The sequence below is a fragment of the Triturus cristatus genome, chromosome 6, assembly GCF_964204655.1.
Source record: "Triturus cristatus chromosome 6, aTriCri1.1, whole genome shotgun sequence".
NCBI lineage: Eukaryota > Metazoa > Chordata > Amphibia > Caudata > Salamandridae > Triturus > Triturus cristatus.
The window spans coordinates 1,102,583,588-1,102,726,617 of record NC_140589.1 but is presented as its reverse complement, the minus strand read 5'-3'; positions in this window follow the sequence as shown (position 1 = coordinate 1,102,726,617).

The following is a 143,030-nucleotide window of genomic DNA, read 5'->3' as shown; positions in this document are numbered from 1 at the left end:
AGTTAAGACCTTAGCTATTAGGCCAGAGTAAGAGTTGAGACCTTAACCATTAGGCCAGAGTACGAGTCTAAGACCTAAGCTATTAGGCCAGAGTAAGAGTTAAGACCTTAGCTATTAGGCCAGAGTAAGAGTTAAGACCTTAACCAGTAGGCGAGAGTGAGAGTTAAGACCTTAACCTGTAGACCATAGTATGAGTCTAAGACCTTAGCTATTAGGCCAGAGTAAGAGTTAAAACCTTGGCTATTAGGCCAGAGTAAGAGTTAAGACCTTAACCAGTAAGCCAGAGTAAGAGTTAATACCTTAACCATTAGGCCAGAGTAAGAGTTAAGACCTTAACCATAAGACCAGAGTATGAGTCTAAGACCTTAGCTATTAGGCCAGAGTAAGAGTTAAGACCTTAACCTGTAGGCCAGAGTACGAGTCTAAGACCTTAGCTGTTAGGCCAGAGTAAGAGTTAAGACCTTAACCAGTAGTCCAGAGTAAGAGTTAAGACCTTAACCTGTAGGCCATAGTACGAGTCTAAGACCTTAGCTATTAGGCCAGAGTAAGAGTTAAGACCTTAGCTATTAGGCCAGAGTAAGAGTTAAGACCTTAGCTATTAGGCCAGAGTAAGAGTTAAGACCTTAACCATTAGGCCAGAGTACGAGTCTAAGACCTTAGCTATTAGGCCAGAGTAAGAGTTAAGACCTTAGCTATTAGGCCAGAGTAAGAGTTAAGACCTTAGCTATTAGGCCAGAGCATGAGTCTAAGACCTTAGCTATTAGGCCAGAGTAAGAGTTAAGACCTTAACCAGTAGGCCAGTGTAAGAGTTAAGACCTTAACCATTAGGCCAGAGTACGAGTCTAAGACCTTAGCTATTAGGCCAGAGTACGAGGCTAAGACCTTAGCTATTAGGCCAGAGTAAGAGTTAAGACCTTAACTATTAGGCCAGAGTAAGAGTTAAGACCTTAGCTATTAGGCCAGAGTACGAGTCTAAGACCTTAGCTATTAGGTCAGAGTACGAGTCTAAGACCTTAGCTATTAGGCCAGAATAAGAGTTAAGACCTTAGCTATCAGGCCAGAGTAAGAGTTAAGACCTTAGCTATTAGGCCAGAGTACGAGTCTAAGACCTTAGCTAGCAGGCCATAGTACGAGTCTTACACCTTAGCTATTAGGCCAGAGTAAGAGTTAAGACCTTAACCAGTACGCCAGTGTAAGAGTTAAGACCTTAACCTGTAGGCCAGAGTAAGAGTTAAGACCTTAACCTGTAGGCCATAGAAGGAGTCTTAGACCTTAGCTATTAGGCCAGAGTAAGAGTTAAGACCTTAACCAGTAGGCCAGAGTAAGAGTTAAGACCTTAACCATTAGGCCAGAGTACGAGTCTAAGACCTTAGCTATTAGGCCAGAGTACGAGTCTAAGACCATAGCTATTAGGCCAGAGTAAGAGTTAAGACCGTAACCATTAAGCCAGAGTAAGAGTTAACACCGTAACCATTAAGCCAGAGTACGAGTCTAAGACCTTAGCTATTTAGCCAGAGTAAGAGTTAAGACCTTAGCTATTAGGCCAGAGTAAGAGTTAAGACCTTAACCATTACGCCAGAGTACGAGTCTAAGACCTTAGCTATTAGGCCAGAGTAAGTGTTAAGACCTGAGCTATTATGCCAGACTGAGAGTTAAGACCTTAATCAGTAGGCCAGAGTAAGAGTTAAGACCTTAACCAGTAGGCCAGAGTAAGAGTTAAGACCTTAACCATTAGGCCAGAGTACGAGTCTAAGACCTTAGCTATTTGGCCAGAGTAAGAGTTAAGACCTTAACCAGTAGGCCAGAGTAAGAGTTAAGACCTTAACCTGTAGGCCATAGTACGAGTCTAAGACCTTAGCTATTAGGCCAGAGTAAGAGTTAAGACCTTAACCAGTCGGCCAGAGTAGGAGTTAAGACCTTAACCAGTAGGCCAGAGTACGAGTCTAACACCTTAGCTATTAGGCCAGAGTAAGAGTTAAGACCTTAACCAGTAGGCCAGAGAAAGAGTTAAGACCTTAACCATTAGACCAGAGTACGAGTCTAGGACCTTAGCTATTAGGCCAGAGTAAGAGTTAAGACCTTAACCAGTAGGCCAGAGTAAGAGTTAAGACCTTAACCAGTAGGCCAGAGTACGAGTCTAAGACCTTAGCTATTAGGCCAGAGTAAGAGTTAAGACCTTAACCATTAGGCCAGAGTATGAGTCTAAGACCTTAGCTATTAGGCCAAAGTAAGAGTTAAGACCTTAATCAGTAGGCCAGAGTAAGAGTTAAGACCTTAACCATTAGTCCAGAGTACAAGTCTAAGAACTTAGCTATTAGGCCAGAGAAAGAGTTAAGACCTTAGCTTTTGGGCCAGAGTAAGAGTGAAGACCTTAACCATTAGGCCAGAGTGCGAGTCTAAGACCTTAGCTATTAGGCCAGAGTAAGAGTGAAGACCTTAACCATTAGGCCAGAGTACGAGTCTAAGACCTTAGCTATTAGGCCAGAGTAAGAATTAAGACCTTAGCTATTAGGCCTGAGTAAGAGTTAAGACCTTAGCTATTAGGCCAGAGTACGAGTTAAGACCTTAACCAGTAGGCCAGAGTAAGAGTTAAGACCTTAATCTGTAGGCCAGAGTAGGAGTTAAGACCTAAACCTGTAGGCCATACTATGAGTCTAAGACCTTAGCTACTAGGCCAGAGTAAGAGTTAAGACCTTAACCAGTAGGCCAGAGTAAGAGTTAAGACCTTAACCTGTAGGCCATAATACGAGTCTAAGACCTTAGCTATTAGGCCAGAGTAAGAGTTAAGACCTTAACCAGTAGGCCAGAGTAAGAGTTAAAACCTTAACCTGTAGGCCAGAGTACGAGTCTAAGACCTTAGCTATTAGGCCAGAGTAAGAGTTAAGACCTTAGCTATTAGGCCAGAGTAAGAGTTGAGACCTTAACCATTAGGCCAGAGTACGAGTCTAAGACCTAAGCTATTAGGCCAGAGTAAGAGTTAAGACCTTAGCTATTAGGCCAGAGTAAGAGTTAAGACCTTAACCAGTAGGCGAGAGTGAGAGTTAAGACCTTAACCTGTAGACCATAGTATGAGTCTAAGACCTTAGCTATTAGGCCAGAGTAAGAGTTAAAACCTTGGCTATTAGGCCAGAGTAAGAGTTAAGACCTTAACCAGTAAGCCAGAGTAAGAGTTAATACCTTAACCATTAGGCCAGAGTAAGAGTTAAGACCTTAACCATAAGACCAGAGTATGAGTCTAAGACCTTAGCTATTAGGCCAGAGTAAGAGTTAAGACCTTAACCTGTAGGCCAGAGTACGAGTCTAAGACCTTAGCTGTTAGGCCAGAGTAAGAGTTAAGACCTTAACCAGTAGTCCAGAGTAAGAGTTAAGACCTTAACCTGTAGGCCATAGTACGAGTCTAAGACCTTAGCTATTAGGCCAGAGTAAGAGTTAAGACCTTAGCTATTAGGCCAGAGTAAGAGTTAAGACCTTAACCATTAGGCCAAAGTACGAGTCTAAGACCTTAGCTATTAGGCCAGAGTAAGAGTTAAGACCTTAATCAGTAGGCCAGAGTAAGAGTTAAGACCTTAACCTGTAGGCCAGAGTAAGAGTTAAGACCTTAACCTGTAGGCCAGAGTACGAGTCTAAGACCTTAGCTATTAGGCCAGGGTAAGAGTTAAGACCTTATCCAGTAGGCCAGAGTAAGAGTTAAGACCTTAGCTATTAGGCCAGAGTAAGAGTTAAGACCTTAGCTATTAGGCCAGAGTAAGAGTTAAGACCTTAAGCAGTAGGCCAGAGTAAGAGTTAAGACCTTAACCTGTAGGCCATAGTACGAGTCTAAGACCTTAGCTATTAGGCCAGAGTAAAAGTTAAGACCTTAACCAGTAGGCCAGAGTAAGAGTTATGAACTTAACCTGTAGGCCAGAGTAAGAGTTAAGACCTTAACCTGTAGGCCATAGTGAGGAAATATGAATTTTATGATCAGTTATGTCCCCTATCTTAGACCCCAACGGCTCCATGTATATGCTACAAGTACATGTATGTTCCCTCCAGTTCCAGTTATGAAGACGCAAATACATGTGCGTCCACCGTTAACATGTCCTCTTTCAGATCCGCCATGAATGGGTCGGATATTCCGTTCCTAAGTATGAAAGGCCACCGACTTTATGTGGTTCACTTTCCCCATTTTACAGTTCAGGCGAGTAGGCCCTGAATTCTGCCATCAAGCCTTTTCCTGCCTTCTACCTCTGACAGCTCCAGTCTGAGCTCGCATCTGTATCCATGAACTTTGTCCTACTCCCTGCACGGCTAACGGTGCCTGACTCGCCCTGTTGCCTGCCAAAAACTGTATTCAGCCTTCAAGTTATCTGCTCCGCTCCTCGAGAAATACATTCCTGCCTGGAGAAGGAGGAATTTAAACATGACCCATCTGCAAAGGAGAAAGCCTAGCCTTTCTGTCTCTTTTTGTGTGATTACAAAGCTCACGTCAGTGAAAAGCCCATAGCCCCCATGTAAGGCCTCTGCAGTAAATGAAGTAAATGAAGAAATAGATGCCACATCGGCTCTTGGTGATGAGCAACCTATGTCACAAATCAGTCCCTGCTCCAGACATCAGATATCAGAGAAAACAAGATGTGCTGGTCGTCCTGACACTGAAGGCCTCACTCACTGAAGGCCTCACTTCCAGACTTCCAGGTTGCATAGCAACCCACGTCAGTTACACGTCATGCTCGAGTTGAGCACAAGTAAGGCAAAGTTCCAGTACAATTCCAGCAGATCACGCAACCCCCTCCAGGTATCCACCCACACATGACAAATTACCCATTATCATCAAGTGGACGCCCACATGGACGCCCACCTTCACGCCTACTTACACGCCCACATGCTCTTATCTCATTCTCTCTTGCTCTTTTGCTTACGTACAATTGAGAAATGTATATATACTGTACTCGGTGGATAATGTTTTGAGAATATTGAGAATACTTTTCAGTCCATTCCAGATCCTTTGTGGTGATGGAAATATTCTCCCTTTGACTCGAGTTATTGGAATAAAGCCCTTTTAGAACCTGATACCACAGACTCAGCCTCTTGCTTTATGCATGATCTTATTTATATTTTAAAATTCTGAGAGCGTAATATTTTATTTACCACATAATGGCGCCCGAACAGTTTAATCTCTTTCCCCACACGCCGGAGATGAAGGTCCAGTTTTGCCCCCTTCCACAGCCGTGACGGACTTCAAGCGCGCACGTCGCGGGTCTTCCCGCCAACTCCCTCAGGCCAACGAAGGGGACAGACTGCGACCAGGCATCCATACGAGGCGGTGAGGAACGCAGATTGTCCTACCCAGAGCCCACCTGCGAGAGAGCTGTGTCCGAGGTATACAGAGGCCCACCAGATTCCGAAGTTCCGAAGTTCCGAAGTTCCGCGTCGAGTCCAGTCCGGTCCAGTCCAGTCCAGTTCAGTTCCGAGGCCTTCCGTTCCGAGCTACCCGGTGAGTACCATTGCCGGGGAGGCGTTCTGACGTGCACATAGGTTGTGCCGGTCAAGACGGGTTTGGGTACACAAATCCGGTCTGCACTGTTTCAGCAGTGTATTTGTACTGTTTAGCAGTATATCTAGTATGTCTAGTATATAATTCAGAATCACCTAGTTAGTGTTGAGTATTATGCTAAGTGATTAGTTCCCTAATGGCCATTGTTGTTCGTTAAATGTTAAATGTTAAAAGGTTAAATGTTTTAAATACGTTCTGCATATTGTGGTGTGAATGACTGTTCATTATTGTGTTTATTGTATTAAGTGTGTTCAAGATTAGGTATCAGACCAGTTCTCAAGATGCCGTTCTTTTCAATATTAAGACAGATCAAAACTAGAAAAGGGGTACTCGAGGAAGCTGTTCCCATTCCACCTAGGGACACCCCAGGGTACTTTATGTACCATAAGCATGGCCTAGATGCCGTATTATTTCTTGATTTATGGGTGGACTACACCAAGGATTTACCAGAAAGTCAGAGGTGGCCCGCAGCTGGGACCTGGGATGCAGATTGCATCATGAGAGTAGAAGAAGAGTTATGGAAAAAGACAGCCAGACAGTCACAGAACTATGCCATTGAATTATGGCGTAAAGAATTGCATAGACGCACAGAGAAAGCGCTCAGAAAAGAAGAGAAAAGTAGGGAGGATTCAGACAAAGCCCGAGAAAACGTATTAGTTGAGGAAGGTATCCGAGTAAAAGCAGAACAAGTAGACAGACAACGAAACACTCTTATGAAAGAGAAAATGTAGACCAGCTCAGAAGGATGCCATTGAGTTTTGGCGCAAGGAGTCACATAGGAGGACAGAGTATGTGTTTCACGAAGCAGAGAGAAGTAGACAGGAGTCTGGAAAAGCCAAGGAAAAGATGTTACAGGAGGAAGTGGAGCAGGTAAAATGAGCGCAGGCTGACAGAGAAAGAAATACTGACGTTGCTGGTATTTATCCCGTCCTTTCAGAGGACCTAGCAAGAGTGGCCCCAGTAGAAAGACCAGTTAGAGTGCCGCCGCAAGTACCCCGATACATATGATAATGATATAGTGGCTCAAGTGTTCTTGAGCCTCCCGCCAAAAGATCAGCGCATGGCTGGTGTTTTCATGGTCCAACATTTGTTCACGTTGTTAAAAGGGAATTGGGAGGGGTGTAGCGAGAGAAAGAGCACCACCTGTGATTTTATGACACCCCTAATGTACAAAGTGTTAACGAAAAATAATTAGTGAAAAGTTTAGCTTGAAAAAAGAATTGTAGGTATTTCGAATTTGCAAATTGTTCAAGAATACAGGTTTGTGTTCTTGGTGGTCCAGTGAGCCAATGTGCTGGGTCAAGTCGGTAAGATTATGACCCCCTGAGTGCAAATTGTATGTAAAAATAATTTTTCAATTGAGCGAATTATTGCAGTTTTTATGGAATTGAGTAGTCTTTTTGTCTTTGACAGCTTCAGAGTGAGGAGAAGGTGGGGGCTGTGTAGAGCAGAATGTGATACAGAAATCGGAGACAGATTCTGACCTTGTAGCCAGTGTAGGTGGGGGCCGGTGAGAGGAGCAGAACAGAGGCACTGCTTAGAAAGCTTCTCTGACATCGCATCTGTGTAATGCCTGCAGCCGGAGAGCCTTGGGGGCCGGGAGTAGGAAAACAAAAAAAAGATGGCTGGCAGCCCAGGCTCAAGCTGCGCTGAGGGGCTATTTTTAGCTTCTCTGATAAGATAGGGCAGCTGAGAAATGTAAGTCGAGAAAGATTCCCTTGTTCTATTCTGTGCAAAACCAGTGCCCCGAGAAATGTCTATGGAGAAGATTTGTTTTATTTTTTAGCAAATGTTATATTGCTTCTGGCCAGAAAGTAAAATGTTGCTCTTGCTTGGAATTTTAAGGGCTATATGCCTATATAAAAACGATTTTCAAATTCAGACATTTTTGAATTGTGGCCACAAGCTGCCACCAGTTGCATTGGATATATGATCCAGTGGTTACGGGTCTGTGAGGAAAGATGGGAGATGCATCTTCGACTATGACATGAGGGTACATTGTGTACGAAGATTCATAGCTCATTTAAAAAAAAAAAAAAAAAAAAAAGACAGGTTCGTGTGTTCTTCATTTTTGATTATTGTTGCTGATCCTGTGTGTCAGACTTGACACGGTCATCATTGGGATGACCCACTGCCAGATGGGGTTGTATAGGGCAGGTAAATCAGTTATTGATTATAAGCCTGACAAATTAAGCAGGCCAGAATGTTCGCCTCTGAGCTGTAGGTACTGTAATTGCGCATCACTGCTCATTTATATATGTTAGTGTAATTGTCTATGCTTTCTGTGCTTGGTATACTGATGGCTTGGCATATGTATTTTATATATGTTTTGTTTTTGTGTTGTATTGACCAGTCTGTTTAGCGTTTAATACAAAGTTCTCCTGTGCAAGTACAGAGATAGTCGTGACGACGGCGATCTTTGCACAGCGCTTGGCTGGAACTTGTTCACAATTACTAAATTTCACAGACGTGATATTACCTTTATCATGCTGTCAAAATAGCAGACAACACGTTATCAGTGTATGTCTAATTGGTGTTGGAGATGAATGAAATAAAAGAAAAAGTTATGCAAGACTAAAATATTTTTCACATGACTGCCTTTCTCTTATAGACAGGCAGCCTCGGTCATATGTTTCCAGATTGGACATTAAGGAACCATTATGATCTGTGCACTCGCATCTTAACTCTTGAAAGGCCTGTTTTAAATAAGGGCTGCCACCCCAGAGTGAAAAATGAGGCTCGGTATTTAGGGTAATGAGAAAATATCTGACAGGATTTCCTTTTTAAAGTTTGCTTTAGTAAGCTCATTCTTGTAAGTGGTGGCCCCAAAAGTTGACTTGTTTTTAAATTAGGCTGTTTATTGTATAGGTGGAAATTATTGCAAAATGACTGATTTCTTTAGCAGATAAATTATTAATTATCATCATTAACAACTGTTCTTAAACTTGGTTTTCCGAATATTTAGGTAATTTAGGATTCCTATTAGGGCCTCCTAGCATTAATATTGACTTCAGGTTGGTGTAGGTTCATGTAATAGGGACATTTGCATATGAGATGTCATTTGGCCAGCTTATGAGCTAACACAATGAGGTTTGTACATTAATTTGAAGGATTTCTCACCGTTTCAAATACGCTGTGTATCTCCTATAATTTTGCTTATGCCCAGTAGCTACACACAGGGATTAATAGTGTTGACAAGACACAGGGTGTGATAGTGTTTGACAGCAGTGAAATCTGTTTCAGATTTCCTCCTGTCAAAAGGGGGGAAGGAGGAGAATATTGGCTTTCTGCCGGCCCCTGAGGAGGTTCGCTTCCCGCTAGCCCCTTAAGAAATTAAGCCCCTTAGAAATTAGCCCCCTTAGAAATTAAGCCGAGGAAATAGGTATGGTGCTTTCCCCTTTTTCTCATGTTTTATTACAGTACTAATACAGTTGACGACACAGGAAGCAGTTTCTACTAAAGTCCTCCCTTGGACACAAGAACACACTGTGGCATTTGAAGAATTAAAGAGAGCTTTATGTCAAGCACCAGTTTTAGCAAACCCTGATTACAACAAATCGTTTATGCTTTTTGTGACAGAGCGGGATGGAACAGCACTATCTGTCCTAACACAAGATCATGCAGGAAAACACGAGCCCTGTGCTTATTTTTCTAGTACATTAGACCCAGTAGCACAGGCTTTGCCTGCGTGCCTAAAATCAGTTGCAGCAACGGCCTTAGCCATAAGACAAAGTGACTCGATAGTGCTGGGCCACCCTCTGACAGTACAAGTACCACACGCAGTAGAGGTTCTCTTGAACTGGACACAAACACAACACCTGACTGTAGCTAGACTGACAGCCTATGAGCTGACGTTATTTCAACCACACATAGAGATCAGACGATGCAACATACTGAATCCTGCTACCCTTTTGCCCTCCAGTACAGAAAGCGTTTCACCACACGACTGTGTTGAAGTAATACATACCGTGACTAAACCCAGACAAGACTTGACAGACGTTGCACTCCCAGACCCCGACCTAACACTATAAGTTGACAGCTCATGCATGAGGACAGGGGCGGGAGAATTAGTGGCAGCATATGCAGTGACTACTGATACTGTAATAATAGAGACTAAAAGAATAGACATATTGTCAGCACAAGCAGCAGAGCTCATCGCCCTGACACAAGCGTGCATAAGAGCTAAGCACCTGAGAGTAAACATTTACACCGATTCTGTGGCGAGAAAGAGGTTTCTTGACCTCTCATGGGGCCAAGATACAGCATGGCCCCCTTATTCAAGCCCTACTGGAAGCAATACATTTACCAACAGCCATAGCTATCCTAAAATGTAAAGCACATACTAGAGCCACAGATACCATTTCCCAAGGCAATGATCTGGCAGACCGAACAGCTAAACAGACAGCTCAGACCCCACTAGACATGACAAAATCACAGATACTATCACTGTCCAAAGCCATGACAGTTAGGGATCCTTCCAGGGATGTATAAGACATTCAGACACATGCTACTCTAGACGAATTTAAGAAATGGTCGGAACAAGGAGGGGTACTGACTGATCAGGGTTGGATGAATAAGGGCAAATCCACATGGTTTCTTCCTGATTCGATGGTACAAGTGATTATAAATACCGCACATAGTCCTGCACACTTAGGAGAGAAAGCAATGATAGATAGCTTACAGAATATATGGTTCAACAAGCACCTGCGTGCAGCAGCGAAACAAAAGGTCAGAACATGTATGATCTGTTGCCAATTCAATCCAGGTAAAGGCATTCCGATGGAACAAGGTGGATTCCATCCACCTGACCACCCTTTTGAAGTGCTCCAAATGGATTATATCCAAATAAACAGATGTAGAGGTTACAAATATGTCCTGGTACTAATGAAGCAGGTGTCCCAGGTGTTAGGGTATACCTGGAAATTCCATTGTGTGCGACATCCTGAAGCAGCAGGCCTTGTAGAAAGACATAATCGGACATTAAAAATTTGCGCAGACAAAGGTGTAGATTGGATGGTAGCCCTGCCGGTTGCCCTCTTTTACATGCGAATGGTAGCTCATTCTAGAACAGGCTTATCTCCCTATGAAGTGGTCTTTGGTAGACCACCAAATATGTGGGGCACTCCAATGCCTAAAAGATTACTGATGTTAATAGTAACATGCTGACAGATTACCTGGCTTCCTTGATGTCTGCACTACTCTCTTGTTGTTCGCAGGTTGCTGCCGCCTTCCCTGACAACACCCAGGTCAAAGAATACTCCATCGCTCCTGGATGGAAGGCGCCAAAGTCAGTGCTCTGGACCACGGGGACGGCCGTTAAAGTCAAAGGGCGGAAAGGATGGTTGCACCTTCACCACTCTTTTACAAAGGAAAGACTTTGAACACCATTTTCTAGAGGAGACTCCCCAGAAGTTTCCACAAAGCTAAACTTTGATCTAAAAAGTCAGAACCCGTTTGATCAATTAAGTCCACTAGGTGGTGAAGCGGTTGAACATGTATTCTGGCTTGCATAAGATCTTGGACAATAACATTGATAAAAATAGCAAGATAAAAAACAAATACTGTAAAATATTACGTGGTAGATGTATAGTGACTGTAAATTTGTCTATCTCTTCTGTGCATCACGATAATATGTATCAGCTTAATACTACATGCTATTTTTCCTCCTGTTGCCTCACTCTTATACTCCTCCACTAATGATACCATAAAGCACACATTTAGTGATCTGCCATCCCATGAGCTATCATATCGACTTGCCTTACGCAACAATACCTTTATTCAGATGCTGCACCATTCACATCAGACTAGCAATGCTACAGACTGCTGGGTCTGTGGCCGATTTCCCCCGTATCAGAAGGTAAAGGGAGTGTTGCCTCTTTTTCCTTTTCCATTCTCCCATAATGGTTCTTGCGGAGCATGGTTTGCCTTAATGACATCCATCAACGGTGATGCCAAAGAATGTCAAGACAAGGAGTGTAGGGGCGAGTGGGTATGGGGTAACTTGAATAAAGTCATGAACAAAGCATGTTTCCCAGATGAAGAGGGACTTCCCCAAATGAAAGGTACAGATCTAGAAAATGAAGAGTATCTGCAAGGAAATGCGACCCTCGATTTTATAGTGTTGAACGTAAAGCCCCAACACATGTCAGGTCTGCCTTCAATTACTGTTCTGCCAGTAAAAGGGAACTTGTGTGTCAGAAAAGAAGGCTCAGTACATTTGGGGCACAGTGAGTGTGATACTTTAATAGTATTCAAAGACAAAGGAAAGTCCTATTTCAGAGCATCACGACACACCTACTTTATTTGTGGCCAGACAGCCTATGTGCAACTTCCCTTAGACTGGGGTGGGACGTGCTACATATCATTTCTTTCATTCCTAATAACGCACCGTCTGTATACAAAGCAATAACAAGGCTCCACAAGATTACCCAAAGCATACATCAAGACCCAGGCACGTGGACATGGTCCGGTTGGCTCTGGGGATTAATATCGGCTTGGGGATGGAAAGTGTTGACCGTCTGTGGGTTGATACTATTAATAATATTCAGTTGCTGCCTGTGTCTACAATGTGGGCCAGCGATTTGTGGTCTGTGTGCCACATCGTGTATTCCACATTCAAGTTTTCATTCAAAATCCCGGAAGAAGAAAGAAGAGCAAATGATGTTACATGAACAGATTGATGGATTGATGAAGATCGATATCTCCTGAGGGTCCGTAGGGGACAAGGAGGGAATGAGGAAATATGAATTTTATGATCAGTTATGTCCCCTATCTTAGACCCCAACGGCTCCATGTATATGCTACAAGTACATGTATGTTCCCTCCAGTTCCAGTTATGAAGACGCAAATACATGTGCGTCCACCGTTAACATGTCCTCTTTCAGATCCGCCATGAATGGGTCGGATATTCCGTTCCTAAGTATGAAAGGCCACCGACTTTATGTGGTTCACTTTCCCCATTTTACAGTTCAGGCGAGTAGGCCCTGAATTCTGCCATCAAGCCTTTTCCTGCCTTCTACCTCTGACAGCTCCAGTCTGAGCTCGCATCTGTATCCATGAACTTTGTCCTACTCCCTGCACGGCTAACGGTGCCTGACTCGCCCTGTTGCCTGCCAAAAACTGTATTCAGCCTTCAAGTTATCTGCTCCGCTCCTCGAGAAATACATTCCTGCCTGGAGAAGGAGGAATTTAAACATGACCCATCTGCAAAGGAGAAAGCCTAGCCTTTCTGTCTCTTTTTGTGTGATTACAAAGCTCACGTCAGTGAAAAGCCCATAGCCCCCATGTAAGGCCTCTGCAGTAAATGAAGTAAATGAAGAAATAGATGCCACATCGGCTCTTGGTGATGAGCAACCTATGTCACAAATCAGTCCCTGCTCCAGACATCAGATATCAGAGAAAACAAGATGTGCTGGTCGTCCTGACACTGAAGGCCTCACTCACTGAAGGCCTCACTTCCAGACTTCCAGGTTGCATAGCAACCCACGTCAGTTACACGTCATGCTCGAGTTGAGCACAAGTAAGGCAAAGTTCCAGTACAATTCCAGCAGATCACACAACCCCCTCCAGGTATCCACCCACACATGACAAATTACCCATTATCATCAAGTGGACGCCCACATGGACGCCCACCTTCACGCCTACTTACACGCCCACATGCTCTTATCTCATTCTCTCTTGCTCTTTTGCTTACGTACAATTGAGAAATGTATATATACTGTACTCGGTGGATAATGTTTTGAGAATATTGAGAATACTTTTCAGTCCATTCCAGATCCTTTGTGGTGATGGAAATATTCTCCCTTTGACTCGAGTTATTGGAATAAAGCCCTTTTAGAACCTGATACCACAGACTCAGCCTCTTGCTTTATGCATGATCTTATTTATATTTTAAAATTCTGAGAGCGTAATATTTTATTTACCACAATAGTACGAGTCTAAGACCTTAGGTATTAGGCCAGAGTAAGAGTTAAGACCTTAGCTATTAGGCCAGAGTACGAGTTAAGACCTTAACCATTAAGCCAGAGTACGAGTCTAAGACCTTAGCTATTTAGCCAGAGTAAGAGTTAAGACCTTAGCTATTAGGCCAGAGTAAGAGTTAAGACCTTAACCATTAGGCCAGAGTACAAGTCTAAGACGTTAGCTATTAGGCCAGAGTAAGAGTTAAGACCTTAACCAGTTGGCCAGAGTAAGAGTTAAGACCTTAACCATTAGTCCAGAGTACGAGTCTAAGACCTTAGCTATTAGGCCAGAGTAAGAGTTAAGACCTTAACCATTAGGTCAGAGTACGAGTCTAAGACCTTAGCTATTAGGCCAGAGTAAGAGTTAAGACCTTAACCTGTAGGCCATAGTACGAGTATAAGACCTTAGCTATTAGGCCAGAGTAAGAGTTAAGAACTTAGCTATCAGGCCAGAGTAAGAGTTAAGACCTTAACCAGTAGGCCAGAGTAAGAGTTAAGACCTTAACCTGTATGCCAGAGTAGGAGTTGAGACCTAAACCTGTAGGCCATACTATGAGTCTAAGACCTTAGCTAATAGGCCAGAGTAAGAGTTAAGACCTTGGCTATTAGGCCAGAGTAAGAGTTAAGACCTTAACCAGTAGGCCAGAGTAAGAGTTAAGACCTTAACCTGTAGGCCATAGTACGAGTCTAAGACCTTAGCTATTAGGCCAGAGTAAGAGTTAAGACCCTAACCATTAGGCCAGAGTACGAGTCTAACACCTTAGCTATTAGGCCAGAGTAAGAGTTAAGACCTTAGCTATTAGGCCAGAGTACGAGTCTAAGACCTTAGCTATTAGGCCAGAGTAAGAGTTAAGACCTTAACCAGTAGGCCAGAGTACGAGTCTAAGACCTTAGCTATTAGGCCAGAGTACGAATCTAAGACCTTAGCTATTAGGCCAGAGTAAGAGTTAAGACCTTAGCTATTAGGCCAGAGTAAGAATTAAGACCTTCACCAGTAGGCCAGAGTAAGAGTTAAGACCTTAACCTGTAGGCTAGAGTAAGAGTTAAGACCTTAACCTGTAGGCCATAGTACGAGTCTTAGACCTTAGCTATTAGGCCAGAGTAAGAGTTAAGACCTTAACCAGTAGGCCAGAGTAAGAGTTAAGACCTTAACCTGTAGGCCATAGTACGAGTCTAAGACCTTAGTTATAAGACCAGAGTAAGAGTTAAGACCTTAACCAGTAGGCCAGAGTATGAGTTAAGACCTTAACCATTAGGCCAGAGTACGAGTCTAAGACCTTAGCTATTAGGCCAGAGTACGAATCTAAGACCTTAGCTATTAGGCCAGAGTAAGAGTTAAGACCTTAGCTATTAGGCCAGAGTAAGAGTTAAGACCTTAACCAGTAGGCGAGAGTAAGAGTTAAGACCTTAACCAGTAGGCCAGAGTAAGAGTTAAGACCTTAACCTGTAGGCCATAGTACGAGTCTAAGACCTTAGTTATAAGACCAGAGTAAGAGTTAAGACCTTAACCAGTAGGCCAGAGTATGAGTTAAGACCTTAACCATTAGGCCAGAGTACGAGTCTAAGACCTTAGCTATTAGGCCAGAGTACGAATCTAAGACCTTAGCTATTAGGCCAGAGTAAGAGTTAAGACCTTAACCATTAGGCCAGAGTAAGAATCTGGCCAGAGTAAGAGTTAAGACCTTTACCATTAGGCCAGAGTAAGAATCTGGCCAGAGTAAGAGTTAAGACCTTTACCATTAGGCCAGAGTAAGAGTTAAGACCTTAACCATTAGGCCAGAGTAAGAGTTAAGACCATAACCTGTAGACTATAGTACGAGTCTAAGACCTTAGCTATTAGGCCAGAGTAAGAGTTAAGACCTTAGCTATTAGGCCTGAGTAAGAGTTAAGACCTTAACCATTAGGCCAGAGTACGAGTCTAAGACCTTAGCTATTAGGCCAGAGTAAGAGTTAAGACCTTAACCATTAGGCCAGAGTACGAGTCTAACACCTTAGCTATTAGGCCAGAGTAAGAGTTAAGACCTTAACCATTAGGCCAGAGTAAGAGTTAAGACCATAACCTGTAGACTATAGTACAAGTCTAAGACCTTAGCTATTAGGCCAGAGTAAGAGTTAAGACCTTAGCTATTAGGCCTGAGTAAGAGTTAAGACCTTAACCATTAGGCCAGAGTACGAGTCTAAGACCTTAGCTATTAGGCCAGAGTAAGAGTTAAGACCTTAACCAGTAGGCCAGAGTAAGAGTTAAGACCATAACCTGTAGGCCATAGTACGAGTCTAAGACCTTAGCTATTAGGCCAGAGTAAGAGTTAAGACCTTAGCTATTAGGCCTGAGTAAGAGTTAAGACGTTAACCATTAGGCCAGAGTACGAGTCTAAGACATTAGCTATTAGGCCAGAGTAAGAGTTAAGACCTTAACCATTAGGCCAGAGTAAGAGTTAAGACCTTAACCATTAGGCCAGAGTACGAGTCTAAGACCTTAGCTATTAGGCCAGAGTAAGAGTTAAGACCTTAACCAGTAGGCCAGAGTAAGAGTTAAGACCTAACCTGTATGCCATAGTACGAGTCTAAGACCTTAGCTATTAGGCCGGAGTAAGAGTTAAGACCTTAGCTATTAGGCCAGAGTAAGAATTAAGACCTTCACCAGTAGGCCAGAGTAAGAGTTAAGACCTTAACCTGTAGGCTAGAGTAAGAGTTAAGACCTTAACCTGTAGGCCATAGTACGAGTCTAAGACCTTAGTTATTAGGCCAGAGTAAGAGTTAAGACCTTAACCAGTAGGCCAGAGTATGAGTTAAGACCTTAACCATTAGGCCAGAGTACGAGTCTAAGACCTTAGCTATTAGGCCAGAGTACGAATCTAAGACCTTAGCTATTAGGCCAGAGTAAGAGTTAAGACCTTAGCTATTAGGCCAGAGTAAGAGTTAAGACCTTAGCTATTAGGCCAGAGTACAAGTCTAAGACCTTAGCTATTAGGCCAGAGTAAGAGTTAAGACCTTAACCATTAGGCCAGAGTACGAGTCTAAGACCTTAGCTATTAGGCCAGAGTAAGAGTTAAGACCTTAACCAGTAGGCCAGAGTAAGAGTTAAGACCTTAACCAGTAGGCCAGAGTACGAGTCTAAGACCTTAGCTATTAGGCCAGAGTAAGAGTTAAGATCCTAACCATTAGACCAGAGTACGAGTCTAAGACCTTAGCTATTAGGCCAGACTAAGAGTTAAGACCATAGCTATTAGGCCAGAGTATGAGTCTAAGAGCTTAGCTATTAGGCCAGAGTAAGAGCTAAGACCTTAACCATTAGGCCAGAGTACGAGTCTAAGACCTTAGCTATTAGACCAGAGTAAGAGTTAAGACCTTAGCTATTAGGCCAGAGTAAGAGTTAAGACTTTAACCATTAAGCCAGAGTAAGAATAAAGACCTTAAACATTAGGCCAGAGAAAGAGTCTAAGACCTTAACCATTAGGCCGGAGTAAGAGCTAAGACCTTAACCATTAGGCCAGAGTAAGAGTCTAAGACCTTAACCATTAGGCCAGAGTAAGAGTTAAGACCTTAACCATTAGGCCAGAGTAAGAGTCTGGCCAGAGTAAGAGTTAAGACCTTTACCATTAGGCCAGATTAAGAGTCTAAGACCTTAACCATTAGGCCAGAGTAAGAGTCTAAGACCTTAACCATTATGTCAGAGTAAGAGTCTAAACCTTAGCTATTAGGCCAGACTAAGAGTTAAGACCTTAACCATCAGGCCAGAGTACGAGTCTAAGACCTTAGCTATTAGGCCAGAGTAAGAGTTAAGACCTTAACCATTAGGCCAGAGTACGAGTCTAACACCTTAGCTATTAGGCCAGAGTAAGAGTTAAGACCTTAACCATTAGGCCAGAGTAAGAGTTAAGACCATAACCTGTAGACTATAGTACGAGTCTAAGACCTTAGCTATTAGGCCAGAGTAAGAGTTAAGACCTTAGCTATTAGGCCTGAGTAAGAGTTAAGACCTTAACCATTAGGCCAGAGTACGAGTCTAAGACCTTAGCTATTAGGCCAGAGTAAGAGTTAAGACCTTAACCATTAGGCCAGAGTACGAGTCTAACACCTTAGCTATTAGGCCAGAGTAAGAGTTAAGACCTTAACCATTAGGCCAGAGTAAGAGTTAAGACCATAACCTGTAGACTATAGTACGAGTCTAAGACCTTAGCTATTAGGCCAGAGTAAGAGTTAAGACCTTAGCTATTAGGCCTGAGTAAGAGTTAAGACCTTAACCATTAGGCCAGAGTACGAGTCTAAGACCTTAGCTATTAGGCCAGAGTAAGAGTTAAGACCTTAACCAGTAGGCCAGAGTAAGAGTTAAGACCATAACCTGTAGGCCATAGTACGAGTCTAAGACCTTAGCTATTAGGCCAGAGTAAGAGTTAAGACCTTAGCTATTAGGCCTGAGTAAGAGTTAAGACGTTAACCATTAGGCCAGAGTACGAGTCTAAGACATTAGCTATTAGGCCAGAGTAAGAGTTAAGACCTTAACCATTAGGCCAGAGTAAGAGTTAAGACCTTAACCATTAGGCCAGAGTACGAGTCTAAGACCTTAGCTATTAGGCCAGAGTAAGAGTTAAGACCTTAGCTATTAGGCCAGAGTAAGAGTTAAGACCTTAACCAGTAGGCCATAGTACGAGTCTAAGACCTTAGCTATTAGGCCAGAGAAAGAGTTAAGACCTTAACCAGTAGGCCAGAGTAAGAGTTAAGAACTTAACCTGTAGGCCATAGTACGAGTCTAAGACCTTAGCTATTAGGCCACAGAAAGAGTTAAGACCTTAGCTATTAGGCCAGAGTAAGAGTTAAGACCTTAAACATTAGGCCAAAGTACGAGTCTAAGACCTTAGCTATTAGGCCAGAGTAAGAGTTAAGACCTTAGCTATTAGGCCAGAGTAAAAGTTAAGACCTTAACCAGTAGGCCAGAGTAAGAGTTAAGACCTTAACCATTAGGCCAGAGTACGAGTCTAAGACCTTAGCTATTAGGCCAGAGTAAGAGTTAAGACCTTAACCAGTAGGCCAGTGTAAGAGTTAAGACCTTAACCATTAGGCCAGAGTATGAGTCTAAGACCTTAGCTATTAGGCCAGAGTACGAGTCTAAGACCTTAGCTATTAGGCCAGAGTAAGAGGTAAGACCTTAGCTATTAGGCCAGAGTAAGAGTTAAGACCTTAACTATTAGGCCAGAGTACGCGTCTAAGACCTTAGCTATTAGGCCAGAGTACGAGTCTAAGACCTTAGCTATTAGGCCAGAGTAAGAGTTAAGACCTTAGCTATTAGGCCAGAGTAAGAGTTAAGACCTTAGCTATTAGGCCAGAGTACGAGTCTAAGACCTTAGCTATCAGGCCATAGTACGAGTCTTACACCATAGCTATTAGGCCAGAGTAAGAGTTAACACCTTAACCATTAGGCCAGAGTAAGAGTTAAGACCTTAACCATTAGGCAAGAGTACGAGTCTAAGACCTTAGCTATGAGGCCAGAGTAAGAGTTAAGACCTTAGCTATTAGGCCAGAGTAAGAGTTAAGACCTTAACCAGTAGGCCAGAGTAAGAGTTAAGACCTTCACCATTAGGCCAGAGTACGAGTCTAAGACCTTAGCTATTAGGCCAGAGTAAGAGTTAAGACCTTAACCAGTAGGCAAAGAGTAAGAGTTAAGACCTTAACCATTTGGCCAGAGTACCAGTCTAAGACCTTAGCTATTAGGCCAGAGTAAGAGTTAAGACCTTAGCTATTAGGCCAGAGTAAGAGTTAAGACCTTAACCATTAGGCCAGAGTACGAGTCTAAGACCTTAGCTATTAGGCCAGAGTAAGAGTTAAGACCTTAACCAGTAGGCCAGAGTAAGAGTTAAGAACTTAACATGTAGGCCATAGTACGAGTCTAAGACCTTAGCTATTAGGCCAGAGTAAGAGTTAAGACCTTAACTATTAGGCCAGAGTAAGAGTTAAGACCTTAACCATTAGGCCAAAGTACGAGTCTAAGACCTTAGCTATTAGGCCAGAGTAAGAGTTAAGACCTTAGCTATTAGGCCATAGTAAAAGTTAAGACCTTAACCAGTAGGCCAGAGTAAGAGTTAAGACCTTAACCATTAGGCCAGAGTACGAGTCTAAGACCTTAGCTATTAGGCCAGAGTAAGAGTTAAGACCTTAACCAGTAGGCCAGTGTAAGAGTTAAGACCTTAACCATTAGGCCAGAGTATGAGTCTAAGACCTTAGCTATTAGGCCAGAGTAAGAGTTAAGACCTTAACCAGTAGGCCAGTGTAAGAGTTAAGACCTTAACCATTAGGCCAGAGTACGAGTCTAAGACCTTAGCTATTAGGCCAGAGTACGAGTCTAAGACCTTAGCTATTAGGCCAGAGTAAGAGTTAAGACCTTAGCTATTAGGCCAGAGTAAGAGTTAAGACCTTAGCTATTAGCCCAGAGTACGAGTCTAAGACCTTAGCTATTAGGCCAGAGTACGAGTCTAAGACCTTAGCTATTAGGCTAGAGTAAGAGTTAAGACCTTAGCTATTAGGCCAGAGTAAGAGTTAAGACCTTAGCTATTAGGCCAGAGTAAGAGTTAAGACCTTAGCTATTAGGCCAGAGTAAGAGTTAAGACCTTAAGCAGTAGGCCAGAGTAAGAGTTAAGACCTTAACCTGTAGGCCATAGTATGAGTCTAAGACCTTAGCTATTAGGCCAGAGTAAAAGTTAAGACCTTAACCAGTAGGCCAGAGTAAGAGTTAAGAACTTAACCTGTAGGCCAGAGTAAGAGTTAAGACCTTAACCTGTAGGCCATAGTACGAGTCTAAGACCTTAGCTATTAGGCCAGAGTAAGAGTTAAGACCTTAGCTATTAGGCCAGAGTACGAGTTAAGACCTTAACCATTAAGCCAGAGTACGAGTCTAAGACCTTAGCTATTTAGCCAGAGTAAGAGTTAAGACCTTAGCTATTAGGCCAGAGTAAGAGTTAAGACCTTAACCATTAGGCCAGAGTACGAGTCTAAGACGTTAGCTATTAGGCCAGAGTAAGAGTTAAGACCTTAACCAGTAGGCCAGAGTAAGAGTTAAGACCTTAACCATTAGTCCAGAGTACGAGTCTAAGACCTTAGCTATTAGGCCAGAGTAAGAGTTAAGACCTTAGCTATTGGGCCAGAGTAAGAGTTAAGACCTTAACCATTAGGCCAGAGTACGAGTCTAAGACCTTAGCTATTAGGCCAGAGTAAGAGTTAAGACCTTAACCTGTAGGCCATGGTACGAGTATAAGACCTTAGCTATTAGGCCAGAGTAAGAGTTAAGAACTTAGCTATCAGGCCAGAGTAAGAGTTAAGACCTTAACCAGTAGGCCAGAGTAAGAGTTAAGACCTTAACCTGTAGGCCAGAGTAGGAGTTGAGACCTAAACCTGTAGGCCATACTATGAGTCTAAGACCTTAGCTAATAAGCCAGAGTAAGAGTTAAGACCTTAGCTATTAGGCCAGAGTAAGAGTTAAGACCTTAACCAGTAGGCCAGAGTAAGAGTTAAGACCTTACCCTCTAGGCCATAGTACGAGTCTAAGACCTTAGCTATTAGGCCAGAGTAAGAGTTAAGACCTTAACCATTAGGCCAGAGTACGAGTCTAACACCTTAGCTATTAGGCCAGAGTAAGAGTTAAGACCTTAAACATTAGGCCAGAGTACGAGTCTAAGACCTTAGCTATTAGGCCAGACTAAGAGTTAAGACCTTAGCTATTAGGCCAGAGTACGAGTCTAAGACCTTAGCTATTAGGCCAGAGTAAGAGTTAAGACCTTAACCAGTAGGCCAGAGTAAGAGTTAAGACCTAACCTGTATGCCATAGTACGAGTCTAAGACCTTAGCTATTAGGCCAGAGTAAGAGTTAAGACCTTAGCTATTAGGCCAGAGTAAGAATTAAGACCTTAACCAGTAGGCCAGAGTAAGAGTTAAGACCTTAACCTGTAGGCTAGAGTAAGAGTTAAGACCTTAACCTGTAGGCCATAGTACGAGTCTTAGACCTTAGCTATTAGGCCAGAGTAAGAGTTAAGACCTTAACCAGTAGGCCAGAGTATGAGTTAAGACCTTAACCATTAGGCCAGAGTACGAGTCTAAGACCTTAGCTATTAGGCCAGAGTACGAGTCTAAGACCTTAGCTATTAGGCCAGAGTAAGAGTTAAGACCTTAGCTATTAGGCCAGAGTAAGAGTTAAGACCTTAGCTATTAGGCCAGAGTACGAGTCTAAGACCTTAGCTATTAGGCCAGAGTAAGAGTTAAGACCTTAACCATTAGGCCAGAGTACGAGTCTGAGACCTTAGCTATTAGGCCAGAGTAAGAGTTAAGACCTTAACCAGTAGGCCAGAGTAAGAGTTAAGACCTTAACCAGTAGGCCAGAGTACGAGTCTAAGACCTTAGCTATTAGGCCATAGTAAGAGTTAAGATCCTAACCATTAGACCAGAGTACGAGTCTAAGACCTTAGCTATTAGGCCATACTAAGAGTTAAGACCATAGCTATTAGGCCAGAGTATGAGTCTAAGAGCTTAACTATTAGGCCAGAGTAAGAGCTAAGACCTTAACCATTAGGCCAGAGTACGAGTCTAAGACCTTAGCTATTAGGCGAGAGTAAGAGTTAAGACCTTAACCAGTAGGCCAGAGTAAGAGTTAAGACCTTAACCTGTAGGCCAGAGTAGGAGTTGAGACCTAAACCTGTAGGCCATACTATGAGTCTAAGACCTTAGCTAATAAGCCAGAGTAAGAGTTAAGACCTTAGCTATTAGGCCAGAGTAAGAGTTAAGACCTTAACCAGTAGGCCAGAGTAAGAGGTAAGACCTTACCCTCTAGGCCATAGTACGAGTCTAAGACCTTAGCTATTAGGCCAGAGTAAGAGTTAAGACCTTAACCATTAGGCCAGAGTACGAGTCTAACACCTTAGCTATTAGGCCAGAGCAAGAGTTAAGACCTTAAACATTATGCCAGAGTACGAGTCTAAGACCTTAGCTATTAGGCCAGACTAAGAGTTAAGACCTTAGCTATTAGGCCAGAGTACGAGTCTAAGACCTTAGCTATTAGGCCAGAGTAAGAGTTAAGACCTTAACCAGTAGGCCAGAGTAAGAGTTAAGACCTAACCTGTATGCCATAGTACGAGTCTAAGACCTTAGCTATTAGGCCAGAGTAAGAGTTAAGACCTTAGCTATTAGGCCAGAGTAAGAATTAAGACCTTAACCAGAAGGCCAGAGTAAGAGTTAAGACCTTAACCTGTAGGCTAGAGTAAGAGTTAAGACCTTAACCTGTAGGCCATAGTACGAGTCTTAGACCTTAGCTATTAGGCCAGAGTAAGAGTTAAGACCTTAACCAGTAGGCCAGAGTAAGAGTTAAGACCTTAACCTGTAGGCCATAGTACGAGTCTAAGACCTTAGTTATTAGGCCAGAGTAAGAGTTAAGACCTTAACCAGTAGGCCAGAGTATGAGTTAAGACCTTAACCATTAGGCCAGAGTACGAGTCTAAGACCTTAGCTATTAGGCCAGAGTACGAATCTAAGACCTTAGCTATTAGGCCAGAGTAAGAGTTAAGACCTTAGCTATTACGCCAGAGTAAGAGTTAAGACCTTAGCTATTAGGCCAGAGTACAAGTCTAAGACCTTAGCTATTAGGCCAGAGTAAGAGTTAAGACCTTAACCATTAGGCCAGAGTACGAGTCTAAGACCTTAGCTATTAGGCCAGAGTAAGAGTTAAGACCTTAACCAGTAGGCCAGAGTAAGAGTTAAGACCTTAACCAGTAGGCCAGAGTACGAGTCTAAGACCTTAGCTATTAGGCCAGAGTAAGAGTTAAGATCCTAACCATTAGACCAGAGTACGAGTCTAAGACCTTAGCTATTAGGCCAGACTAAGCGTTAAGACCATAGCTATTAGGCCAGAGTATGAGTCTAAGAGCTTAGCTATTAGGCCAGAGTAAGAGCTAAGACCTTAACCATTAGGCCAGAGTACGAGTCTAAGACCTTAGCTATTAGACCAGAGTAAGAGTTAAGACCTTAGCTATTAGGCCAGAGTAAGAGTTAAGACTTTAACCATTAAGCCAGAGTAAGAATAAAGACCTTAAACATTAGGCCAGAGAAAGAGTCTAAGACCTTAACCATTAGGCCGGAGTAAGAGCTAAGACCTTAACCATTAGGCCAGAGTAAGAGTCTAAGACCTTAACCATTAGGCCAGAGTAAGAGTTAAGACCTTAACCATTAGGCCAGAGTAAGAGTCTGGCCAGAGTAAGAGTTAAGACCTTTACCATTAGGCCAGATTAAGAGTCTAAGACCTTAACCATTAGGCCAGAGTAAGAGTCTAAGACCTTAACCATTATGTCAGAGTAAGAGTCTAAACCTTAGCTATTAGGCCAGACTAAGAGTTAAGACCTTAACCATCAGGCCAGAGTACGAGTCTAAGACCTTAGCTATTAGGCCAGAGTAAGAGTTAAGACCTTAACCATTAGGCCAGAGTACGAGTCTAACACCTTAGCTATTAGGCCAGAGTAAGAGTTAAGACCTTAACCATTAGGCCAGAGTAAGAGTTAAGACCATAACCTGTAGACTATAGTACGAGTCTAAGACCTTAGCTATTAGGCCAGAGTAAGAGTTAAGACCTTAGCTATTAGGCCTGAGTAAGAGTTAAGACCTTAACCATTAGGCCAGAGTACGAGTCTAAGACCTTAGCTATTAGGCCAGAGTAAGAGTTAAGACCTTAACCATTAGGCCAGAGTAGGAGTCTAACACCTTAGCTATTAGGCCAGAGTAAGAGTTAAGACCTTAACCATTAGGCCAGAGTAAGAGTTAAGACCATAACCTGTAGACTATAGTACGAGTCTAAGACCTTAGCTATTAGGCCAGAGTAAGAGTTAAGACCTTAGCTATTAGGCCTGAGTAAGAGTTAAGACCTTAACCATTAGGCCAGAGTACGAGTCTAAGACCTTAGCTATTAGGCCAGAGTAAGAGTTAAGACCTTAACCAGTAGGCCAGAGTAAGAGTTAAGACCATAACCTGTAGGCCATAGTACGAGTCTAAGACCTTAGCTATTAGGCCAGAGTAAGAGTTAAGACCTTAGCTATTAGGCCTGAGTAAGAGTTAAGACGTTAACCATTAGGCCAGAGTACGAGTCTAAGACATTAGCTATTAGGCCAGAGTAAGAGTTAAGACCTTAACCATTAGGCCAGAGTAAGAGTTAAGACCTTAACCATTAGGCCAGAGTACAAGTCTAAGACCTTAGCTATTAGGCCAGAGTAAGAGTTAAGACCTTAGCTATTAGGCCAGAGTAAGAGTTAAGACCTTAACCAGTAGGCCATAGTACGAGTCTAAGACCTTAGCTATTAGGCCAGAGAAAGAGTTAAGACCTTAACCAGTAGGCCAGAGTAAGAGTTAAGAACTTAACCTGTAGGCCATAGTACGAGTCTAAGACCTTAGCTATTAGGCCACAGTAAGAGTTAAGACCTTAGCTATTAGGCCAGAGTAAGAGTTAAGACCTTAAACATTAGGCCAAAGTACGAGTCTAAGACCTTAGCTATTAGGCCAGAGTAAGAGTTAAGACCTTAGCTATTAGGCCAGAGTAAAAGTTAAGACCTTAACCAGTAGGCCAGAGTAAGAGTTAAGACCTTAACCATTAGGCCAGAGTACGAGTCTAAGACCTTAGCTATTAGGCCAGAGTAAGAGTTAAGACCTTAACCAGTAGGCCAGTGTAAGAGTTAAGACCTTAACCATTAGGCCAGAGTATGAGTCTAAGACCTTAGCTATTAGGCCAGAGTACGAGTCTAAGACCTTAGCTATTAGGCCAGAGTAAGAGTTAAGACCTTAGCTATTAGGCCAGAGTAAGAGTTAAGACCATAACTATTAGGCCAGAGTACGCGTCTAAGACCTTAGCTATTAGGCCAGAGTACGAGTCTAAGACCTTAGCTATTAGGCCAGAGTAAGAGTTAAGACCTTAGCTATTAGGCCAGAGTAAGAGTTAAGACCTTAGCTATTAGGCCAGAGTACGAGTCTAAGACCTTAGCTATCAGGCCATAGTACGAGTCTTACACCATAGCTATTAGGCCAGAGTAAGAGTTAAGACCTTAACCATTAGGCCAGAGTAAGAGTTAAGACCTTAACCATTAGGCAAGAGTACGAGTCTAAGACCTTAGCTATGAGGCCAGAGTAAGAGTTAAGACCTTAGCTATTAGGCCAGAGTAAGAGTTAAGACCTTAACCAGTAGGCCAGAGTAAGAGTTAAGACCTTCACCATTAGGCCAGAGTACGAGTCTAAGACCTTAGCTATTAGGCCAGAGTAAGAGTTAAGACATTAACCAGTAGGCCAGAGTAAGAGTTAAGACCTTAACCATTTGGCCAGAGTACCAGTCTAAGACCTTAGCTATTAGGCCAGAGTAAGAGTTAAGACCTTAGCTATTAGGCCAGAGTAAGAGTTAAGACCTTAACCATTAGGCCAGAGTACGAGTCTAAGACCTTAGCTATTAGGCCAGAGTAAGAGTTAAGACCTTAACCAGTAGGCCAGAGTAAGAGTTAAGAACTTAACATGTAGGCCATAGTACGAGTCTAAGACCTTAGCTATTAGGCCAGAGTAAGAGTTAAGACCTTAACTATTAGGCCAGAGTAAGAGTTAAGACCTTAACCATTAGGCCAAAGTACGAGTCTAAGACCTTAGCTATTAGGCCAGAGTAAGAGTTAAGACCTTAGCTATTAGGCCATAGTAAAAGTTAAGACCTTAACCAGTAGGCCAGAGTAAGAGTTAAGACCTTAACCATTAGGCCAGAGTACGAGTCTAAGACCTTAGCTATTAGGCCAGAGTAAGAGTTAAGACCTTAACCAGTAGGCCAGTGTAAGAGTTAAGACCTTAACCATTAGGCCAGAGTACGAGTCTAAGACCTTAGCTATTAGGCCAGAGTACGAGTCTAAGACCTTAGCTATTAGGCCAGAGTAAGAGTTAAGACCTTAGCTATTAGGCCAGAGTAAGAGTTAAGACCTTAGCTATTAGGCCAGAGTACGAGTCTAAGACCTTAGCTATTAGGCCAGAGTACGAGTCTAAGACCTTAGCTATTAGGCTAGAGTAAGAGTTAAGACCTTAGCTATTAGGCCAGAGTAAGAGTTAAGACCTTAGCTATTAGGCCAGAGTAAGAGTTAAGACCTTAGCTATTAGGCCAGAGTAAGAGTTAAGACCTTAAGCAGTAGGCCAGAGTAAGAGTTAAGACCTTAACCTGTAGGCCATAGTACGAGTCTAAGACCTTAGCTATTAGGCCAGAGTAAAAGTTAAGACCTTAACCAGTAGGCCAGAGTAAGAGTTAAGAACTTAACCTGTAGGCCAGAGTAAGAGTTAAGACCTTAACCTGTAGGCCATAGTACGAGTCTAAGACCTTAGCTATTAGGCCAGAGTAAGAGTTAAGACCTTAGCTATTAGGCCAGAGTACGAGTTAAGACCTTAACCATTAAGCCAGAGTACGAGTCTAAGACCTTAGCTATTTAGCCAGAGTAAGAGTTAAGACCTTAGCTATTAGGCCAGAGTAAGAGTTAAGACCTTAACCATTAGGCCAGAGTACGAGTCTAAGACGTTAGCTATTAGGCCAGAGTAAGAGTTAAGACCTTAACCAGTAGGCCAGAGTAAGAGTTAAGACCTTAACCATTAGTCCAGAGTACGAGTCTAAGACCTTAGCTATTAGGCCAGAGTAAGAGTTAAGACCTTAGCTATTGGGCCAGAGTAAGAGTTAAGACCTTAACCATTAGGCCAGAGTATGAGTCTAAGACCTTAGCTATTAGGCCAGAGTAAGAGTTAAGACCTTAACCTGTAGGCCATAGTACGAGTATAAGACCTTAGCTATTAGGCCAGAGTAAGAGTTAAGAACTTAGCTATCAGGCCAGAGTAAGAGTTAAGACCTTAACCAGTAGGCCAGAGTAAGAGTTAAGACCTTAACCTGTAGGCCAGAGTAGGAGTTGAGACCTAAACCTGTAGGCCATACTATGAGTCTAAGACCTTAGCTAATAAGCCAGAGTAAGAGTTAAGACCTTAGCTATTAGGCCAGAGTAAGAGTTAAGACCTTAACCAGTAGGCCAGAGTAAGAGTTAAGACCTTACCCTCTAGGCCATAGTACGAGTCTAAGACCTTAGCTATTAGGCCAGAGTAAGAGTTAAGACCTTAACCATTAGGCCAGAGTACGAGTCTAACACCTTAGCTATTAGGCCAGAGTAAGAGTTAAGACCTTAAACATTAGGCCAGAGTACGAGTCTAAGACCTTAGCTATTAGGCCAGACTAAGAGTTAAGACCTTAGCTATTAGGCCAGAGTACGAGTCTAAGACCTTAGCTATTAGGCCAGAGTAAGAGTTAAGACCTTAACCAGTAGGCCAGAGTAAGAGTTAAGACCTAACCTGTATGCCATAGTACGAGTCTAAGACCTTAGCTATTAGGCCAGAGTAAGAGTTAAGACCTTAGCTATTAGGCCAGAGTAAGAATTAAGACCTTAACCAGTAGGCCAGAGTAAGAGTTAAGACCTTAACCTGTAGGCTAGAGTAAGAGTTAAGACCTTAACCTGTAGGCCATAGTACGAGTCTTAGACCTTAGCTATTAGGCCAGAGTAAGAGTTAAGAATTTAACCAGTAGGCCAGAGTAAGAGTTAAGACCTTAACCTGTAGGCCATAGTACGAGTCTAAGACCTTAGTTATTAGGCCAGAGTAAGAGTTAAGACCTTAACCAGTAGGCCAGAGTATGAGTTAAGACCTTAACCATTAGGCCAGAGTACGAGTCTAAGACCTTAGCTATTAGGCCAGAGTACGAGTCTAAGACCTTAGCTATTAGGCCAGAGTAAGAGTTAAGACCTTAGCTATTAGGCCAGAGTAAGAGTTAAGACCTTAGCTATTAGGCCAGAGTACGAGTCTAAGACCTTAGCTATTAGGCCAGAGTAAGAGTTAAGACCTTAACCATTAGGCCAGAGTACGAGTCTAAGACCTTAGCTATTAGGCCAGAGTAAGAGTTAAGACCTTAACCAGTAGGCCAGAGTAAGAGTTAAGACCTTAACCAGTAGGCCAGAGTACGAGTCTAAGACCTTAGCTATTAGGCCAGAGTAAGAGTTAAGATCCTAACCATTAGACCAGAGTACGAGTCTTAGACCTTAGCTATTAGGCCAGACTAAGAGTTAAGACCATAGCTATTAGGCCAAAGTATGAGTCTAAGAGCTTAACTATTAGGCCAGAGTAAGAGCTAAGACCTTAACCATTAGGCCAGAGTACGAGTCTAAGACCTTAGCTATTAGGCCAGAGTAAGAGTTAAGACCTTAGCTATTAGGCCAGAGTAAGAGTTAAGACTTTAACCATTAAGCCAGAGTAAGAATAAAGACCTTAAACATTAGGCCAGAGAAAGAGTCTAAGACCTTAACCATTAGGCCAGAGTAAGAGCTAAGACCTTAAGAATTAGGCCAGAGTAAGAGTCTAAGACCTTAACCATTAGGCCAGAGTAAGAGTTAAGACCTTAACCATTAGGCCAGAGTAAGAGTCTGGCCAGAGTAAGAGTTAAGACCTTTACCATTAGGCCAGATTAAGAGTCTAAGACCTTAACCATTAGGCCAGAGTAAGAGTTAAGACCTTAACCATTAGGCCAGTGTAAGAGTCTAAGACCTTAACCATTATGTCAGAGTAAGAGTCTAAACCTTAGCTATTAGGCCAGACTAAGAGTTAAGACCTTAACCATCCGGCCAGAGTACGAGTCTAAGACCTTAGCTATTAGGCCAGAGTAAGAGTTAAGACCTTAACCATTAGGCCAGAGTACGAGTCTAACACCTTAGCTATTAGGCCAGAGTAAGAGTTAAGACCTTAACCATTAGGCCAGAGTATGAGTCTAAGACCTTAGCTATTAGGCCAGAGTAAGAGTTAAGACCTTAACCAGTAGGCCAGAGTAAGAGTTAAGACCATAACCTGTAGGCTATAGTACGAGTCTAAGACCTTAGCTATTAGGCCAGAGTAAGAGTTAAGACCTTAGATATTAGGCCTGAGTAAGAGTTAAGACCTTAACCATTAGGCCAGAGTACGAGTCTAAGACATTAGCTATTAGGCCAGAGTAAGACTTAAGACCTTAACCATTAGGCCAGAGTAAGAGTTAAGACCTTAACCATTAGGCCAGAGTACCAGTCTAAGACCTTAGCTATTAGGCCAGAGTACGAGTCTAAGACCCTAGCTATTAGGCCAGAGTAAGAGTTAAGACCTTAACCTGTAGGCCATAGTACGAGTAAAAGACCTTAGCTATTAGGCCAGAGTAAGAGTTAAGAACTTAGCTATCAGGCCAGAGTAAGAGTTAAGACCTTAACCAGTAGGCCAGAGTAAGAGTTAAGACCTTAACCTGTAGGCCAGAGTAGGAGTTGAGACCTAAACCTGTAGGCCATACTATGAGTCTAAGACCTTAGCTAATAGGCCAGAGTAAGAGTTAAGACCTTAGCTATTAGGCCAGGGTAAGAGTTAAGACCTTAACCAGTAGGCCAGAGTAAGAGTTAAGACCTTAACCTGTAGGCCATAGTACGAGTCTAAGACCTTAGCTATTAGGCCAGAGTAAGAGTTAAGACCTTAACCATTAGGCCAGAGTACGAGTCTAACACCTTAGCTATTAGGCCAGAGTAAGAGTTAAGACCTTAAACATTAGGCCAGAGTACGAGTCTAAGACCTTAGCTATTAGGCCAGACTAAGAGTTAAGACCTTAGCTATTGGGCTAGAGTAAGAGTTAAGACCTTAACCATTAGGCCAAAGTACGAGTCTAAGACCTTAGCTATTAGGCCAGAGTAAGAGTTAAGACCTTAACCAGTAGGCCAGAGTAAGAGTTAAGACCATAACCTGTAGGCTATAGTACGAGTCTAAGACCTTAGCTATTAGGCCAGAGTAAGAGTTAAGACCTTAACCATTAGGCCAGAGTATGAGTCTAAGACCTTAGCTATTAGGCCAGAGTAAGAGTTAAGACCTTAACCAGTAGGCCAGAGTAAGAGTTAAGACCATAACCTGTAGGCTATAGTACGAGTCTAAGACCTTAGCTATTAGGCCAGAGTAAGAGTTAAGACCTTAGATATTAGGCCTGAGTAAGAGTTAAGACCTTAACCATTAGGCCAGAGTACGAGTCTAAGACATTAGCTATTAGGCCAGAGTAAGACTTAAGACCTTAACCATTAGGCCAGAGTAAGAGTTAAGACCTTAACCATTAGGCCAGAGTACCAGTCTAAGACCTTAGCTATTAGGCCAGAGTACGAGTCTAACACCTTAGCTATTAGGCCAGAGTAAGAGTTAAGACCTTAAACATTAGGCCAGAGTACGAGTCTAAGACCTTAGCTATTAGGCCAGACTAAGAGTTAAGACCTTAGCTATTGGGCTAGAGTAAGAGTTAAGACCTTAACCATTAGGCCAAAGTACGAGTCTAAGACCTTAGCTATTAGGCCAGAGTAAGAGTTAAGACCTTAACCAGTAGGCCAGAGTAAGAGTTAAGACCATAACCTGTAGGCTATAGTACGAGTCTAAGACCTTAGCTATTAGGCCAGAGTAAGAGTTAAGACCTTAACCATTAGGCCAGAGTATGAGTCTAAGACCTTAGCTATTAGGCCAGAGTAAGAGTTAAGACCTTAACCAGTAGGCCAGAGTAAGAGTTAAGACCATAACCTGTAGGCTATAGTACGAGTCTAAGACCTTAGCTATTAGGCCAGAGTAAGAGTTAAGACCTTAGATATTAGGCCTGAGTAAGAGTTAAGACCTTAACCATTAGGCCAGAGTACGAGTCTAAGACATTAGCTATTAGGCCAGAGTAAGACTTAAGACCTTAACCATTAGGCCAGAGTAAGAGTTAAGACCTTAACCATTAGGCCAGAGTACCAGTCTAAGACCTTAGCTATTAGGCCAGAGTACGAGTCTAAGACCTTAGCTATTAGGCCAGAGTAAGAGTTAAGACCTTAACCTGTAGGCCATAGTACGAGTAAAAGACCTTAGCTATTAGGCCAGAGTAAGAGTTAAGAACTTAGCTATCAGGCCAGAGTAAGAGTTAAGACCTTAACCAGTAGGCCAGAGTAAGAGTTAAGACCTTAACCTGTAGGCCAGAGTAGGAGTTGAGACCTAAACCTGTAGGCCATACTATGAGTCTAAGACCTTAGCTAATAGGCCAGAGTAAGAGTTAAGACCTTAGCTATTAGGCCAGGGTAAGAGTTAAGACCTTAACCAGTAGGCCAGAGTAAGAGTTAAGACCTTAACCTGTAGGCCATAGTACGAGTCTAAGACATTAGCTATTAGGCCAGAGTAAGAGTTAAGACCTTAACCATTAGGCCAGAGTACGAGTCTAACACCTTAGCTATTAGGCCAGAGTAAGAGTTAAGACCTTAAACATTAGGCCAGAGTACGAGTCTAAGACCTTAGCTATTAGGCCAGACTAAGAGTTAAGACCTTAGCTATTGGGCTAGAGTAAGAGTTAAGACCTTAACCATTAGGCCAAAGTACGAGTCTAAGACCTTAGCTATTAGGCCAGAGTAAGAGTTAAGACCTTAACCAGTAGGCCAGAGTAAGAGTTAAGACCTTAACCATTAGGCCAGAGTATGAGTCTAAGACCTTAGCTATTAGGCCAGAGTAAGAGTTAAGACCTTAGCTATTAGGCCAGAGTAAGAGTTAAGACCTTAACCAGTAGGCCATAGTACGAGTCTAAGACCTTAGCTATTAGGCCAGAGAAAGAGTTAAGACCTTAACCAGTAGGCCAGAGTAAGAGTTAAGAACTTAACCTGTAGGCCATAGTACGAGTCTAAGACCTTAGCTATTAGGCCAGAGTAAGAGTTAAGACCTTAGCTATTAGGCCAGAGTAAGAGTTAAGACCTTAATCATTAGGCCAAAGTACGAGTCTAAGACCTTAGCTATTAGGCCAGAGTAAGAGTTAAGACCTTAGCTATTAGGCCAGAGTAAAAGTTAAGACCTTAACCAGTAGGCCAGAGTAAGAGTTAAGACCTTAACCGTTAGGCCAGAGTACGAGTCTAAGACCTTAGCTATTAGGCCAGAGTAAGAGTTAAGACCTTAACCAGTAGGCCAGTGTAAGAGTTAAGACCTTAACCATTAGGCCAGAGTCTGAGTCTAAGACCTTAGCTATTAGGCCAGAGTACGAGTCTAAGACCTTAGCTATTAGGCCAGAGTAAGAGTTAAGACCTTAGCTATTAGGCCAGAGTAAGAGTTAAGACCTTAGCTATTAGGCCAGAGTACGAGTCTAAGACCTTAGCTATTAGGCCAGAGTACGAGTCTAAGACCTTAGCTATTAGGCCAGAGTAAGAGTTAAGACCTTAGCTATTAGGCCAGAGTAAGAGTTAAGACCTTAGCTATTAGGCCAGAGTACGAGTCTAAGACCTTAGCTATCAGGCCATAGTACGAGTCTTACACCATAGCTATTGGGCCAGAGTAAGAGTTAAGACCTTAACCATTAGGCCAGAATATGAGTCTAAGACCTTAGCTATTAGGCCAGAGTAAGAGTTAAGACCTTAACCATTAGGCCAGAGTAAGAGTTAGGACCTTAACCATTAGGCAAGAGTACGAGTCTAAGACCTTAGCTATTAGGCCAGAGTAAGAGTTAAGACCTTAACCATTAGGCCAGAGTACGAGTCTAAGACGTTAGCTATTAGGCCAGAGTAACAGTTAAGACCTTAACCAGTAGGCCAGAGTAAGAGTTAAGACCTTAACCATTAGTCCAGAGTACGAGTCTAAGACCTTAGCTATTAGGCCAGAGTAAGAGTTAAGACCTTAGCTATTGGGCCAGAGTAAGAGTTAAGACCTTAACCATTAGGCCAGAGTACGAGTCTAAGACCTTAGCTATTAGGCCAGAGTAAGAGTTAAGACCTTAACCTGTAGGCCATAGTACGAGTATAAGACCTTAGCTATTAGGCCAGAGTAAGAGTTAAGAACTTAGCTATCAGGCCAGAGTAAGAGTTAAGACCTTAACCAGTAGGCCAGAGTAAGAGTTAAGACCTTAACCTGTAGGCCAGAGTAGGAGTTGAGACCTAAACCTGTAGGCCATACTATGAGTCTAAGACCTTAGCTAATAAGCCAGAGTAAGAGTTAAGACCTTAGCTATTAGGCCAGAGTAAGAGTTAAGACCTTAACCAGTAGGCCAGAGTAGGAGTTAAGACCTTAACCTGTAGGCCATAGTACGAGTCTAAGACCTTAGCTGTTAGGCCAGAGTACGAGTCTAAGACCTTAGCTATTAGGCCAGAGTAAGAGTTAAGACCTTAACCTGTAGGCCATAGTACGAGTATAAGACCTTAGCTATTAGGCCAGAGTAAGAGTTAAGAACTTAGCTATCAGGCCAGAGTAAGAGTTAAGACCTTAACCAGTAGGCCAGAGTAAGAGTTAAGACCTTAACCTGTAGGCCAGAGTAGGAGTTGAGACCTAAACCTGTAGGCCATACTATGAGTCTAAGACCTTAGCTAATAGGCCAGAGTAAGAGTTAAGACCTTAGCTATTAGGCCAGGGTAAGAGTTAAGACCTTAACCAGTAGGCCAGAGTAAGAGTTAAGACCTTAACCTGTAGGCCATAGTGTTGTAAATTAAAGCAGAATGTGATTAAGCATTTACTGAAAACATTAATGCTTCCCTTCGAGTTAAATATATAGTTAAGCCCAGTGTATCTAATATGTCTAATCAATATCAAGTCGCAGTTTGTTATTCATGTGCTGCAACCCACTGAGCTATCTTTTGTAATGTGCAAGCTTCAGGTGTATAGAATTGTTTCTGTAATATGGAAGCTTCTATCTTATTCTTGCCTTCTCAGTAAGAGACTTGTTATGCTACATTGCTTTCCTCCAGCTAAGTCTATAATATGGATGTTTCTGTATGTTTCTGTTATAAGAAATAGAAGCCTGTTAATGGCAGAAAAGACCTCTGATGCAGACATTTGTTCTGTAGCTCCGTGCATGGCACAATCCCCCTCCCTCTTGGAGTGTGATTTACTAAGAGCAGCTGAAAGTAAACGGTCTGAGGCCCCACGGCCGAGTTGTGAGATAAGCACATTCCTGTGCCTGAGCTGAGCTAATTATGTGCGCCAAATATGGGTCTTCCTCTCCTCCGAGCCAACTTGTAGATTTCCATGTGCTGACTTCATGTGTTCACTGAAAGTATATCTGTCTGGTTTTGACTGTAAGTCGTCAGTCTTCTCCGCGCACCTCGAGGGGTGAGGATGTGAGAGGCTCCTCTGGCCAGAGTTCCTTTGTATAATAAATGATTGACCCTTCTTCACTGCCAACTGACTGATCATTGATAATTGGTAATTGGGAATGGACTATTGGTAAGTGTGGTCCTATGGTAAAATAATTATAATACAACAGTTGGGGGCTCGTCCGGGATTCCGCGTTTAGGGTCACCCCCTCCTGTAAACAGGAGAAGAGGGATAGGGGGGAGTTCTGGTCAAAAGGGTGGATATGAAAATAAGGATCCTAATTGCAGAGCCAGTTTTTGGTGAGATTCCACTCTTGCGCCCAGAAGTCTCCCCAGCTGCAAGATGACCCATCGCCGGAATCCTATAAGGAGTAACCCAGGAGCTGACCGTGTTGGTCTTCAGAGCACTTTGTCAGGAGCTGGCAGTGGAGAATATGCAATCAGACCTGGGTGCAACCGGTGAGTAATTTGTTTGTTTGAAGCATGCGCTGTAGAGCAGTGCATTTGTTTGAAGCACGCGCTGGAGAGCGGTGCATTGACTTTGAGGCACGCGCCGGAGAGCGGTGTGCGTTTTGTTTGATTTGAAGCACTTGTTGTGAACAGTGCGTTTTGAAGCACTAGGTGCATTTTGTTTGAAACACGCGCTGTTGAGCGGTGCATTTGGAACAGTTAACTGCATTTGATTTGAGGGGTCATGAGGACCCTAGGAGAATTACGGAGGTCCTGCAGGATGGTCCATTAGGGACTGAGTGTAGGGACTCCGCGGATCTTTTGTGATTTGGAGACACTGATCAGACGTCTAGTTGTTACCTGTGTGTAACACATGGCCGGATTGCACTCGGAAAAGCCTGTGGCTGTATCTGGGTAGCCATGAGACATATCTGAGGTGCGGCTTGGACCACATCAGAACAGTCTCAGTGGTGAACCAGGGAGGCAATGGGATGGTCCGTAGTCCAGTTAGTGGTTACCCCTGTCTGACAGCCTCTTGCCAGTCTGTTGGAAGACTGCTTGTTGTGATTTTGTCGGTCCTTTTGAATAATTCTCCATGAACGGGAGTCGACGGGCTCTGTTCGTTTGTTTGGATGCATCAAGTTTGGATAGGTTGAACTGCAGAAAACGTTGTGTACACCTATTTTGCATTTTTGGTTAAAGCGCCGGCTATTTTTTTTTTTTTTTTTTTGGAAAATGTGTGTGAGTGGCGAATATATGCCTGCAAAAAAAAAAAAAACATGGCCATGTAAATGCGAGATTGTATGTTGGTAAGATTGCTCAGTTGAATGTAAGTACGCTATTAGTGAATAAGAATGTTGTGGTATGCTCAATTGTGTTTTGGAGGTTGCTAGCGCTGGAAAAAGCGTGTGATTGAATGACTGTGAATATGTGAAAAGAATTCTGAGAAGTGAGATTGTTGAGGAGTAAGTTTAATTTTGGTCTCATCACCGTCAATGCGTCGCAAAAGGAAATTGAGAGGGGTGTAGCTAGAGAAAGAGCAACCCCTGTGATTTGATGACACCCCTAATGTACAAAGTATTAATGTAAAATAATTAGTGAAAAGTTTAGCTTGAGAAAAATTGTGGGTATTTCGAATTTGCAAATTGTTCATGAATACAGGTTTGTGTTCTTGGTGGTTCAGTGAGTCAATGTGCTGGGTCCAGACGGTTGTAGGTCCTGATTCACGCTGAACATGCAGAGACTATCTGCTCTGTACTAGTAAGTTATGTGCTGTACATTATTCATAGTGAGCGTTTTTTCTAAACTGAGATTGGAAAAATAAGATTATGACCCCCCTGAAAACAAATTGTATATAAAAAGGATTTTTCAATAGGGCGAATTATTGCAGTTTATATGGAATTGGGAAGACTTTTTGTCTTTGACAGCCTCAGAGTGAGGAGAAGGTGGGGGCTAAAGAGCGCAGAATGCCGGGAGGTGAAATCACTGTTCAGAAAGCTTCTCTGACATAGAATCTGTGTAATGCCCGCAGCCGGGGAGCCTTGGAAGGAGGGGGGTCGGGAGTAGATAGAGAACAGATGGCTAGCAGCCCAGGCTCAAACCAGCACTGAGGGGCTATTTTTAGCTTCTCTGATAAGACAGGGCAGCTGAGAAACGAAACTCCAGCAGCCTCCCTTTGTTCTATTCTGTGCAAGACCAGTGCCCAAGGAAATGTCTATGGAAGACTGCTGTCTTTATTTCTTGCATTGATTCTAGACAAAAAAGTAAAATGATGCTCTTGCTTGAAATTTTGAGGGCTATATGCCTATATAAAAACGATTTTTCTAATTCAGACAATTCACAGTGGAAATTGTGGCCCAAAGCTGTCACCTCCAGCTGACTGGCGAGATGATAACAGTTAAGTAATGGAATTTCCTTTTTGTGCATTCCGTTTTGTCTTTTGATTGAAAGTTATAAGTGTTATTTTGTCTATTGTGGGACATGTTTCTCTTTTGTGTGTGCTGTATTTCTCTCTTCCGTCCACAGATTATTCATGGATTGTTCTGGGTGGTTTTAAGGCTGACAAGACAGGTGAGTTGGATTGGCAAAGTGATCAAAAAATTATAACTATGAGAAGAAACATGAGATATGCGCCTTCAAATAGGAAATCAGGGTACATTGTGTTGAAATAGATGCATAATACCTTTCCAAAAGAAATGTTCGTGTGTTTTTCAGTTTTGATTATTCTTGCTGGTCCTGTGTGTCAGAAACAACACAGTCTGTTCAGCTGGTCATCATTAAGATAACCCGCTGTCAGGTGGGGTGAGTAAGGCAGGAAAATCGTGAGAGAGGCAGGAGAATCAGTTATTGATTATAAGCCTGACAAATTAAGCAGGCTAGAATGTTCGCCTCTGAACTGTAGGTACAGTAATTGCGCATCACTGCTCATTTATATATGTTCTTGTAATTTGTTTATGCTTTCTGTGCTTGGTATACTGATGGCTTGGCATATGCATTCTATATATGTTTTGTTTTTGTGTTGTATTAACCAGTCTGTTTAGCATTAATACAAGTTCACCTGTGCGGTACAGAGATGTCAATCTCTGCGCAGCGCTTGGCTGGAACTTGTTCATAATTACTAAATTTCACAGACATGATATTATCATTATCATGCTGTCAAAATAGTAGACAACACGTTATCAGTGTATGTCTAATTGGCATTGGAAATGAATAAAACAAAAAACAAAAGTCATGCAAGACTAAAATATGTGTCACATGACTGCCTTTCTCTTTTAGACAGGCAGCCTCGGTCATATGTTTCCAGATTGGACATTATGGAACCATTTTGATCTGTACACTTGCATCCTAACACTTGAAATGCCTGTTTTAAATAGGACTGCCACCAGAAGCGCCTTTATTGCTGATGGGCAAAACAGCTGTTGCTGTTGCCACAAATGGAACAGGAAGGTTTATTTAGCTAAGACTCCCTCAGAGTGACAACTCTGCATTTTAGAAGGCTGTAAACGGGTTTCCACAAATGAGGCTCATGAGAAAATATCTGACAGGATTTCCTTTTCAAAGTTTACTTTGATAAGCTCATTCTTGTAAATGGTGGGGAAAAAAAAAGTTGTCATGTTTTTCAATTAGGCTATTGGGCTTGGGCTTCTGAAGGGAGATGTTTGAATATGAAAGGCGAGGGATGCAGCTTGTTTATAGGTGGAAATTATAGCACAACATATTATGGCCTCCTAGCATTAAGATTGACTTCAGGTTCGTGTAGTATCACCTAATAGGGACATTTGTATATGAGATGTCATTTGGCCAGCCTATAAGCTAAGACAATGAGATCTGTACATTTGCTAGAAGGATTTATCGCCATTTCAAAAGTGCTATGTACCTCCTATAATTTTGCTTATGCCCAGTTGCTACACACGGGGATTGATAGTGTTGATAGACACAGGGTTTGATAGTGTTTGACAGCATTGAAATCTGTTTCAGATTTCCTCCTGTCAAACAGGGGGAAGACAGGAGGGGGTTGGCTTCCTGCTGGCCCCTTAGGAGGTTAGCTCCCTGCTAGCCCCCTTAGAAATTAAGCCGAGGTAATATGTATGTTGCTCTCTTTAAGGGGAATTAGTTGTGGGTAGTTTTTGTTCTACTAAGCTTAGGCGAAATGACTAGTTCTTCATTATCTAGTCTGTGTGAATACACTCACAATCCTTACTAGGAGCTGATGTTTAGTAATTTGGATTAGGAAAAAAAGCAGTTTTGTCTTCGTGCAGCCCTTGGTACGTTGTTCAAACACGCATTCCTAGGCCATGTACCATGGACCCCCATATCATGTCAGCATGAGAAGTTAGCATGATGTATCTTGATTTGTATCCATACTTTATATACACGGAAATATGCTTTGTAGGATGGCCCATTCCTCTCTATGTCCCTTACATGATAGAAAGGGCTGAAGAACTGTACTGAAGCCATCTTGGATCATGACCAGTCGCGCCACAGGCCACGTGGTCCCTTTTGCCCACCATCAGCATGATTTAGCTCGTACCAGCCAAGAGACAGGTTGGATTGTATTTACGGCTAAGGCCCAAGGTCACATCTGCTAAGGGGAGTATCGAGTGAATTCCTCTAGGCCTGGGACGAGAAGGGAGTCACCTTGTTGACCTTCTCTGTAAAGATAGCAACTCCTTTGAGTACAGCTGCAACTAAATTTGGTATGAGCTCAAGAGTAGTCTCATGGCGTATGGCCACTCCCTCAAAGATTGCAGGCTGCCTGCTTTCAGTCACCTTGTTAAATACTAGGAACTGTTTTTCTGTACTTGGAAGAAAATTAACAACTATGTTACATTTCCTACATCACTAGGTTCTGCGGGATCTTCCAGAGTAAAAGGGAGAATGATACCCTGCAGAACGGTGATAAAGATGAGTCTTAATTTCCCATCAGTGCCAGCTACAGATGAGGGCTACATGTCCTGGCCCTACAGTCTCAGCACCCAGAAAGTAGTGAAATTGAACCGTGATTGCCAATGCTTCATCAACTACAGCATCGTGCTTGCTTCATTGGATGACGTCGGACATCAGAGAAGGAGGAGGCCCGTTGGCCACAGAACTTCAGTGCAAAAGTGCGAGGGAGAGGGATCCCTATTGTTGATGGCAGGACCATTGTTCAGTTTCTTCAGCTTTCTACCTGTCATGTGCTAGTAACCTCTGACAGCGCGTGGTCCCCTGATCCCCTCGGCCTGAGTTTGGCCACCTCCCTTTTCCTTTGTATCAACGGAAAGGCAGTGCCCCATAGAATCTACGAGTGGCAGAAGGCACTATATTGTGGTACCCATGAAGCAGCAGCCCAAATGTCCTCTGACACTGAATGATGAGTGTTGGAGCCTGAGGGTGTAGCTGAACTTGCTGCACAAAATGATCTGTATCCATGATAGTGCCTGCCACAGAGGAAAGATGTTGGTGCACTGCCTAGAGATAGAGACATTGAGACTTTTTTCCGAGTGAGCTGTTTGCCAGGAGGGCACTCCAACGGATACTGTGAAGAACTATTTTCTTGGAAGGCCTGATCAAGAGGCCCAATATGATGATGGGAGCAGACTTGATGAACAATAGAAGCCTGCCAGAGAGGCTTCGAACGGACTCTGGGCATAGTTGTATTTGCAGGAACAATTGGGTGTTATGAGACTGATTCTTACTGTTTTGGCTGGCACTGTTTTAGAATAGTGCTCTGATTAGTGGAAGTAGCGTTAAACTCATCTTAGGATGAAACGTACCCCTCTTTCACCTGAAAGTAGTATTGAGGAATGTCACTGTCTCACTGGAGTATGTCTATGACTTGTTTGATCCCACACAAAGACTGCCACAGAGGGAGTAATGATAGTATCTATTAGTTGTAGGGCCCACGGATTGCTTCACACTCTGTCTAGTAAAGAATGATCTGGTTTTGTCCCTAATTCTGTTATAGGTGTATAGGTAGATGGGCCTAATCATGGTAATACAAATATTTATCGCACTCCAAAGTGAAGTAAATTGGGTTGTGAAGATGTCCTGAGGTACAGTGTATTGCATCAGAGAATAGATCTTGAGAAAACAGTAACAAGGTGCTATGCATCTAAATGCCTGTTCAAACGTAATGAGGGAAGCATGAATTTTCCTTAACAGATATGACAATGAAGTGTAGGATTCCAATGGCTCAACCTCACTGAGTATGCTGGTTCTTTCCCTTGAGCAGAATGTTTCCCATTCAGTTGACTCAGTTAGATGTATATAATGTGAAAATGTCTTTATTAGAAAATGTATCTGAGTACCTGTATATAGTAATGCAGAACATATCATTCCATATATGTCGTCCAAGAATATAGGTTGACCTAGGCTTTAGGCCTCAATTTGAATTTATAATTGACATATACGATGATTATTCTTGGAAACCGGATGTCTTCAGTAAATGCTGAAAGGGTCGTCTGTTGTAAATTAAAGCAGAATGTGATTAAGCATTTACTGAAAACATTAATGCTTCCCTTCGAGTTAAATATATAGTTAAGCCCAGTGTATCTAATATGTCTAATCAATATGAAGTCGCAGTTTGTTATTCATGTGCTGCAACCCACTGAGCTATCTTTTGTAATGTGCAAGCTTCAGGTGTATAGAATTGTTTCTGTAATATGGAAGCTTCTATCTTATTCTTGCCTTCTCAGTAAGAGACTTGTTATGCTACATTGCTTTCCTCCAGCTAAGTCTATAATATGGATGTTTCTGTATGTTTCTGTTATAAGAAATAGAAGCCTGTTAATGGCAGAAAAGACCTCTGATGCAGACATTTGTTCTGTAGCTCCGTGCATGGCACAATCCCCCTCCCTCTTGGAGTGTGATTTACTAAGAGCAGCTGAAAGTAAACGGTCTGAGGCCCCACGGCCGAGTTGTGAGATAAGCACATTCCTGTGCCTGAGCTGAGCTAATTATGTGCGCCAAATATGGGTCTTCCTCTCCTCCGAGCCAACTTGTAGATTTCCATGTGCTGACTTCATGTGTTCACTGAAAGTATATCTGTCTGGTTTTGACTGTAAGTCGTCAGTCTTCTCCGCGCACCTCGAGGGGTGAGGATGTGAGAGGCTCCTCTGGCCAGAGTTCCTTTGTATAATAAATGATTGACCCTTCTTCACTGCCAACTGACTGATCATTGATAATTGGTAATTGGGAATGGACTATTGGTAAGTGTGGTCCTATGGTAAAATAATTATAATACAACAATAGTACGAGTCTAAGACCTTAGCTATTAGGCCAGAGTAAGAGTTAAGACCTTAACCATTAGGCCAGAGTACGAGTCTAACACCTTAGCTATTAGGCCAGAGTAAGAGTTAAGACCTTAAACATTAGGCCAGAGTACGAGTCTAAGACCTTAGCTATTAGGCCAGACTAAGAGTTAAGACCTTAGCTATTGGGCCAGAGTAAGAGTGAAGACCTTAACCATTAGGCCAGAGTACGAGTCTAAGACCTTAGCTATTAGGCCAGAGTAAGAGTTAAGACCTTAACCATTAGGCCAGAGTACGAGTTTAAGACCTTAGCTATTAGGCCAGAGTAAGAATGAAGACCTTAGCTATTAGGCCTGAGTAAGAGTTAAGACCTTAGCTATTAGGCCAGAGTACGAGTTAAGACCTTAACCAGTGGGCCAGAGTAAGAGTTAAGACCTTAACCTGTAGGCCAGAGTAGGAGTTAAGACCTAAACCTGTAGGCCATACTATGAGTCTAAGACCTTAGCTACTAGGCCAGAGTAAGAGTTAAGACCTTAGCTATTAGGCCAGAGTAAGAGCTAAGACCTTAACCAGTAGGCCAGAGTAAGAGTTAAGACCTTAACCTGTAGGCCATAGTACGAGTCTAAGACCTTAGCTATTAGGCCAGAGTAAGAGTTAAGACCTTAGCTATTAGGCCAGAGTACGAGTTAAGACCTTAACCATTAAGCCAGAGTACGAGTCTAAGACCTTAGCTATTTAGCCAGAGTAAGAGTTAAGACCTTAGCTATTAGGCCAGAGTAAGAGTTAAGACCTTAACCATTAGGCCAGAGTACGAGTCTAAGACGTTAGCTATTAGGCCAGAGTAAGAGTTAAGACCTTAACCAGTAGGCCAGAGTAAGAGTTAAGACCTTAACCATTAGTCCAGAGTACGAGTCTAAGACCTTAGCTATTAGGCCAGAGTAAGAGTTAAGACCTTAGCTATTGGGCCAGAGTAAGAGTTAAGACCTTAACCATTAGGCCAGAGTACGAGTCTAAGACCTTAGCTATTAGGCCAGAGTAAGAGTTAAGACCTTAACCTGTAGGCCATAGTACGAGTATAAGACCTTAGCTATTAGGCCAGAGTAAGAGTTAAGAACTTAGCTATCAGGCCAGAGTAAGAGTTAAGACCTTAACCAGTAGGCCAGAGTAAGAGTTAAGACCTTAACCTGTAGGCCAGAGTAGGAGTTGAGACCTAAACCTGTAGGCCATACTATGAGTCTAAGACCTTAGCTAATAAGCCAGAGTAAGAGTTAAGACCTTAGCTATTAGGCCAGAGTAAGAGTTAAGACCTTAACCAGTAGGCCAGAGTAAGAGTTAAGACCTTACCCTCTAGGCCATAGTACGAGTCTAAGACCTTAGCTATTAGGCCAGAGTAAGAGTTAAGACCTTAACCATTAGGCCAGAGTACGAGTCTAACACCTTAGCTATTAGGCCAGAGTAAGAGTTAAGACCTTAAACATTAGGCCAGAGTACGAGTCTAAGACCTTAGCTATTAGGCCAGACTAAGAGTTAAGACCTTAGCTATTAGGCCAGAGTACGAGTCTAAGACCTTAGCTATTAGGCCAGAGTAAGAGTTAAGACCTTAACCAGTAGGCCAGAGTAAGAGTTAAGACCTAACCTGTATGCCATAGTACGAGTCTAAGACCTAAGCTATTAGGCCAGAGTAAGAGTTAAGACCTTAGCTATTAGGCCAGAGTAAGAATTAAGACCTTAACCAGTAGGCCAGAGTAAGAGTTAAGACCTTAACCTGTAGGCTAGAGTAAGAGTTAAGACCTTAACCTGTAGGCCATAGTACGAGTCTTAGACCTTAGCTATTAGGCCAGAGTAAGAGTTAAGAATTTAACCAGTAGGCCAGAGTAAGAGTTAAGACCTTAACCTGTAGGCCATAGTACGAGTCTAAGACCTTAGTTATTAGGCCAGAGTAAGAGTTAAGACCTTAACCAGTAGGCCAGAGTATGAGTTAAGACCTTAACCATTAGGCCAGAGTACGAGTCTAAGACCTTAGCTATTAGGCCAGAGTACGAGTCTAAGACCTTAGCTATTAGGCCAGAGTAAGAGTTAAGACCTTAGCTATTAGGCCAGAGTAAGAGTTAAGACCTTAGCTATTAGGCCAGAGTACGAGTCTAAGACCTTAGCTATTAGGCCAGAGTAAGAGTTAAGACCTTAACCATTAGGCCAGAGTACGAGTCTAAGACCTTAGCTATTAGGCCAGAGTAAGAGTTAAGACCTTAACCAGTAGGCCAGAGTAAGAGTTAAGACCTTAACCAGTAGGCCAGAGTACGAGTCTAAGACCTTAGCTATTAGGCCATAGTAAGAGTTAAGATCCTAACCATTAGACCAGAGTACGAGTCTAAGACCTTAGCTATTAGGCCATACTAAGAGTTAAGACCATAGCTATTAGGCCAGAGTATGAGTCTAAGAGCTTAACTATTAGGCCAGAGTAAGAGCTAAGACCTTAACCATTAGGCCAGAGTACGAGTCTAAGACCTTAGCTATTAGGCGAGAGTAAGAGTTAAGACCTTAACCAGTAGGCCAGAGTAAGAGTTAAGACCTTAACCTGTAGGCCAGAGTAGGAGTTGAGACCTAAACCTGTAGGCCATACTATGAGTCTAAGACCTTAGCTAATAAGCCAGAGTAAGAGTTAAGACCTTAGCTATTAGGCCAGAGTAAGAGTTAAGACCTTAACCAGTAGGCCAGAGTAAGAGTTAAGACCTTACCCTCTAGGCCATAGTACGAGTCTAAGACCTTAGCTATTAGGCCAGAGTAAGAGTTAAGACCTTAACCATTAGGCCAGAGTACGAGTCTAACACCTTAGCTATTAGGCCAGAGCAAGAGTTAAGACCTTAAACATTAGGCCAGAGTACGAGTCTAAGACCTTAGCTATTAGGCCAGACTAAGAGTTAAGACCTTAGCTATTAGGCCAGAGTACGAGTCTAAGACCTTAGCTATTAGGCCAGAGTAAGAGTTAAGACCTTAACCAGTAGGCCAGAGTAAGAGTTAAGACCTAACCTGTATGCCATAGTACGAGTCTAAGACCTTAGCTATTAGGCCAGAGTAAGAGTTAAGACCTTAGCTATTAGGCCAGAGTAAGAATTAAGACCTTAACCAGTAGGCCAGAGTAAGAGTTAAGACCTTAACCTGTAGGCTAGAGTAAGAGTTAAGACCTTAACCTGTAGGCCATAGTACGAGTCTTAGACCTTAGCTATTAGGCCAGAGTAAGAGTTAAGACTTTAACCAGTAGGCCAGAGTAAGAGTTAAGACCTTAACCTGTAGGCCATAGTACGAGTCTAAGACCTTAGTTATTAGGCCAGAGTAAGAGTTAAGACCTTAACCAGTAGGCCAGAGTTTGAGTTAAGACCTTAACCATTAGGCCAGAGTACGAGTCTAAGACCTTAGCTATTAGGCCAGAGTACGAGTCTAAGACCTTAGCTATTAGGCCAGAGTAAGAGTTAAGACCTTAGCTATTAGGCCAGAGTAAGAGTTAAGACCTTAGCTATTAGGCCAGAGTACGAGTCTAAGACCTTAGCTATTAGGCCAGAGTAAGAGTTAAGACCTTAACCATTAGGCCAGAGTACGAGTCTAAGACCTTAGCTATTAGGCCAGAGTAAGAGTTAAGACCTTAACCAGTAGGCCAGAGTAAGAGTTAAGACCTTAACCAGTAGGCCAGAGTACGAGTCTAAGACCTTAGCTATTAGGCCAGAGTAAGAGTTAAGATCCTAACCATTAGACCAGAGTACGAGTCTTAGACCTTAGCTATTAGGCCAGACTAAGAGTTAAGACCATAGCTATTAGGCCAAAGTATGAGTCTAAGAGCTTAACTATTAGGCCAGAGTAAGAGCTAAGACCTTAACCATTAGGCCAGAGTACGAGTCTAAGACCTTAGCTATTAGGCCAGAGTAAGAGTTAAGACCTTAGCTATTAGGCCAGAGTAAGAGTTAAGACTTTAACCATTAAGCCAGAGTAAGAATAAAGACCTTAAACATTAGGCCAGAGAAAGAGTCTAAGACCTTAACCATTAGGCCAGAGTAAGAGCTAAGACCTTAACAATTAGGCCAGAGTAAGAGTCTAAGACCTTAACCATTAGGCCAGAGTAAGAGTTAAGACCTTAACCATTAGGCCAGAGTAAGAGTCTGGCCAGAGTAAGAGTTAAGACCTTTACCATTAGGCCAGATTAAGAGTCTAAGACCTTAACCATTAGGCCAGAGTAAGAGTTAAGACCTTAACCATTAGGCCAGTGTAAGAGTCTAAGACCTTAACCATTATGTCAGAGTAAGAGTCTAAACCTTAGCTATTAGGCCAGACTAAGAGTTAAGACCTTAACCATCAGGCCAGAGTATGAGTCTAAGACCTTAGCTATTAGGCCAGAGTAAGAGTTAAGACCTTAACCATTAGGCCAGAGTACGAGTCTAACACCTTAGCTATTAGGCCAGAGTAAGAGTTAAGACCTTAACCATTAGGCCAGAGTATGAGTCTAAGACCTTAGCTATTAGGCCAGAGTAAGAGTTAAGACCTTAACCAGTAGGCCAGAGTAAGAGTTAAGACCATAACCTGTAGGCTATAGTACGAGTCTAAGACCTTAGCTATTAGGCCAGAGTAAGAGTTAAGACCTTAGATATTAGGCCTGAGTAAGAGTTAAGACCTTAACCATTAGGCCAGAGTACGAGTCTAAGACATTAGCTATTAGGCCAGAGTAAGACTTAAGACCTTAACCATTAGGCCAGAGTAAGAGTTAAGACCTTAACCATTAGGCCAGAGTACCAGTCTAAGACCTTAGCTATTAGGCCAGAGTACGAGTCTAAGACCTTAGCTATTAGGCCAGAGTAAGAGTTAAGACCTTAACCTGTAGGCCATAGTACGAGTAAAAGACCTTAGCTATTAGGCCAGAGTAAGAGTTAAGAACTTAGCTATCAGGCCAGAGTAAGAGTTAAGACCTTAACCAGTAGGCCAGAGTAAGAGTTAAGACCTTAACCTGTAGGCCAGAGTAGGAGTTGAGACCTAAACCTGTAGGCCATACTATGAGTCTAAGACCTTAGCTAATAGGCCAGAGTAAGAGTTAAGACCTTAGCTATTAGGCCAGGGTAAGAGTTAAGACCTTAACCAGTAGGCCAGAGTAAGAGTTAAGACCTTAACCTGTAGGCCATAGTACGAGTCTAAGACCTTAGCTATTAGGCCAGAGTAAGAGTTAAGACCTTAACCATTAGGCCAGAGTACGAGTCTAACACCTTAGCTATTAGGCCAGAGTAAGAGTTAAGACCTTAAACATTAGGCCAGAGTACGAGTCTAAGACCTTAGCTATTAGGCCAGACTAAGAGTTAAGACCTTAGCTATTGGGCTAGAGTAAGAGTTAAGACCTTAACCATTAGGCCAAAGTACGAGTCTAAGACCTTAGCTATTAGGCCAGAGTAAGAGTTAAGACCTTAACCAGTAGGCCAGAGTAAGAGTTAAGACCATAACCTGTAGGCTATAGTACGAGTCTAAGACCTTAGCTATTAGGCCAGAGTAAGAGTTAAGACCTTAACCATTAGGCCAGAGTATGAGTCTAAGACCTTAGCTATTAGGCCAGAGTAAGAGTTAAGACCTTAACCAGTAGGCCAGAGTAAGAGTTAAGACCATAACCTGTAGGCTATAGTACGAGTCTAAGACCTTAGCTATTAGGCCAGAGTAAGAGTTAAGACCTTAGATATTAGGCCTGAGTAAGAGTTAAGACCTTAACCATTAGGCCAGAGTACGAGTCTAAGACATTAGCTATTAGGCCAGAGTAAGACTTAAGACCTTAACCATTAGGCCAGAGTAAGAGTTAAGACCTTAACCATTGGGCCAGAGTACCAGTCTAAGACCTTAGCTATTAGGCCAGAGTACGAGTCTAACACCTTAGCTATTAGGCCAGAGTAAGAGTTAAGACCTTAAACATTAGGCCAGAGTACGAGTCTAAGACCTTAGCTATTAGGCCAGACTAAGAGTTAAGACCTTAGGTATTGGGCTAGAGTAAGAGTTAAGACCTTAACCATTAGGCCAAAGTACGAGTCTAAGACCTTAGCTATTAGGCCAGAGTAAGAGTTAAGACCTTAACCAGTAGGCCAGAGTAAGAGTTAAGACCATAACCTGTAGGCTATAGTACGAGTCTAAGACCTTAGCTATTAGGCCAGAGTAAGAGTTAAGACCTTAACCATTAGGCCAGAGTATGAGTCTAAGACCTTAGCTATTAGGCCAGAGTAAGAGTTAAGACCTTAACCAGTAGGCCAGAGTAAGAGTTAAGACCATAACCTGTAGGCTATAGTACGAGTCTAAGACCTTAGCTATTAGGCCAGAGTAAGAGTTAAGACCTTAGATATTAGGCCTGAGTAAGAGTTAAGACCTTAACCATTAGGCCAGAGAACGAGTCTAAGACATTAGCTATTAGGCCAGAGTAAGACTTAAGACCTTAACCATTAGGCCAGAGTAAGAGTTAAGACCTTAACCATTAGGCCAGAGTACCAGTCTAAGACCTTAGCTATTAGGCCAGAGTACAAGTCTAAGACCTTAGCTATTAGGCCAGAGTAAGAGTTAAGACCTTAACCTGTAGGCCATAGTACGAGTAAAAGACCTTAGCTATTAGGCCAGAGTAAGAGTTAAGAACTTAGCTATCAGGCCAGAGTAAGAGTTAAGACCTTAACCAGTAGGCCAGAGTAAGAGTTAAGACCTTAACCTGTAGGCCAGAGTAGGAGTTGAGACCTAAACCTGTAGGCCATACTATGAGTCTAAGACCTTAGCTAATAGGCCAGAGTAAGAGTTAAGACCTTAGCTATTAGGCCAGGGTAAGAGTTAAGACCTTAACCAGTAGGCCAGAGTAAGAGTTAAGACCTTAACCTGTAGGCCATAGTACGAGTCTAAGACCTTAGCTATTAGGCCAGAGTAAGAGTTAAGACCTTAACCATTAGGCCAGAGTACGAGTCTAACACCTTAGCTATTAGGCCAGAGTAAGAGTTAAGACCTTAAACATTAGGCCAGAGTACGAGTCTAAGACCTTAGCTATTAGGCCAGACTAAGAGTTAAGACCTTAGCTATTGGGCTAGAGTAAGAGTTAAGACCTTAACCATTAGGCCAAAGTACGAGTCTAAGACCTTAGCTATTAGGCCAGAGTAAGAGTTAAGACCTTAACCAGTAGGCCAGAGTAAGAGTTAAGACCTTAACCATTAGGCCAGAGTATGAGTCTAAGACCTTAGCTATTAGGCCAGAGTAAGAGTTAAGACCTTAGCTATTAGGCCAGAGTAAGAGTTAAGACCTTAACCAGTAGGCCATAGTACGAGTCTAAGACCTTAGCTATTAGGCCAGAGAAAGAGTTAAGACCTTAACCAGTAGGCCAGAGTAAGAGTTAAGAACTTAACCTGTAGGCCATAATACGAGTCTAAGACCTTAGCTATTATGCCAGAGTAAGAGTTAAGACCTTAGCTATTAGGCCAGAGTAAGAGTTAAGACCTTAATCATTAGGCCAAAGTACGAGTCTAAGACCTTAGCTATTAGGCCAGAGTAAGAGTTAAGACCTTAGCTATTAGGCCAGAGTAAAAGTGAAGACCTTAACCAGTAGGCCAGAGTAAGAGTTAAGACCTTAACCGTTAGGCCAGAGTACGAGTCTAAGACCTTAGCTATTAGGCCAGAGTAAGAGTTAAGACCTTAACCAGTAGGCCAGTGTAAGAGTTAAGACCTTAACCATTAGGCCAGAGTCTGAGTCTAAGACCTTAGCTATTAGGCCAGAGTACGAGTCTAAGACCTTAGCTATTAGGCCAGAGTAAGAGTTAAGACCTTAGCTATTAGGCCAGAGTAAGAGTTAAGACCTTAGCTATTAGGCCAGAGTACGAGTCTAAGACCTTAGCTATTAGGCCAGAGTAAGAGTTAAGACCTTAGCTATTAGGCCAGAGTAAGAGTTAAGACCTTAGCTATTAGGCCAGAGTACGAGTCTAAGACCTTAGCTATCAGGCCATAGTACGAGTCTTACACCATAGCTATTGGGCCAGAGTAAGAGTTAAGACCTTAACCATTAGGCCAGAATACGAGTCTAAGACCTTAGCTATTAGGCCAGAGTAAGAGTTAAGACCTTAACCATTAGGCCAGAGTAAGAGTTAGGACCTTAACCATTAGGCAAGAGTACGAGTCTAAGACCTTAGCTATTAGGCCAGAGTAAGAGTTAAGACCTTAACCATTAGGCCAGAGTACGAGTCTAAGACGTTAGCTATTAGGCCAGAGTAACAGTTAAGACCTTAACCAGTAGGCCAGAGTAAGAGTTAAGACCTTAACCATTAGTCCAGAGTACGAGTCTAAGACCTTAGCTATTAGGCCAGAGTAAGAGTTAAGACCTTAGCTATTGGGCCAGAGTAAGAGTTAAGACCTTAACCATTAGGCCAGAGTACGAGTCTAAGACCTTAGCTATTAGGCCAGAGTAAGAGTTAAGACCTTAACCTGTAGGCCATAGTACGAGTATAAGACCTTAGCTATTAGGCCAGAGTAAGAGTTAAGAACTTAGCTATCAGGCCAGAGTAAGAGTTAAGACCTTAACCAGTAGGCCAGAGTAAGAGTTAAGACCTTAACCTGTAGGCCAGAGTAGGAGTTGAGACCTAAACCTGTAGGCCATACTATGAGTCTAAGACCTTAGCTAATAAGCCAGAGTAAGAGTTAAGACCTTAGCTATTAGGCCAGAGTAAGAGTTAAGACCTTAACCAGTAGGCCAGAGTAAGAGTTAAGACCTTAACCTGTAGGCCATAGTACGAGTCTAAGACCTTAGCTGTTAGGCCAGAGTACGAGTCTAAGACCTTAGCTATTAGGCCAGAGTAAGAGTTAAGACCTTAACCTGTAGGCCATAGTACGAGTATAAGACCTTAGCTATTAGGCCAGAGTAAGAGTTAAGAACTTAGCTATCAGGCCAGAGTAAGAGTTAAGACCTTAACCAGTAGGCCAGAGTAAGAGTTAAGACCTTAACCTGTAGGCCAGAGTAGGAGTTGAGACCTAAACCTGTAGGCCATACTATGAGTCTAAGACCTTAGCTAATAGGCCAGAGTAAGAGTTAAGACCTTAGCTATTAGGCCAGGGTAAGAGTTAAGACCTTAACCAGTAGGCCAGAGTAAGAGTTAAGACCTTAACCTGTAGGCCATAGTACGAGTCTAAGACCTTAGCTATTAGGCCAGAGTAAGAGTTAAGACCTTAACCATTAGGCCAGAGTACGAGTCTAACACCTTAGCTATTAGGCCAGAGTAAGAGTTAAGACCTTAAACATTAGGCCAGAGTACGAGTCTAGGACCTTAGCTATTAGGCCAGACTAAGAGTTAAGACCTTAGCTATTGGGCTAGAGTAAGAGTTAAGACCATAACCATTAGGCCAGAGTAAGAGTTAAGACCTTAACCATTAGTCCAGAGTACGAGTCTAAGACCTTAGCTATTAGGCCAGAGTAAGAGTTAAGACCTTAGCTATTAGGCCAGAGTAAGAGTTAAAACCTTAACCAGTAGGCCATAGTACGAGTCTAAGACCTTAGCTATTAGGCCAGAGAAAGAGTTAAGACCTTAACCAGTAGGCCAGAGTAAGAGTTAAGAACTTAACCTGTAGGCCATAGCACGAGTCTAAGACCTTAGCTATTAGGCCAGAGTAAGAGTTAAGACCTTAGCTATTAGGCCAGAGTAAGAGTTAAGACCTTAATCATTAGGCCAAAGTACGAGTCTAAGACCTTAGCTATTAGGCCAGAGTAAGAGTTAAGACCTTAGCTATTAGGCCAGAGTAAAAGTTAAGACCTTAACCAGTAGGCCAGAGTAAGAGTTAAGACCTTAACCGTTAGGCCAGAGTACGAGTCTAAGACCTTAGCTATTAGGCCAGAGTAAGAGTTAAGACCTTAACCATTAGGCAAGAGTACGAGTCTAAGACCTTAGCTATTAGGCCAGAGTAAGAGTTAAGACCTTAACCAGTAGGCCAGTGTAAGAGTTAAGACCTTAACCATTAGGCCAGAGTCTGAGTCTAAGACCTTAGCTATTAGGCCAGAGTACGAGTCTAAGACCTTAGCTATTAGGCCAGAGTAAGAGTTAAGACCTTAGCTATTAGGCCAGAGTAAGAGTTAAGACCTTAGCTATTAGGCCAGAGTACGAGTCTAAGACCTTAGCTATTAGGCCAGAGTAAGAGTTAAGACCTTAGCTATTAGGCCAGAGTAAGAGTTAAGACCTTAGCTATTAGGCCAGAGTACGAGTCTAAGACCTTAGCTATCAGGCCATAGTACGAGTCTTACACCATAGCTATTGGGCCAGAGTAAGAGTTAAGACCTTAACCATTAGGCCAGAATACGAGTCTAAGACCTTAGCTATTAGGCCAGAGTAAGAGTTAAGACCTTAACCATTAGGCCAGAGTAAGAGTTAGGACCTTAACCATTAGGCAAGAGTACGAGTCTAAGACCTTAGCTATTAGGCCAGAGTAAGAGTTAAGACCTTAACCATTAGGCCAGAGTACGAGTCTAAGACGTTAGCTATTAGGCCAGAGTAACAGTTAAGACCTTAACCAGTAGGCCAGAGTAAGAGTTAAGACCTTAACCATTAGTCCAGAGTACGAGTCTAAGACCTTAGCTATTAGGCCAGAGTAAGAGTTAAGACCTTAGCTATTGGGCCAGAGTAAGAGTTAAGACCTTAACCATTAGGCCAGAGTACGAGTCTAAGACCTTAGCTATTAGGCCAGAGTAAGAGTTAAGACCTTAACCTGTAGGCCATAGTACGAGTATAAGACCTTAGCTATTAGGCCAGAGTAAGAGTTAAGAACTTAGCTATCAGGCCAGAGTAAGAGTTAAGACCTTAACCAGTAGGCCAGAGTAAGAGTTAAGACCTTAACCTGTAGGCCAGAGTAGGAGTTGAGACCTAAACCTGTAGGCCATACTATGAGTCTAAGACCTTAGCTAATAAGCCAGAGTAAGAGTTAAGACCTTAGCTATTAGGCCAGAGTAAGAGTTAAGACCTTAACCAGTAGGCCAGAGTAAGAGTTAAGACCTTAACCTGTAGGCCATAGTACGAGTCTAAGACCTTAGCTGTTAGGCCAGAGTACGAGTCTAAGACCTTAGCTATTAGGCCAGAGTAAGAGTTAAGACCTTAACCTGTAGGCCATAGTACGAGTATAAGACCTTAGCTATTAGGCCAGAGTAAGAGTTAAGAACTTAGCTATCAGGCCAGAGTAAGAGTTAAGACCTTAACCAGTAGGCCAGAGTAAGAGTTAAGACCTTAACCTGTAGGCCAGAGTAGGAGTTGAGACCTAAACCTGTAGGCCATACTATGAGTCTAAGACCTTAGCTAATAGGCCAGAGTAAGAGTTAAGACCTTAGCTATTAGGCCAGGGTAAGAGTTAAGACCTTAACCAGTAGGCCAGAGTAAGAGTTAAGACCTTAACCTGTAGGCCATAGTACGAGTCTAAGACCTTAGCTATTAGGCCAGAGTAAGAGTTAAGACCTTAACCATTAGGCCAGAGTACGAGTCTAACACCTTAGCTATTAGGCCAGAGTAAGAGTTAAGACCTTAAACATTAGGCCAGAGTACGAGTCTAGGACCTTAGCTATTAGGCCAGACTAAGAGTTAAGACCTTAGCTATTGGGCTAGAGTAAGAGTTAAGACCATAACCATTAGGCCAGAGTAAGAGTTAAGACCTTAACCATTAGTCCAGAGTACGAGTCTAAGACCTTAGCTATTAGGCCAGAGTAAGAGTTAAGACCTTAGCTATTAGGCCAGAGTAAGAGTTAAAACCTTAACCAGTAGGCCATAGTACGAGTCTAAGACCTTAGCTATTAGGCCAGAGAAAGAGTTAAGACCTTAACCAGTAGGCCAGAGTAAGAGTTAAGAACTTAACCTGTAGGCCATAGCACGAGTCTAAGACCTTAGCTATTAGGCCAGAGTAAGAGTTAAGACCTTAGCTATTAGGCCAGAGTAAGAGTTAAGACCTTAATCATTAGGCCAAAGTACGAGTCTAAGACCTTAGCTATTAGGCCAGAGTAAGAGTTAAGACCTTAGCTATTAGGCCAGAGTAAAAGTTAAGACCTTAACCAGTAGGCCAGAGTAAGAGTTAAGACCTTAACCGTTAGGCCAGAGTACGAGTCTAAGACCTTAGCTATTAGGCCAGAGTAAGAGTTAAGACCTTAACCAGTAGGCCAGTGTAAGAGTTAAGACCTTAACCATTAGGCCAGAGTCTGGGTCTAAGACCTTAGCTATTAGGCCAGAGTACGAGTCTAAGACCTTAGCTATTAGGCCAGAGTAAGAGTTAAGACCTTAGCTATTAGGCCAGAGTAAGAGTTAAGACCTTAGCTATTAGGCCAGAGTACGAGTCTAAGACCTTAGCTATTAGGCCAGAGTACGAGTCTAAGACCTTAGCTATTAGGCCAGAGTAAGAGTTAAGACCTTAGCTATTAGGCCAGAGTAAGAGTTAAGACCTTAGCTATTAGGCCAGAGTACGAGTCTAAGACCTTAGCTATCAGGCCATAGTACGAGTCTTATACCATAGCTATTAGGCCAGAGTAAGAGTTAAGACCTTAACCATTAGGCCAGAATACGAGTCTAAGACCTTAGCTATTAGGCCAGAGTAAGAGTTAAGACCTTAACCATTAGGCCAGAGTAAGAGTTAGGACCTTAACCATTAGGCAAGAGTACGAGTCTAAGACCTTAGCTATTAGGCCAGAGTAAGAGTTAAGACCTTAACCATTAGGCCAGAGTACGAGTCTAAGACGTTAGCTATTAGGCCAGAGTAAGAGTTAAGACCTTAACCAGTAGGCCAGAGTAAGAGTTAAGACCTTAACCATTAGTCCAGAGTACGAGTCTAAGACCTTAGCTATTAGGCCAGAGTAAGAGTTAAGACCTTAGCTATTGGGCCAGAGTAAGAGTTAAGACCTTAACCATTAGGCCAGAGTACGAGTCTAAGACCTTAGCTATTAGGCCAGAGTAAGAGTTAAGACCTTAACCTGTAGGCCATAGTACGAGTATAAGACCTTAGCTATTAGGCCAGAGTAAGAGTTAAGAACTTAGCTATCAGGCCAGAGTAAGAGTTAAGACCTTAACCAGTAGGCCAGAGTAAGAGTTAAGACCTTAACCTGTAGGCCAGAGTAGGAGTTGAGACCTAAACCTGTAGGCCATACTATGAGTCTAAGACCTTAGCTAATAAGCCAGAGTAAGAGTTAAGACCTTAGCTATTAGGCCAGAGTAAGAGTTAAGACCTTAACCAGTAGGCCAGAGTAAGAGTTAAGACCTTAACCTGTAGGCCATAGTACGAGTCTAAGACCTTAGCTATTAGGCCAGAGTAAGAGTTAAGACCTTAACCATTAGGCCAGAGTACGAGTCTAACACCTTAGCTATTAGGCCAGAGTAAGAGTTAAGACCTTAAACATTAGGCCAGAGTACGAGTCTAAGACCTTAGCTATTAGGCCAGACTAAGAGTTAAGACCTTAGCTATTAGGCAGGAGTACGAGTCTAAGACCTTAGCTATTAGGCCAGAGTAAGAGTTAAGACCTTAACCAGTAGGCCAGAGTAAGAGTTAAGACCTAACCTGTATGCCATAGTACGAGTCTAAGACCTTAGCTATTAGGCCAGAGTAAGAGTTAAGACCTTAGCTATTAGGCCAGAGTAAGAATTAAGACCTTAACCAGTAGGCCAGAGTAAGAGTTAAGACCTTAACCTGTAGGCTAGAGTAAGAGTTAAGACCTTAACCTGTAGGCCATAGTACGAGTCTTAGACCTTAGCTATTAGGCCAGAGTAAGAGTTAAGACCTTAACCAGTAGGCCAGAGTAAGAGTTAAGACCTTAACCTGTAGGCCATAGTACGAGTCTAAGACCTTAGTTATTAGGCCAGAGTAAGAGTTAAGACCTTAACCAGTAGGCCAGAGTATGAGTTAAGACCTTAACCATTAGGCCAGATTACGAGTCTAAGACCTTAGCTATTAGGCCAGAGTACGAGTCTAAGACCTTAGCTATTAGGCCAGAGTAAGAGTTAAGACCTTAGCTATTAGGCCAGAGTAAGAGTTAAGACCTTAGCTATTAGGCCAGAGTACGAGTCTAAGACCTTAGCTATTAGGCCAGAGTAAGAGTTAAGACCTTAACCATTAGGCCAGAGTACGAGTCTAAGACCTTAGCTATTAGGCCAGAGTAAGAGTTAAGACCTTAACCAGTAGGCCAGAGTAAGAGTTAAGACCTTAACCAGTAGGCCAGAGTACGAGTCTAAGACCTTAGCTATTAGGCCAGAGTAAGAGTTAAGATCCTAACCATTAGACCAGAGTACGAGTCTAAGACCTTAGCTATTAGGCCAGACTAAGAGTTAAGACCATAGCTATTAGGCCAGAGTATGAGTCTAAGAGCTTAACTATTAGGCCAGAGTAAGAGCTAAGACCTTAACCATTAGGCCAGAGTACGAGTCTAAGACCTTAGCTATTAGGCCAGAGTAAGAGTTAAGACCTTAGCTATTAGGCCAGAGTAAGAGTTAAGACTTTAACCATTAAGCCAGAGTAAGAATAAAGACCTTAAACATTAGGCCAGAGAAAGAGTCTAAGACCTTAACCATTAGGCCGGAGTAAGAGCTAAGACCTTAACCATTAGGCCAGAGTAAGAGTCTAAGACCTTAACCATTAGGCCAGAGTAAGAGTTAAGACCTTAACCATTAGGCCAGAGTAAGAGTCTGGCCAGAGTAAGAGTTAAGACCTTTACCATTAGGCCAGATTAAGAGTCTAAGACCTTAACCATTAGGCCAGAGTAAGAGTTAAGACCTTAACCATTAGGCCAGAGTAAGAGTCTAAGACCTTAACCATTATGTCAGAGTAAGAGTCTAAACCTTAGCTATTAGGCCAGACTAAGAGTTAAGACCTTAACCATCAGGCCAGAGTACGAGTCTAAGACCTTAGCTATTAGGCCAGAGTAAGAGTTAAGACCTTAACCATTAGGCCAGAGGACGAGTCTAACACCTTAGCTATTAGGCCAGAGTTAGAGTTAAGACCTTAACCATTAGGCCAGAGTATGAGTCTAAGACCTTAGCTATTAGGCCAGAGTAAGAGTTAAGACCTTAACCAGTAGGCCAGAGTAAGAGTTAAGACCAAAACCTGTAGGCTATAGTACGAGTCTAAGACCTTAGCTATTAGGCCAGAGTAAGAGTTAAGACCTTAGCTATTAGGCCTGAGTAAGAGTTAAGACCTTAACCATTAGGCCAGAGTACGAGTCTAAGACATTAGCTATTAGGCCAGAGTAAGAGTTAAGACCTTAACCATTAGGCCAGAGTAAGAGTTAAGACCTTAACCATTAGGCCAGAGTACGAGTCTAAGACCTTAGCTATTAGGCCAGAGTACGAGTCTAAGACCTTAGCTATTAGGCCAGAGTAAGAGTTAAGACCTTAACCTGTAGGCCATAGTACGAGTATAAGACCTTAGCTATTAGGCCAGAGTAAGAGTTAAGAACTTAGCTATCAGGCCAGAGTAAGAGTTAAGACCTTAACCAGTAGGCCCGAGTAAGAGTTAAGACCTTAACCTGTAGGCCAGAGTAGGAGTTGAGACCTAAACCTGTAGGCCATACTATGAGTCTAAGACCTTAGCTAATAGGCCAGAGTAAGAGTTAAGACGTTAGCTATTAGGCCAGGGTAAGAGTTAAGACCTTAACCAGTAGGCCAGAGTAAGAGTTAAGACCTTAACCTGTAGGCCATAGTACGAGTCTAAGACCTTAGCTATTAGGCCAGAGTAAGAGTTAAGACCTTAACCATTAGGCCAGAGTACGAGTCTAACACCTTAGCTATTAGGCCAGAGTAAGAGTTAAGACCTTAAACATTAGGCCAGAGTACGAGTCTAAGACCTTAGCTATTAGGCCAGACTAAGAGTTAAGACCTTAGCTATTGGGCCAGAGTAAGAGTTAAGACCTTAACCATTAGGCCAGAGTACGAGTCTAAGACCTTAGCTATTAGGCCAGAGTAAGAGTTAAGACCTTAACCAGTAGGCCAGAGTAAGAGTTAAGACCTTAACCATTAGTCCAGAGTACGAGTCTAAGACCTTAGCTATTAGGCCAGAGTAAGAGTTAAGACCTTAGCTATTAGGCCAGAGTAAGAGTTAAGACCTTAACCAGTAGGCCATAGTACGAGTCTAAGACCTTAGCTATTAGGCCAGAGAAAGAGTTAAGACCTTAACCAGTAGGCCAGAGTAAGAGTTAAGAACATAACCTGTAGGCCATAGTACGAGTCTAAGACCTTAGCTATTTGGCCAGAGTAAGAGTTAAGACCTTAGCTATTAGGCCAGAGTAAGAGTTAAGACCTTAATCATTAGGCCAAAGTACGAGTCTAAGACCTTAGCTATTAGGCCAGAGTAAGAGTTAAGACCTTAGCTATTAGGCCAGAGTAAAAGTTAAGACCTTAACCAGTAGGCCAGAGTAAGAGTTAAGACCTTAACCGTTAGGCCAGAGTACGAGTCTAAGACCTTAGCTATTAGGCCAGAGTAAGAGTTAAGACCTTAACCAGTAGGCCAGTGTAAGAGTTAAGACCTTAACCATTAGGCCAGAGTCTGAGTCTAAGACCTTAGCTATTAGGCCAGAGTACGAGTCTAAGACCTTAGCTATTAGGCCAGAGTAAGAGTTAAGACCTTAGCTATTAGGCCAGAGTAAGAGTTAAGACCTTAGCTATTAGGCCAGAGTACGAGTCTAAGACCTTAGCTATTAGGCCAGAGTACGAGTCTAAGACCTTAGCTATTAGGCCAGAGTAAGAGTTAAGACCTTACGTATTAGGCCAGAGTAAGAGTTAAGACCATAGCTATTAGGCCAGAGTACGAGTCTAAGACCTTAGCTATCAGGCCATAGTACGAGTCTTACACCATAGCTATTAGGCCAGAGTAAGAGTTAAGACCTTAACCATTAGGCCAGAATACGAGTCTAAGACCTTAGCTATTAGGCCAGAGTAAGAGTTAAGACCTTAACCATTAGGCCAGAGTAAGAGTTAGGACCTTAACCATTAGGCAAGAGTACCAGTCTAAGACCTTAGCTATTAGGCCAGAGTAAGAGTTAAGACCTTAGCTATTAGGCCAGAGTAAGAGTTAAGACCTTAACCAGTAGGCCAGAGTAAGAGTTAAGACCTTCACCATTAGGCCAGAGTACGAGTCTAAGACCTTAGCTATTAGGCCAGAGTAAGAGTTAAGACCTTAACCAGTAGGCCAGAGTAAGAGTTAAGACCTTAACCATTTGGCCAGAGTACCAGTCTAAGACCTTAGCTATTAGGCCAGAGTAAGAGTTAAGACCTTAGCTATTAGGCCAGAGTAAGAGTTAAGACCTTAACCATTAGGCGAGAGTACGAGTCTAAGACCTTAGCTATTAGGCCAGAGTAAGAGTTAAGAACTTAACCAGTAGGCCAGAGTAAGAGTTAAGAACTTAACCTGTAGGCCATAGTACGAGTCTAAGACCTTAGCTATTAGGCCAGAGTAAGAGTTAAGACCTTAGCTATTAGGCCAGAGTAAGAGTTAAGACCTTAACCATTAGGCCAAAGTACGAGTCTAAGACCTTAGCTATTAGGCCAGAGTAAGAGTTAAGACCTTAGCTATTAGGCCATAGTAAAAGTTAAGACCTTAACCAGTAGGCCAGTGTAAGAGTTAAGACCTTAACCATTAGGCCAGAGTACGAGTCTAAGACCTTAGCTATTAGGCCAGAGTAAGAGTTACGACCTTAACCAGTAGGCCAGTGTAAGAGTTAAGACCTTAACCATTAGGCCAGAGTACGAGTCTAAGACCTTAGCTATTAGGCCAGAGTACGAGTCTAAGACCTTAGCTATTAGGCCAGAGTAAGAGTTAAGACCTTAGCTATTAGGCCAGAGTAAGAGTTAAGACCTTAGCTATTAGGCCAGAGTACGAGTCTAAGACCTTAGCTATTAGGCCAGAGTAAGAGTTAAGACCTTAACCAGTAGGCCAGTGTAAGAGTTAAGACCTTAACCATTAGGCCAGAGTACGAGTCTAAGACCTTAGCTATTAGGCCAGAGTACGAGTCTAAGACCTTAGCTATTAGGCCAGAGTAAGGGTTAAGACCTTAGCTATTAGGCCAGAGTAAGAGTTAAGACCTTAGCTATTAGCCCAGAGTACGAGTCTAAGACCTTAGCTATTAGGCCAGAGTACGAGTCTAAGACCTTAGCTATTAGGCTAGAGTAAGAGTTAAGACCTTAGCTATTAGGCCAGAGTAAGAGTTAAGACCTTAGCTATTAGGCCAGAGTAAGAGTTAAGACCTTAGCTATTAGGCCAGAGTAAGATTTAAGACCTTAAGTAGTAGGCCAGAGTAAGAGTTAAGACCTTAACCTGTAGGCCATATTACAAGTCTAAGACCTTAGCTATTAGGCCAGAGTAAAAGTTAAGACCTTAACCAGTAGGCCAGAGTAAGAGTTAAGAACTTAACCTGTAGGCCAGAGTAAGAGTTAAGACCTTAACCTGTAGGCCATAGTACGAGTCTAAGACCTTAGTTATTAGGCCAGAGTAAGAGTTAAGACCTTAACCAGTAGGCCAGAGTATGAGTTAAGACCTTAACCATTAGGCCAGATTACGAGTCTAAGACCTTAGCTATTAGGCCAGAGTACGAGTCTAAGACCTTAGCTATTAGGCCAGAGTAAGAGTTAAGACCTTAGCTATTAGGCCAGAGTAAGAGTTAAGACCTTAGCTATTAGGCCAGAGTACGAGTCTAAGACCTTAGCTATTAGGCCAGAGTAAGAGTTAAGACCTTAACCATTAGGCCAGAGTACGAGTCTAAGACCTTAGCTATTAGGCCAGAGTAAGAGTTAAGACCTTAACCAGTAGGCCAGAGTAAGAGTTAAGACCTTAACCAGTAGGCCAGAGTACGAGTCTAAGACCTTAGCTATTAGGCCAGAGTAAGAGTTAAGATCCTAACCATTAGACCAGAGTACGAGTCTAAGACCTTAGCTATTAGGCCAGACTAAGAGTTAAGACCATAGCTATTAGGCCAGAGTATGAGTCTAAGAGCTTAACTATTAGGCCAGAGTAAGAGCTAAGACCTTAACCATTAGGCCAGAGTACGAGTCTAAGACCTTAGCTATTAGGCCAGAGTAAGAGTTAAGACCTTAGCTATTAGGCCAGAGTAAGAGTTAAGACTTTAACCATTAAGCCAGAGTAAGAATAAAGACCTTAAACATTAGGCCAGAGAAAGAGTCTAAGACCTTAACCATTAGGCCGGAGTAAGAGCTAAGACCTTAACCATTAGGCCAGAGTAAGAGTCTAAGACCTTAACCATTAGGCCAGAGTAAGAGTTAAGACCTTAACCATTAGGCCAGAGTAAGAGTCTGGCCAGAGTAAGAGTTAAGACCTTTACCATTAGGCCAGATTAAGAGTCTAAGACCTTAACCATTAGGCCAGAGTAAGAGTTAAGACCTTAACCATTAGGCCAGAGTAAGAGTCTAAGACCTTAACCATTATGTCAGAGTAAGAGTCTAAACCTTAGCTATTAGGCCAGACTAAGAGTTAAGACCTTAACCATCAGGCCAGAGTACGAGTCTAAGACCTTAGCTATTAGGCCAGAGTAAGAGTTAAGACCTTAACCATTAGGCCAGAGGACGAGTCTAACACCTTAGCTATTAGGCCAGAGTTAGAGTTAAGACCTTAACCATTAGGCCAGAGTATGAGTCTAAGACCTTAGCTATTAGGCCAGAGTAAGAGTTAAGACCTTAACCAGTAGGCCAGAGTAAGAGTTAAGACCAAAACCTGTAGGCTATAGTACGAGTCTAAGACCTTAGCTATTAGGCCAGAGTAAGAGTTAAGACCTTAGCTATTAGGCCTGAGTAAGAGTTAAGACCTTAACCATTAGGCCAGAGTACGAGTCTAAGACATTAGCTATTAGGCCAGAGTAAGAGTTAAGACCTTAACCATTAGGCCAGAGTAAGAGTTAAGACCTTAACCATTAGGCCAGAGTACGAGTCTAAGACCTTAGCTATTAGGCCAGAGTACGAGTCTAAGACCTTAGCTATTAGGCCAGAGTAAGAGTTAAGACCTTAACCTGTAGGCCATAGTACGAGTATAAGACCTTAGCTATTAGGCCAGAGTAAGAGTTAAGAACTTAGCTATCAGGCCAGAGTAAGAGTTAAGACCTTAACCAGTAGGCCCGAGTAAGAGTTAAGACCTTAACCTGTAGGCCAGAGTAGGAGTTGAGACCTAAACCTGTAGGCCATACTATGAGTCTAAGACCTTAGCTAATAGGCCAGAGTAAGAGTTAAGACGTTAGCTATTAGGCCAGGGTAAGAGTTAAGACCTTAACCAGTAGGCCAGAGTAAGAGTTAAGACCTTAACCTGTAGGCCATAGTACGAGTCTAAGACCTTAGCTATTAGGCCAGAGTAAGAGTTAAGACCTTAAACATTAGGCCAGAGTACGAGTCTAAGACCTTAGCTATTAGGCCAGACTAAGAGTTAAGACCTTAGCTATTGGGCCAGAGTAAGAGTTAAGACCTTAACCATTAGGCCAGAGTACGAGTCTAAGACCTTAGCTATTAGGCCAGAGTAAGAGTTAAGACCTTAACCAGTAGGCCAGAGTAAGAGTTAAGACCTTAACCATTAGTCCAGAGTACGAGTCTAAGACCTTAGCTATTAGGCCAGAGTAAGAGTTAAGACCTTAGCTATTAGGCCAGAGTAAGAGTTAAGACCTTAACCAGTAGGCCATAGTACGAGTCTAAGACCTTAGCTATTAGGCCAGAGAAAGAGTTAAGACCTTAACCAGTAGGCCAGAGTAAGAGTTAAGAACATAACCTGTAGGCCATAGTACAAGTCTAAGACCTTAGCTATTTGGCCAGAGTAAGAGTTAAGACCTTAGCTATTAGGCCAGAGTAAGAGTTAAGACCTTAATCATTAGGCCAAAGTACGAGTCTAAGACCTTAGCTATTAGGCCAGAGTAAGAGTTAAGACCTTAGCTATTAGGCCAGAGTAAAAGTTAAGACCTTAACCAGTAGGCCAGAGTAAGAGTTAAGACCTTAACCGTTAGGCCAGAGTACGAGTCTAAGACCTTAGCTATTAGGCCAGAGTAAGAGTTAAGACCTTAACCAGTAGGCCAGTGTAAGAGTTAAGACCTTAACCATTAGGCCAGAGTCTGAGTCTAAGACCTTAGCTATTAGGCCAGAGTACGAGTCTAAGACCTTAGCTATTAGGCCAGAGTAAGAGTTAAGACCTTAGCTATTAGGCCAGAGTAAGAGTTAAGACCTTAGCTATTAGGCCAGAGTACGAGTCTAAGACCTTAGCTATTAGGCCAGAGTACGAGTCTAAGACCTTAGCTATTAGGCCAGAGTAAGAGTTAAGACCTTACCTATTAGGCCAGAGTAAGAGTTAAGACCATAGCTATTAGGCCAGAGTACGAGTCTAAGACCTTAGCTATCAGGCCATAGTACGAGTCTTACACCATAGCTATTAGGCCAGAGTAAGAGTTAAGACCTTAACCATTAGGCCAGAATACGAGTCTAAGACCTTAGCTATTAGGCCAGAGTAAGAGTTAAGACCTTAACCATTAGGCCAGAGTAAGAGTTAGGACCTTAACCATTAGGCAAGAGTACCAGTCTAAGACCTTAGCTATTAGGCCAGAGTAAGAGTTAAGACCTTAGCTATTAGGCCAGAGTAAGAGTTAAGACCTTAACCAGTAGGCCAGAGTAAGAGTTAAGACCTTCACCATTAGGCCAGAGTACGAGTCTAAGACCTTAGCTATTAGGCCAGAGTAAGAGTTAAGACCTTAACCAGTAGGCCAGAGTAAGAGTTAAGACCTTAACCATTTGGCCAGAGTACCAGTCTAAGACCTTAGCTATTAGGCCAGAGTAAGAGTTAAGACCTTAGCTATTAGGCCAGAGTAAGAGTTAAGAACTTAACCAGTAGGCCAGAGTAAGAGTTAAGAACTTAACCTGTAGGCCATAGTACGAGTCTAAGACCTTAGCTATTAGGCCAGAGTAAGAGTTAAGACCTTAGCTATTAGGCCAGAGTAAGAGTTAAGACCTTAACCATTAGGCCAAAGTACGAGTCTAAGACCTTAGCTATTAGGCCAGAGTAAGAGTTAAGACCTTAGCTATTAGGCCATAGTAAAAGTTAAGACCTTAACCAGTAGGCCAGTGTAAGAGTTAAGACCTTAACCATTAGGCCAGAGTACGAGTCTAAGACCTTAGCTATTAGGCCAGAGTAAGAGTTACGACCTTAACCAGTAGGCCAGTGTAAGAGTTAAGACCTTAACCATTAGGCCAGAGTACGAGTCTAAGACCTTAGCTATTAGGCCAGAGTACGAGTCTAAGACCTTAGCTATTAGGCCAGAGTAAGAGTTAAGACCTTAGCTATTAGGCCAGAGTAAGAGTTAAGACCTTAGCTATTAGGCCAGAGTACGAGTCTAAGACCTTAGCTATTAGGCCAGAGTAAGAGTTAAGACCTTAACCAGTAGGCCAGTGTAAGAGTTAAGACCTTAACCATTAGGCCAGAGTACGAGTCTAAGACCTTAGCTATTAGGCCAGAGTACGAGTCTAAGACCTTAGCTATTAGGCCAGAGTAAGGGTTAAGACCTTAGCTATTAGGCCAGAGTAAGAGTTAAGACCTTAGCTATTAGCCCAGAGTACGAGTCTAAGACCTTAGCTATTAGGCCAGAGTACGAGTCTAAGACCTTAGCTATTAGGCTAGAGTAAGAGTTAAGACCTTAGCTATTAGGCCAGAGTAAGAGTTAAGACCTTAGCTATTAGGCCAGAGTAAGAGTTAAGACCTTAGCTATTAGGCCAGAGTAAGATTTAAGACCTTAAGTAGTAGGCCAGAGTAAGAGTTAAGACCTTAACCTGTAGGCCATATTACAAGTCTAAGACCTTAGCTATTAGGCCAGAGTAAAAGTTAAGACCTTAACCAGTAGGCCAGAGTAAGAGTTAAGAACTTAACCTGTAGGCCAGAGTAAGAGTTAAGACCTTAACCTGTAGGCCATAGTACGAGTCTAAGACCTTAGCTATTAGGCCAGAGTAAGAGTTAAGACCTTAGCTATTAGGCCAGAGTACGAGTTAAGACCTTAAACATTAAGCCAGAGTACGAGTCTAAGACCTTAGCTATTTAGCCAGAGTAAGAGTTAAGACCTTAGCTATTAGGCCAGAGTAAGAGTTAAGACCTTAGCTATTGGGCCAGAGTAAGAGTTAAGACCTTAACCATTAGGCCAGAGTACGAGTCTAAGACCTTAGCTATTAGGCCAGAGTAAGAGTTAAGACCTTAACCTGTAGGCCATAGTACGAGTATAAGACCTTAGCTATTAGGCCAGAGTAAGAGTTAAGAACTTAGCTATCAGGCCAGAGTAAGAGTTAAGACCTTAACCAGTAGGCCAGAGTAAGAGTTAAGACCTTAACCTGTAGGCCAGAGTAGGAGTTGAGACCTAAACCTGTAGGCCATACTATGAGTCTAAGACCTTAGCTAATAGGCCAGAGTAAGAGTTAAGACCTTAGCTATTAGGCCAGAGTAAGAGTTAAGACCTTAACCAGTAGGCCAGAGTAAGAGTTAAGACCTTAACCTGTAGGCCATAGTACGAGTCTAAGACCTTAGCTATTAGGCCAGAGTAAGAGTTAAGACCTTAACCATTAGGCCAGAGTACGAGTCTAACACCTTAACTATTAGGCCAGAGTAAGAGTTAAGACCTTAAACATTAGGCCAGAGTACGAGTCTAAGACCTTAGCTATTAGGCCAGACTAAGAGTTAAGACCTTAGCTATTAGGCCAGAGTACGAGTCTAAGACCTTAGCTATTAGGCCAGAGTAAGAGTTAAGACCTTAACCAGTAGGCCAGAGTAAGAGTTAAGACCTAACCTGTATTCCATAGTACGAGTCTAAGACCTTAGCTATTAGGCCAGAGTAAGAGTTAAGACCTTAGCTATTAGGCCAGAGTAAGGGTTAAGACCTTAGCTATTAGGCCAGAGTAAGAGTTAAGACCTTAGCTATTAGCCCAGAGTACGAGTCTAAGACCTTAGCTATTAGGCCAGAGTACGAGTCTAAGACCTTAGCTATTAGGCTAGAGTAAGAGTTAAGACCTTAGCTATTAGGCCAGAGTAAGAGTTAAGACCTTAGCTATTAGGCCAGAGTAAGAGTTAAGACCTTAGCTATTAGGCCAGAGTAAGAGTTAAGACCTTAAGCAGTAGGCCAGAGTAAGAGTTAAGACCTTAACCTGTAGGCCATAGTACGAGTCTAAGACCTTAGCTATTAGGCCAGAGTAAAAGTTAAGACCTTAACCAGTAGGCCAGAGTAAGAGTTAAGAACTTAACCTGTAGGCCAGAGTAAGAGTTAAGACCTTAACCTGTAGGCCATAGTACGAGTCTAAGACCTTAGCTATTAGGCCAGAGTAAGAGTTAAGACCTTAGCTATTAGGCCAGAGTACGAGTTAAGACCTTAACCATTAAGCCAGAGTACGAGTCTAAGACCTTAGCTATTTAGCCAGAGTAAGAGTTAAGACCTTAGCTATTAGGCCAGAGTAAGAGTTAAGACCGTAGCTATTGGGCCAGAGTAAGAGTTAAGACCTTAACCATTAGGCCAGAGTACGAGTCTAAGACCTTAGCTATTAGGCCAGAGTAAGAGTTAAGACCTTAACCTGTAGGCCATAGTACGAGTATAAGACCTTAGCTATTAGGCCAGAGTAAGAGTTAAGAACTTAGCTATCAGGCCAGAGTAAGAGTTAAGACCTTAACCAGTAGGCCCGAGTAAGAGTTAAGACCTTAACCTGTAGGCCAGAGTAGGAGTTGAGACCTAAACCTGTAGGCCATACTATGAGTCTAAGACCTTAGCTAATAGGCCAGAGTAAGAGTTAAGACGTTAGCTATTAGGCCAGGGTAAGAGTTAAGACCTTAACCAGTAGGCCAGAGTAAGAGTTAAGACCTTAACCTGTAGGCCATAGTACGAGTCTAAGACCTTAGCTATTAGGCCAGAGTAAGAGTTAAGACCTTAACCATTAGGCCAGAGTACGAGTCTAACACCTTAGCTATTAGGCCAGAGTAAGAGTTAAGACCTTAAACATTAGGCCAGAGTACGAGTCTAAGACCTTAGCTATTAGGCCAGACTAAGAGTTAAGACCTTAGCTATTGGGCCAGAGTAAGAGTTAAGACCTTAACCATTAGGCCAGAGTACGAGTCTAAGACCTTAGCTATTAGGCCAGAGTAAGAGTTAAGACCTTAACCAGTAGGCCAGAGTAAGAGTTAAGACCTTAACCATTAGTCCAGAGTACGAGTCTAAGACCTTAGCTATTAGGCCAGAGTAAGAGTTAAGACCTTAGCTATTAGGCCAGAGTAAGAGTTAAGACCTTAACCAGTAGGCCATAGTACGAGTCTAAGACCTTAGCTATTAGGCCAGAGAAAGAGTTAAGACCTTAACCAGTAGGCCAGAGTAAGAGTTAAGAACATAACCTGTAGGCCATAGTACGAGTCTAAGACCTTAGCTATTTGGCCAGAGTAAGAGTTAAGACCTTAGCTATTAGGCCAGAGTAAGAGTTAAGACCTTAATCATTAGGCCAAAGTACGAGTCTAAGACCTTAGCTATTAGGCCAGAGTAAGAGTTAAGACCTTAGCTATTAGGCCAGAGTAAAAGTTAAGACCTTAACCAGTAGGCCAGAGTAAGAGTTAAGACCTTAACCGTTAGGCCAGAGTACGAGTCTAAGACCTTAGCTATTAGGCCAGAGTAAGAGTTAAGACCTTAACCAGTAGGCCAGTGTAAGAGTTAAGACCTTAACCATTAGGCCAGAGTCTGAGTCTAAGACCTTAGCTATTAGGCCAGAGTACGAGTCTAAGACCTTAGCTATTAGGCCAGAGTAAGAGTTAAGACCTTAGCTATTAGGCCAGAGTAAGAGTTAAGACCTTAGCTATTAGGCCAGAGTACGAGTCTAAGACCTTAGCTATTAGGCCAGAGTAAGAGTTAAGACCTTACCTATTAGGCCAGAGTAAGAGTTAAGACCATAGCTATTAGGCCAGAGTACGAGTCTAAGACCTTAGCTATCAGGCCATAGTACGAGTCTTACACCATAGCTATTAGGCCAGAGTAAGAGTTAAGACCTTAACCATTAGGCCAGAATACGAGTCTAAGACCTTAGCTATTAGGCCAGAGTAAGAGTTAAGACCTTAACCATTAGGCCAGAGTAAGAGTTAGGACCTTAACCATTAGGCAAGAGTACCAGTCTAAGACCTTAGCTATTAGGCCAGAGTAAGAGTTAAGACCTTAGCTATTAGGCCAGAGTAAGAGTTAAGACCTTAACCAGTAGGCCAGAGTAAGAGTTAAGACCTTCACCATTAGGCCAGAGTACGAGTCTAAGACCTTAGCTATTAGGCCAGAGTAAGAGTTAAGACCTTAACCAGTAGGCCAGAGTAAGAGTTAAGACCTTAACCATTTGGCCAGAGTACCAGTCTAAGACCTTAGCTATTAGGCCAGAGTAAGAGTTAAGACCTTAGCTATTAGGCCAGAGTAAGAGTTAAGACCTTAACCATTAGGCGAGAGTACGAGTCTAAGACCTTAGCTATTAGGCCAGAGTAAGAGTTAAGAACTTAACCAGTAGGCCAGAGTAAGAGTTAAGAACTTAACCTGTAGGCCATAGTACGAGTCTAAGACCTTAGCTATTAGGCCAGAGTAAGAGTTAAGACCTTAGCTATTAGGCCAGAGTAAGAGTTAAGACCTTAACCATTAGGCCAAAGTACGAGTCTAAGACCTTAGCTATTAGGCCAGAGTAAGAGTTAAGACCTTAGCTATTAGGCCATAGTAAAAGTTAAGACCTTAACCAGTAGGCCAGTGTAAGAGTTAAGACCTTAACCATTAGGCCAGAGTACGAGTCTAAGACCTTAGCTATTAGGCCAGAGTAAGAGTTACGACCTTAACCAGTAGGCCAGTGTAAGAGTTAAGACCTTAACCATTAGGCCAGAGTACGAGTCTAAGACCTTAGCTATTAGGCCAGAGTACGAGTCTAAGACCTTAGCTATTAGGCCAGAGTAAGAGTTAAGACCTTAGCTATTAGGCCAGAGTAAGAGTTAAGACCTTAGCTATTAGGCCAGAGTACGAGTCTAAGACCTTAGCTATTAGGCCAGAGTAAGAGTTAAGACCTTAACCAGTAGGCCAGTGTAAGAGTTAAGACCTTAACCATTAGGCCAGAGTACGAGTCTAAGACCTTAGCTATTAGGCCAGAGTACGAGTCTAAGACCTTAGCTATTAGGCCAGAGTAAGGGTTAAGACCTTAGCTATTAGGCCAGAGTAAGAGTTAAGACCTTAGCTATTAGCCCAGAGTACGAGTCTAAGACCTTAGCTATTAGGCCAGAGTACGAACCTAAGACCTTAGCTATTAGGCTAGAGTAAGAGTTAAGACCTTAGCTATTAGGCCAGAGTAAGAGTTAAGACCTTAGCTATTAGGCCAGAGTAAGAGTTAAGACCTTAGCTATTAGGCCAGAGTAAGATTTAAGACCTTAAGTAGTAGGCCAGAGTAAGAGTTAAGACCTTAACCTGTAGGCCATATTACAAGTCTAAGACCTTAGCTATTAGGCCAGAGTAAAAGTTAAGACCTTAACCAGTAGGCCAGAGTAAGAGTTAAGAACTTAACCTGTAGGCCAGAGTAAGAGTTAAGACCTTAACCTACTAGGCCATAGTACGAGTCTAAGACCTTAGTTATTAGGCCAGAGTAAGAGTTAAGACCTTAACCAGTAGGCCAGAGTATGAGTTAAGACCTTAACCATTAGGCCAGATTACGAGTCTAAGACCTTAGCTATTAGGCCAGAGTACGAGTCTAAGACCTTAGCTATTAGGCCAGAGTAAGAGTTAAGACCTTAGCTATTAGGCCAGAGTAAGAGTTAAGACCTTAGCTATTAGGCCAGAGTACGAGTCTAAGACCTTAGCTATTAGGCCAGAGTAAGAGTTAAGACCTTAACCATTAGGCCAGAGTACGAGTCTAAGACCTTAGCTATTAGGCCAGAGTAAGAGTTAAGACCTTAACCAGTAGGCCAGAGTAAGAGTTAAGACCTTAACCAGTAGGCCAGAGTACGAGTCTAAGACCTTAGCTATTAGGCCAGAGTAAGAGTTAAGATCCTAACCATTAGACCAGAGTACGAGTCTAAGACCTTAGCTATTAGGCCAGACTAAGAGTTAAGACCATAGCTATTAGGCCAGAGTATGAGTCTAAGAGCTTAACTATTAGGCCAGAGTAAGAGCTAAGACCTTAACCATTAGGCCAGAGTACGAGTCTAAGACCTTAGCTATTAGGCCAGAGTAAGAGTTAAGACCTTAGCTATTAGGCCAGAGTAAGAGTTAAGACTTTAACCATTAAGCCAGAGTAAGAATAAAGACCTTAAAAATTAGGCCAGAGAAAGAGTCTAAGACCTTAACCATTAGGCCGGAGTAAGAGCTAAGACCTTAACCATTAGGCCAGAGTAAGAGTCTAAGACCTTAACCATTAGGCCAGAGTAAGAGTTAAGACCTTAACCATTAGGCCAGAGTAAGAGTCTGGCCAGAGTAAGAGTTAAGACCTTTACCATTAGGCCAGATTAAGAGTCTAAGACCTTAACCATTAGGCCAGAGTAAGAGTTAAGACCTTAACCATTAGGCCAGAGTAAGAGTCTAAGACCTTAACCATTATGTCAGAGTAAGAGTCTAAACCTTAGCTATTAGGCCAGACTAAGAGTTAAGACCTTAACCATCAGGCCAGAGTACGAGTCTAAGACCTTAGCTATTAGGCCAGAGTAAGAGTTAAGACCTTAACCATTAGGCCAGAGGACGAGTCTAACACCTTAGCTATTAGGCCAGAGTTAGAGTTAAGACCTTAACCATTAGGCCAGAGTATGAGTCTAAGACCTTAGCTATTAGGCCAGAGTAAGAGTTAAGACCTTAACCAGTAGGCCAGAGTAAGAGTTAAGACCAAAACCTGTAGGCTATAGTACGAGTCTAAGACCTTAGCTATTAGGCCAGAGTAAGAGTTAAGACCTTAGCTATTAGGCCTGAGTAAGAGTTAAGACCTTAACCATTAGGCCAGAGTACGAGTCTAAGACATTAGCTATTAGGCCAGAGTAAGAGTTAAGACCTTAACCATTAGGCCAGAGTAAGAGTTAAGACCTTAACCATTAGGCCAGAGTACGAGTCTAAGACCTTAGCTATTAGGCCAGAGTACGAGTCTAAGACCTTAGCTATTAGGCCAGAGTAAGAGTTAAGACCTTAACCTGTAGGCCATAGTACGAGTATAAGACCTTAGCTATTAGGCCAGAGTAAGAGTTAAGAACTTAGCTATCAGGCCAGAGTAAGAGTTAAGACCTTAACCAGTAGGCCCGAGTAAGAGTTAAGACCTTAACCTGTAGGCCAGAGTAGGAGTTGAGACCTAAACCTGTAGGCCATACTATGAGTCTAAGACCTTAGCTAATAGGCCAGAGTAAGAGTTAAGACGTTAGCTATTAGGCCAGGGTAAGAGTTAAGACCTTAACCAGTAGGCCAGAGTAAGAGTTAAGACCTTAACCTGTAGGCCATAGTACGAGTCTAAGACCTTAGCTATTAGGCCAGAGTAAGAGTTAAGACCTTAACCATTAGGCCAGAGTACGAGTCTAACACCTTAGCTATTAGGCCAGAGTAAGAGTTAAGACCTTAAACATTAGGCCAGAGTACGAGTCTAAGACCTTAGCTATTAGGCCAGACTAAGAGTTAAGACCTTAGCTATTGGGCCAGAGTAAGAGTTAAGACCTTAACCATTAGGCCAGAGTACGAGTCTAAGACCTTAGCTATTAGGCCAGAGTAAGAGTTAAGACCTTAACCAGTAGGCCAGAGTAAGAGTTAAGACCTTAACCATTAGTCCAGAGTACGAGTCTAAGACCTTAGCTATTAGGCCAGAGTAAGAGTTAAGACCTTAGCTATTAGGCCAGAGTAAGAGTTAAGACCTTAACCAGTAGGCCATAGTACGAGTCTAAGACCTTAGCTATTAGGCCAGAGAAAGAGTTAAGACCTTAACCAGTAGGCCAGAGTAAGAGTTAAGAACATAACCTGTAGGCCATAGTACGAGTCTAAGACCTTAGCTATTTGGCCAGAGTAAGAGTTAAGACCTTAGCTATTAGGCCAGAGTAAGAGTTAAGACCTTAATCATTAGGCCAAAGTACGAGTCTAAGACCTTAGCTATTAGGCCAGAGTAAGAGTTAAGACCTTAGCTATTAGGCCAGAGTAAAAGTTAAGACCTTAACCAGTAGGCCAGAGTAAGAGTTAAGACCTTAACCGTTAGGCCAGAGTACGAGTCTAAGACCTTAGCTATTAGGCCAGAGTAAGAGTTAAGACCTTAACCAGTAGGCCAGTGTAAGAGTTAAGACCTTAACCATTAGGCCAGAGTCTGAGTCTAAGACCTTAGCTATTAGGCCAGAGTACGAGTCTAAGACCTTAGCTATTAGGCCAGAGTAAGAGTTAAGACCTTAGCTATTAGGCCAGAGTAAGAGTTAAGACCTTAGCTATTAGGCCAGAGTACGAGTCTAAGACCTTAGCTATTAGGCCAGAGTACGAGTCTAAGACCTTAGCTATTAGGCCAGAGTAAGAGTTAAGACCTTACCTATTAGGCCAGAGTAAGAGTTAAGACCATAGCTATTAGGCCAGAGTACGAGTCTAAGACCTTAGCTATCAGGCCATAGTACGAGTCTTACACCATAGCTATTAGGCCAGAGTAAGAGTTAAGACCTTAACCATTAGGCCAGAATACGAGTCTAAGACCTTAGCTATTAGGCCAGAGTAAGAGTTAAGACCTTAACCATTAGGCCAGAGTAAGAGTTAGGACCTTAACCATTAGGCAAGAGTACCAGTCTAAGACCTTAGCTATTAGGCCAGAGTAAGAGTTAAGACCTTAGCTATTAGGCCAGAGTAAGAGTTAAGACCTTAACCAGTAGGCCAGAGTAAGAGTTAAGACCTTCACCATTAGGCCAGAGTACGAGTCTAAGACCTTAGCTATTAGGCCAGAGTAAGAGTTAAGACCTTAACCAGTAGGCCAGAGTAAGAGTTAAGACCTTAACCATTTGGCCAGAGTACCAGTCTAAGACCTTAGCTATTAGGCCAGAGTAAGAGTTAAGACCTTAGCTATTAGGCCAGAGTAAGAGTTAAGACCTTAACCATTAGGCGAGAGTACGAGTCTAAGACCTTAGCTATTAGGCCAGAGTAAGAGTTAAGAACTTAACCAGTAGGCCAGAGTAAGAGTTAAGAACTTAACCTGTAGGCCATAGTACGAGTCTAAGACCTTAGCTATTAGGCCAGAGTAAGAGTTAAGACCTTAGCTATTAGGCCAGAGTAAGAGTTAAGACCTTAACCATTAGGCCAAAGTACGAGTCTAAGACCTTAGCTATTAGGCCAGAGTAAGAGTTAAGACCTTAGCTATTAGGCCATAGTAAAAGTTAAGACCTTAACCAGTAGGCCAGTGTAAGAGTTAAGACCTTAACCATTAGGCCAGAGTACGAGTCTAAGACCTTAGCTATTAGGCCAGAGTAAGAGTTACGACCTTAACCAGTAGGCCAGTGTAAGAGTTAAGACCTTAACCATTAGGCCAGAGTACGAGTCTAAGACCTTAGCTATTAGGCCAGAGTACGAGTCTAAGACCTTAGCTATTAGGCCAGAGTAAGAGTTAAGACCTTAGCTATTAGGCCAGAGTAAGAGTTAAGACCTTAGCTATTAGGCCAGAGTACGAGTCTAAGACCTTAGCTATTAGGCCAGAGTAAGAGTTAAGACCTTAACCAGTAGGCCAGTGTAAGAGTTAAGACCTTAACCATTAGGCCAGAGTACGAGTCTAAGACCTTAGCTATTAGGCCAGAGTACGAGTCTAAGACCTTAGCTATTAGGCCAGAGTAAGGGTTAAGACCTTAGCTATTAGGCCAGAGTAAGAGTTAAGACCTTAGCTATTAGCCCAGAGTACGAGTCTAAGACCTTAGCTATTAGGCCAGAGTACGAGTCTAAGACCTTAGCTATTAGGCTAGAGTAAGAGTTAAGACCTTAGCTATTAGGCCAGAGTAAGAGTTAAGACCTTAGCTATTAGGCCAGAGTAAGAGTTAAGACCTTAGCTATTAGGCCAGAGTAAGATTTAAGACCTTAAGTAGTAGGCCAGAGTAAGAGTTAAGACCTTAACCTGTAGGCCATATTACAAGTCTAAGACCTTAGCTATTAGGCCAGAGTAAAAGTTAAGACCTTAACCAGTAGGCCAGAGTAAGAGTTAAGAACTTAACCTGTAGGCCAGAGTAAGAGTTAAGACCTTAACCTGTAGGCCATAGTACGAGTCTAAGACCTTAGCTATTAGGCCAGAGTAAGAGTTAAGACCTTAGCTATTAGGCCAGAGTACGAGTTAAGACCTTAAACATTAAGCCAGAGTACGAGTCTAAGACCTTAGCTATTTAGCCAGAGTAAGAGTTAAGACCTTAGCTATTAGGCCAGAGTAAGAGTTAAGACCTTAGCTATTGGGCCAGAGTAAGAGTTAAGACCTTAACCATTAGGCCAGAGTACGAGTCTAAGACCTTAGCTATTAGGCCAGAGTAAGAGTTAAGACCTTAACCTGTAGGCCATAGTACGAGTATAAGACCTTAGCTATTAGGCCAGAGTAAGAGTTAAGAACTTAGCTATCAGGCCAGAGTAAGAGTTAAGACCTTAACCAGTAGGCCAGAGTAAGAGTTAAGACCTTAACCTGTAGGCCAGAGTAGGAGTTGAGACCTAAACCTGTAGGCCATACTATGAGTCTAAGACCTTAGCTAATAGGCCAGAGTAAGAGTTAAGACCTTAGCTATTAGGCCAGAGTAAGAGTTAAGACCTTAACCAGTAGGCCAGAGTAAGAGTTAAGACCTTAACCTGTAGGCCATAGTACGAGTCTAAGACCTTAGCTATTAGGCCAGAGTAAGAGTTAAGACCTTAACCATTAGGCCAGAGTACGAGTCTAACACCTTAACTATTAGGCCAGAGTAAGAGTTAAGACCTTAAACATTAGGCCAGAGTACGAGTCTAAGACCTTAGCTATTAGGCCAGACTAAGAGTTAAGACCTTAGCTATTAGGCCAGAGTACGAGTCTAAGACCTTAGCTATTAGGCCAGAGTAAGAGTTAAGACCTTAACCAGTAGGCCAGAGTAAGAGTTAAGACCTAACCTGTATGCCATAGTACGAGTCTAAGACCTTAGCTATTAGGCCAGAGTAAGAGTTAAGACCTTAGCTATTAGGCCAGAGTAAGGGTTAAGACCTTAGCTATTAGGCCAGAGTAAGAGTTAAGACCTTAGCTATTAGCCCAGAGTACGAGTCTAAGACCTTAGCTATTAGGCCAGAGTACGAGTCTAAGACCTTAGCTATTAGGCTAGAGTAAGAGTTAAGACCTTAACTATTAGGCCAGAGTAAGAGTTAAGACCTTAGCTATTAGGCCAGAGTAAGAGTTAAGACCTTAGCTATTAGGCCAGAGTAAGAGTTAAGACCTTAAGCAGTAGGCCAGAGTAAGAGTTAAGACCTTAACCTGTAGGCCATAGTACGAGTCTAAGACCTTAGCTATTAGGCCAGAGTAAAAGTTAAGACCTTAACCAGTAGGCCAGAGTAAGAGTTAAGAACTTAACCTGTAGGCCAGAGTAAGAGTTAAGACCTTAACCTGTAGGCCATAGTACGAGTCTAAGACCTTAGCTATTAGGCCAGAGTAAGAGTTAAGACCTTAACCTGTAGGCCATAGTACGAGTATAAGACCTTAGCTATTAGGCCAGAGTAAGAGTTAAGAACTTAGCTATCAGGCCAGAGTAAGAGTTAAGACCTTAACCAGTAGGCCAGAGTAAGAGTTAAGACCTTAACCTGTAGGCCAGAGTAGGAGTTGAGACCTAAACCTGTAGGCCATACTATGAGTCTAAGACCTTAGCTAATAGGCCAGAGTAAGAGTTAAGACCTTAGCTATTAGGCCAGAGTAAGATTTAAGACCTTAACCAGTAGGCCAGAGTAAGAGTTAAGACCTTAACCTGTAGGCCATAGTACGAGTCTAAGACCTTAGCTATTAGGCCAGAGTAAGAGTTAAGACCTTAACCATTAGGCCAGAGTACGAGTCTAACACCTTAGCTATTAGGCCAGAGTAAGAGTTAAGACCTTAAACATTAGGCCAGAGTACGAGTCTAAGACCTTAGCTATTAGGCCAGAGTATGAGTCTAAGACCTTAGCTATTAGGCCAGAGTAAGAGTTAAGACCTTAACCAGTAGGCCAGAGTAAGAGTTAAGACCTAACCTGTATGCCATAGTACGAGTCTAAGACCTTAGCTATTAGGCCAGAGTAAGAGTTAAGACCTTAGCTATTAGGCCAGAGTAAGAATTAAGACCTTAACCAGTAGGCCAGAGTAAGAGTTAAGACCTTAACCTGTAGGCTAGAGTAAGAGTTAAGACCTTAACCTGTAGGCCATAGTACGAGTCTTAGACCTTAGCTATTAGGCCAGAGTAAGAGTTAAGACCTTAACCAGTAGGCCAGAGTAAGAGTTAAGACCTTAACCTGTAGGCCATAGTACGAGTCTAAGACCTTAGTTATTAGGCCAGAGTAAGAGTTAAGACCTTAACCAGTAGGCCAGAGTATGAGTTAAGACCTTAACCATTAGGCCAGAGTACGAGTCTAAGACCTTAGCTATTAGGCCAGAGTACGAGTCTAAGACCTTAGCTATTAGGCCAGAGTAAGAGTTAATACCTTAGCTATTAGGCCAGAGTAAGAGTTAAGACCTTAGCTATTAGGCCAGAGTACGAGTCTAAGACCTTAGCTATTAGGCCAGAGTAAGAGTTAAGACCTTAACCATTAGGCCAGAGTACGAGTCTAAGACCTTAGCTATTAGGCCAGAGTAAGAGTTAAGACCTTAACCAGTAGGCCAGAGTAAGAGTTAAGACCTTAACCAGTAGGCCAGAGTACGAGTCTAAGACCTTAGCTATTAGGCCAGAGTAAGAGTTAAGATCCTAACCATTAAACCAGAGTACGAGTCTAAGACCTTAGCTATTAGGCCAGACTAAGAGTTAAGACCATAGCTATTAGGCCAGAGTATGAGTCTAAAAGCTTAACTATTAGGCCAGAGTAAGAGCTAAGACCTTAACCATTAGGCCAGAGTACGAGTCTAAGACCTTAGCTATTAGGCCAGAGTAAGAGTTAAGACCTTAGCTATTAGGCCAGAGTAAGAGTTAAGACTTTAACCATTAAGCCAGAGTAAGAATAAAGACCTTAAACGTTAGGCCAGAGAAAGAGTCTAAGACCTTAACCATTAGGCCGGAGTAAGAGCTAAGACCTTAACCATTAGGCCAGAGTAAGAGTCTAAGACCTTAACCATTAGGCCAGAGTAAGAGTTAAGACCTTAACCATAAGGCCAGAGTAAGAGTCTGGCCAGAGTAAGAGTTAAGACCTTTACCATTAGGACAGATTAAGAGTCTAAGACCTTAACCATTAGGCCAGAGTAAGAGTTAAGACCTTAACCATGAGGCCAGAGTAAGAGTCTAAGACCTTAACCATTATGTCAGAGTAAGAGTCTAAACCTTAGCTATTAGGCCAGACTAAGAGTTAAGACCTTAACCATCAGGCCAGAGTACGAGTCTAAGACCTTAGCTATTAGGCCAGAGTAAGAGTTAAGACCTTAACCATTAGGCCAGAGTACGAGTCTAACACCTTAGCTATTAGGCCAGAGTAAGAGTTAAGACCTTAACCATTAGGCCAGAGTATGAGTCTAAGACCTTAGCTATTAGGCCAGAGTAAGAGTTAAGACCTTAACCAGTAGGCCAGAGTAAGAGTTAAGACCATAACCTGTAGGCTATAGTACGAGTCTAAGACCTTAGCTATTAGGCCAGAGTAAGAGTTAAGACCTTAGCTATTAGGCCTGAGTAAGAGTTAAGACCTTAACCATTAGGCCAGAGTACGAGTCTAAGACATTAGCTATTAGGCCAGAGTAAGAGTTAATACCTTAACCATTAGGCCAGAGTAAGAGTTAAGACCTTAACCATTAGGCCAGAGTACGAGTCTAAGACCTTAGCTATTAGGCCAGAGTACGAGTCTAAGACCTTAGCTATTAGGCCAGAGTAAGAGTTAAGACCTTAACCTGTAGGCCATAGTACGAGTATAAGACCTTAGCTATTAGGCCAGAGTAAGAGTTAAGAACTTAGCTATCAGGCCAGAGTAAGAGTTAAGACCTTAACCAGTAGGCCAGAGTAAGAGTTAAGACCTTAACCTGTAGGCCAGAGTAGGAGTTGAGACCTAAACCTGTAGGCCATACTATGAGTCTAAGACCTTATCTAATAGGCCAGAGTAAAAGTTAAGACCTTAGCTATTAGGCCAGGGTAAGAGTTAAGACCTTAACCAGTAGGCCAGAGTAAGAGTTAAGACCTTAACCTGTAGGCCATAGTACGAGTCTAAGACCTTAGCTATTAGGCCAGAGTACGAGTTAAGACCTTAACCATTAGGCCAGAGTACGAGTCTAACACCTTAGCTATTAGGCCAGAGTAAGAGTTAAGACCTTAAACATTAGGCCAGAGTACGAGTCTAAGACCTTAGCTATTAGGCCAGATTAAGAGTTAAGACCTTAGCTATTGGGCCAGAGTAAGAGTTAAGACCTTAACCATTAGGCCAGAGTACGAGTCTAAGACCTTAGCTATTAGGCCAGAGTAAGAGTTAAGACCTTAACCAGTAGGCCAGAGTAAGAGTTAAGACCTTAACCATTAGTCCAGAGTACGAGTCTAAGACCTTAGCTATTAGGCCAGAGTAAGAGTTAAGACCTTAGCTATTGGGCCAGAGTAAGAGTTAAGACCTTCACCATTAGGCCAGAGTACGAGTCTAAGACCTTAGCTATTGGGCCAGAGTACGAGTCTAACACCTTAGCTATTAGGCCAGAGTAAGAGTTAAGACCTTAAACATTAGGCCAGAGTACGAGTCTAAGACCTTAGCTATTAGGCCAGACTAAGAGTTAAGACCTTAGCTATTAGGTCAGAGTACGAGTCTAAGACCTTAGCTATTAGGCCAGAGTAAGAGTTAAGACCTTAACCAGTAGGCCAGAGTAAGAGTTAAGACCTAACCTGTATGCCATAGTACGAGTCTAAGACGTTAGCTATTAGGCCAGAGTAAGAGTTAAGACCTTAACCAGTAGGCCAGAGTAAGAGTTAAGACCTTAACCATTAGTCCAGAGTACGAGTCTAAGACCTTAGCTATTAGGCCAGAGTAAGAGTTAAGACCTTAGCTATTGGGCCAGAGTAAGAGTTAAGACCTTAACCATTAGGCCAGAGTACGAGTCTAAGACCTTAGCTATTAGGCCAGAGTAAGAGTTAAGACCTTAACCTGTAGGCCATAGTACGAGTATAAGACCTTAGCTATTAGGCCAGAGTAAGAGTTAAGAACTTAGCTATCAGGCCAGAGTAAGAGTTAAGACCTTAACCAGTAGGCCAGAGTAAGAGTTAAGACCTTAACCTGTAGGCCAGAGTAGGAGTTGAGACCTAAACCTGTAGGCCATACTATGAGTCTAAGACCTTAGCTAATAGGCCAGAGTAAGAGTTAAGACCTTAGCTATTAGGCCAGAGTAAGAGTTAAGACCTTAACCAGTAGGCCAGAGTAAGAGTTAAGACCTTAACCTGTAGGCCATAGTACGAGTCTAAGACCTTAGCTATTAGGCCAGAGTAAGAGTTAAGACCTTAACCATTAGGCCAGAGTACGAGTCTAACACCTTAGCTATTAGGCCAGAGTAAGAGTTAAGACCTTAAACATTAGGCCAGAGTACGAGTCTAAGACCTTAGCTATTAGGCCAGAGTATGAGTCTAAGACCTTAGCTATTAGGCCAGAGTAAGAGTTAAGACCTTAACCAGTAGGCCAGAGTAAGAGTTAAGACCTAACCTGTATGCCATAGTACGAGTCTAAGACCTTAGCTATTAGGCCAGAGTAAGAGTTAAGACCTTAGCTATTAGGCCAGAGTAAGAATTAAGACCTTAACCAGTAGGCCAGAGTAAGAGTTAAGACCTTAACCTGTAGGCTAGAGTAAGAGTTAAGACCTTAACCTGTAGGCCATAGTACGAGTCTTAGACCTTAGCTATTAGGCCAGAGTAAGAGTTAAGACCTTAACCAGTAGGCCAGAGTAAGAGTTAAGACCTTAACCTGTAGGCCATAGTACGAGTCTAAGACCTTAGTTATTAGGCCAGAGTAAGAGTTAAGACCTTAACCAGTAGGCCAGAGTATGAGTTAAGACCTTAACCATTAGGCCAGAGTACGAGTCTAAGACCTTAGCTATTAGGCCAGAGTACGAGTCTAAGACCTTAGCTATTAGGCCAGAGTAAGAGTTAATACCTTAGCTATTAGGCCAGAGTAAGAGTTAAGACCTTAGCTATTAGGCCAGAGTACGAGTCTAAGACCTTAGCTATTAGGCCAGAGTAAGAGTTAAGACCTTAACCATTAGGCCAGAGTACGAGTCTAAGACCTTAGCTATTAGGCCAGAGTAAGAGTTAAGACCTTAACCAGTAGGCCAGAGTGAGAGTTAAGACCTTAACCAGTAGGCCAGAGTACGAGTCTAAGACCTTAGCTATTAGGCCAGAGTAAGAGTTAAGATCCTAACCATTAAACCAGAGTACGAGTCTAAGACCTTAGCTATTAGGCCAGACTAAGAGTTAAGACCATAGCTATTAGGCCAGAGTATGAGTCTAAGAGCTTAACTATTAGGCCAGAGTAAGAGCTAAGACCTTAACCATTAGGCCAGAGTACGAGTCTAAGACCTTAGCTATTAGGCCAGAGTAAGAGTTAAGACCTTAGCTATTAGGCCAGAGTAAGAGTTAAGACTTTAACCATTAAGCCAGAGTAAGAATAAAGACCTTAAACGTTAGGCCAGAGAAAGAGTCTAAGACCTTAACCATTAGGCCGGAGTAAGAGCTAAGACCTTAACCATTAGGCCAGAGTAAGAGTCTAAGACCTTAACCATTAGGCCAGAGTAAGAGTTAAGACCTTAACCATAAGGCCAGAGTAAGAGTCTGGCCAGAGTAAGAGTTAAGACCTTTACCATTAGGCCAGATTAAGAGTCTAAGACCTTAACCATTAGGCCAGAGTAAGAGTTAAGACCTTAACCATGAGGCCAGAGTAAGAGTCTAAGACCTTAACCATTATGTCAGAGTAAGAGTCTAAACCTTAGCTATTAGGCCAGACTAAGAGTTAAGACCTTAACCATCAGGCCAGAGTACGAGTCTAAGACCTTAGCTATTAGGCCAGAGTAAGAGTTAAGACCTTAACCATTAGGCCAGAGTACGAGTCTAACACCTTAGCTATTAGGCCAGAGTAAGAGTTAAGACCTTAACCATTAGGCCAGAGTATGAGTCTAAGACCTTAGCTATTAGGCCAGAGTAAGAGTTAAGACCTTAACCAGTAGGCCAGAGTAAGAGTTAAGACCATAACCTGTAGGCTATAGTACGAGTCTAAGACCTTAGCTATTAGGCCAGAGTAAGAGTTAAGACCTTAGCTATTAGGCCTGAGTAAGAGTTAAGACCTTAACCATTAGGCCAGAGTACGAGTCTAAGACATTAGCTATTAGGCCAGAGTAAGAGTTAATACCTTAACCATTAGGCCAGAGTAAGAGTTAAGACCTTAACCATTAGGCTAGAGTACGAGTCTAAGACCTTAGCTATTAGGCCAGAGTACGAGTCTAAGACCTTAGCTATTAGGCCAGAGTAAGAGTTAAGACCTTAACCTGTAGGCCATAGTACGAGTATAAGACCTTAGCTATTAGGCCAGAGTAAGAGTTAAGAACTTAGCTATCAGGCCAGAGTAAGAGTTAAGACCTTAACCAGTAGGCCAGAGTAAGAGTTAAGACCTTAACCTGTAGGCCAGAGTAGGAGTTGAGACCTAAACCTGTAGGCCATACTATGAGTCTAAGACCTTATCTAATAGGCCAGAGTAAAAGTTAAGACCTTAGCTATTAGGCCAGGGTAAGAGTTAAGACCTTAACCAGTAGGCCAGAGTAAGAGTTAAGACCTTAACCTGTAGGCCATAGTACGAGTCTAAGACCTTAGCTATTAGGCCAGAGTACGAGTTAAGACCTTAACCATTAGGCCAGAGTACGAGTCTAACACCTTAGCTATTAGGCCAGAGTAAGAGTTAAGACCTTAAACATTAGGCCAGAGTACGAGTCTAAGACCTTAGCTATTAGGCCAGATTAAGAGTTAAGACCTTAGCTATTGGGCCAGAGTAAGAGTTAAGACCTTAACCATTAGGCCAGAGTACGAGTCTAAGACCTTAGCTATTAGGCCAGAGTAAGAGTTAAGACCTTAACCAGTAGGCCAGAGTAAGAGTTAAGACCTTAACCATTAGTCCAGAGTACGAGTCTAAGACCTTAGCTATTAGGCCAGAGTAAGAGTTAAGACCTTAGCTATTGGGCCAGAGTAAGAGTTAAGACCTTCACCATTAGGCCAGAGTACGAGTCTAAGACCTTAGCTATTAGGCCAGAGTACGAGTCTAACACCTTAGCTATTAGGCCAGAGTAAGAGTTAAGACCTTAAACATTAGGCCAGAGTACGAGTCTAAGACCTTAGCTATTAGGCCAGACTAAGAGTTAAGACCTTAGCTATTAGGTCAGAGTACGAGTCTAAGACCTTAGCTATTAGGCCAGAGTAAGAGTTAAGACCTTAACCAGTAGGCCAGAGTAAGAGTTAAGACCTAACCTGTATGCCACAGTACGAGTCTAAGACGTTAGCTATTAGGCCAGAGTAAGAGTTAAGACCTTAACCAGTAGGCCAGAGTAAGAGTTAAGACCTTAACCATTAGTCCAGAGCACGAGTCTAAGACCTTAGCTATTAGGCCAGAGTAAGGGTTAAGACCTTAGCTATTGGGCCAGAGTAAGAGTTAAGACCTTAACCATTAGGCCAGAGTACGAGTCTAAGACCTTAGCTATTAGGCCAGAGTAAGAGTTAAGACCTTAACCTGTAGGCCATAGTACGAGTATAAGACCTTAGCTATTAGGCCAGAGTAAGAGTTAAGAACTTAGCTATCAGGCCAGAGTAAGAGTTAAGACCTTAACCAGTAGGCCAGAGTAAGAGTTAAGACCTTAACCTGTAGGCCAGAGTAGGAGTTGAGACCTAAACCTGTAGGCCATACTATGAGTCTAAGACCTTAGCTAATAGGCCAGAGTAAGAGTTAAGACCTTAGCTATTAGGCCAGAGTAAGAGTTAAGACCTTAACCAGTAGGCCAGAGTAAGAGTTAAGACCTTAACCTGTAGGCCATAGTACGAGTCTAAGACCTTAGCTATTAGGCCAGAGTAAGAGTTAAGACCTTAACCATTAGGCCAGAGTACGAGTCTAACACCTTAGCTATTAGGCCAGAGTAAGAGTTAAGACCTTAAACATTAGGCCAGAGTACGAGTCTAAGACCTTAGCTATTAGGCCAGACTAAGAGTTAAGACCTTAGCTATTAGGCCAGAGTACGAGTCTAAGACCTTAGCTATTAGGCCAGAGTAAGAGTTAAGACCTTAACCAGTAGGCCAGAGTAAGAGTTAAGACCTAACCTGTATGCCATAGTACGAGTCTAAGACCTTAGCTATTAGGCCAGAGTAAGAGTTAAGACCTTAGCTATTAGGCCAGAGTAAGAATTAAGACCTTAACCAGTAGGCCAGAGTAAGAGTTAAGACCTTAACCTGTAGGCTAGAGTAAGAGTTAAGACCTTAACCTGTAGGCCATAGTACGAGTCTTAGACCTTAGCTATTAGGCCAGAGTAAGAGTTAAGACCTTAACCAGTAGGCCAGAGTAAGAGTTAAGACCTTAACCTGTAGGCCATAGTACGAGTCTAAGACCTTAGTTATTAGGCCAGAGTAAGAGTTAAGACCTTAACCAGTAGGCCAGAGTATGAGTTAAGACCTTAACCATTAGGCCAGAGTACGAGTCTAAGACCTTAGCTATTAGGCCAGAGTACGAGTCTAAGACCTTAGCTATTAGGCCAGAGTAAGAGTTAATACCTTAGCTATTAGGCCAGAGTAAGAGTTAAGACCTTAGCTATTAGGCCAGAGTACGAGTCTAAGACCTTAGCTATTAGGCCAGAGTAAGAGTTAAGACCTTAACCATTAGGCCAGAGTACGAGTCTAAGACCTTAGCTATTAGGCCAGAGTAAGAGTTAAGACCTTAACCAGTAGGCCAGAGTAAGAGTTAAGACCTTAACCAGTAGGCCAGAGTACGAGTCTAAGACCTTAGCTATTAGGCCAGAGTAAGAGTTAAGATCCTAACCATTAAACCAGAGTACGAGTCTAAGACCTTAGCTATTAGGCCAGACTAAGAGTTAAGACCATAGCTATTAGGCCAGAGTATGAGTCTAAGAGCTTAACTATTAGGCCAGAGTAAGAGCTAAGACCTTAACCATTAGGCCAGAGTACGAGTCTAAGACCTTAGCTATTAGGCCAGAGTAAGAGTTAAGACCTTAGCTATTAGGCCAGAGTAAGAGTTAAGACTTTAACCATTAAGCCAGAGTAAGAATAAAGACCTTAAACGTTAGGCCAGAGAAAGAGTCTAAGACCTTAACCATTAGGCCGGAGTAAGAGCTAAGACCTTAACCATTAGGCCAGAGTAAGAGTCTAAGACCTTAACCATTAGGCCAGAGTAAGAGTTAAGACCTTAACCATAAGGCCAGAGTAAGAGTCTGGCCAGAGTAAGAGTTAAGACCTTTACCATTAGGCCAGATTAAGAGTCTAAGACCTTAACCATTAGGCCAGAGTAAGAGTTAAGACCTTAACCATGAGGCCAGAGTAAGAGTCTAAGACCTTAACCATTATGTCAGAGTAATAGTCTAAACCTTAGCTATTAGGCCAGACTAAGAGTTAAGACCTTAACCATCAGGCCAGAGTACGAGTCTAAGACCTTAGCTATTAGGCCAGAGTAAGAGTTAAGACCTTAACCATTAGGCCAGAGTACGAGTCTAACACCTTAGCTATTAGGCCAGAGTAAGAGTTAAGACCTTAACCATTAGGCCAGAGTATGAGTCTAAGACCTTAGCTATTAGGCCAGAGTAAGAGTTAAGACCTTAACCAGTAGGCCAGAGTAAGAGTTAAGACCATAACCTGTAGGCTATAGTACGAGTCTAAGACCTTAGCTATTAGGCCAGAGTAAGAGTTAAGACCTTAGCTATTAGGCCTGAGTAAGAGTTAAGACCTTAACCATTAGGCCAGAGTATGAGTCTAAGACATTAGCTATTAGGCCAGAGTAAGAGTTAATACCTTAACCATTAGGCCAGAGTAAGAGTTAAGACCTTAACCATTAGGCCAGAGTACGAGTCTAAGACCTTAGCTATTAGGCCAGAGTACGAGTCTAAGACCTTAGCTATTAGGCCAGAGTAAGAGTTAAGACCTTAACCTGTAGGCCATAGTACGAGTATAAGACCTTAGCTATTAGGCCAGAGTAAGAGTTAAGAACTTAGCTATCAGGCCAGAGTAAGAGTTAAGACCTTAACCAGTAGGCCAGAGTAAGAGTTAAGACCTTAACCTGTAGGCCAGAGTAGGAGTTGAGACCTAAACCTGTAGGCCATACTATGAGTCTAAGACCTTATCTAATAGGCCAGAGTAAAAGTTAAGACCTTAGCTATTAGGCCAGGGTAAGAGTTAAGACCTTAACCAGTAGGCCAGAGTAAGAGTTAAGACCTTAACCTGTAGGCCATAGTACGAGTCTAAGACCTTAGCTATTAGGCCAGAGTACGAGTTAAGACCTTAACCATTAGGCCAGAGTACGAGTCTAACACCTTAGCTATTAGGCCAGAGTAAGAGTTAAGACCTTAAACATTAGGCCAGAGTACGAGTCTAAGACCTTAGCTATTAGGCCAGACTAAGAGTTAAGACCTTAGCTATTGGGCCAGAGTAAGAGTTAAGACCTTAACCATTAGGCCAGAGTACGAGTCTAAGACCTTAGCTATTAGGCCAGAGTAAGAGTTAAGACCTTAACCAGTAGGCCAGAGTAAGAGTTAAGACCTTAACCATTAGTCCAGAGTACGAGTCTAAGACCTTAGCTATTAGGCCAGAGTAAGAGTTAAGACCTTAGCTATTGGGCCAGAGTAAGAGTTAAGACCTTCACCATTAGGCCAGAGTACGAGTCTAAGACCTTAGCTATTAGGCCAGAGTAAGAGTTAAGACCTTAACCTGTAGGCCATAGTACGAGTATAAGACCTTAGCTATTAGGCCAGAGTAAGAGTTAAGAACTTAGCTATCAGGCCAGAGTAAGAGTTAAGACCTTAACCAGTAAGCCAGAGTAAGAGTTAAGACCTTAACCTGTAGGCCAGAGTAGGAGTTGAGACCTAAACCTGTAGGCCATACTATGAGTCTAAGACCTTAGCTAATAGTCCAGAGTAAGAGTTAAGACCTTAGCTATTAGGCCAGAGTAAGAGTTAAGACCTTAACCAGTAGGCCAGAGTAAGAGTTAAGACCTTAACCTGTAGGCCATAGTACGAGTCTAAGACCTTAGCTATTAGGCCAGAGTAAGAGTTAAGACCTTAACCATTAGGCCAGAGTACGAGTCTAACACCTTAGCTATTAGGCCAGAGTAAGAGTTAAGACCTTAAACATTAGGCCAGAGTACGAGTCTAAGACCTTAGCTATTAGGCCAGACTAAGAGTTAAGACCTTAGCTATTAGGCCAGAGTACGAGTCTAAGACCTTAGCTATTAGGCCAGAGTAAGAGTTAAGACCTTAACCAGTAGGCCAGAGTAAGAGTTAAGACCTAACCTGTATGCCATAGTACGAGTCTAAGACCTTAGCTATTAGGCCAGAGTAAGAGTTAAGACCTTAGCTATTAGGCCAGAGTAAGAATTAAGACCTTAACCAGTAGGCCAGAGTAAGAGTTAAGACCTTAACCTGTAGGCTAGAGTAAGAGTTAAGACCTTAACCTGTAGGCCATAGTACGAGTCTTAGACCTTAGCTTTTAGGCCAGAGTAAGAGTTAAGACCTTAACCAGTAGGCCAGAGTAAGAGTTAAGACCTTAACCTGTAGGCCATAGTACGAGTCTAAGACCTTAGTTATTAGGCCAGAGTAAGAGTTAAGACCTTAACCAGTAGGCCAGAGTATGAGTTAAGACCTTAACCATTAGGCCAGAGTACGAGTCTAAGACCTTAGCTATTAGGCCAGAGTACGAGTCTAAGACCTTAGCTATTAGGCCAGAGTAAGAGTTAAGACCTTAGCTATTAGGCCAGAGTAAGAGTTAAGACCTTAGCTATTAGGCCAGAGTACGAGTCTAAGACCTTAGCTATTAGGCCAGACTAAGAGTTAAGACCATAGCTATTAGGCCAGAGTATGAGTCTAAGAGCTTAACTATTAGGCCAGAGTAAGAGCTAAGACCTTAACCATTAGGCCAGAGTACGAGTCTAAGACCTTAGCTATTAGGCCAGAGTAAGAGTTATGACCTTAGCTATTAGGCCAGAGTAAGAGTTAAGACTTTAACCATTAAGCCAGAGTAAGAATGAAGACCTTAAACATTAGGCCAGAGAAAGAGTCTAAGACCTTAACCATTAGGCCGGAGTAAGAGCTAAGACCTTAACCATTAGGCCAGAGTAAGAGTCTAAGACCTTAACCATTAGGCCAGAGTAAGAGTTAAGACCTTAACCATTAGGCCAGAGTAAGAGTCTGGCCAGAGTAAGAGTTAAGACCTTTACCATTAGGCCAGATTAAGAGTCTAAGACCTTAACCATTAGGCCAGAGTAAGAGTTAAGACCTTAACCATTAGGCCAGAGTAAGAGTCTAAGACCTTAACCATTATGTCAGAGTAAGAGTCTAAACCTTAGCTATTAGGCCAGACTAAGAGTTAAGACCTTAACCATCAGGCCAGAGTACGAGTCTAAGACCTTAGCTATTAGGCCAGAGTAAGAGTTAAGACCTTAACCATTAGGCCAGAGTACGAGTCTAACACCTTAGCTATTAGGCCAGAGTAAGAGTTAAGACCTTAACCATTAGGCCAGAGTATGAGTCTAAGACCTTATCTATTAGGCCAGAGTAAGAGTTAAGACCTTAACCAGTAGGCCAGAGTAAGAGTTAAGACCATAACCTGTAGGCTATAGTACGAGTCTAAGACCTTAGCTATTAGGCCAGAGTAAGAGTTAAGACCTTAGCTATTAGGCCTGAGTAAGAGTTAAGACCTTAACCATTAGGCCAGAGTACGAGTCTAAGACATTAGCTATTAGGGCAGAGTAAGAGTTAAGACCTTAACCATTAGGCCAGAGTAAGAGTTAAGACCTTAACCATTAGGCCAGAGTACGAGTCTAAGACCTTAGCTATTAGGCCAGAGTACGAGTCTAAGACCTTAGCTATTAGGCCAGAGTAAGAGTTAAGACCTTAACCTGTAGGCCATAGTACGAGTATAAGACCTTAGCTATTAGGCCAGAGTAAGAGTTAAGAACTTAGCTATCAGGCCAGAGTAAGAGTTAAGACCTTAACCAGTAGGCCAGAGTAAGAGTTAAGACCTTAACCTGTAGGCCAGAGTAGGAGTTGAGACCTAAACCTGTAGGCCATACTATGAGTCTAAGACCTTAGCTAATAGGCCAGAGTAAGAGTTAAGACCTTAACCAGTAGGCCAGAGTAAGAGTTAAGACCTTAACCATTAGTCCAGAGTACGAGTCTAAGACCTTAGCTATTAGGCCAGAGTAAGAGTTAAGACCTTAGCTATTAGGCCAGAGTAAGAGTTAAGACCTTAACCAATAGGCCATAGTACGAGTCTAAGACCTTAGCTATTAGGCCAGAGAAAGAGTTAAGACCTTAACCAGTAGGCCAGAGTAAGAGTTAAGAACTTAACCTGTAGGCCATAGTACGAGTCTAAGACCTTAGCTATTAGGCCAGAGTAAGAGTTAAGACCTTAGCTATTAGGCCAGAGTAAGAGTTAAGACCTTAATCATTAGGCCAAAGTACGAGTCTAAGACCTTAGCTATTAGGCCAGAGTAAGAGTTAAGACCTTAGCTATTAGGCCAGAGTAAAAGTTAAGACCTTAACCAGTAGGCCAGAGTAAGAGTTAAGACCTTAACCGTTAGGCCAGAGTACGAGTCTAAGACCTTAGCTATTAGGCCAGAGTAAGAGTTAAGACCTTAACCAGTAGGCCAGTGTAAGAGTTAAGACCTTAACCATTAGGCCAGAGTCTGAGTCTAAGACCTTAGCTATTAGGCCAGAGTACGAGTCTAAGACCTTAGCTATTAGGCCAGAGTAAGAGTTAAGACCTTAGCTATTAGGCCAGAGTACGAGTCTAAGACCTTAGCTATTAGGCCAGAGTACGAGTCTAAGACCTTAGCTATTAGGCCAGAGTAAGAGTTAAGACCTTAGCTATTAGGCCAGAGTAAGAGTTAAGACCTTAGCTATTAGGCCAGAGTACGAGTCTAAGACCTTAGCTATTAGGCCAGAGTAAGAGTTAAGACCTTAGCTATTAGGCCAGAGTACGAGTCTAAGACCTTAGCTATCAGGCCATAGTACGAGCCTTACACCATAGCTATTAGGCCAGAGTAAGAGTTAAGACCTTAACCATTAGGCCAGAATACGAGTCTAAGACCTCAGCTATTAGGCCAGAGTAAGAGTTAAGACCTTAACCATTAGGCCAGAGTAAGAGTTAGGACCTTAACCATTAGGCAAGAGTACGAGTCTAAGACCTTAGCTATTAGGTCAGAGTAAGAGTTAAGACCTTAGCTATTAGGCCAGAGTAAGAGTTAAGACCTTAACCAGTAGGCCAGAGTAAGAGTTAAGACCTTCACCATTAGGCCAGAGTACGAGTCTAAGACCTTAGCTATTAGGCCAGAGTAAGAGTTATGACCTTAGCTATTAGGCCAGAGTAAGAGTTAAGACTTTAACCATTAAGCCAGAGTAAGAATGAAGACCTTAAACATTAGGCCAGAGAAAGAGTCTAAGACCTTAACCATTAGGCCGGAGTAAGAGCTAAGACCTTAACCATTAGGCCAGAGTAAGAGTCTAAGACCTTAACCATTAGGCCAGAGTAAGAGTTAAGACCTTAACCATTAGGCCAGAGTAAGAGTCTGGCCAGAGTAAGAGTTAAGACCTTTACCATTAGGCCAGATTAAGAGTCTAAGACCTTAACCATTAGGCCAGAGTAAGAGTTAAGACCTTAACCATTAGGACAGAGTAAGAGTCTAAGACCTTAACCATTATGTCAGAGTAAGAGTCTAAACCTTAGCTATTAGGCCAGACTAAGAGTTAAGACCTTAACAATCAGGCCAGAGTACGAGTCTAAGACCTTAGCTATTAGGCCAGAGTAAGAGTTAAGACCTTAACCATTAGGCCAGAGTACGAGTCTAACACCTTAGCTATTAGGCCAGAGTAAGAGTTAAGACCTTAACCATTAGGCCAGAGTATGAGTCTAAGACCTTAGCTATTAGGCCAGAGTAAGAGTTAAGACCTTAACCAGTAGGCCAGAGTAAGAGTTAAGACCATAACCTGTAGGCTATAGTACGAGTCTAAGACCTTAGCTATTAGGCCAGAGTAAGAGTTAAGACCTTAGCTATTAGGCCTGAGTAAGAGTTAAGACCTTAACCATTAGGCCAGAGTACGAGTCTAAGACATTAGCTATTAGGGCAGAGTAAGAGTTAAGACCTTAACCATTAGGCCAGAGTAAGAGTTAAGACCTTAACCATTAGGCCAGAGTACGAGTCTAAGACCTTAGCTATTAGGCCAGAGTACGAGTCTAAGACCTTAGCTATTAGGCCAGAGTAAGAGTTAAGACCTTAACCTGTAGGCCATAGTACGAGTATAAGACCTTAGCTATTAGGCCAGAGTAAGAGTTAAGAACTTAGCTATCAGGCCAGAGTAAGAGTTAAGACCTTAACCAGTAGGCCAGAGTAAGAGTTAAGACCTTAACCTGTAGGCCAGAGTAGGAGTTGAGACCTAAACCTGTAGGCCATACTATGAGTCTAAGACCTTAGCTAATAGGCCAGAGTAAGAGTTAAGACCTTAACCAGTAGGCCAGAGTAAGAGTTAAGACCTTAACCATTAGTCCAGAGTACGAGTCTAAGACCTTAGCTATTAGGCCAGAGTAAGAGTTAAGACCTTAGCTATTAGGCCAGAGTAAGAGTTAAGACCTTAACCAGTAGGCCATAGTACGAGTCTAAGACCTTAGCTATTAGGCCAGAGAAAGAGTTAAGACCTTAACCAGTAGGCCAGAGTAAGAGTTAAGAACTTAACCTGTAGGCCATAGTACGAGTCTAAGACCTTAGCTATTAGGCCAGAGTAAGAGTTAAGACCTTAGCTATTAGGCCAGAGTAAGAGTTAAGACCTTAATCATTAGGCCAAAGTACGAGTCTAAGACCTTAGCTATTAGGCCAGAGTAAGAGTTAAGACCTTAGCTATTAGGCCAGAGTAAAAGTTAAGACCTTAACCAGTAGGCCAGAGTAAGAGTTAAGACCTTAACCGTTAGGCCAGAGTACGAGTCTAAGACCTTAGCTATTAGGCCAGAGTAAGAGTTAAGACCTTAACCAGTAGGCCAGTGTAAGAGTTAAGACCTTAACCATTAGGCCAGAGTCTGAGTCTAAGACCTTAGCTATTAGGCCAGAGTACGAGTCTAAGACCTTAGCTATTAGGCCAGAGTAAGAGTTAAGACCTTAGCTATTAGGCCAGAGTACGAGTCTAAGACCTTAGCTATTAGGCCAGAGTACGAGTCTAAGACCTTAGCTATTAGGCCAGAGTAAGAGTTAAGACCTTAGCTATTAGGCCAGAGTAAGAGTTAAGACCTTAGCTATTAGGCCAGAGTACGAGTCTAAGACCTTAGCTATTAGGCCAGAGTAAGAGTTAAGACCTTAGCTATTAGGCCAGAGTACGAGTCTAAGACCTTAGCTATCAGGCCATAGTACGAGCCTTACACCATAGCTATTAGGCCAGAGTAAGAGTTAAGACCTTAACCATTAGGCCAGAATACGAGTCTAAGACCTCAGCTATTAGGCCAGAGTAAGAGTTAAGACCTTAACCATTAGGCCAGAGTAAGAGTTAGGACCTTAACCATTAGGCAAGAGTACGAGTCTAAGACCTTAGCTATTAGGTCAGAGTAAGAGTTAAGACCTTAGCTATTAGGCCAGAGTAAGAGTTAAGACCTTAACCAGTAGGCCAGAGTAAGAGTTAAGACCTTCACCATTAGGCCAGAGTACGAGTCTAAGACCTTAGCTATTAGGCCAGAGTAAGAGTTATGACCTTAACCTGTAGGCCAGAGTAGGAGTTGAGACCTAAACCTGTAGGCCATACTATGAGTCTAAGACCTTAGCTAATAGGCCAGAGTAAGAGTTAAGACCTTAGCTATTAGGCCAGAGTAAGAGTTAAGACCTTAACCAGTAGGCCAGAGTAAGAGTTAAGACCTTAACCTGTAGGCCATAGTACGAGTCTAAGACCTTAGCTATTAGGCCAGAGTAAGAGTTAAGACCTTAACCATTAGGCCAGAGTACGAGTCTAACACCTTAGCTATTAGGCCAGAGTAAGAGTTAAGACCTTAACCATTAGGCCAGAGTACGAGTCTAACACCTTAGCTATTAGGCCAGAGTAAGAGTTAAGACCTTAAACATTAGGCCAGAGTACGAGTCTAAGACCTTAGCTATTAGGCCAGAGTATGAGTCTAAGACCTTAGCTATTAGGCCAGAGTAAGAGTTAAGACCTTAACCAGTAGGCCAGAGTAAGAGTTAAGACCTAACCTGTATGCCATAGTACGAGTCTAAGACCTTAGCTATTAGGCCAGAGTAAGAGTTAAGACCTTAGCTATTAGGCCAGAGTAAGAATTAAGACCTTAACCAGTAGGCCAGAGTAAGAGTTAAGACCTTAACCTGTAGGCTAGAGTAAGAGTTAAGACCTTAACCTGTAGGCCATAGTACGAGTCTTAGACCTTAGCTATTAGGCCAGAGTAAGAGTTAAGACCTTAACCAGTAGGCCAGAGTAAGAGTTAAGACCTTAACCTGTAGGCCATAGTACGAGTCTAAGACCTTAGTTATTAGGCCAGAGTAAGAGTTAAGACCTTAACCAGTAGGCCAGAGTATGAGTTAAGACCTTAACCATTAGGCCAGAGTACGAGTCTAAGACCTTAGCTATTAGGCCAGAGTACGAGTCTAAGACCTTAGCTATTAGGCCAGAGTAAGAGTTAATACCTTAGCTATTAGGCCAGAGTAAGAGTTAAGACCTTAGCTATTAGGCCAGAGTACGAGTCTAAGACCTTAGCTATTAGGCCAGAGTAAGAGTTAAGACCTTAACCATTAGGCCAGAGTACGAGTCTAAGACCTTAGCTATTAGGCCAGAGTAAGAGTTAAGACCTTAACCAGTAGGCCAGAGTAAGAGTTAAGACCTTAACCAGTAGGCCAGAGTACGAGTCTAAGACCTTAGCTATTAGGCCAGAGTAAGAGTTAAGATCCTAACCATTAAACCAGAGTACGAGTCTAAGACCTTAGCTATTAGGCCAGACTAAGAGTTAAGACCATAGCTATTAGGCCAGAGTATGAGTCTAAGAGCTTAACTATTAGGCCAGAGTAAGAGCTAAGACCTTAACCATTAGGCCAGAGTACGAGTCTAAGACCTTAGCTATTAGGCCAGAGTAAGAGTTAAGACCTTAGCTATTAGGCCAGAGTAAGAGTTAAGACTTTAACCATTAAGCCAGAGTAAGAATAAAGACCTTAAACGTTAGGCCAGAGAAAGAGTCTAAGACCTTAACCATTAGGCCGGAGTAAGAGCTAAGACCTTAACCATTAGGCCAGAGTAAGAGTCTAAGACCTTAACCATTAGGCCAGAGTAAGAGTTAAGACCTTAACCATAAGGCCAGAGTAAGAGTCTGGCCAGAGTAAGAGTTAAGACCTTTACCATTAGGCCAGATTAAGAGTCTAAGACCTTAACCATTAGGCCAGAGTAAGAGTTAAGACCTTAACCATGAGGCCAGAGTAAGAGTCTAAGACCTTAACCATTATGTCAGAGTAAGAGTCTAAACCTTAGCTATTAGGCCAGACTAAGAGTTAAGACCTTAACCATCAGGCCAGAGTACGAGTCTAAGACTTTAGCTATTAGGCCAGAGTAAGAGTTAAGACCTTAACCATTAGGCCAGAGTACGAGTCTAACACCTTAGCTATTAGGCCAGAGTAAGAGTTAAGACCTTAACCATTAGGCCAGAGTATGAGTCTAAGACCTTAGCTATTAGGCCAGAGTAAGAGTTAAGACCTTAACCAGTAGGCCAGAGTAAGAGTTAAGACCATAACCTGTAGGCTATAGTACGAGTCTAAGACCTTAGCTATTAGGCCAGAGTAAGAGTTAAGACCTTAGCTATTAGGCCTGAGTAAGAGTTAAGACCTTAACCATTAGGCCAGAGTACGAGTCTAAGACATTAGCTATTAGGCCAGAGTAAGAGTTAATACCTTAACCATTAGGCCAGAGTAAGAGTTAAGACCTTAACCATTAGGCCAGAGTACGAGTCTAAGACCTTAGCTATTAGGCCAGAGTACGAGTCTAAGACCTTAGCTATTAGGCCAGAGTAAGAGTTAAGACCTTAACCTGTAGGCCATAGTACGAGTATAAGACCTTAGCTATTAGGCCAGAGTAAGAGTTAAGAACTTAGCTATCAGGCCAGAGTAAGAGTTAAGACCTTAACCAGTAGGCCAGAGTAAGAGTTAAGACCTTAACCTGTAGGCCAGAGTAGGAGTTGAGACCTAAACCTGTAGGCCATACTATGAGTCTAAGACCTTATCTAATAGGCCAGAGTAAAAGTTAAGACCTTAGCTATTAGGCCAGGGTAAGAGTTAAGACCTTAACCAGTAGGCCAGAGTAAGAGTTAAGACCTTAACCTGTAGGCCATAGTACGAGTCTAAGACCTTAGCTATTAGGCCAGAGTACGAGTTAAGACCTTAACCATTAGGCCAAAGTACGAGTCTAACACCTTAGCTATTAGGCCAGAGTAAGAGTTAAGACCTTAAACATTAGGCCAGAGTACGAGTCTAAGACCTTAGCTATTAGGCCAGATTAAGAGTTAAGACCTTAGCTATTGGGCCAGAGTAAGAGTTAAGACCTTAACCATTAGGCCAGAGTACGAGTCTAAGACCTTAGCTATTAGGCCAGAGTAAGAGTTAAGACCTTAACCAGTAGGCCAGAGTAAGAGTTAAGACCTTAACCATTAGTCCAGAGTACGAGTCTAAGACCTTAGCTATTAGGCCAGAGTAAGAGTTAAGACCTTAGCTATTGGGCCAGAGTAAGAGTTAAGACCTTCACCATTAGGCCAGAGTACGAGTCTAAGACCTTAGCTATTAGGCCAGAGTACGAGTCTAACACCTTAGCTATTAGGCCAGAGTAAGAGTTAAGACCTTAAACATTAGGCCAGAGTACGAGTCTAAGACCTTAGCTATTAGGCCAGACTAAGAGTTAAGACCTTAGCTATTAGGTCAGAGTACGAGTCTAAGACCTTAGCTATTAGGCCAGAGTAAGAGTTAAGACCTTAACCAGTAGGCCAGAGTAAGAGTTAAGACCTAACCTGTATGCCACAGTACGAGTCTAAGACGTTAGCTATTAGGCCAGAGTAAGAGTTAAGACCTTAACCAGTAGGCCAGAGTAAGAGTTAAGACCTTAACCATTAGTCCAGAGCACGAGTCTAAGACCTTAGCTATTAGGCCAGAGTAAGGGTTAAGACCTTAGCTATTGGGCCAGAGTAAGAGTTAAGACCTTAACCATTAGGCCAGAGTACGAGTCTAAGACCTTAGCTATTAGGCCAGAGTAAGAGTTAAGACCTTAACCTGTAGGCCATAGTACGAGTATAAGACCTTAGCTATTAGGCCAGAGTAAGAGTTAAGAACTTAGCTATCAGGCCAGAGTAAGAGTTAAGACCTTAACCAGTAGGCCAGAGGAAGAGTTAAGACCTTAACCTGTAGGCCAGAGTAGGAGTTGAGACCTAAACCTGTAGGCCATACTATGAGTCTAAGACCTTAGCTAATAGGCCAGAGTAAGAGTTAAGACCTTAGCTATTAGGCCAGAGTAAGAGTTAAGACCTTAACCAGTAGGCCAGAGTAAGATTTAAGACCTTAACCTGTAGGCCATAGTACGAGTCTAAGACCTTAGCTATTAGGCCAGAGTAAGAGTTAAGACCTTAACCATTAGGCCAGAGTACGAGTCTAACACCTTAGCTATTAGGCCAGAGTAAGAGTTAAGACCTTAAACATTAGGCCAGAGTACGAGTCTAAGACCTTAGCTATTAGGCCAGACTAAGAGTTAAGACCTTAGCTATTAGGCCAGAGTACGAGTCTAAGACCTTAGCTATTAGGCCAGAGTAAGAGTTAAGACCTTAACCAGTAGGCCAGAGTAAGAGTTAAGACCTAACCTGTATGCCATAGTACGAGTCTAAGACCTTAGCTATTAGGCCAGAGTAAGAGTTAAGACCTTAGCTATTAGGCCAGAGTAAGAATTAAGACCTTAACCAGTAGGCCAGAGTAAGAGTTAAGACCTTAACCTGTAGGCTAGAGTAAGAGTTAAGACCTTAACCTGTAGGCCATAGTACGAGTCTTAGACCTTAGCTATTAGGCCAGAGTAAGAGTTAAGACCTTAACCAGTAGGCCAGAGTAAGAGTTAAGACCTTAACCTGTAGGCCATAGTACGAGTCTAAGACCTTAGTTATTAGGCCAGAGTAAGAGTTAAGACCTTAACCAGTAGGCCAGAGTATGAGTTAAGACCTTAACCATTAGGCCAGAGTACGAGTCTAAGACCTTAGCTATTAGGCCAGAGTACGAGTCTAAGACCTTAGCTATTAGGCCAGAGTAAGAGTTAATACCTTAGCTATTAGGCCAGAGTAAGAGTTAAGACCTTAGCTATTAGGCCAGAGTACGAGTCTAAGACCTTAGCTATTAGGCCAGAGTAAGAGTTAAGACCTTAGCTATTAGGCCAGAGTACGAGTCTAAGACCTTAGCTATTAGGCCAGAGTACGAGTCTAAGACCTTAGCTATTAGGCCAGAGTAAGAGTTAAGACCTTAGCTATTAGGCCAGAGTAAGAGTTAAGACCTTAGCTATTAGGCCAGAGTACGAGTCTAAGACCTTAGCTATTAGGCCAGAGTAAGAGTTAAGACCTTAGCTATTAGGCCAGAGTACGAGTCTAAGACCTTAGCTATCAGGCCATAGTACGAGCCTTACACCATAGCTATTAGGCCAGAGTAAGAGTTAAGACCTTAACCATTAGGCCAGAATACGAGTCTAAGACCTCAGCTATTAGGCCAGAGTAAGAGTTAAGACCTTAACCATTAGGCCAGAGTAAGAGTTAGGACCTTAACCATTAGGCAAGAGTACGAGTCTAAGACCTTAGCTATTAGGTCAGAGTAAGAGTTAAGACCTTAGCTATTAGGCCAGAGTAAGAGTTAAGACCTTAACCAGTAGGCCAGAGTAAGAGTTAAGACCTTCACCATTAGGCCAGAGTACGAGTCTAAGACCTTAGCTATTAGGCCAGAGTAAGAGTTATGACCTTAGCTATTAGGCCAGAGTAAGAGTTAAGACTTTAACCATTAAGCCAGAGTAAGAATGAAGACCTTAAACATTAGGCCAGAGAAAGAGTCTAAGACCTTAACCATTAGGCCGGAGTAAGAGCTAAGACCTTAACCATTAGGCCAGAGTAAGAGTCTAAGACCTTAACCATTAGGCCAGAGTAAGAGTTAAGACCTTAACCATTAGGCCAGAGTAAGAGTCTGGCCAGAGTAAGAGTTAAGACCTTTACCATTAGGCCAGATTAAGAGTCTAAGACCTTAACCATTAGGCCAGAGTAAGAGTTAAGACCTTAACCATTAGGACAGAGTAAGAGTCTAAGACCTTAACCATTATGTCAGAGTAAGAGTCTAAACCTTAGCTATTAGGCCAGACTAAGAGTTAAGACCTTAACAATCAGGCCAGAGTACGAGTCTAAGACCTTAGCTATTAGGCCAGAGTAAGAGTTAAGACCTTAACCATTAGGCCAGAGTACGAGTCTAACACCTTAGCTATTAGGCCAGAGTAAGAGTTAAGACCTTAACCATTAGGCCAGAGTATGAGTCTAAGACCTTAGCTATTAGGCCAGAGTAAGAGTTAAGACCTTAACCAGTAGGCCAGAGTAAGAGTTAAGACCATAACCTGTAGGCTATAGTACGAGTCTAAGACCTTAGCTATTAGGCCAGAGTAAGAGTTAAGACCTTAGCTATTAGGCCTGAGTAAGAGTTAAGACCTTAACCATTAGGCCAGAGTACGAGTCTAAGACATTAGCTATTAGGGCAGAGTAAGAGTTAAGACCTTAACCATTAGGCCAGAGTAAGAGTTAAGACCTTAACCATTAGGCCAGAGTACGAGTCTAAGACCTTAGCTATTAGGCCAGAGTACGAGTCTAAGACCTTAGCTATTAGGCCAGAGTAAGAGTTAAGACCTTAACCTGTAGGCCATAGTACGAGTATAAGACCTTAGCTATTAGGCCAGAGTAAGAGTTAAGAACTTAGCTATCAGGCCAGAGTAAGAGTTAAGACCTTAACCAGTAGGCCAGAGTAAGAGTTAAGACCTTAACCTGTAGGCCAGAGTAGGAGTTGAGACCTAAACCTGTAGGCCATACTATGAGTCTAAGACCTTAGCTAATAGGCCAGAGTAAGAGTTAAGACCTTAACCAGTAGGCCAGAGTAAGAGTTAAGACCTTAACCATTAGTCCAGAGTACGAGTCTAAGACCTTAGCTATTAGGCCAGAGTAAGAGTTAAGACCTTAGCTATTAGGCCAGAGTAAGAGTTAAGACCTTAACCAGTAGGCCATAGTACGAGTCTAAGACCTTAGCTATTAGGCCAGAGAAAGAGTTAAGACCTTAACCAGTAGGCCAGAGTAAGAGTTAAGAACTTAACCTGTAGGCCATAGTACGAGTCTAAGACCTTAGCTATTAGGCCAGAGTAAGAGTTAAGACCTTAGCTATTAGGCCAGAGTAAGAGTTAAGACCTTAATCATTAGGCCAAAGTACGAGTCTAAGACCTTAGCTATTAGGCCAGAGTAAGAGTTAAGACCTTAGCTATTAGGCCAGAGTAAAAGTTAAGACCTTAACCAGTAGGCCAGAGTAAGAGTTAAGACCTTAACCGTTAGGCCAGAGTACGAGTCTAAGACCTTAGCTATTAGGCCAGAGTAAGAGTTAAGACCTTAACCAGTAGGCCAGTGTAAGAGTTAAGACCTTAACCATTAGGCCAGAGTCTGAGTCTAAGACCTTAGCTATTAGGCCAGAGTACGAGTCTAAGACCTTAGCTATTAGGCCAGAGTAAGAGTTAAGACCTTAGCTATTAGGCCAGAGTACGAGTCTAAGACCTTAGCTATTAGGCCAGAGTACGAGTCTAAGACCTTAGCTATTAGGCCAGAGTAAGAGTTAAGACCTTAGCTATTAGGCCAGAGTAAGAGTTAAGACCTTAGCTATTAGGCCAGAGTACGAGTCTAAGACCTTAGCTATTAGGCCAGAGTAAGAGTTAAGACCTTAGCTATTAGGCCAGAGTACGAGTCTAAGACCTTAGCTATCAGGCCATAGTACGAGCCTTACACCATAGCTATTAGGCCAGAGTAAGAGTTAAGACCTTAACCATTAGGCCAGAATACGAGTCTAAGACCTCAGCTATTAGGCCAGAGTAAGAGTTAAGACCTTAACCATTAGGCCAGAGTAAGAGTTAGGACCTTAACCATTAGGCAAGAGTACGAGTCTAAGACCTTAGCTATTAGGTCAGAGTAAGAGTTAAGACCTTAGCTATTAGGCCAGAGTAAGAGTTAAGACCTTAACCAGTAGGCCAGAGTAAGAGTTAAGACCTTCACCATTAGGCCAGAGTACGAGTCTAAGACCTTAGCTATTAGGCCAGAGTAAGAGTTATGACCTTAACCTGTAGGCCAGAGTAGGAGTTGAGACCTAAACCTGTAGGCCATACTATGAGTCTAAGACCTTAGCTAATAGGCCAGAGTAAGAGTTAAGACCTTAGCTATTAGGCCAGAGTAAGAGTTAAGACCTTAACCAGTAGGCCAGAGTAAGAGTTAAGACCTTAACCTGTAGGCCATAGTACGAGTCTAAGACCTTAGCTATTAGGCCAGAGTAAGAGTTAAGACCTTAACCATTAGGCCAGAGTACGAGTCTAACACCTTAGCTATTAGGCCAGAGTAAGAGTTAAGACCTTAACCATTAGGCCAGAGTACGAGTCTAACACCTTAGCTATTAGGCCAGAGTAAGAGTTAAGACCTTAAACATTAGGCCAGAGTACGAGTCTAAGACCTTAGCTATTAGGCCAGAGTATGAGTCTAAGACCTTAGCTATTAGGCCAGAGTAAGAGTTAAGACCTTAACCAGTAGGCCAGAGTAAGAGTTAAGACCTAACCTGTATGCCATAGTACGAGTCTAAGACCTTAGCTATTAGGCCAGAGTAAGAGTTAAGACCTTAGCTATTAGGCCAGAGTAAGAATTAAGACCTTAACCAGTAGGCCAGAGTAAGAGTTAAGACCTTAACCTGTAGGCTAGAGTAAGAGTTAAGACCTTAACCTGTAGGCCATAGTACGAGTCTTAGACCTTAGCTATTAGGCCAGAGTAAGAGTTAAGACCTTAACCAGTAGGCCAGAGTAAGAGTTAAGACCTTAACCTGTAGGCCATAGTACGAGTCTAAGACCTTAGTTATTAGGCCAGAGTAAGAGTTAAGACCTTAACCAGTAGGCCAGAGTATGAGTTAAGACCTTAACCATTAGGCCAGAGTACGAGTCTAAGACCTTAGCTATTAGGCCAGAGTACGAGTCTAAGACCTTAGCTATTAGGCCAGAGTAAGAGTTAATACCTTAGCTATTAGGCCAGAGTAAGAGTTAAGACCTTAGCTATTAGGCCAGAGTACGAGTCTAAGACCTTAGCTATTAGGCCAGAGTAAGAGTTAAGACCTTAACCATTAGGCCAGAGTACGAGTCTAAGACCTTAGCTATTAGGCCAGAGTAAGAGTTAAGACCTTAACCAGTAGGCCAGAGTAAGAGTTAAGACCTTAACCAGTAGGCCAGAGTACGAGTCTAAGACCTTAGCTATTAGGCCAGAGTAAGAGTTAAGATCCTAACCATTAAACCAGAGTACGAGTCTAAGACCTTAGCTATTAGGCCAGACTAAGAGTTAAGACCATAGCTATTAGGCCAGAGTATGAGTCTAAGAGCTTAACTATTAGGCCAGAGTAAGAGCTAAGACCTTAACCATTAGGCCAGAGTACGAGTCTAAGACCTTAGCTATTAGGCCAGAGTAAGAGTTAAGACCTTAGCTATTAGGCCAGAGTAAGAGTTAAGACTTTAACCATTAAGCCAGAGTAAGAATAAAGACCTTAAACGTTAGGCCAGAGAAAGAGTCTAAGACCTTAACCATTAGGCCGGAGTAAGAGCTAAGACCTTAACCATTAGGCCAGAGTAAGAGTCTAAGACCTTAACCATTAGGCCAGAGTAAGAGTTAAGACCTTAACCATAAGGCCAGAGTAAGAGTCTGGCCAGAGTAAGAGTTAAGACCTTTACCATTAGGCCAGATTAAGAGTCTAAGACCTTAACCATTAGGCCAGAGTAAGAGTTAAGACCTTAACCATGAGGCCAGAGTAAGAGTCTAAGACCTTAACCATTATGTCAGAGTAAGAGTCTAAACCTTAGCTATTAGGCCAGACTAAGAGTTAAGACCTTAACCATCAGGCCAGAGTACGAGTCTAAGACTTTAGCTATTAGGCCAGAGTAAGAGTTAAGACCTTAACCATTAGGCCAGAGTACGAGTCTAACACCTTAGCTATTAGGCCAGAGTAAGAGTTAAGACCTTAACCATTAGGCCAGAGTATGAGTCTAAGACCTTAGCTATTAGGCCAGAGTAAGAGTTAAGACCTTAACCAGTAGGCCAGAGTAAGAGTTAAGACCATAACCTGTAGGCTATAGTACGAGTCTAAGACCTTAGCTATTAGGCCAGAGTAAGAGTTAAGACCTTAGCTATTAGGCCTGAGTAAGAGTTAAGACCTTAACCATTAGGCCAGAGTACGAGTCTAAGACATTAGCTATTAGGCCAGAGTAAGAGTTAATACCTTAACCATTAGGCCAGAGTAAGAGTTAAGACCTTAACCATTAGGCCAGAGTACGAGTCTAAGACCTTAGCTATTAGGCCAGAGTACGAGTCTAAGACCTTAGCTATTAGGCCAGAGTAAGAGTTAAGACCTTAACCTGTAGGCCATAGTACGAGTATAAGACCTTAGCTATTAGGCCAGAGTAAGAGTTAAGAACTTAGCTATCAGGCCAGAGTAAGAGTTAAGACCTTAACCAGTAGGCCAGAGTAAGAGTTAAGACCTTAACCTGTAGGCCAGAGTAGGAGTTGAGACCTAAACCTGTAGGCCATACTATGAGTCTAAGACCTTATCTAATAGGCCAGAGTAAAAGTTAAGACCTTAGCTATTAGGCCAGGGTAAGAGTTAAGACCTTAACCAGTAGGCCAGAGTAAGAGTTAAGACCTTAACCTGTAGGCCATAGTACGAGTCTAAGACCTTAGCTATTAGGCCAGAGTACGAGTTAAGACCTTAACCATTAGGCCAAAGTACGAGTCTAACACCTTAGCTATTAGGCCAGAGTAAGAGTTAAGACCTTAAACATTAGGCCAGAGTACGAGTCTAAGACCTTAGCTATTAGGCCAGATTAAGAGTTAAGACCTTAGCTATTGGGCCAGAGTAAGAGTTAAGACCTTAACCATTAGGCCAGAGTACGAGTCTAAGACCTTAGCTATTAGGCCAGAGTAAGAGTTAAGACCTTAACCAGTAGGCCAGAGTAAGAGTTAAGACCTTAACCATTAGTCCAGAGTACGAGTCTAAGACCTTAGCTATTAGGCCAGAGTAAGAGTTAAGACCTTAGCTATTGGGCCAGAGTAAGAGTTAAGACCTTCACCATTAGGCCAGAGTACGAGTCTAAGACCTTAGCTATTAGGCCAGAGTACGAGTCTAACACCTTAGCTATTAGGCCAGAGTAAGAGTTAAGACCTTAAACATTAGGCCAGAGTACGAGTCTAAGACCTTAGCTATTAGGCCAGACTAAGAGTTAAGACCTTAGCTATTAGGTCAGAGTACGAGTCTAAGACCTTAGCTATTAGGCCAGAGTAAGAGTTAAGACCTTAACCAGTAGGCCAGAGTAAGAGTTAAGACCTAACCTGTATGCCACAGTACGAGTCTAAGACGTTAGCTATTAGGCCAGAGTAAGAGTTAAGACCTTAACCAGTAGGCCAGAGTAAGAGTTAAGACCTTAACCATTAGTCCAGAGCACGAGTCTAAGACCTTAGCTATTAGGCCAGAGTAAGGGTTAAGACCTTAGCTATTGGGCCAGAGTAAGAGTTAAGACCTTAACCATTAGGCCAGAGTACGAGTCTAAGACCTTAGCTATTAGGCCAGAGTAAGAGTTAAGACCTTAACCTGTAGGCCATAGTACGAGTATAAGACCTTAGCTATTAGGCCAGAGTAAGAGTTAAGAACTTAGCTATCAGGCCAGAGTAAGAGTTAAGACCTTAACCAGTAGGCCAGAGGAAGAGTTAAGACCTTAACCTGTAGGCCAGAGTAGGAGTTGAGACCTAAACCTGTAGGCCATACTATGAGTCTAAGACCTTAGCTAATAGGCCAGAGTAAGAGTTAAGACCTTAGCTATTAGGCCAGAGTAAGAGTTAAGACCTTAACCAGTAGGCCAGAGTAAGATTTAAGACCTTAACCTGTAGGCCATAGTACGAGTCTAAGACCTTAGCTATTAGGCCAGAGTAAGAGTTAAGACCTTAACCATTAGGCCAGAGTACGAGTCTAACACCTTAGCTATTAGGCCAGAGTAAGAGTTAAGACCTTAAACATTAGGCCAGAGTACGAGTCTAAGACCTTAGCTATTAGGCCAGACTAAGAGTTAAGACCTTAGCTATTAGGCCAGAGTACGAGTCTAAGACCTTAGCTATTAGGCCAGAGTAAGAGTTAAGACCTTAACCAGTAGGCCAGAGTAAGAGTTAAGACCTAACCTGTATGCCATAGTACGAGTCTAAGACCTTAGCTATTAGGCCAGAGTAAGAGTTAAGACCTTAGCTATTAGGCCAGAGTAAGAATTAAGACCTTAACCAGTAGGCCAGAGTAAGAGTTAAGACCTTAACCTGTAGGCTAGAGTAAGAGTTAAGACCTTAACCTGTAGGCCATAGTACGAGTCTTAGACCTTAGCTATTAGGCCAGAGTAAGAGTTAAGACCTTAACCAGTAGGCCAGAGTAAGAGTTAAGACCTTAACCTGTAGGCCATAGTACGAGTCTAAGACCTTAGTTATTAGGCCAGAGTAAGAGTTAAGACCTTAACCAGTAGGCCAGAGTATGAGTTAAGACCTTAACCATTAGGCCAGAGTACGAGTCTAAGACCTTAGCTATTAGGCCAGAGTACGAGTCTAAGACCTTAGCTATTAGGCCAGAGTAAGAGTTAATACCTTAGCTATTAGGCCAGAGTAAGAGTTAAGACCTTAGCTATTAGGCCAGAGTACGAGTCTAAGACCTTAGCTATTAGGCCAGAGTAAGAGTTAAGACCTTAACCATTAGGCCAGAGTACGAGTCTAAGACCTTAGCTATTAGGCCAGAGTAAGAGTTAAGACCTTAACCAGTAGGCCAGAGTAAGAGTTAAGACCTTAACCAGTAGGCCAGAGTACGAGTCTAAGACCTTAGCTATTAGGCCAGAGTAAGAGTTAAGATCCTAACCATTAAACCAGAGTACGAGTCTAAGACCTTAGCTATTAGGCCAGACTAAGAGTTAAGACCATAGCTATTAGGCCAGAGTATGAGTCTAAGAGCTTAACTATTAGGCCAGAGTAAGAGCTAAGACCTTAACCATTAGGCCAGAGTACGAGTCTAAGACCTTAGCTATTAGGCCAGAGTAAGAGTTAAGACCTTAGCTATTAGGCCAGAGTAAGAGTTAAGACTTTAACCATTAAGCCAGAGTAAGAATAAAGACCTTAAACGTTAGGCCAGAGAAAGAGTCTAAGACCTTAACCATTAGGCCGGAGTAAGAGCTAAGACCTTAACCATTAGGCCAGAGTAAGAGTCTAAGACCTTAACCATTAGGCCAGAGTAAGAGTTAAGATCTTAACCATAAGGCCAGAGTAAGAGTCTGGCCAGAGTAAGAGTTAAGACCTTTACCATTAGGCCAGATTAAGAGTCTAAGACCTTAACCATTAGGCCAGAGTAAGAGTTAAGACCTTAACCATGAGGCCAGAGTAAGAGTCTAAGACCTTAACCATTATGTCAGAGTAAGAGTCTAAACCTTAGCTATTAGGCCAGACTAAGAGTTAAGACCTTAACCATCAGGCCAGAGTACGAGTCTAAGACCTTAGCTATTAGGCCAGAGTAAGAGTTAAGACCTTAACCATTAGGCCAGAGTACAAGTCTAACACCTTAGCTATTAGGCCAGAGTAAGAGTTAAGACCTTAACCATTAGGCCAGAGTATGAGTCTAAGACCTTAGCTATTAGGCCAGAGTAAGAGTTAAGACCTTAACCAGTAGGCCAGAGTAAGAGTTAAGACCATAACCTGTAGGCTATAGTACGAGTCTAAGACCTTAGCTATTAGGCCAGAGTAAGAGTTAAGACCTTAGCTATTAGGCCTGAGTAAGAGTTAAGACCTTAACCATTAGGCCAGAGTATGAGTCTAAGACATTAGCTATTAGGCCAGAGTAAGAGTTAATACCTTAACCATTAGGCCAGAGAAAGAGTTAAGACCTTAACCATTAGGCCAGAGTACGAGTCTAAGACCTTAGCTATTAGGCCAGAGTACGAGTCTAAGACCTTAGCTATTAGGCCAGAGTAAGAGTTAAGACCTTAACCTGTAGGCCATAGTACGAGTATAAGACCTTAGCTATTAGGCCAGAGTAAGAGTTAAGATCTTAGCTATCAGGCCAGAGTAAGAGTTAAGACCTTAACCAGTAGGCCAGAGTAAGAGTTAAGACCTTAACCTGTAGGCCAGAGTAGGAGTTGAGACCTAAACCTGTAGGCCATACTATGAGTCTAAGACCTTATCTAATAGGCCAGAGTAAAAGTTAAGACCTTAGCTATTAGGCCAGGGTAAGAGTTAAGACCTTAACCAGTAGGCCAGAGTAAGAGTTAAGACCTTAACCTGTAGGCCATAGTACGAGTCTAAGACCTTAGCTATTAGGCCAGAGTACGAGTTAAGACCTTAACCATTAGGCCAGAGTACGAGTCTAACACCTTAGCTATTAGGCCAGAGTAAGAGTTAAGACCTTAAACATTAGGCCAGAGTACGAGTCTAAGACCTTAGCTATTAGGCCAGACTAAGAGTTAAGACCTTAGCTATTGGGCCAGAGTAAGAGTTAAGACCTTAACCATTAGGCCAGAGTACGAGTCTAAGACCTTAGCTATTAGGCCAGAGTAAGAGTTAAGACCTTAACCAGTAGGCCAGAGTAAGAGTTAAGACCTTAACCATTAGTCCAGAGTACGAGTCTAAGACCTTAGCTATTAGGCCAGAGTAAGAGTTAAGACCTTAGCTATTGGGCCAGAGTAAGAGTTAAGACCTTCACCATTAGGCCAGAGTACGAGTCTAAGACCTTAGCTATTAGGCCAGAGTAAGAGTTAAGACCTTAACCTGTAGGCCATAGTACGAGTATAAGACCTTAGCTATTAGGCCAGAGTAAGAGTTAAGAACTTAGCTATCAGGCCAGAGTAAGAGTTAAGACCTTAACCAGTAGGCCAGAGTAAGAGTTAAGACCTTAACCTGTAGGCCAGAGTAGGAGTTGAGACCTAAACCTGTAGTCCATACTATGAGTCTAAGACCTTAGCTAATAGGCCAGAGTAAGAGTTAAGACCTTAGCTATTAGGCCAGAGTAAGAGTTAAGACCTTAACCAGTAGGCCAGAGTAAGAGTTAAGACCTTAACCTGTAGGCCATAGTACGAGTCTAAGACCTTAGCTATTAGGCCAGAGTAAGAGTTAAGACCTTAACCATTAGGCCAGAGTACGAGTCTAACACCTTAGCTATTAGGCCAGAGTAAGAGTTAAGACCTTAAACATTAGGCCAGAGTACGAGTCTAAGACCTTAGCTATTAGGCCAGACTAAGAGTTAAGACCTTAGCTATTAGGCCAGAGTACGAGTCTAAGACCTTAGCTATTAGGCCAGAGTAAGAGTTAAGACCTTAACCAGTAGGCCAGAGTAAGAGTTAAGACCTAACCTGTATGCCATAGTACGAGTCTAAGACCTTAGCTATTAGGCCAGAGTAAGAGTTAAGACCTTAGCTATTAGGCCAGAGTAAGAATTAAGACCTTAACCAGTAGGCCAGAGTAAGAGTTAAGACCTTAACCTGTAGGCTAGAGTAAGAGTTAAGACCTTAACCTGTAGGCCATAGTACGAGTCTTAGACCTTAGCTTTTAGGCCAGAGTAAGAGTTAAGACCTTAACCAGTAGGCCAGAGTAAGAGTTAAGACCTTAACCTGTAGGCCATAGTACGAGTCTAAGACCTTAGTTATTAGGCCAGAGTAAGAGTTAAGACCTTAACCAGTAGGCCAGAGTATGAGTTAAGACCTTAACCATTAGGCCAGAGTACGAGTCTAAGACCTTAGCTATTAGGCCAGAGTACGAGTCTAAGACCTTAGCTATTAGGCCAGAGTAAGAGTTAAGACCTTAGCTATTAGGCCAGAGTAAGAGTTAAGACCTTAGCTATTAGGCCAGAGTACGAGTCTAAGACCTTAGCTATTAGGCCAGACTAAGAGTTAAGACCATAGCTATTAGGCCAGAGTATGAGTCTAAGAGCTTAACTATTAGGCCAGAGTAAGAGCTAAGACCTTAACCATTAGGCCAGAGTACGAGTCTAAGACCTTAGCTATTAGGCCAGAGTAAGAGTTATGACCTTAGCTATTAGGCCAGAGTAAGAGTTAAGACTTTAACCATTAAGCCAGAGTAAGAATGAAGACCTTAAACATTAGGCCAGAGAAAGAGTCTAAGACCTTAACCATTAGGCCGGAGTAAGAGCTAAGACCTTAACCATTAGGCCAGAGTACGAGTCTAAGACCTTAGCTATTAGGCCAGAGTAAGAGTTAAGACCTTAACCTGTAGGCCATAGTACGAGTATAAGACCTTAGCTATTAGGCCAGAGTAAGAGTTAAGAACTTAGCTATCAGGCCAGAGTAAGAGTTAAGACCTTAACCAGTAGGCCAGAGGAAGAGTTAAGACCTTAACCTGTAGGCCAGAGTAGGAGTTGAGACCTAAACCTGTAGGCCATACTATGAGTCTAAGACCTTAGCTAATAGGCCAGAGTAAGAGTTAAGACCTTAGCTATTAGGCCAGAGTAAGAGTTAAGACCTTAACCAGTAGGCCAGAGTAAGATTTAAGACCTTAACCTGTAGGCCATAGTACGAGTCTAAGACCTTAGCTATTAGGCCAGAGTAAGAGTTAAGACCTTAACCATTAGGCCAGAGTACGAGTCTAACACCTTAGCTATTAGGCCAGAGTAAGAGTTAAGACCTTAAACATTAGGCCAGAGTACGAGTCTAAGACCTTAGCTATTAGGCCAGACTAAGAGTTAAGACCTTAGCTATTAGGCCAGAGTACGAGTCTAAGACCTTAGCTATTAGGCCAGAGTAAGAGTTAAGACCTTAACCAGTAGGCCAGAGTAAGAGTTAAGACCTAACCTGTATGCCATAGTACGAGTCTAAGACCTTAGCTATTAGGCCAGAGTAAGAGTTAAGACCTTAGCTATTAGGCCAGAGTAAGAATTAAGACCTTAACCAGTAGGCCAGAGTAAGAGTTAAGACCTTAACCTGTAGGCTAGAGTAAGAGTTAAGACCTTAACCTGTAGGCCATAGTACGAGTCTTAGACCTTAGCTATTAGGCCAGAGTAAGAGTTAAGACCTTAACCAGTAGGCCAGAGTAAGAGTTAAGACCTTAACCTGTAGGCCATAGTACGAGTCTAAGACCTTAGTTATTAGGCCAGAGTAAGAGTTAAGACCTTAACCAGTAGGCCAGAGTATGAGTTAAGACCTTAACCATTAGGCCAGAGTACGAGTCTAAGACCTTAGCTATTAGGCCAGAGTACGAGTCTAAGACCTTAGCTATTAGGCCAGAGTAAGAGTTAATACCTTAGCTATTAGGCCAGAGTAAGAGTTAAGACCTTAGCTATTAGGCCAGAGTACGAGTCTAAGACCTTAGCTATTAGGCCAGAGTAAGAGTTAAGACCTTAACCATTAGGCCAGAGTACGAGTCTAAGACCTTAGCTATTAGGCCAGAGTAAGAGTTAAGACCTTAACCAGTAGGCCAGAGTAAGAGTTAAGACCTTAACCAGTAGGCCAGAGTACGAGTCTAAGACCTTAGCTATTAGGCCAGAGTAAGAGTTAAGATCCTAACCATTAAACCAGAGTACGAGTCTAAGACCTTAGCTATTAGGCCAGACTAAGAGTTAAGACCATAGCTATTAGGCCAGAGTATGAGTCTAAGAGCTTAACTATTAGGCCAGAGTAAGAGCTAAGACCTTAACCATTAGGCCAGAGTACGAGTCTAAGACCTTAGCTATTAGGCCAGAGTAAGAGTTAAGACCTTAGCTATTAGGCCAGAGTAAGAGTTAAGACTTTAACCATTAAGCCAGAGTAAGAATAAAGACCTTAAACGTTAGGCCAGAGAAAGAGTCTAAGACCTTAACCATTAGGCCGGAGTAAGAGCTAAGACCTTAACCATTAGGCCAGAGTAAGAGTCTAAGACCTTAACCATTAGGCCAGAGTAAGAGTTAAGATCTTAACCATAAGGCCAGAGTAAGAGTCTGGCCAGAGTAAGAGTTAAGACCTTTACCATTAGGCCAGATTAAGAGTCTAAGACCTTAACCATTAGGCCAGAGTAAGAGTTAAGACCTTAACCATGAGGCCAGAGTAAGAGTCTAAGACCTTAACCATTATGTCAGAGTAAGAGTCTAAACCTTAGCTATTAGGCCAGACTAAGAGTTAAGACCTTAACCATCAGGCCAGAGTACGAGTCTAAGACCTTAGCTATTAGGCCAGAGTAAGAGTTAAGACCTTAACCATTAGGCCAGAGTACGAGTCTAACACCTTAGCTATTAGGCCAGAGTAAGAGTTAAGACCTTAACCATTAGGCCAGAGTATGAGTCTAAGACCTTAGCTATTAGGCCAGAGTAAGAGTTAAGACCTTAACCAGTAGGCCAGAGTAAGAGTTAAGACCATAACCTGTAGGCTATAGTACGAGTCTAAGACCTTAGCTATTAGGCCAGAGTAAGAGTTAAGACCTTAGCTATTAGGCCTGAGTAAGAGTTAAGACCTTAACCATTAGGCCAGAGTATGAGTCTAAGACATTAGCTATTAGGCCAGAGTAAGAGTTAATACCTTAACCATTAGGCCAGAGAAAGAGTTAAGACCTTAACCATTAGGCCAGAGTACGAGTCTAAGACCTTAGCTATTAGGCCAGAGTACGAGTCTAAGACCTTAGCTATTAGGCCAGAGTAAGAGTTAAGACCTTAACCTGTAGGCCATAGTACGAGTATAAGACCTTAGCTATTAGGCCAGAGTAAGAGTTAAGATCTTAGCTATCAGGCCAGAGTAAGAGTTAAGACCTTAACCAGTAGGCCAGAGTAAGAGTTAAGACCTTAACCTGTAGGCCAGAGTAGGAGTTGAGACCTAAACCTGTAGGCCATACTATGAGTCTAAGACCTTATCTAATAGGCCAGAGTAAAAGTTAAGACCTTAGCTATTAGGCCAGGGTAAGAGTTAAGACCTTAACCAGTAGGCCAGAGTAAGAGTTAAGACCTTAACCTGTAGGCCATAGTACGAGTCTAAGACCTTAGCTATTAGGCCAGAGTACGAGTTAAGACCTTAACCATTAGGCCAGAGTACGAGTCTAACACCTTAGCTATTAGGCCAGAGTAAGAGTTAAGACCTTAAACATTAGGCCAGAGTACGAGTCTAAGACCTTAGCTATTAGGCCAGACTAAGAGTTAAGACCTTAGCTATTGGGCCAGAGTAAGAGTTAAGACCTTAACCATTAGGCCAGAGTACGAGTCTAAGACCTTAGCTATTAGGCCAGAGTAAGAGTTAAGACCTTAACCAGTAGGCCAGAGTAAGAGTTAAGACCTTAACCATTAGTCCAGAGTACGAGTCTAAGACCTTAGCTATTAGGCCAGAGTAAGAGTTAAGACCTTAGCTATTGGGCCAGAGTAAGAGTTAAGACCTTCACCATTAGGCCAGAGTACGAGTCTAAGACCTTAGCTATTAGGCCAGAGTAAGAGTTAAGACCTTAACCTGTAGGCCATAGTACGAGTATAAGACCTTAGCTATTAGGCCAGAGTAAGAGTTAAGAACTTAGCTATCAGGCCAGAGTAAGAGTTAAGACCTTAACCAGTAGGCCAGAGTAAGAGTTAAGACCTTAACCTGTAGGCCAGAGTAGGAGTTGAGACCTAAACCTGTAGTCCATACTATGAGTCTAAGACCTTAGCTAATAGGCCAGAGTAAGAGTTAAGACCTTAGCTATTAGGCCAGAGTAAGAGTTAAGACCTTAACCAGTAGGCCAGAGTAAGAGTTAAGACCTTAACCTGTAGGCCATAGTACGAGTCTAAGACCTTAGCTATTAGGCCAGAGTAAGAGTTAAGACCTTAACCATTAGGCCAGAGTACGAGTCTAACACCTTAGCTATTAGGCCAGAGTAAGAGTTAAGACCTTAAACATTAGGCCAGAGTACGAGTCTAAGACCTTAGCTATTAGGCCAGACTAAGAGTTAAGACCTTAGCTATTAGGCCAGAGTACGAGTCTAAGACCTTAGCTATTAGGCCAGAGTAAGAGTTAAGACCTTAACCAGTAGGCCAGAGTAAGAGTTAAGACCTAACCTGTATGCCATAGTACGAGTCTAAGACCTTAGCTATTAGGCCAGAGTAAGAGTTAAGACCTTAGCTATTAGGCCAGAGTAAGAATTAAGACCTTAACCAGTAGGCCAGAGTAAGAGTTAAGACCTTAACCTGTAGGCTAGAGTAAGAGTTAAGACCTTAACCTGTAGGCCATAGTACGAGTCTTAGACCTTAGCTTTTAGGCCAGAGTAAGAGTTAAGACCTTAACCAGTAGGCCAGAGTAAGAGTTAAGACCTTAACCTGTAGGCCATAGTACGAGTCTAAGACCTTAGTTATTAGGCCAGAGTAAGAGTTAAGACCTTAACCAGTAGGCCAGAGTATGAGTTAAGACCTTAACCATTAGGCCAGAGTACGAGTCTAAGACCTTAGCTATTAGGCCAGAGTACGAGTCTAAGACCTTAGCTATTAGGCCAGAGTAAGAGTTAAGACCTTAGCTATTAGGCCAGAGTAAGAGTTAAGACCTTAGCTATTAGGCCAGAGTACGAGTCTAAGACCTTAGCTATTAGGCCAGACTAAGAGTTAAGACCATAGCTATTAGGCCAGAGTATGAGTCTAAGAGCTTAACTATTAGGCCAGAGTAAGAGCTAAGACCTTAACCATTAGGCCAGAGTACGAGTCTAAGACCTTAGCTATTAGGCCAGAGTAAGAGTTATGACCTTAGCTATTAGGCCAGAGTAAGAGTTAAGACTTTAACCATTAAGCCAGAGTAAGAATGAAGACCTTAAACATTAGGCCAGAGAAAGAGTCTAAGACCTTAACCATTAGGCCGGAGTAAGAGCTAAGACCTTAACCATTAGGCCAGAGTAAGAGTCTAAGACCTTAACCATTAGGCCAGAGTAAGAGTTAAGACCTTAACCATTAGGCCAGAGTAAGAGTCTGGCCAGAGTAAGAGTTAAGACCTTTACCATTAGGCCAGATTAAGAGTCTAAGACCTTAACCATTAGGCCAGAGTAAGAGTTAAGACCTTAACCATTAGGCCAGAGTAAGAGTCTAAGACCTTAACCATTATGTCAGAGTAAGAGTCTAAACCTTAGCTATTAGGCCAGACTAAGAGTTAAGACCTTAACCATCAGGCCAGAGTACGAGTCTAAGACCTTAGCTATTAGGCCAGAGTAAGAGTTAAGACCTTAACCATTAGGCCAGAGTACGAGTCTAACACCTTAGCTATTAGGCCAGAGTAAGAGTTAAGACCTTAACCATTAGGCCAGAGTATGAGTCTAAGACCTTATCTATTAGGCCAGAGTAAGAGTTAAGACCTTAACCAGTAGGCCAGAGTAAGAGTTAAGACCATAACCTGTAGGCTATAGTACGAGTCTAAGACCTTAGCTATTAGGCCAGAGTAAGAGTTAAGACCTTAGCTATTAGGCCTGAGTAAGAGTTAAGACCTTAACCATTAGGCCAGAGTACGAGTCTAAGACATTAGCTATTAGGGCAGAGTAAGAGTTAAGACCTTAACCATTAGGCCAGAGTAAGAGTTAAGACCTTAACCATTAGGCCAGAGTACGAGTCTAAGACCTTAGCTATTAGGCCAGAGTACGAGTCTAAGACCTTAGCTATTAGGCCAGAGTAAGAGTTAAGACCTTAACCTGTAGGCCATAGTACGAGTATAAGACCTTAGCTATTAGGCCAGAGTAAGAGTTAAGAACTTAGCTATCAGGCCAGAGTAAGAGTTAAGACCTTAACCAGTAGGCCAGAGTAAGAGTTAAGACCTTAACCTGTAGGCCAGAGTAGGAGTTGAGACCTAAACCTGTAGGCCATACTATGAGTCTAAGACCTTAGCTAATAGGCCAGAGTAAGAGTTAAGACCTTAACCAGTAGGCCAGAGTAAGAGTTAAGACCTTAACCATTAGTCCAGAGTACGAGTCTAAGACCTTAGCTATTAGGCCAGAGTAAGAGTTAAGACCTTAGCTATTAGGCCAGAGTAAGAGTTAAGACCTTAACCAATAGGCCATAGTACGAGTCTAAGACCTTAGCTATTAGGCCAGAGAAAGAGTTAAGACCTTAACCAGTAGGCCAGAGTAAGAGTTAAGAACTTAACCTGTAGGCCATAGTACGAGTCTAAGACCTTAGCTATTAGGCCAGAGTAAGAGTTAAGACCTTAGCTATTAGGCCAGAGTAAGAGTTAAGACCTTAATCATTAGGCCAAAGTACGAGTCTAAGACCTTAGCTATTAGGCCAGAGTAAGAGTTAAGACCTTAGCTATTAGGCCAGAGTAAAAGTTAAGACCTTAACCAGTAGGCCAGAGTAAGAGTTAAGACCTTAACCGTTAGGCCAGAGTACGAGTCTAAGACCTTAGCTATTAGGCCAGAGTAAGAGTTAAGACCTTAACCAGTAGGCCAGTGTAAGAGTTAAGACCTTAACCATTAGGCCAGAGTCTGAGTCTAAGACCTTAGCTATTAGGCCAGAGTACGAGTCTAAGACCTTAGCTATTAGGCCAGAGTAAGAGTTAAGACCTTAGCTATTAGGCCAGAGTACGAGTCTAAGACCTTAGCTATTAGGCCAGAGTACGAGTCTAAGACCTTAGCTATTAGGCCAGAGTAAGAGTTAAGACCTTAGCTATTAGGCCAGAGTAAGAGTTAAGACCTTAGCTATTAGGCCAGAGTACGAGTCTAAGACCTTAGCTATTAGGCCAGAGTAAGAGTTAAGACCTTAGCTATTAGGCCAGAGTACGAGTCTAAGACCTTAGCTATCAGGCCATAGTACGAGCCTTACACCATAGCTATTAGGCCAGAGTAAGAGTTAAGACCTTAACCATTAGGCCAGAATACGAGTCTAAGACCTCAGCTATTAGGCCAGAGTAAGAGTTAAGACCTTAACCATTAGGCCAGAGTAAGAGTTAGGACCTTAACCATTAGGCAAGAGTACGAGTCTAAGACCTTAGCTATTAGGTCAGAGTAAGAGTTAAGACCTTAGCTATTAGGCCAGAGTAAGAGTTAAGACCTTAACCAGTAGGCCAGAGTAAGAGTTAAGACCTTCACCATTAGGCCAGAGTACGAGTCTAATACCTTAGCTATTAGGCCAGAGTAAGAGTTATGACCTTAGCTATTAGGCCAGAGTAAGAGTTAAGACTTTAACCATTAAGCCAGAGTAAGAATGAAGACCTTAAACATTAGGCCAGAGAAAGAGTCTAAGACCTTAACCATTAGGCCGGAGTAAGAGCTAAGACCTTAACCATTAGGCCAGAGTAAGAGTCTAAGACCTTAACCATTAGGCCAGAGTAAGAGTTAAGACCTTAACCATTAGGCCAGAGTAAGAGTCTGGCCAGAGTAAGAGTTAAGACCTTTACCATTAGGCCAGATTAAGAGTCTAAGACCTTAACCATTAGGCCAGAGTAAGAGTTAAGACCTTAACCATTAGGACAGAGTAAGAGTCTAAGACCTTAACCATTATGTCAGAGTAAGAGTCTAAACCTTAGCTATTAGGCCAGACTAAGAGTTAAGACCTTAACCATCAGGCCAGAGTACGAGTCTAAGACCTTAGCTATTAGGCCAGAGTAAGAGTTAAGACCTTAACCATTAGGCCAGAGTACGAGTCTAACACCTTAGCTATTAGGCCAGAGTAAGAGTTAAGACCTTAACCATTAGGCCAGAGTATGAGTCTAAGACCTTAGCTATTAGGCCAGAGTAAGAGTTAAGACCTTAACCAGTAGGCCAGAGTAAGAGTTAAGACCATAACCTGTAGGCTATAGTACGAGTCTAAGACCTTAGCTATTAGGCCAGAGTAAGAGTTAAGACCTTAGCTATTAGGCCTGAGTAAGAGTTAAGACCTTAACCATTAGGCCAGAGTACGAGTCTAAGACATTAGCTATTAGGGCAGAGTAAGAGTTAAGACCTTAACCATTAGGCCAGAGTAAGAGTTAAGACCTTAACCATTAGGCCAGAGTACGAGTCTAAGACCTTAGCTATTAGGCCAGAGTACGAGTCTAAGACCTTAGCTATTAGGCCAGAGTAAGAGTTAAGACCTTAACCTGTAGGCCATAGTACGAGTATAAGACCTTAGCTATTAGGCCAGAGTAAGAGTTAAGAACTTAGCTATCAGGCCAGAGTAAGAGTTAAGACCTTAACCAGTAGGCCAGAGTAAGAGTTAAGACCTTAACCTGTAGGCCAGAGTAGGAGTTGAGACCTAAACCTGTAGGCCATACTATGAGTCTAAGACCTTAGCTAATAGGCCAGAGTAAGAGTTAAGACCTTAACCAGTAGGCCAGAGTAAGAGTTAAGACCTTAACCATTAGTCCAGAGTACGAGTCTAAGACCTTAGCTATTAGGCCAGAGTAAGAGTTAAGACCTTAGCTATTAGGCCAGAGTAAGAGTTAAGACCTTAACCAGTAGGCCATAGAACGAGTCTAAGACCTTAGCTATTAGGCCAGAGAAAGAGTTAAGACCTTAACCAGTAGGCCAGAGTAAGAGTTAAGAACTTAACCTGTAGGCCATAGTACGAGTCTAAGACCTTAGCTATTAGGCCAGAGTAAGAGTTAAGACCTTAGCTATTAGGCCAGAGTAAGAGTTAAGACCTTAATCATTAGGCCAAAGTACGAGTCTAAGACCTTAGCTATTAGGCCAGAGTAAGAGTTAAGACCTTAGCTATTAGGCCAGAGTAAAAGTTAAGACCTTAACCAGTAGGCCAGAGTAAGAGTTAAGACCTTAACCGTTAGGCCAGAGTACGAGTCTAAGACCTTAGCTATTAGGCCAGAGTAAGAGTTAAGACCTTAACCAGTAGGCCAGTGTAAGAGTTAAGACCTTAACCATTAGGCCAGAGTCTGAGTCTAAGACCTTAGCTATTAGGCCAGAGTACGAGTCTAAGACCTTAGCTATTAGGCCAGAGTAAGAGTTAAGACCTTAGCTATTAGGCCAGAGTACGAGTCTAAGACCTTAGCTATTAGGCCAGAGTACGAGTCTAAGACCTTAGCTATTAGGCCAGAGTAAGAGTTAAGACCTTAGCTATTAGGCCAGAGTAAGAGTTAAGACCTTAGCTATTAGGCCAGAGTACGAGTCTAAGACCTTAGCTATTAGGCCAGAGTAAGAGTTAAGACCTTAGCTATTAGGCCAGAGTACGAGTCTAAGACCTTAGCTATCAGGCCATAGTACGAGCCTTACACCATAGCTATTAGGCCAGAGTAAGAGTTAAGACCTTAACCATTAGGCCAGAATACGAGTCTAAGACCTCATCTATTAGGCCAGAGTAAGAGTTAAGACCTTAACCATTAGGCCAGAGTAAGAGTTAGGACCTTAACCATTAGGCAAGAGTACGAGTCTAAGACCTTAGCTATTAGGTCAGAGTAAGAGTTAAGACCTTAGCTATTAGGCCAGAGTAAGAGTTAAGACCTTAACCAGTAGGCCAGAGTAAGAGTTAAGACCTTCACCATTAGGCCAGAGTACGAGTCTAAGACCTTAGCTATTAGGCCAGAGTAAGAGTTATGACCTTAGCTATTAGGCCAGAGTAAGAGTTAAGACTTTAACCATTAAGCCAGAGTAAGAATGAAGACCTTAAACATTAGGCCAGAGAAAGAGTCTAAGACCTTAACCATTAGGCCGGAGTAAGAGCTAAGACCTTAACCATTAGGCCAGAGTAAGAGTCTAAGACCTTAACCATTAGGCCAGAGTAAGAGTTAAGACCTTAACCATTAGGCCAGAGTAAGAGTCTGGCCAGAGTAAGAGTTAAGACCTTTACCATTAGGCCAGATTAAGAGTCTAAGACCTTAACCATTAGGCCAGAGTAAGAGTTAAGACCTTAACCATTAGGACAGAGTAAGAGTCTAAGACCTTAACCATTATGTCAGAGTAAGAGTCTAAACCTTAGCTATTAGGCCAGACTAAGAGTTAAGACCTTAACCATCAGGCCAGAGTACGAGTCTAAGACCTTAGCTATTAGGCCAGAGTAAGAGTTAAGACCTTAACCATTAGGCCAGAGTACGAGTCTAACACCTTAGCTATTAGGCCAGAGTAAGAGTTAAGACCTTAACCATTAGGCCAGAGTATGAGTCTAAGACCTTAGCTATTAGGCCAGAGTAAGAGTTAAGACCTTAACCAGTAGGCCAGAGTAAGAGTTAAGACCATAACCTGTAGGCTATAGTACGAGTCTAAGACCTTAGCTATTAGGCCAGAGTAAGAGTTAAGACCTTAGCTATTAGGCCTGAGTAAGAGTTAAGACCTTAACCATTAGGCCAGAGTACGAGTCTAAGACATTAGCTATTAGGGCAGAGTAAGAGTTAAGACCTTAACCATTAGGCCAGAGTAAGAGTTAAGACCTTAACCATTAGGCCAGAGTACGAGTCTAAGACCTTAGCTATTAGGCCAGAGTACGAGTCTAAGACCTTAGCTATTAGGCCAGAGTAAGAGTTAAGACCTTAACCTGTAGGCCATAGTACGAGTATAAGACCTTAGCTATTAGGCCAGAGTAAGAGTTAAGAACTTAGCTATCAGGCCAGAGTAAGAGTTAAGACCTTAACCAGTAGGCCAGAGTAAGAGTTAAGACCTTAACCTGTAGGCCAGAGTAGGAGTTGAGACCTAAACCTGTAGGCCATACTATGAGTCTAAGACCTTAGCTAATAGGCCAGAGTAAGAGTTAAGACCTTAACCAGTAGGCCAGAGTAAGAGTTAAGACCTTAACCATTAGTCCAGAGTACGAGTCTAAGACCTTAGCTATTAGGCCAGAGTAAGAGTTAAGACCTTAGCTATTAGGCCAGAGTAAGAGTTAAGACCTTAACCAGTAGGCCATAGTACGAGTCTAAGACCTTAGCTATTAGGCCAGAGAAAGAGTTAAGACCTTAACCAGTAGGCCAGAGTAAGAGTTAAGAACTTAACCTGTAGGCCATAGTACGAGTCTAAGACCTTAGCTATTAGGCCAGAGTAAGAGTTAAGACCTTAGCTATTAGGCCAGAGTAAGAGTTAAGACCTTAATCATTAGGCCAAAGTACGAGTCTAAGACCTTAGCTATTAGGCCAGAGTAAGAGTTAAGACCTTCGCTATTAGGCCAGAGTAAAAGTTAAGACCTTAACCAGTAGGCCAGAGTAAGAGTTAAGACCTTAACCGTTAGGCCAGAGTACGAGTCTAAGACCTTAGCTTTTAGGCCAGAGTAAGAGTTCAGACCTTAACCAGTAGGCCAGTGTAAGAGTTAAGACCTTAACCATTAGGCCAGAGTCTGAGTCTAAGACCTTAGCTATTAGGCCAGAGTACGAGTCTAAGACCTTAGCTATTAGGCCAGAGTAAGAGTTAAGACCTTAGCTATTAGGCCAGAGTAAGAGTTAAGACCTTAGCTATTAGGCCAGAGAACGAGTCTAAGACCTTAGCTATTAGGCCAGAGTACGAGTCTAAGACCTTAGCTATTAGGCCAGAGTAAGAGTTAAGACCTTTGCTATTAGGCCAGAGTAAGAGTTAAGACCTTAGCTATTAGGCCAGAGTACGAGTCTAAGACCTTAGCTATCAGGCCATAGTACGAGTCTTACACCATAGCTATTAGGCCAGAGTAAGAGTTAAGACCTCAACCATTAGGCCAGAATACGAGTCTAAGACCTTAGCTATTAGGCCAGAGTAAGAGTTAAGACCTTAACCATTAGGCCAGAGTAAGAGTTAGGACCTTAACCATTAGGCAAGAGTACGAGTCTAAGACCTTAGCTATTAGGCCAGAGTAAGAGTTAAGACCTTAGCTATTAGGCCAGAGTAAGAGTTAAGACCTTAACCAGTAGGCCAGAGTAAGAGTTAAGACCTTCACCATTAGGCCAGAGTACGAGTCTAAGACCTTAGCTATTAGGCCAGAGTAAGAGTTAAGACCTTAACCAGTAGGCCAGAGTAAGAGTTAAGACCTTAACCATTTGGCCAGAGTACCAGTCTAAGACCTTAGCTATTAGGCCAGAGTAAGAGTTAAGACCTTAGCTATTAGGCCAGAGTAAGAGTTAAGACCTTAACCATTAGGCCAGAGTACGAGTCTAAGACCTTAGCTATTAGGCCAGAGTAAGAGTTAAGACCTTAACCAGTAGGCCAGAGTAAGAGTTAAGAACTTAACCTGTAGGCCATAGTATGAGTCTAAGACCTTAGCTATTAGGCCAGAGTAAGAGTCAAGACCTTAGCTATTAGGCCAGAGTAAGAGTTAAGACCTTAACCATTAGGCCAAAGTACGAGTCTAAGACCTTAGCTATTAGGCCAGAGTAAGAGTTAACACCTTAGCTATTAGGCCATAGTAAAAGTTAAGACCTTAACCAGTAGGCCAGAGTAAGAGTTAAGACCTTAACCATTAGGCCAGAGTACGAGTCTAAGACCTTAGCTATTAGGCCAGAGTAAGAGTTAAGACGTTAACCAGTAGGCCAGTGTAAGAGTTAAGAACTTAACCATTAGGCCACAGTACGAGTCTAAGACCTTAGCTATTAGGCCAGAGTAAGAGTTAAGACCTTAACCAGTAGGCCAGTGTAAGAGTTAAGACCTTAACCATTAGGCCAGAGTATGAGTCTAAGACCTTAGCTATTAGGCCAGAGTACGAGTCTAAGACCTTAGCTATTAGGCCAGAGTAAGAGTTAAGACCTTAACTATTAGGCCAGAGTAAGAGTTAAGACCTTAGCTATTAGGCCAGAGTACGAGTCTAAGACCTTAGCTATTAGGCCAGAGTAAGAGTTAAGACCTTAACCAGTAGGCCAGTGTAAGAGTTAAGACCTTAACCATTAGGCCAGAGTACGAGTCTAAGACCTTAGCTATTAGGCCAGAGTACGAGTCTAAGACCTTAGCTATTAGGCCAGAGTAAGGGTTAAGACCTTAGCTATTAGGCCAGAGTAAGAGTTAAGACCTTAGCTATTAGCCCAGAGTACGAGTCTAAGACCTTAGCTATTAGGCCAGAGTACGAGTCTAAGACCTTAGCTATTAGGCTAGAGTAAGAGTTAAGACCTTAGCTATTAGGCCAGAGTAAGAGTTAAGACCTTAGCTATTAGGCCAGAGTAAGAGTTAAGACCTTAGCTATTAGGCCAGAGTAAGAGTTAAGACCTTAAGCAGTAGGCCAGAGTAAGAGTTAAGACCTTAACCTGTAGGCCATAGTACGAGTCTAAGACCTTAGCTATTAGGCCAGAGTAAAAGTTAAGACCTTAACCAGTAGGCCAGAGTAAGAGTTAAGAACTTAACCTGTAGGCCAGAGTAAGAGTTAAGACCTTAACCTGTAGGCCATAGTACGAGTCTAAGACCTTAGCTATTAGGCCAGAGTAAGAGTTAAGACCTTAGCTATTAGGCCAGAGTACGAGTTAAGACCTTAACCATTAAGCCAGAGTACGAGTCTAAGACCTTAGCTATTTAGCCAGAGTAAGAGTTAAGACCTTAGCTATTAGGCCAGAGTACGAGTCTAAGACGTTAGCTATTAGGCCAGAGTAAGAGTTAAGACCTTAACCAGTAGGCCAGAGTAAGAGTTAAGACGTTAACCATTAGTCCAGAGTACGAGTCTAAGACCTTAGCTATTAGGCCAGAGTAAGAGTTAAGACCTTAACCTGTAGGCCAGAGTACGAGTCTAAGACCTTAGCTGTTAGGCCAGAGTAAGAGTTAAGACCTTAACCAGTAGTCCAGAGTAAGAGTTAAGACCTTAACCTGTAGGCCATAGTACGAGTCTAAGACCTTAGCTATTAGGCCAGAGTAAGAGTTAAGACCTTAACCAGTAGGCCAGAGTAAGAGTTAAGACCTTAACCTGTAGGCCAGAGTAAGAGTTAAGACCTTAACCTGTAGGCCATAGTACGAGTCTAAGACCTTAGCTATTAGGCCAGAGTAAGAGTTAAGACCTTAGCTATTGGGCCAGAGTAAGAGTTAAGACCTTAACCATTAGGCCAGAGTACGAGTCTAAGACCTTAGCTATTAGGCCAGAGTAAGAGTTAAGACCTTAACCTGTAGGCCATAGTACGAGTATAAGACCTTAGCTATTAGGCCAGAGTAAGAGTTAAGAACTTAGCTATCAGGCCAGAGTAAGAGTTAAGACCTTAACCAGTAGGCCAGAGTAAGAGTTAAGACCTTAACCTGTAGGCCAGAGTAGGAGTTGAGACCTAAACCTGTAGGCCATACTATGAGTCTAAGACCTTAGCTAATAGGCCAGAGTAAGATTTAAGACCTTAGCTATTAGGCCAGAGTAAGAGTTAAGACCTTAACCAGTAGGCCAGAGTAAGAGTTAAGACCTTAACCTGTAGGCCATAGTACGAGTCTAAGACCTTAGCTATTAGGCCAGAGTAAGAGTTAAGACCTTAACCATTAGGCCAGAGTACGAGTCTAACACCTTAGCTATTAGGCCAGAGTAAGAGTTAAGACCTTAAACATTAGGCCAGAGTATGAGTCTAAGACCTTAGCTATTAGGCCAGACTAAGAGTTAAGACCTTAGCTACTAGGCCAGAGTACGAGTCTAAGACCTTAGCTATTAGGCCAGATTAAGATTTAAGACCTTAACCAGTAGGCCAGAGTAAGAGTTAAGACCTAACCTGTATGCCATAGTACGAGTCTAAGACCTTAGCTATTAGGCAAGAGTAAGAGTTAAGACCTTAGCTATTAGGCCAGAGTAAGAATTAAGACCTTAACCAGTAGGCCAGAGTAAGAGTTAAGACCTTAACCTGTAGGCTAGAGTAAGAGTTAAGACCTTAACCTGTAGGCCATAGTACGAGTCTTAGACCTTAGCTATTAGGCCAGAGTAAGAGTTAAGACCTTAACCAGTAGGCCAGAGTAAGAGTTAAGACCTTAACCTGTAGGCCATAGTACGAGTCTAAGACCTTAGTTATTAGGCCAGAGTAAGAGTTAAGACCTTAACCAGTAGGCCAGAGTATGAGTTAAGACCTTAACCATTAGGCCAGAGTACGAGTCTAAGACCTTAGCTATTAGGCCAGAGTACGAGTCTAAGACCTTAGCTATTAGGCCAGAGTAAGAGTTATTACCTTAGCTATTAGGCCAGAGCAAGAGTTAAGACCTTAGCTATTAGGCCAGAGTACGAGTCTAAGACCTTAGCTATTAGGCCAGAGTAAGAGTTAAGACCTTAACCATTAGGCCAGAGTACGAGTCTAAGACCTTAGCTATTAGGCCAGAGTAAGAGTTAAGACCTTAACCAGTAGGCCAGAGTAAGAGTTAAGACCTTAACCAGTAGGCCAGAGTACGAGTCTAAGACCTTAGCTATTAGGCCAGAGTAAGAGTTAAGATCCTAACCATTAAACCAGAGTACGAGTCTAAGACCTTAGCTATTAGGGCAGACTAAGAGTTAAGACCATAGCTATTAGGCCAGAGTATGAGTCTAAGAGCTTAACTATTAGGCCAGAGTAAGAGCTAAGACCTTAACCATTAGGCCAGAGTACGAGTCTAAGACCTTAGCTATTAGGCCAGAGTAAGAGTTAAGACCTTAGCTATTAGGCCAGAGTAAGAGTTAAGACTTTAACCATTAAGCCAGAGTAAGAATAAAGACCTTAAACATTAGGCCAGAGAAAGAGTCTAAGACCTTAACCATTAGGCCGGAGTAAGAGCTAAGACCTTAACCATTAGGCCAGAGTAAGAGTCTAAGACCTTAACCATTAGGCCAGAGTAAGAGTTATGACCTTAACCATTAGGCCAGAGTAAGAGTCTGGCCAGAGTAAGAGTTAAGACCTTTACCATTAGGCCAGATTAAGAGTCTAAGACCTTAACCATTATGCCAGAGTAAGAGTTAAGACCTTAACCATGAGGCCAGAGTAAGAGTCTAAGACCTTAACCATTATGTCAGAGTAAGAGTCTAAACCTTAGCTATTAGGCCAGACTAAGAGTTAAGACCTTAACCATCAGGCCAGAGTACGAGTCTAAGACCTTAGCTATTAGGCCAGAGTAAGAGTTAAGACCTTAACCATTAGGCCAGAGTACGAGTCTAACACCTTAGCTATTAGGCCAGAGTAAGAGTTAAGACCTTAACCATTAGGCCAGAGTATGAGTCTAAGACCTTAGCTATTAGGCCAGAGTAAGAGTTAAGACCTTAACCAGTAGGCCAGAGTAAGAGTTAAGACCATAACCTGTAGGCTATAGTACGAGTCTAAGACCTTAGCTATTAGGCCAGAGTAAGAGTTAAGACCTTAGCTATTAGGCCTGAGTAAGAGTTAAGACCTTAACCATTAGGCCAGAGTACGAGTCTAAGACATTAGCTATTAGGCCAGAGTAAGAGTTAAGACCTTAACCATTAGGCCAGAGTAAGAGTTAAGACCTTAACCATTAGGCCAGAGTACGTGTCTAAGACCTTAGCTATTAGGCCAGAGTACGAGTCTAAGACCTTAGCTATTAGGCCAGAGTAAGAGTTAAGACCTTAACCTGTAGGCCATAGTACGAGTATAAGACCTTAGCTATTAGGCCAGAGTAAGAGTTAAGAACTTAGCTATCAGGCCAGAGTAAGAGTTAAGACCTTAACCAGTAGGCCAGAGTAAGAGTTAAGACCTTAACCTGTAGGCCAGAGTAGGAGTTGAGACCTAAACCTGTAGGCCATACTATGAGTCTAAGACCTTATCTAATAGGCCAGAGTAAGAGTTAAGACCTTAGCTATTAGGCCAGGGTAAGAGTTAAGACCTTAACCAGTAGGCCAGAGTAAGAGTTAAGACCTTAACCTGTAGGCCATAGTACGAGTCTAAGACCTTAGCTATTAGGCCAGAGTACGAGTTAAGACCTTAACCATTAGGCCAGAGTACGAGTCTAACACCTTAGCTATTAGGCCAGAGTAAGAGTTAAGACCTTAAACATTAGGCCAGAGTACGAGTCTAAGACCTTAGCTATTAGGCCAGACTAAGAGTTAAGACCTTAGCTATTGGGCCAGAGTAAGAGTTAAGACCTTAACCATTAGGCCAGAGTACGAGTCTAAGACCTTAGCTATTAGGCCAGAGTAAGAGTTAAGACCTTAACCAGTAGGCCAGAGTAAGAGTTAAGACCTTAGCTATTAGGCCAGAGTAAGAATTAAGACCTTAACCAGTAGGCCAGAGTAAGAGTTAAGACCTTAACCTGTAGGCTAGAGTAAGAGTTAAGACCTTAACCTGTAGGCCATAGTACGAGTCTTAGACCTTAGCTATTAGGCCAGAGTAAGAGTTAAGACCTTAACCAGTAGGCCAGAGTAAGAGTTAAGACCTTAACCTGTAGGCCATAGTACGAGTCTAAGACCTTAGTTATTAGGCCAGAGTAAGAGTTAAGACCTTAACCAGTAGGCCAGAGTATGAGTTAAGACCTTAACCATTAGGCCAGAGTACGAGTCTAAGACCTTAGCTATTAGGCCAGAGTACGAGTCTAAGACCTTAGCTATTAGGCCAGAGTAAGAGTTATTACCTTAGCTATTAGGCCAGAGCAAGAGTTAAGACCTTAGCTATTAGGCCAGAGTACGAGTCTAAGACCTTAGCTATTAGGCCAGAGTAAGAGTTAAGACCTTAACCATTAGGCCAGAGTACGAGTCTAAGACCTTAGCTATTAGGCCAGAGTAAGAGTTAAGACCTTAACCAGTAGGCCAGAGTAAGAGTTAAGACCTTAACCAGTAGGCCAGAGTACGAGTCTAAGACCTTAGCTATTAGGCCAGAGTAAGAGTTAAGATCCTAACCATTAAACCAGAGTACGAGTCTAAGACCTTAGCTATTAGGGCAGACTAAGAGTTAAGACCATAGCTATTAGGCCAGAGTATGAGTCTAAGAGCTTAACTATTAGGCCAGAGTAAGAGCTAAGACCTTAACCATTAGGCCAGAGTACGAGTCTAAGACCTTAGCTATTAGGCCAGAGTAAGAGTTAAGACCTTAGCTATTAGGCCAGAGTAAGAGTTAAGACTTTAACCATTAAGCCAGAGTAAGAATAAAGACCTTAAACATTAGGCCAGAGAAAGAGTCTAAGACCTTAACCATTAGGCCGGAGTAAGAGCTAAGACCTTAACCATTAGGCCAGAGTAAGAGTCTAAGACCTTAACCATTAGGCCAGAGTAAGAGTTAAGACCTTAACCATTAGGCCAGAGTAAGAGTCTGGCCAGAGTAAGAGTTAAGACCTTTACCATTAGGCCAGATTAAGAGTCTAAGACCTTAACCATTATGCCAGAGTAAGAGTTAAGACCTTAACCATGAGGCCAGAGTAAGAGTCTAAGACCTTAACCATTATGTCAGAGTAAGAGTCTAAACCTTAGCTATTAGGCCAGACTAAGAGTTAAGACCTTAACCATCAGGCCAGAGTACGAGTCTAAGACCTTAGCTATTAGGCCAGAGTAAGAGTTAAGACCTTAACCATTAGGCCAGAGTACGAGTCTAACACCTTAGCTATTAGGCCAGAGTAAGAGTTAAGACCTTAACCATTAGGCCAGAGTATGAGTCTAAGACCTTAGCTATTAGGCCAGAGTAAGAGTTAAGACCTTAACCAGTAGGCCAGAGTAAGAGTTAAGACCATAACCTGTAGGCTATAGTACGAGTCTAAGACCTTAGCTATTAGGCCAGAGTAAGAGTTAAGACCTTAGCTATTAGGCCTGAGTAAGAGTTAAGACCTTAACCATTAGGCCAGAGTACGAGTCTAAGACATTAGCTATTAGGCCAGAGTAAGAGTTAAGACCTTAACCATTAGGCCAGAGTAAGAGTTAAGACCTTAACCATTAGGCCAGAGTACGTGTCTAAGACCTTAGCTATTAGGCCAGAGTACGAGTCTAAGACCTTAGCTATTAGGCCAGAGTAAGAGTTAAGACCTTAACCTGTAGGCCATAGTACGAGTATAAGACCTTAGCTATTAGGCCAGAGTAAGAGTTAAGAACTTAGCTATCAGGCCAGAGTAAGAGTTAAGACCTTAACCAGTAGGCCAGAGTAAGAGTTAAGACCTTAACCTGTAGGCCAGAGTAGGAGTTGAGACCTAAACCTGTAGGCCATACTATGAGTCTAAGACCTTATCTAATAGGCCAGAGTAAGAGTTAAGACCTTAGCTATTAGGCCAGGGTAAGAGTTAAGACCTTAACCAGTAGGCCAGAGTAAGAGTTAAGACCTTAACCTGTAGGCCATAGTACGAGTCTAAGACCTTAGCTATTAGGCCAGAGTACGAGTTAAGACCTTAACCATTAGGCCAGAGTACGAGTCTAACACCTTAGCTATTAGGCCAGAGTAAGAGTTAAGACCTTAAACATTAGGCCAGAGTACGAGTCTAAGACCTTAGCTATTAGGCCAGACTAAGAGTTAAGACCTTAGCTATTGGGCCAGAGTAAGAGTTAAGACCTTAACCATTAGGCCAGAGTACGAGTCTAAGACCTTAGCTATTAGGCCAGAGTAAGAGTTAAGACCTTAACCAGTAGGCCAGAGTAAGAGTTAAGACCTTAACCATTAGTCCAGAGTACGAGTCTAAGACCTTAGCTATTAGGCCAGAGTAAGAGTTAAGACCTTAGCTATTGGGCCAGAGTAAGAGTTAAGACCTTCACCATTAGGCCAGAGTACGAGTCTAAGACCTTAGCTATGTGGTAAATATTTCATTACCGGTACTATTTTTTATGCGGTAAAATCTAGTAAGAATAACTCAGTAAATATAAGAGGCAGAATCCGTGGTATTAGAGGTTCTAAAGGCTTTATTCCTTAACAAAGGAAATACAATTCGAATTGCAGGCTTCAAATTCCATCACCACGAGAGTTCAGGAAGGAAGGGCATACATTAGTGACAGGTAATGATATTTATATGGAAAGCATTACGTTAAGACAGATGCAAGAGGCGTAACAGCTGATAATACAGATAAAATAGGCATACGTAACTAAAAAAGGCGGACATATAGGCGTAACTTATAAAACGTCATTATACATGATGTCACAAGTGGGTGGATCCATAAGAGAATCCTGCAATGTCAGCAGAAATATTTGGCAGAGATGCGCGCGCAGCCGCATGACGTGTGATTGACGTGCAACTAGAGGGTGAAGGGGACTTGACATTTAGCTCTACATGTGGAGACAGAAGTCTGGGGGTCATGTCAACCTAATCCCAAATCATATCTAATATCCTATGTTTAAAGAACTGTGTTATCCAAAAGGAAAGGTCTCTAGGATAGAATCTATTCTATACTGACTGTTAGTGCGTGTACAAACGTCTAAGTGTCTACATGAGATGCGAGGGGGCAGGAATCTTCCATGGTGACAGGGGCTATGAATTACTTGCATGAGGACAGCGAGGCCTGGCCCTTTGCACGGTAGCTGGAGGAATGTTTACCTAAACTACTAGACAGGAATGTATCGGATGAGGAGCGGAGCAGATAATCTTGAAGGTGAAATACAGTTTTTGGCAGGCAACAGGCTGGATCAGGCACCGTTAGCCGCGCAGGGAGTAGGACAAAGTTCATGGATACAGATGCAGGCTCAGACTGGAGCTTTCAGAGGCAGAAGGCAGGAAAAGGCTTGATGACAGAATTCAGGGCCTACTCGCCTGAATCTGTAAAATGTGGAAAGTGAACCACATAAAGTCGGTGGCCTTTCATACTTAGGAGTGGAATATCTGACCCATTCATGGCGGATCTGAAAGAGGACATGTTGACGGTGGACGCACATGTATTTGCGTCTTCAGAGCTGGAACTGGAGGGAACATACATGTACTTATAGCATGCACATGGAGCCGTTGGGGTCTACGATAGGGGACATAACTGATCACAAAATTCATATTTCCTCATTCCCTCCTTGTCCCCTACGGACCCTCAGGAGATATCGATCTTCATCAATCCATCGATCTGTTCATATAGCATCATTTGTTCTTCTTTCTTCTTCCGGGATTTTGAATGAAAACTTGGAGGTGGGATACACGATGTGGCACACAGGCCGCAAATCGCTGGCCCACATTGTAGACATAAGCAACAACTGAATAGTATGAGGAAGCCAATACCTAGGAAGGATAGGATCCTCCATCCCCAGGCGGACAACACGCCCCAGAACCAGCCGGACCAAGTCCAGGTGCCTGGGCTCTGGTGTATCTGGCTTATAATCTTATGAAGGCGGGTTATGGCTTTATATACTGACGGCGAATTTTCTGGTATGAAAACGCAGCAACTTGATCCGATGACCCTACAAGCTCCGCCCCTATCGGCCAGGATGACGTCAAGGACAAGACGATTTTGAAGCACAACAATCCGCATAGCAGACTGCTCCTCTGTTAAATTGCCTAAGGCGGAAGTAGTCTCGTTCACTACTGCTTCAAGGGTTCTAGTTAATCTACGTATCAGCTTACTATTAGTGACTGTACTTATATAGGGAAAGAAACCTTTATTGAAATCTGTGTATTGCTCCCATGCTGTTTCAGTGTAATCGACTATTGGGAGATCTCTCTGCTGTCTATTGTGTACTAAATGGGTATTTCTATGATAATCAGGAGGAGCTAGGAAGACAGGTGGCAGAAGGAATGCTATGTAACAGGTACCATCCCAATCTAGGGGTAGACGTATATATGCGGTCTGGCCACATATGAAGTAGTAATGACGGGAAGCTTTAAATGTAGACTTGCCTTGATCACTGAATTTTATTACAGTGGTGCATTTACTATGGCCCATGTGTATGGAACCATTCTTTCTAACACATAATTCCCCTTTTACTGGGAATACTGACATGGCGGGCAAGATTGGTGTAGCTTCAGATTCAACGTTCAGGATCATGAGGTTAAGTGTAAAATTACCTAATCCATATACTTCATTTTCTAGATCAGTTCCTGTTCTTTTGGGAAGTCCCTCCTTGTTAGGGTAGCAGACTTTAAGCAAAACTAGGTTCAGGTTTCCCCATACCCAGTTGTCTTGATAAACTGCGGAATTTGAATCTAGGGAATTAATCAAACTAAACCATGCTCCACAGGAGCCAATGTGTGTGAACGGATATGGAAAGAGGGGCAAAACTCCCTTATAGTTCTGATAGGGAGGGAGTCGGCCACATATCCAACAATTTGTGGCATTGCTGGTCTGGTGGGAATGATGTAACATACTGATGAATGTGTTGTTGCGCAGCGCAAATCTATAGGACAACTCATGCGGAGGTAATTCGCTAAAAGAGTGTTCTGCAGTTACATTGTAAGCACGCTTAAAAATAGGGTAATACATGTGCAATAGTATACTGGAAATGATGATCAGAAGACTTAATAAGGTTACTGTACAGTGACTACGAAGTGATTTACAATACGCATGCTTTTTAAGCTGCATCTGTTGATTTCTTTCTCTATTCCGGTCTAGAGGATACATGTCAGAGACAAATTCAACCGATTCACCTTGGAGAGGACTTAAACAATCAAATTGTCTGACTTACTAGACCTTAATTTCAGTTTATAAAGTTCCGTTTCTGTGGGTTCAACCAAGGGGAGCTTTGAGTCTGTTTGTGAGGGACAGGGCTGAGTGTTCACACTGGATGGTAGTCCATAAAATTTCTTGATATGACTCGAGTGCAACCACCCTTTACATCCCTCGATCTTCACGGCTGTCCTTGTTGTCAGTAGAACAAGCTTTGGCGATTTCCACCTAGGCTCCAGTTGGGTCTTCCGGTCGAAATTCCGGACCAGAACCAGGTCGCCCGGAACCACGTCATGGGGCTTCACCTCAGTATTATCGGGAAAAGCTGCAGCTACCTGTGAACGACAAGATTGTAGTGCAGACATCAAGGAAGCCAGGTAATCTGTCAGCATATTACAGTCAACATCAGTGATTTTGCGAGGTATAGGCGTCCCCCACATATTTGGTGGTCTACCGAAGATCACCTCGTACGGGGATAGCCCTGTTCGAGAATGTGCTACCATTCTCATGTAAAAGAGCGCAACTGGTAAGGCTACTATCCAATCAACACCTTTTTCTCTACATATTTTGGACAATCTAATTTTCAGAGTTTGATTATGGCGTTCCACGAGACCTGCTGCCTCGGGATGTCGGACACAGTGGAATTTCCATTGCTAGCCTAACAAAAGGGAAACATGTTTCATTAGTTCGGATGAGAATGGCTGGCCGTTATCTGAGTAGACAACACGTGGTAAACCGTACCGTGGGAAGAATTCTCGGACTAACTGTTTGGCAGTAGTCGGGGCAGTGTAATCTGAAACCGGGTAGGCTTCTGTCCAACGGGAAAGAGCACAGACAACTACGAGAACATATTTGAATCCTCGACATCGTTCCATCTGGATATAATCCATCTGGAGGACTTCAAAAGCATGATCGGGAGATTGAAATCCACCCTGTTCTACGGGGATGCTTTTACCTGGATTAAACTGACAACATATCATACAGGTACGTACTTTCTGTTTGGCTGCTGCTCGCAAGTGTTTGTTGAACCAAATGTGTTGAATACTGTCTAGCATAGCTTTTTCTCCTAGGTGCGCTGGACTATGTATTGTGTTAATGATGACTTGAACCATGGAGTCGGGAAGAAACCATATAGATTTTTCCTTCGTCATCCATCCTTGATCCGTTTGGATCCCTCCTAATTCAGTCCATTTCTTTATTTCTTCTGGTGTAGCATGTGTCTGTATGTCAATTACATCAAGGGCGGGATCCTTAACTGTCATGCAATGTGTTGGTGTCGGAACTATTGTCTTTGTCGTGTCAGTTATATGAGTCTGATTCTGAGCAGTCTGTTTAGCTGTTCTGTCAGCTAGGTCATTACCCTGAGAAATGATATCGGTAACTTTTGTATGGGCTTTGCATTTCATAATCGATATTGCAGTAGGTAAATGAATCGCGTCTAAAAGGGCTTGAATGAGGGGTCCGTGTTGGATGTGGGCACCGTGAGAAGTTAAATAACCTCTCTCTCGCCACAGTACGCCGAAGTCATGGACGACTCCGAATGCATAACGTGAATCTGTGTATATGTTGACTTTCTTATTTTTGGCTTGAATACAGGCTTGTGTCAGAGCGATGAGCTCTGCTGCTTGAGCTGACAAAGTGTTAATACAATTTGTTTCAATGACTTCAGTGTCTGTTGTGACTGCGTAAGCGGCCACTAACTCTCCTGTACTTGTTCTCATACATGAACCATCTACATATAATGTCAGGTCTGGATCTGATAAAGGGATGTCTGTCAAGTCTTGTCTGGGTTTCGTCGTGATAGTAATGACTTCGACACAATCATGTGCCAATGGATCTGTTCCGCCTACTGGTAACAGTGTGGCAGGATTTAACGTATTACAACGTCTGATTTCTATGTGTGGCTGAAACAATGTCAATTCGTAACCGGTGAGTCTCGCTATAGTCAAGTGTTGTGTTTGTGTGCGGTTCAAAAGAACCTCTACTGCGTGTGGCACTTGTACTGTTAATTGATGTCCTAACACTATGGCATCGCTTTGTCTGATTGCTAAAGCTGTTGCTGCCACTGATTTCAGGCACGCAGGAAGAGCCTGAGCTACTGGATCTAATGTACTAGAGAAATAAGCACATGGTTTGTGTGATCCTGCTTGTTCCTGAGGGAGTACTGACAAGGCAGTACCTTCGCGTTCTGTAACAAAGAGTGTAAACTGTTTACTGTAACATGGTGTTGCTAAAACAGGTGCTTGGCATAAAGCTTTCTTTAGGCTTTCAAAAGCATGTGTGTGTTCTTGAGTCCAAGGGAGGACAGTCGATGTGGCTGCCTCCTGTGTTGTCAACTGGATGAGTGGTTTTGCTAGAAATGCATATTGAGGGATCCACTGCCTACAGTACGAGGTGAGGCCTATAAAAGCCCGCACCTCCTTTTGTGTCTTGGGTGGTGACATGTTAGCGATTAACTGGATGCGGTCGGGTGTAAGCTGTCTTCCCTCCTTGGACAGCGAGTGCCCAAGGTAAACAACTCGCTGGACACAGAATTGCAGCTTAGAAGGGGACACTTTGTGCCCCTTGTCAGCCAAAATTTTTAAAACCGTCAGTGATGCTGTTTCACATTCAGGTTCGCTTCGGGCGGTGATCAGCAGATCATCGACATATTGAAGCAAGGCAGTGTTAACTGGCATGTGGATACTGTCAAGTTCTCGTTTCAGTGCTTGGCTATAGATGCTGGGGCTTTCTGTAAATCCTTGAGGTGCGCGTGTGAATTTAAAACTTCGTCCATTTAAACTGAAACTGAACAGATATTGACTTTCCGGATCTATTGGGACGCTAAAGAAAGCATTCTTGAGATCAATTACAGTGAAGAACGTTGCTTCTGAATCAATAGCTGTTAGTAATGAAGAGATATCTGGGACCACAGGGTATTGTGGTACAATACATTTATTTAGTTCGCGCAGATCAATAACCAATCGATATACTGGTGGTGCCTTTGGATCCGTTCTTTTAAGAATCGGAATTATTGGGGAATTGCATACATTGGAGTCGGTTTCTACAACCACTCCTTGTGTAATGAGCTCGTCAATGATTTGCAGCAAAGCCACAACAGCATCTGGTGGTAACTTGTATTGTCGCATTCGTGGTAGTACTACTCCTGTTTTCAGTGTGACTCGATATGGTGTAATGTTCATGCAACCAACATCAGTGGGGCCTTGTGCCCATAAATGTGTAGGTAAATTCTGCAGTCGGTGATCCATGTCTCTGGACACGTAGTGACCTTTAAAGTCACGTAAAAATAGTCGTACTCCTTCCGGAGAACAACATATTATGGCTCCTAGAGCTTTCAATGTTTTTATACCTAACAAGTTTTCTGGACATGATTTAGTAAGCAATAAATCTGTAGTACGTGTCAATGGACCAACCGTGAGTGGAAGAGGTTGTGTTACGTCATTAATTATAGGTTTTCCTGAAAATCCAAGGGAAATATTCTGTGAGCCTGAGAGGGGTGCCCCTGGAACTTCACTGCGTCTTATAGTTGTTCTGCTGGCCCCTGTATCAAGTAAAAACTTTCTGTCTTCCCCTAATAGTTCACTATGTACATAAGGTCCCTCCTGGTCTACAGGAACCTCAATAAGGGGTAAGCCAACTTCCCTCTCTAGGCTATTTCATGTGTATCGCTGATAATCGGGATAATCTGCTTGTGCATACTGATACATCTGTTGCGTTGTTGCTTGTGTGGCAGCAATAGGCTGCACTTGTGGTGGTGCTACGGTCTGTTGTGGAGCTGCCTGTTGCGGAGCTAGTTGTTGCGGAGCTGACCTAGGTTGTACATGCTGAGGGATTTGTTGTTGATTCTGATCCTGTCTAGGTGGACGTGGTCTTTCCTGGGTTCTACCTGTGGCAATATTATGTTTCAAGACTGGACAATCATGTATATAATGACCTTGTTGTTTACAATAGTTGCATGTCCCTTTCATTGGACCTGCGGAATCCCCCTTTTGATGACCATCAGCTGGGACTGACTGAGCAACAAGCATTTACATTTTTGTATCTTTCATACGTCTTTGTTCATGTTCTTGTTCTTCTCTAATTCTATTGTGGTGATATTGTAACATCTGTAACATCTGTGACGGGGTATTACCTTGCCAGGTACTCTCAAATTTCAATACTCTATTCTTAACTTGCGGCAGACAATTTTCAACTAATTTTGTCACAAACAGATGAGGATATGACTCGCTACTTGCTTTTATGCCACTATTGAATACCAAAACATTTTTCAAATCGGGAATAGAAATCACTAGTGTCTTCATCTTGCTTTTGTTTACAGGCTGAGATTGCACCCCAGTCCTCCTTTTTCGTAGTTAATAAACGTGGCAGTACCTGCACTAGTAATCCTGGTAGTGCTGTAGTCTTTTCCCCAAGCCCTGCTCCTGCAGCTCGGGCCTTCTCTTCGTTTTCTAATGCTGTCCAATCTATCTTTTGGTCTCCCACCTCCCATTCCTTTTCTTTGAGTTTCTCGTAAACACCGGCAGGCATTAACACTTTCAGTATTTTCATAATGTCGGGGTATGTGTACTCTCCCATGAGTAACATGTCTTTTATCTCACGGTGGAAACCTGCTGGATCCTTGTCATGGCTGGGTACTACTTTCTTCATTTCTAATAATTCAATTTTAGTTATAGGCGTGTACACAAACACGCGTGTAAAGTTATTACCTTCACCCCTGATTGGGTGTACTTCGCGTAACAGATTCTGTCTATCTATGTGATACATTTTTCTTCCCATAATGGGAACCGGAACGTGTTCTGGGCACACGAAAGTTATATACTGGTTCCGAAATTCTAGAATTTCTTTAATTAAATCAGTACCTGAACCTCTCCAGTTATCCGTGAGTAGTTCTGTCAATATGTCAGGTAAGGGTCCTGGATCGGAGTGTTGGCTTTTATATAATATAAGGAGGTGTTGAATCATGTATATACTAGCTAAATGCTGTTCGTCTGGGGCAAGATTCAGAAACGTGTGTGCTAGTGCATCATCACTGTATTTACTGGGACTGTCAGCCCATTGTACTGCTGACCTGGCTAATTCTTGTTCGTCCATGGAATCGAGCATATGGTACCTCCTTCGATCTCGGAGTAATTTATCAGCAGCTTGGAATAGGTGTTCAGGGGATCTTGTATTTAACATAGGGTTTGTAAAATGTCTATTACATTCCGGACGTATCGGACGTATCGGATCATTAACCCCTTCAGCGCTGGGCGAATTCCGCCGCGGTGCTGAAGGGTTCGAGCGCGGGCGGGCTCATGACGGAACGGTTCCGTCATGAGCACAGCTCAACCGTGGCTCATGACGGAACCGTTCCGTCATGAGCATGGAAGGGGTTAAAGCCTCTAGCATTATTATGGGGTCTTCCTCTACCTACGTAAGCTATCGTATCTAATTGTTCTGATTCTTGCTCCTCCTCTTCTTCTGATTCAATTCTGTCTGCTTCTCGTCTTTCTTTATGTATTCGTTCTATTTCCTTGCGGATCTTTCGACACATAACTACTATGCATGACTGTTTATCATGTTTCTCGTCTGATATGTTCTGACCCCATTTGGCAAGTTTTTGCATGGTATCATGATCTGCCCCAGGCCTGTCTTGGTTCCTAATCACGCAATTTATGAAAAAGCGTAGTAGTTGTCTTTGTACATCCACTTTCTGGTATTCCATAGCTTCATTAATACTTTCTGGACCTCGCCCTGTTTGGACAAAGCGATATATATTGTCTAGGTGTTCAACCATTCCTGGTATCGTCATTAAATACAATGTAGCTCGTCGTATACGTAGTGATGATATGAGCAATCTGTCCTGTTTACCTGGTTCCGGGTCGTATCTACAATCCACAAGCTGTTCTTTAAACATGTCGGATGTCGCTAGTTGGGGTGTACGCTGGAGTGCTAAATCTCTAAGGGTCTGTTTATTTCGCGGCGGTGTGGCAAACATGTCTGTCGTACCTCCTGTAGCACCATCTGAAGTGCTGGGCAAGAAAGGATTTGTTGGACGTAAGATAGAAATCGTAGATGTGGGAAAAACAGTAGAAACGGACGGACCTGTGGGAACTTGTGTAGGAGTTTGTTGTTGCTGGGATACAGACGGATGCTCTTGGTGTTGAACACCATCGGCAAGCGTTGTGTGTGGTATGGTATTAGCATACTCGGGAGCTACGTCATCTAAATAGGAGGAAAGGAAAACGTCCTTTGCTGTTTTGGGATGTGTTTTTGGATGTGCCTTTATCGGGAGTAATGGAGGAGTCAAGTCTTTTGGTATTTCCGGGGTAACCTTAGGTAACCCTTCGGCCAGAAGAGGATACATACCATTCATAAGAGTATTTCTTTGTCTATCTACTTGTTCTGATTTTACTCGGGTACCTTCCTCAATTAATAGATTTTTTTGGGCTTTATTTGAATTCTCTCTACCTTTCTCTTCCTGTCTGAGCGCTTTTTCTGTACGTCTATATGATTCTTTACGCCATAATTCAATGGCATCTTTCTGTGACTGTCTGGCTTTCTTTTTCCATAATTCTTCGTTTACTCTCATGATGCAATCTGCATCCCAGGTCCCCGCTGCGGGCCACCTCTGACTTTCTGGTAAATCCTTGGTGTAATCCACCCATAAATCAAGAAATAATACGGCATCTAGGCCATGTTTATGATACATAAAGTATCCTGGAGTATCCCTAGGTGGAATGGGAACAGCTTCTTCGAGTACCCCTTTTCTAGTTTTGATCTGTCTTAATTTCGAAAAGAGCGGCATTTTTAGATCTGGTTACTTAATTTTAAACACACTTAATACTTAATACAATAAACACAATAATGAACAGTCATTCACACCACAATATGTAGAACGTATTTAAAACATTTAACATTTAACATTGTAACGAATAATGATAACTAATAGGAAGCTAGTTACTGACATAATACTGACACTAGATAATACTTATTTATATGCAAGACATACTAGATATACTGCTAAACAGTACAGATACACTGCTGAAACAGTGCAGACCGGATTTGTGTACCCAAACCCGTCTTGACCGGCACAGACTATGTGCACGTTAAATGCCTCCCCGGTAATGGTACTCACCGGGTAGCTCGGAACGGAAGGCCTCGGAACGGAACTGAAACTGGACAGGACTGGACTCGACTCGACTGGACTCGGAACTTCGGAACCTGGTGGGCCTCTGTATACCTCGGATCTTGCTCTCTCAGCTAGGCTCTGGTCGGGATACTTCGCACTTCTCACCGCCTCGTCTGGGTGTTGATCGCAGCCTCAGTCGCCCCCGCTTGGCCGGAGGGAGATACAGGAAATCCTGCAGGTACGCGTTTTTGTCCGTTCAGCTGTAGCAGGAGACCGGGCCTGCAACGCACCGCCGGCGCGTGAGATGAGAAAGTGTCCCTGTTCGGGCGCCAATTTATGTGGTAAATATTTCATTACCGGTACTATTTTTTATGCGGTAAAATCTAGTAAGAATAACTCAGTAAATATAAGAGGCAGAATCCGTGGTATTAGAGGTTCTAAAGGCTTTATTCCTTAACAAAGGAAATACAATTCGAATTGCAGGCTTCAAATTCCATCACCACGAGAGTTCAGGAAGGAAGGGCATACATTATTGACAGGTAATGATATTTATATGGAAAGCATTACGTTAAGACAGATGCAAGAGGCGTAACAGCTGATAATACAGATAAAATAGGCATACGTAACTAAAAAAGGCGGACATATAGGTGTAACTTATAAAACGTCATTATACATGATGTCACAAGTGGGTGGATCCATAAGAGAATCCTGCAATGTCAGCAGAAATATTTGGCAGAGATGCGCGCGCAGCCGCATGACGTGTGATTGACGTGCAACTAGAGGGTGAAGGGGACTTGACATTTAGCTCTACATGTGGAGACAGAAGTCTGGGGGTCATGTCAACCTAATCCCAAATCATATCTAATATCCTATGTTTAAAGAACTGTGTTATCCAAAAGGAAAGGTCTCTAGGATAGAATCTATTCTATACTGACTGTTAGTGCGTGTACAAACGTCTAAGTGTCTACATGAGATGCGAGGGGGCAGGAATCTTCCATGGTGACAGGGGCTATGAATTACTTGCATGAGGACAGCGAGGCCTGGCCCTTTGCACGGTAGCTGGAGGAATGTTTACCTAAACTACTAGACAGGAATGTATCGGATGAGGAGCGGAGCAGATAATCTTGAAGGTGAAATACAGTTTTTGGCAGGCAACAGGCTGGATCAGGCACCGTTAGCCGCGCAGGGAGTAGGACAAAGTTCATGGATACAGATGCAGGCTCAGACTGGAGCTTTCAGAGGCAGAAGGCAGGAAAAGGCTTGATGACAGAATTCAGGGCCTACTCGCCTGAATCTGTAAAATGTGGAAAGTGAACCACATAAAGTCGGTGGCCTTTCATACTTAGGAGTGGAATATCTGACCCATTCATGGCGGATCTGAAAGAGGACATGTTGACGGTGGACGCACATGTATTTGCGTCTTCAGAGCTGGAACTGGAGGGAACATACATGTACTTATAGCATGCACATGGAGCCGTTGGGGTCTACGATAGGGGACATAACTGATCACAAAATTCATATTTCCTCAGCTATTAGGCCAGAGTAAGAGTTAAGACCTTAACCTGTAGGCCATAGTACGAGTATAAGACCTTAGCTATTAGGCCAGAGTAAGAGTTAAGAACTTAGCTATCAGGCCAGAGTAAGAGTTAAAACCTTAACCAGTAGGCCAGAGTAAGAGTTAAGACCTTAACCTGTAGGCCAGAGTAGGAGTTGAGACCTAAACCTGTAGGCCATACTATGAGTCTAAGACCTTAGCTAATAGGCCAGAGTAAGAGTTAAGACCTTAGCTATTAGGCCAGAGTAAGAGTTAAGACCTTAACCAGTAGGCCAGAGTAAGAGTTAAGACCTTAACCTGTAGGCCATAGTACGAGTCTAAGACCTTAGCTATTAGGCCAGAGTAAGAGTTAAGACCTTAACCATTGGGCCAGAGTACGAGTCTAACACCTTAGCTATTAGGCCAGAGTAAGAGTTAAGACCTTAAACATTAGGCCAGAGTACGAGTCTAAGACCTTAGCTATTAGGCCAGACTAAGAGTTAAGACCTTAGCTATTAGGCCAGAGTACGAGTCTAAGACCTTAGCTATTAGGCCAGAGTAAGAGTTAAGACCTTAACCAGTAGGCCAGAGTAAGAGTTAAGACCTAACCTGTATGCCATAGTACGAGTCTAAGACCTTAGCTATTAGGCCAGAGTAAGAGTTAAGACCTTAGCTATTAGGTCAGAGTAAGAATTAAGACCTTAACCAGTAGGCCAGAGTAAGAGTTAAGACCTTAACCTGTAGGCTAGAGTAAGAGTTAAGACCTTAACCTGTAGGCCATAGTACGAGTCTTAGACCTTAGCTATTAGGCCAGAGTAAGAGTTAAGACCTTAACCAGTAGGCCAGAGTAAGAGTTAAGACCTTAACCTGTAGGCCATAGTACGAGTCTAAGACCTTAGTTATTAGGCCAGAGTAAGAGTTAAGACCTTAACCAGTAGGCCAGAGTATGAGTTAAGACCTTAACCATTAGGCCAGAGTACGAGTCTAAGACCTTAGCTATTAGGCCAGAGTACGAGTCTAAGACCTTAGCTATTAGGCCAGAGTAAGAGTTAAGACCTTAGCTATTAGGCCAGAGTAAGAGTTAAGACCTTAGCTATTAGGCCAGAGTACGAGTCTAAGACCTTAGCTATTAGGCCAGAGTAAGAGTTAAGACCTTAACCATTAGGCCAGAGTACGAGTCTAAGACCTTATCTATTAGGCCAGAGTAAGAGTTAAGACCTTAACCAGTAGGCCAGAGTAAGAGTTAAGACCTTAACCAGTAGGCCAGAGTACGAGTCTAAGACCTTAGCTATTAGGCCAGAGTAAGAGTTAAGATCCTAACCATTAGACCAGAGTTTGAGTCTAAGAGCTTAACTATTAGGCCAGAGTAAGAGCTAAGACCTTAACCATTAGGCCAGAGTACGAGTCTAAGACCTTAGCTATTAGGCCAGAGTAAGAGTTAAGACTTTAACCATTAAGCCAGAGTAAGAATAAAGACCTTAAACATTAGGCCAGAGAAAGAGTCTAAGACCTTAACCATTAGGCCGGAGTAAGAGCTAAGACCTTAACCATTAGGCCAGAGTAAGAGTCTAAGACCTTAACCATTAGGCCAGAGTAAGAGTTAAGACCTTAACCATTAGGCCAGAGTAAGAGTCTGGCCAGAGTAAGAGTTAAGACCTTTACCATTAGGCCAGATTAAGAGTCTAAGACCTTAACCATTAGGCCAGAGTAAGAGTTAAGACCTTAACCATTAGGCCAGAGTAAGAGTCTAAGACCTTAACCATTATGTCAGAGTAAGAGTCTAAACCTTAGCTATTAGGCCAGACTAAGAGTTAAGACCTTAACCATCAGGCCAGAGTACGAGTCTAAGACCTTAGCTATTAGGCCAGAGTAAGAGTTAAGACCTTAACCATGAGGCCAGAGTACGAGTCTAACACCTTAGCTATTAGGCCAGAGTAAGAGTTAAGACCTCAACCATTAGGCCAGAGTATGAGTCTAAGACCTTAGCTATTAGGCCAGAGTAAGAGTTAAGACCTTAACCAGTAGGCCAGAGTAAGAGTTAAGACCATAACCTGTAGGCTATAGTACGAGTCTAAGACCTTATCTATTAGGCCAGAGTAAGAGTTAAGACCTTAGCTATTAGGCCTGAGTAAGAGTTAAGACCTTAACCATTAGGCCAGAGTACGAGTCTAAGACATTAGCTATTAGGCCAGAGTAAGAGTTAAGACCTTAACCATTAGGCCAGAGTAAGAGTTAAGACCTTAACCATTAGGCCAGAGTACGAGTCTAAGACCTTAGCTCTTAGGCCAGAGTACGAGTCTAAGACCTTAGCTATTAGGCCAGAGTAAGAGTTAAGACCTTAACCTGTAGGCCATAGTACGAGTATAAGACCTTAGCTATTAGGCCAGAGTAAGAGTTAAGAACTCAGCTATCAGGCCAGAGTAAGAGTTAAGACCTTAACCAGTAGGCCAGAGTAAGAGTTAAGACCTTAACCTGTAGGCCAGAGTAGGAGTTGAGACCTAAACCTGTAGGCCATACTATGAGTCTAAGACCTTAGCTAATAGGCCAGAGTAAGAGTTAAGACCTTAGCTATTAGGCCAGGGTAAGAGTTAAGACCTTAACCAGTAGGCCAGAGTAAGAGTTAAGACCTTAACCTGTAGGCCATAGTACGAGTCTAAGACCTTAGCTATTAGGCCAGAGTAAGAGTTAAGACCTTAAACATTAGGCCAGAGTACGAGTCTAACACCTTAGCTATTAGGCCAGAGTAAGAGTTAAGACCTTAAACATTAGGCCAGAGTACGAGTCTAAGACCTTAGCTATTAGGCCAGACTAAGAGTTAAGACCTTAGCTATTAGGCCAGAGTACGAGTCTAAGACCTTAGCTATTAGGCCAGAGTAAGAGTTAAGACCTTAACCAGTAGGCCAGAGTAAGAGTTAAGACCGAACCTGTATGCCATAGTACGAGACTAAGACCTTAGCTATTAGGCCAGAGTAAGAGTTAAGACCTTAGCTATTAGGCCAGAGTAAGAATTAAGACCTTCACCAGTAGGCCAGAGTAAGAGTTAAGACCTTAACCTGTAGGCTAGAGTAAGAGTTAAGACCTTAACCTGTAGGCCATAGCACGAGTCCTAGACCTTAGCTATTAGGCCAGAGTAAGAGTTAAGACCTTAACCATTAGGCCAGAGTACGAGTCTAAGACCTTAGCTATTAGGCCAGAGTAAGAGTTAAGACCTTAACCAGTAGGCCAGAGTAAGAGTTAAGACCATAACCTGTAGGCTATAGTACGAGTCTAAGACCTTAGCTATTAGGCCAGAGTAAGAGTTAAGACATTAGCTATTAGGCCAGAGTAAGAGTTAAGACCTTAGCTATTAGGCCTGAGTAAGAGTTAAGACCTTAACCATTAGGCCAGAGTACGAGTCTAAGACATTAGCTATTAGGCCAGAGTAAGAGTTAAGACCTTAACCATTAGGCCAGAGTAAGAGTTAAGACCTTAACCATTAGGCCAGAGTACGAGTCTAAGGCCTTAGCTATTAGGCCAGAGTACGAGTCTAAGACCTTAGCTATTAGGCCAGAGTAAGAGTTAAGACCTTAACCTGTAGGCCATAGTACGAGTATAAGACCTTAGCTATTAGGCCAGAGTAAGAGTTAAGAACTTAGCTATCAGGCCAGAGTAAGAGTTAAGACCTTAACCAGTAGGCCAGAGTAAGAGTTAAGACCTTAACCTGTAGGCCAGAGTAGGAGTTGAGACCTAAACCTGTAGGCCATACTATGAGTCTAAGACCTTAGCTAATAGGCCAGAGTAAGAGTTAAGACCTTAGCTATTAGGCCAGGGTAAGAGTTAAGACCTTAACCAGTAGGCCAGAGTAAGAGTTAAGACCTTAACCTGTAGGCCATAGTACGAGTCTAAGACCTTAGCTATTAGGCCAGAGTAAGAGTTAAGACCTTAACCATTAGGCCAGAGTACGAGTCTAACACCTTAGCTATTAGGCCAGAGTAAGAGTTAAGACCTTAAACATTAGGCCAGAGTACGAGTCTAAGACCTTAGCTATTAGGCCAGACTAAGAGTTAAGACCTTAGCTATTAGGCCAGAGTACGAGTCTAAGACCTTAGCTATTAGGCCAGAGTAAGAGTTAAGACCTTAACCAGTAGGCCAGAGTAAGAGTTAAGACCTAACCTGTATGCCATAGTACGAGTCTAAGACCTTAGCTATTAGGCCAGAGTAAGAGTTAAGACCTTAGCTATTAGGCCAGAGTAAGAATTAAGACCTTCACCAGTAGGCCAGAGTAAGAGTTAAGACCTTAACCTGTAGGCTAGAGTAAGAGTTAAGACCTTAACCTGTAGGCCATAGTACGAGTCTTAGACCTTAGCTATTAGGCCAGAGTAAGAGTTAAGACCTTAACCAGTAGGCCAGAGTAAGAGTTAAGACCTTAACCTGTAGGCCATAGTACGAGTCTAAGACCTTAGTTATGAGGCCAGAGTAAGAGCTAAGACCTTAACCAGTAGGCCAGAGTATGAGTTAAGACCTTAACCATTAGGCCAGAGTACGAGTCTAAGACCTTAGCTATTAGGCCAGAGTACGAGTCTAAGACCTTAGCTATTAGGCCAGAGTGAGAGTTAAGACCTTAGCTATTAGGCCAGAGTAAGAGTTAAGACCTTAACTATTAGGCCAGAGTACGAGTCTAAGACCTTAGCTATTAGGCCAGAGTAAGAGTTAAGACCTTAACCATTAGGCCAGAGTACGAGTCTAAGACCTTATCTATTAGGCCAGAGTAAGAGTTAAGACCTTAACCAGTAGGCCAGAGTAAGAGTTAAGACCTTAACCAGTAGGC